This window comes from Delphinus delphis, chromosome 7, assembly GCF_949987515.2.
Source record: "Delphinus delphis chromosome 7, mDelDel1.2, whole genome shotgun sequence".
NCBI classification, from domain to species: Eukaryota; Metazoa; Chordata; class Mammalia; order Artiodactyla; family Delphinidae; genus Delphinus; species Delphinus delphis.
The window spans coordinates 32,825,311-32,937,624 of record NC_082689.1 but is presented as its reverse complement, the minus strand read 5'-3'; the positions used below and the strand labels follow the sequence as shown (position 1 = coordinate 32,937,624).

Sequence of the window (112,314 nt, the reverse complement as noted above, 5' to 3'; positions counted from 1 at the left end):
GCAAGTATCGGGCTTCCCTGGTGGCGCAGTGGTTGAGAGTCAGCCTGCCGACGCAGGGGACATGGGTTCGTGCCTGGTCCGGGAAAATCCCACATGCCGCGGAGCGGCTGGGCCCGTGAGCCATGGCCGCTGAGCCTGCGCGTCCAGATCCTGCGCGTCCGGAGCCTGTGCTCCACAACGGGAGAGGCCACAAGAGTGAGAGGCCCGCGTACCGCAAAAAAAACCCCACAAAAACAAAAAACAAAAGTCAAGTATCCAACTAAAAAACACTAGACATGCAAAGAAATAGGAAAATGTGACCCATACTCCATGAAAAAAAGTCAGTAAAATAGATGCCAAAGATTTCTCAGATATTACAATTATCAGACAAGCACTTTAGACCAGCTATTATAAACATGTAAAAGACTTAAAGTAGGATATGTGCACAATAAATGAATAGACAGAAAATATCAAAAGAAAACAAGTGAAAGTTTCAAGTTGCAAAGTTCAATAAATGCAATTAAAAACTGACTGGATACTCTTAAGAATAAACAGAAGATGGGAGATGTAAGAAGTGAAGCTGAAGATGAATCAATAAAAATTACCTAATCTGAAGAACAGAGAAGAAAAAAAAAAAGACCCTGAAGGAGAGGAGGAATAGAAGGGGAATGAAAAATATCTGAATAAAACATCCTAGGGCTTTCCTGGTGGCGCAGTGGTTGAGAGTCCGCCTGCCGATGCAGGGGACACGGGTTCGTGCCCCTGTCCGGGAGGATCCCACATGTGGAGCGGCTGGGCCGCTGAGCCGGCACGTCCAGAGCCTGCGCGTCCGGAGCCTGTGCTCCGCAATGGGAGAGGCCACAACAGTGAGAGGCCCGCATAATGCAAAAAGAAAACAACAACAACAAAAAAAACAAAAAAAACATACTAAATTTTGTAAATGACATTAACTTATAGACTGATAAACACAAGGAAAACCACAAATAGGCACATCATAGACCAACTGCTTCAATTCAAAGATAAAGAGAAAATCTATCTTGAAAGCAGAGAAAAATGGTATATTACACAAATGGGAACAAAAATATAAATAAGATGGAAGCTCTCAACAAAAACAACAAAAGCCAGACTACAATGGAAGGACATATTTAAGGTGTTGAATGAAAGAAAGAAAAACTATCAACTCATAATTCTCTACTGAAACTGTCCTTTAAAACTGAAATCAAAATAAAGCCATTTTCAGACAAAGAACTGAGAAAATTCATGGCCAGGGGACTTTTAGAAATGCTAACAAATTCTACAGGCTGAAGGGAAATTACAACAGTAATTTATCTATAGGAAAGAATGAAGATGACTGGAACTGGTAAATGTCTGGGTAAACATAAGACATTTTTCTTTCTTAATTTCTTCAAAAGTTATATATAGTTTAACATATGCAGACAACAATAAAATGATAGCTCAATCATCCCAATATTCTGTCATTTCTGTGTCATTTATACCTTCACCTATTCCCTACCACCTTACTCCATAATCATTATCATCATCAACATTTTATATGGTTATTTTTGAGAATATTTACATACAATGAAATGTACAATTTTTAGCTGTATACTTTTGACAAATAGGTATTATGGTATAGAACATTTCCAACTCCCCAGAAAGTTCTCTTGTATCCCTTTCCAGCCAATGCCTAGCCTACCATAAATAATAAATGTTTTGATTTTTTTTCACCTTAGTTTTTCCTTTCCTAGTTTGTTCTTTTTTATCGCTGAACAGTAATCCATTGTATGAGTGTTAACAGTATGCTTTAATTTTTCACTACTGTAAATAAATCTGCTATGAATATGCCTATACAAGTCTTTTGTGGACAAATGTCTTCACTTCTCTTCAATAAAACCTAGAAATGGATTTTTCTCTATCAAAGGATTGGGGTACACTTTATAAAAAATTGCTGTTTTACATTCCCATTAGCAATGTATGGGAGTTATAATTGTTCCACAACCTCAATAACACTTAACGTTGGCAGACTTTTTAGTTTTATCCATTCTAGTTGTGTAGTGGTATTTCCTTACAGCTTTAATGTGTATTTTCCTGACAACTGATAATGAACACTTTTTCATGTGCCAACTGGCCTTTTGTATATCCTCCATTGTTGTGTTTGTAAGTCTTTTGCTCACTTTTAAATTGGTTTGTCTTTTTTTTTTTAGTATTGAGCTGTAGAGTTTTGGAATTTAGATTGGGATGGCACTGAATCTGCAGATCAATCTGTGAAGGACTGGCATCTTAATAATATTGAGTCTTCCACTTCATGAACATAGTATGTATCTCCATTTATTTAGGTCTTATCCTAAATAAATCCTGTCAATCCTAAATAATCCGGTGGATAGAAATTCTCTCAGTTTTGGTATCTATGACACTCTATTTTGCCTTCATTCATAAATGATAGTCTAATTGTATATAAAAGTATAGATTGGCAACAATTCTCCTCTTTTTAAAGCTATCATTATTGGTCCATGCAAGACTCATTCTTTTGTTTGTTCATTTATTTGTATATTCCTTCCTTTTTAACCCCTTCCTCATATCCATCTCTCATCACAATCATTCAATGTGTTTGATGTGTACCTTTTTATTTGAATGTGTTCTTGTAAAATGTGTTATGTACATATGCTAATCTACAGAAATGACACTGTGCTGTAGATTCCATTTCTGACTTTTTGTTGTTTTTTTTTCACTCAGTATTTATTTATTTACTTATTTATTTACCTGGCTGTGCCGGGTCTTAGTTGCAGCACGCAGGATCTTCGTTGGAGCATGTGGGATCTAGTTCCTGACCAGGGATCGAACCCTGGCCCCCTGCATTGGCAGCTCAGAGTCTTAACCACTGGGCCACCAGGGGAAGTCCCCAGTCCTCTGTTTTTAAGTTCTATGTATGTTGCTATGTATGTGTCTGTTTTGTTGTTTCCAACATTATATAACATTATATAACATTATATAACATTGCTTAGTGTTCCTTAACTGAGGATAGAAGCCCTAATACCTTAGGTCGTCTATTGCAGTCAATGAGAAGTCTGGGCTCCTACTGTCCCTCCTTTTTCTATTTGAATCTTTTATAAAAGAGTTTTTATCTGTGATGTCCTGAGATTCTCTAAGATGTATTTAAGTAGAGTGTATTTTCCTTATGGAGGTTCATGTCTTCCTTCAGTTCTAGAAAATTCTAAGCTGTAATCCCTTCAAATATTCCTTTTCAGCCATAATTTCTTCTTTTTATCTGAATCTTCTATTGGGTCTTAATGGCTCATTTTTTAATCTGTTTGTCTGTCCTATATTTTGGATAAGTTCTTCAGTACAATCTTCCAGTTTATGAATTCTCTTTTCAACTCTGTTCAGTCTAGAGTTCATCATACCTATTGAGTTTTTTTTTTTTTAATCCAGTGACTGTTTCTTTCTTTCTTAATTTCCAAGTTTTCCAATTGGTTCTTCTTAATATTCTCCTAATTTTTTATCCTTTTTAATGACATCATTCCATAATTTTTCTCTTTGGCACCCTAAATACATAGAATTCTTAGACTTTTTATCTGGAGTAAATTCATTTTCCAAATATTGATTTTGTTCGTTGAATTCTGTAAGCTTATTTTGAGTATAAAATCTTTACTTTTCCTTTTTCCTCTCTCTGGTTATTCCTCCTTATCTAGTGATTATAGATCACTAGATCTATAATCTAGTTGCCTCCACTTCACCTTCAGGGTTGCTACTTTCACAGTGTCATATACTGGTATTTTAGGGACGCTGATATAGTGGTATCTGAAATACTACCGATCTATTCAGGGTGTTGAAGGAGCATTGCATGTGAAACACTTTTAATTTCTACCAACCTGCAGAACCTGAACTCCCAGAAGCTAGGACCTACTTCTATACTGAGAGCTCAAGACGTCTGTTTCAGTCCACTCACCTCTCTTGTCTATTTTGTTTCTAGTCCATGTTTACCTTATTATCTAGCCAAGATAAACTTTCTGGGGTTTGTTTTTTTTTTTTGATTACTATGAATTTGGAGCAGAACTTACCATGCCATCTTAACTAGAAATCTCCTTTCTTTCTTTCTTTTTTTTTTTGGCCGTGTTGCATGGCATGTGGGATCTTAGTTCCCCAACCAGGGATCGAAACTGCCCCCTGTAGTGGGAGCACAGAGTCTTAATCACTGGACCGCCAGGGAAGTCCATAATCTCCTTTATTTCTAGAAAGAGTACAATATTTTTTTTACTTGAACACAGTCATCACATGGAACACTTTACTCATTTTTGCATTATATAATATTTAAATTTGTATTTGTAGCTATCTCTTGGATATGGAATACAAATATTAAAATAAAACAAATCAATATTCTCTTTAGAGGTAGTTCTATACTCACTTTACTTATAACATTTCATTACTATGACATCACAGAGAAACAAGCAAAACAGACTGATGGTAATGTGCAAACTGAAGCACTGAAATCCCCTTGAGAAAAATAATCTGTGAAGACTTTTGACTAAATACAACATCACCATTTGATGTAATTAAGAAAATACATTAGACAAGGTTGCTGTTTAATATTAATGTAGTATTCCTGATTACTCTAGCTCCCAAGCCATGAATTTTCTCTTTTTTCTTTTTTTAAAGGAACATTTATTTATTTATTTATTGGCTGCTTTGGGTTTTCATTGCTGCGCGTGGGCTTTCTCTAGTTGCAGCGAGCGGGGCTACTCTTTGTTGTGGTGCACGGGCTTCTCATTGTGGTGGCTTCTCTTGTTGCGGATCACGGGCTCTAGGCGTGCGGGCTTCAGTAGTTGTGGCACGTGGGCTCAGTAGTTGTGGCTTGCGGGCTCTAGATCACAGGCTCAGTAGCTGTGGTGCACGGGCTTAGTTGCTCCGCAGCATGTGGGATCTTCCTGGACCAGGGATCGAACCCATGTCCTCTGTGTTGGCAGGTGGATTCTTATCTGTACAGCCTAATAGGTAACGTGGAGCCAATGAAGGTTTTGGAGCAGCAGAAAGACTAAACAGAGAGTTTAGACAATCTTTCCATATTCCAGATATAATCTAATAGGAGTCTGGACCAAGGACATTAGCATAAGAATATATCTGAAGGAAGAATCTATAGAACTTGTTAATAATGATTCAAGTTTTGCCCCTGAAAAATAAGGGCAATTAGGAGAAGCTATCTAAGTGGGAACACTATGCATTTGATGTGTGAAATTTTGAATTTGAAATGATAAGGGACATCTGAGTTTACAGAAATATCTAACAACCAATTAAAACCGTAGTAGCAAAGGTTGTTTCAAGCTTGGATCTCCAGTCATACTGCCTAGGTTTGAAGCCAACAACTCCACTATTTACTAGCCATGGGACATTGTGCAAGTTACATTAATCTTTCTGATCCTTAGTTTTCTCATCGGTAAAATAGGAATAATGAAGTAAACAGATTGCTATAAGAATCAAAAGAGAAAATACATGTAGAGCACTTAGAACAAAAATTGTGGGCAGTTAAGAAGCATATTATTTTATGCTTTTTCATTTTAATTTTTAGATTGGAAATGGTGATTTGGGAGCTAACTATATGAAGATAGTTAAGCAGTGAGAACACAGGAGAACTTCAAGAAAGAAAGCAGAAAGGTGGTAAAATTTGAAGGTTTGAAGAAGGTGAATCAAATTTGTACTAGGTTCTTAGTATTGTGCTATCGATTAACCACAATAAGAATAATAGTTTAATGAGAAATATGTTCTATATATAATAGATACTTAAATCCCATAGTTGAAAGAAATTGAAAAGAACCTTAAAGGTTACCTAGTTCAACTTTCTATTTCTGTTATCTAGTTCAAAAGGGATGGAGACTTCCATATAATGAGAGACCAATAAAAGAAATTTAAAAATCTTAATCATAACTGAGAGAATATAAAACAATTACACAGAGAAAATTTATTCGATATAGAGTTAGAGTGAAAAGCTTATACGAACTCCATCACCCAACAAGACTGCTATAAAGAGATTAAAGTGTCATTTATCCTCATTTGCCATAAAATCATTCACCAGAGCAATAGCAATACAGACTATGTGTGCTGATTAAACAGTTTTTATAAGTAAAACAGCTTTTTGTCTTTGACTGAACAATATGAAACTGCCAACATTAGATCATTTTGACCTACAAAATCAGCAATTTCATATGGTTCAACCTAAAAAAAGGAACTCAAACAACTCACCTCAGAAGAAAGTGCTTTGTGGGTAAATGATGTGCCTAACCAAGATCACATCTCCACTGCATTTCAGGGATCTAGGCTGATGGGCAAACACTATGGTCTTCTGGCAAATTAGTCCCTACCTGCCTTCTTGCTACAGCAGCGGAATTAAGTAGATCCAGCAGACTGCATGGTTTACACAGCCAAAATTACTATCATGGTCTTTTACAGAAAAAGTTTACAGAACTCTGATCTAGATCATGGTTCTCAAAGCATGGTCTGAAGAGTCATAAGTCTCTTTAAGCTAATGTTTACTCTTTGTTCATATGTACGTATACATACATATGTATGTACACACACACATATATATACTATATGTAATTTTTAAAAATAAATTTATTTTATTTATTTATTTTTGGCTGTGTTGGGTCTTTGTTGCTGCATGCGGGCTTTCTCTAGTTGCAGCGAGTGGAGGCTACTCTCTGCTGTGGTGTGTGGGCTTCTCATTGCAGTGGCTTCTCTTGCTGTGGAGCGCAGGCTCTAGGTGCACGGGCTTCATTAGTTGTGGCACACAGGCTCAGTAGTTGCAGCACGCAGGCTCTAGAGCACAGGCTCAGTAGTTGTGGCGCACAGGCCTAGTTGTTCCACAGCATGTGGGATCTTCCCCGACCAGGGCTTGTGAACCTGTGTCCCCTGAATTGGCAGGCGGATTCTTAACCACTGCGCCACCAGGGAAGCCCCATATATGTAATTTTTAAAGGTACTGCCTGACTAATCTTTCATCAATTGTCCATTAATTCAGGAATAGCTTTTGGCTCTGGCAAATCAATGAGTAGATTATGTTACAGGGTGATTTGTATGTCCTCTTGCACAGATGGAGACAAACTGAAGCCTACTGGAATCATTAGGGGTTACTGATATGAAAGACAAACTTTTAAGTCACAGATTGAGAATCGCCCCTCGAACTTTCCTAAAGGATATATTTATAAAGTACCAGCTTTAATATTAGACTAGAATTGCATCAGGTTATAAATACGAATCCTTTCAGATAGGTGAGCTTAACTGTTGTTTAGCCAAATGTGGGTTTGGTTACTGAGAGACTAAAACCGGACTAGGGCAGTTGAAATTTACAAATACTCTGAGACAACAGAAGTAGGCAGAACTATAATTAGCTGAAATTTCCAAAGAGTCCCAATAAGGAAGTCAGTTTCATACACATATTAAATGCCAGCTTTGTTCTGGGTGCTACACTTGACACTGCAATCATAACACCAATAAGACACTGAATGAGGAAATTAGATGCAGACCTGTCTTTATCTAAAACAGAAAGAATATGGTAATTACTTACAGCCATTCAATCATACACCCCAAAATCCCATACTAAGAAAGTAAGTTGCCCACAGAGAGGATACAATGTCCACCTAATATTCTTATAACATGACTAGAGCTTAATTGTTTTTCAAAAATAATTCAAAATTATGTAAAAGGTAAAGTCTTAGAGGGGTCTTAAGATATTTAAAAGTTCCTGATGATCTTGGTATTACTACTGACTAAAATAGTAATCATTATACTTGTAGAACTCTTGACAATTTTTAAAACATTTTCATACATTTTATCTCCTTCAATCTTCATGACAACCCTGACAACTAGAAATGGCAGATTTTATTATTCCGGTTTTGTAAAGGAGATCACCGAGGCATTGTGAAATTAAGGGAACTTTCTCAAGGATACACATACATTAAGAACATATTGATACTTAGCACACATCCAAGACTTTGACTCCAGAAGCAGTGTTCTTTTGCATTTTGAAGGTGAGGAAAGTATGATTAAAGTTATCTTCTGTCTTATAGTGAGTTAACTGAAACATACAATATTAGTTTCCTAATTATCAGGTATCACACTAAGTTCTTCTGTTAAAACGATATTAGGACTTCCCTGGTGGCACAGTGGTTAAGAATCTGCCTGCCAATGCAGGGGACATGGGTTCGAGCCCTGGTCCAGGAAGATCCCATGTGCCTCGGTGCAACTAAGCCCGTGTGCCACAACTACTGAGTCCGCGTACTGTAACTACTGAAGCCCGTGCGCCTAGAGCCCGTGCTCCACAAGAGAAGCCACCGCAATGAGAGCCCTCACACCTCAACGAAGAGTAGCCCCCACTCGCTGCAACTAGAGAAAGCCCGCACAGCAACAAAGACCCAACGCAGCCAAAAATAAATTAATTAAAAAAATTTTTTTAATGATATTAAAGCTAACTGCTTATAAAACTTGAGTATTATATTCCCAACTTTATTGCAAATTTCAGGCCAACACCTCTCCCAATCCTCTGCTATGCTCAATGTTCCCAACTGCAGAACCTCTCATAAAATGAAGCTCAAATGGGATAACACATAAAAAATTGCTTTTACCAGTGATTTTTTTTTTTCTTTGCGGTTCGCGGGCCTCTCACTGTTGTGGCCTCTCCCGTTGCGGAGCACAGGCTCCGGACGCGCAGGCTCAGCGGCCATGGCTCACGGGCCCAGCCGCTCCGCGGCATGTGGGATCTTCCCGAACCGGGGCACGAAACCCGTGTCCCCTGAATCAGTAGGTGGACTCTCAACCACTGCGCCACCAGGGAAGCCCCAAAATTGCTTTTAAAAATATAAAGTTGTATATAAGTATAATACATTATTACATACAGCCTCTCAATAAACAAGAAAGCATAGGATGTAAAACTTTAAAACCCTAAACTTTTTTTATTTGACTGACATAATTTTAAAACTCAACACTGAGAAAAACTTGAAAGAACTTGCCCTTTCAGGTATTAAAATATATTACAAGGGTGCCCTGTCAAAAATGCAGATTGACTACATGCACTTACCTGTGTTCCCTTCCCAAACCCACTAAAATAACAGTGAAGGTACAAAACAAAAAAGTTATCTATTAACTGATAAGCATAGAGAAAATAAGCATAGTGACTAGAGCATATGAGAGATTTCAATAAATTTTTAGAAGAAGGCAGAGAAAGTAGTATCCTAAGCAACTAACAGAGGAATGCTAATGAGGAATGAGTCAATTACCCTGCAGATTATCTGAAAGACTCACCATTTAGAAGTGGAAGGAGGATTCATTGAAGCCTGTATACAGCAGGCTGGACCCTGAGGCACCTCCCTGCCCCCTTAATCTATGTCACTAAATGGAAGCTGAATTAATTAAACTGGAAAGCTCTGGTCTTTGGCAAGCTAACACAGCAGAGGGCTTGGCCTGAAAACAAAATGATTAAGTGAAAGTTTACATGCCGAATCACTGAATTTCAAGCTCTCTTCCCCTTCCTTGCTCACCAGTAGCAAAGCACTACACACACACCTCTCCACTCCTCAGAGAAGACGGGAACATTCTTTTCTCTGAAAAAAATTAAAAGCTCCAGAGAAAAGGAGTACTTAATTTGAACATTCTAAAAGGACAGATCTTTGCCTTTTCACCCTAGGGCGAAACTCACCACATACTAAGCTCACTCCCATATACTAAGCTTCCAATTAGCTTTGTTATAATCTTAAATATAGAGAGCCAAAGATAGCCAGATATCTGAGGAAACTCTCCATCAAGAAAGAAAAAACAAAAAATAACTCTCTAACTAATATCCCTCAAATATTGTCTTATAAAATATTATCTTATCAGAGAGATAAGTAAAGCTACTGCTTCCATGAACAGACTATCACTTAGAAAGGAATAATAAAGGAATAAAAAAGAATCATTGGGAAGAAAATAGAATAGTCAAAAATTTTAAAACATTAATAAAAGGGTTGAAAAATATAAGAAATATCTCAGAAAGCAGAACCATAAAAAAGTTTAAAAAATTAGGGACTTCCCTGGTGGGGCAGTGGTTAAGAATCCGCCTGCCAACGCAGGGGACACGGGTTTCATCCCTGGTCGGGGAAGATCCCACATGCTGCGGAACAACTAATCCTGTGCGCCACTACTGAGCCTGCGTTCTAAAGCCCACGAGCCACAACCACTGAAGCCCACGCACCACAACTACTGAAGCCCGCGCGCCTAGAGCCTGTGCTCCGCAACAACAGAAGCCACTGAAATGAGAAGCCTGCTCACCACAATGAAGAGTAGCCCCTGCTCTTCACAACTAGAAAAAGCCCCTGCGCAGCAACGAAGACCCAATGCAGCCAAAAATAAATAAATACATTTTAAAAAAAAGTTAAGGAAATTAAAGACAGTCCTGGAAGTCTAATATTTGTCTAAAGAGTATTGTAAAGATTGACTAAGGGAAGAAATAATTGAAGAAAATTTCCTGTAACTGAAGGACACAAATCTCCATACAAAAAGAGATTTGCTCCAAAATGCATCACTGTAAACTTTCAGAAAAGCAGGGATAAAAAGATCCTGAAAGTTCTAAGAGATAAAAATTAGATCACATACAAAGCATTGGGAGTCAGAATAAGAGCAGATTTCTCAAAAGCAGCAATGCATGATGAGAAGAACTAAATCAAATCTGGAAAAGCAATGAAGGGAAGGCCTAAGATGACAGCTACACAGAACAAGCAGCTCAAATTCAAGCAGGAAGATTAAGTGACTCTAGAAAGCAGATCACTAGGAAACATAACTGATATGTTTGAGCATATTACTCATAGCCATATAGCAGAAATGTTAGAGCAATTGGGGAAAAAAAAATCAATGGTTATTCAGAAAATTAGGTTAAAAAAAAAGCCAGTATTAATTCCAATAAAAATGAAGGGACATGATATTCAAAAAAGGAGGAATGGTTATAGGGCACTAAACCAACTAAGTTGGTTTTTTTTCTTCCAGTTTTATATATATATAAACATATATGTGACATATATATGTGACACACAGCACTGAATAAGTTTAAGGTGTACAGCATGATTTTACTTACATATATCGTGAAATAACTACCACAAGTTTAGCGATCATCCATCATCTCATATAGAGACAAATTAAAGAAACTGAAAAAGACTTTTTTCCTGGTGATGAGAACTCTTTAGGATTTACTCTTTAACAACTTTCAGACAGCATAAAGCAGTGTTCATTTTATTTATCATGTTGTACACTACATTACTAGTACTTATTAATCTTATAACTGGAAGTTTGTACCTTTTGACTGCCTTCATCCATCTTCTCTCTCCCCACCCTCCACCTCTGGTAACCACAAACCTGATCTCTTTTTCTACGAGTTTGTCTCCTTTTGAAGTATAATTGACCTACAACACTATGTTACACACATTGTGATTTGCTATTTCTATACATTTCAAAATGATTACCATGATAAATCTAGTTATCGTCTGTCACCATACAAAGACATTACATAATTATTGACTATATTCCCCACACTGTACATTTCATACCTGTGACATTTATTTTGCAACTGGAAATTTGTACCTCCTTAATCTTCCTCACTTCCTTCATCTCTCCTCCGCCCAAACCCCTCCCCTCTTCTCTGTATCTATGACTCTGTTTCTGTTTTGTTATGTTTGCAAATGGCAAGATTTCATTCTTTTTTATGGCTGAGTAATATTCCAGCGTGTGTGTGTGTGTGTGTGTGTGTGTGTGTGTGTGTGTGTGTGTATACCATCTTGTTTATCCATTCATCTATTGAAGGGCACTAAGGCTGCTTCCTGATCATGGCTATTGTAAATAATGCTGCAATGAACATAGGGGTCCATATATCTTTTTGAATTAGTGTTTTCATTTTTTCAGATAAATACCCAGGAGTGGAACTGCTAGATCATATGGTAATTCTATTTTTAATTTTTTGAGGAATTACCTAAGTCCCTAATACTGTTTTCCATAGTGGCTGCACCAATTTACATTCCCACCAACAGTGTACAAGGGTTCCCTTTTATCCACATCCTCACTAACACTTGTTATTTTGAGGTGATATCTCATTGTGGCTTTGATTTGCATTTCCCCTATAATTAGTGATGTTGAACATCTTTTCATGTGCCTATAAAGCTGAAAGCATTTTCTCTAAGATCAGGAACAAGACAAGGATGCCCACTCCTGTCACTTTTATCCAACATAGTATTGGAAGTCCTGGCCACAGTAATCAGAGAAGAAAGATAAATAAAAGGAATCCAAATCATTCCTGGGAAGGAAGAAGAAAAACTGTCACTGTTTACAGGTAAGATGATACGATATATAGAAAATCCTAAATATACCATGACAAAACTATTAGAACTCATTAATGAATTTGGTAAAGTCGCAGGATACAAAATTAATATGCAGAAATCTGTTGCATTTCTATACACTAACAAAGAACTATCTGAAAGAGAAATTAAGAAAATGATCCCATTTAGGGACTTCCCTGGTGGTCCAGTGGTAAAGAATCCACCTTCCAATGCAGGGGACATGGGTTCGATTCCTGGTCAGGGAACTAAGATCCCACATGCCGTGGGGCAACTAAGCCCACGCGCCAAAAGTACTGAACTAGCATGCCTCAGTGTGCCACAAACTACAGAGCCCATGTGCTCTGGAGCCCATGTGCCACAACTACAGATCCCGTGCGCCCTGGAGCCCGTGTACAACAATTAGTGAGAGAAAAAAACCCGCATGCCACAACTAGAGAGAAGCCTGCACACTGCAACGAAAGATCCCACACACCTCAATGAAGATCCTGTCTGCTGCAACTAAGACCCGATGCAGCCAAAAAAAAAAGAAAGAAAATGATCCCATTTACAATCACATCAAAAACAATAAAATACATAGAAATGAATCTGATTAAGGAGGTAAAAATCTGGTACTCAGAAAACTGTAAGATGCTGATGAAAGTAACCAAAGACTTCCCAAAGAGATGGAAAGATAAACCGTGCTCATGGATTAGAAGAATTAATATTATTAAAAAGACCATACTACTCAAGGAAATCTACAGATTCAATGCAATCTTAACAAAATACCAATGGTATTTTTCACAGAACTAGAATAATTCTAAAATTTGTATGTAAACGCAAAAGACCCTGAATAGCCAAAACAATCTTGAGAAAGAAGAACAAAGTTGGGGGTATCATGCACCTTAATTTCAAACTAAACTACAAAGCTACAGTCATCAAAGCAGTATGGTATTGGCACTAAAACAGACACATAGATCAACGGAACAGAACACAGAGCCCAGAAATGAACCCACACTTACATGAGCAATTAATCTGACAAAGGAGGCAGAATATAGATTGGGGAAAAGAGAGGCTCATTAATAAATAGTGCTAGGAAAACTGGACAGTTATGTGCAAAAGAATCAAACTGGACTACTTTCTCAATGATACACAAAAATAAATTTAAAGAGTTAAATATAAGCCCTGAAACCATAAAACTTCAGAAGAAAATATAGGCAGTATGCTCTTTGACATCAGTCTCAGTAATACTTTTTTTGACTAAATTTTAAAAATACTTGTTAGTTCACAGTAACATAAACACTTATTTGATTTAATAAAAATTGTAATATGGGGTTAGATTGTGGTGGTGAAGGAGAGCTAAGTCCTAGTAGATAATGCTTTAAATTAATAAATCAAAACATAGCATATAAACATGTGATTTAGAAAATACCAGAGAAAACAAAAGGGTTGAAGGTACATGACACTGGAGATTGGAACTGGAGCAGGATTGGAAGAACTGCTTTTAAACATTATAATCCTTTAATATTTGACTTTAAAGGTAATGGACATGTACTTTAACAAAATGACAATTATCTTGAAAAAATAAGCCTGAATGTGAATCTTACTAATTAAAACAGAATGGTACTGGCACCAGAACCATAGAGCAGTGGAACAAATGAAAAGAAATCCACAGAGATAAGAAAATATAAAAGAATGTAGTGGTATGATCAATATACTAATTTCCTATGGCTGCTGTAACAAATTACCACAAACTTGGTGGTTTAAAAGGATAGAAATTTATTATCTCACAGTTCTTGAGGCCAGAAGTCTTAAATCAAGGTATTAGCAGGGCTGTACTTTCTGGGAGACTCTAGGGAAGAATACTTTCTTCCCTCTTCTACCTTCTAATGGCTGCTGGCAGTCCTTGGCTAATAACAACATAACTCCAATCTCTGTCTTCACATCACCTTCTCCTCTGTGTATGTGTCTAATCTCCCTCTGTCTCTCTCCCTCTGTTTTATGAAACAGTATGGACGTTTCTTAAAAAACTAAAAATAGAACTACCATATGACCCAATTTCACTCCTGTGTATATATCAGAAAAAAAGAAAAACACTATCTGAAAAGAGACATGTACCCTCCAACATTCATAGCATCATTGCTTACAACTGCCAAGATATGGAAGCAACCTAAGTGTCTATCAACAGATAAATGGATAAAGAAAATGTGGTGTACATAAATACAATACTACTCAGCCACAAAAAAGAACGAAATTTGTCATTTGCAACAACATGGATGGACTTGGAGGTTATTATGCTAAGTGAAATAAGTCAGACAGAGAAAGACAAATACTGTATGATATCACTTATAGGTAGAATCTAAAATAAAAGAAACTAGTGAATATAACAAAAAGGAAACAGACTCAGATACAGAAAACAAACTAGTGGTTACCAGTAGAGAGAGGGAAGGGGAAAGGGGAAAAATAAGGGTAGGAGATTAAGAGGTATTTATTTATAAAATAAAATAATATTTATTTATAAAATAAATAAGCTACAAGGATATATTGTACAACACAGGAAATACAGCCAATGTTTTATAATAACTATAAGTGGAGTATAACTTTTAAAAATTGTTGTACACCTGTAACTTATATAATATTCTATATCAACTATATCTCAATAATATATAAACAAATAAATAAATAAAACCTTCTATTCATTAAATCAGGTCCCCCATGGGGAAAAAATTGCCACATCTCATAGCACTGATGCCAATGAGTAAATGTCAGATACAGTGAAGTTTGCATCAGATTCAAAGAGGATGACCAAATTTGACATGCATCTCATCTAGTCTGAAGCAGATTCGGTTTTGGCAAATAGATTAGGTCCTGAAGAGCAATTCCAATAATTAATTAACTTGAAAACATGAATTCTTAAAGGCATAGCAGCCAGATTTAAGGAAGAGGTAGGCAGTTTACTTGGTGCCTATATTATCACAGGCTAGCAAAGAAGACTACTGAAGAAGAGATCATTATGTTTAAGGGGCGGAATGCTTCGTTTTAAGCTCTTCTGGTTTCTATGAGGAGAAATTTTCTATAAATATTCCCAGCCTCTTGCCCTTTCTCCCCTACAGCGAGAAGCCTGACGGGTGAATTAACCATTGGTCCACATTTCTTGACTGGGTAGAGCTAATGTATCAAGTCATAAAATTAGTGAATTTAGCCCTTTTTTAACCTTTTACTCATCACTTGTGACCTAATCAGTGTGAGGCAAAAGTCTTAGGTAAGTGTGTCTAGTATGAAGACCCAAACTTTCCCTTGAGTGGGCTCTTCCAGGTCTGGACTAGGGGACAGAAATATTAAAAGACCATTGACATGATACACACCCTCTAACAGTTCTCTCAATAATAAAGCTGATATTTTATTTCCATCTGCCTGGGTCTTTGACTACATCTGAATTGGTTTCAATCTCAAGAGGGAACAAAAAGGTGAGAGGTATTATGTATTGGGCTCCCTAAAACCTAGAATGGCCAGGATAGTTTTAATTTTCCCTGCCAAGGGGCAAGGCATGGCTGTAGGGAAACAGAAACAACAAGCTGGTAGTCAACCTTCTATAGCAGACAAAAGTACCCTAGAAAAATCAGAGATATATCAGCATTGACCTGCCTCTGGAACCAGTGATTGACATATGCTGTGGGAAACTGCTACAAGAGAGCATATGAAAACTGTCACCAAGGGCTTCCCTGGTGGCGCAGTGGTTGAGAGTCCACCTGCCGATGCAGGGGACACGGGTTCGTGCCCCGGTCCGGGAAGATCCCACATGCCGCGGAGCGGCTAGGCCCGTGAGCCATGGCCGCCGGGCCTGTGCGTCCGGAGCCTGTGCTCCACAACGGAAGAGGCCACAACAGTGAGAGGCCCGCGTACCGCAAAAAAACCCCCCAAAAACTGTCACCAAGAAGCCAGTTAAAGAAGAGATCAAGATAATGTACCCAGTCACCTACCTATTCAGCCTCTAAGGCAGTTATTCCAAGGGCTAGTTATTCCATGGTACAGGGTTATATAAAACTACTTATACTACTCTTGGGCAAAAAGTAGGGCAAAATAGAACTACTCCTTTCAACAATAAATAACATGAAAAATAAATAACATGAAAAAGTAGCACTATAAGAAAAGGAGGTACCGTAACGTGAGAAAGAGAAAATTATATATAAATTTGAAAAATTGCTTCATAAAACAGGTTTAAAGAAAAACTGCTCTGCCTGTAGATAAATGGAATAATATTCCATAAAAGAGATTTTTAAAAAAGAGCTGAAGGAAGCAAAAGATATAAAGAAAAAGAAGAGGAAAAAAATACCACAGAACTTGAAACTGCATTAGAAACAATTCCAAGTAGAATAGATACTTCAGAAAACTAAGTGAATAACACAGATGATGAGCCTGGGAAAATCATTCAGAATGAAGATTACAAGATAAAGGTGGTTAGATTCAAACAAAGTGGTTGGACGGAACAATATGATGTATAGATTTGGAAGATAAACAATTGAGATCTAACGTAAGAAATATTCTTAGAGAGGGACAGACATATGGAACAGCCAAAATATTCAAGAAGATAAAGCTGAAAATTGAAAGGGTTCACCGTGTTCCAAGAAAAATTAATAGAGAATGATCAAGAATAAGACATGCTGTGGGGGGCTTCCCTGGTGGCACAGTGGTTGGGGGTCCGCCTGCCGAGGCAGGGGACACGGGTTCGTGCCCCTATCTGGGAGGATCCCACATGCGGCGGAGCGGCTGGGCCTGTGGGCCATGGCTGTTGAGCCTGCGTGTCCGGAGCCTGTGCTCCGCAGCAGGAGAGGCCACAACAGTGAGAGGCCCACATACCGCAAAAAAAAAAAAAAAAAAAAAAAAAAAAAAAGACATGCTGTGGAATGTTGCTGAATTTTAAGGGTAAAGAAAGAATGCTACTAGCATCTAGACAGAAAAAAAGAGGGCCACCTACAAATTAAATAGTTTATTCTGGCCTCAGGCATCTCTTCAGCCACATTAGAGAATGGATAAAAGTGAGACTGTACAGTACTAAGGGAAAAAGAATATAACATGGAATTTTCTATGTAGCTGAAATACAATTTTAATGGATATATAACATTCCATGTGTATGGATGTACAATAATCTACTTGACTGGTCTATTATTGATGGATATTTAGACTGCTTCCAGAATTTTATTATTTCAAACCATGCTAAAATTAGTAAATATATATATATATATATATATATATATTTAAATACATGCAAGTATACCTATAAAATAAATTCCTGGAAGCATAAGGGCTGAATCAAAGGGTTTATGCATTTTAAATTGTTCTCATTTTGCTAAATTGTCCTCCATAGAGATTATACCAATTTTTATGCCCAGTACCAGTAATGTAGGAAAGTGCTTGCTCACTACAACTCACCAATTTTCAAAAATCTGGAAAATAAGAGTAATAAAGGGATTTTTAAGTAATATTAATTAAATCAGTATTGTACTGGTATTCCACTTCTACTTCAGAAAGTTAAGAGAACTCCCATCCTAACAATGAGAATAAACTATTGATAGATAACCTACAAAATTATGTGTTTTCTTAAAGCCAATCAGAGAGCTGAGGATGCCAAAAAAAAAAAAGCTAATGAACTTAAATCCAGAAAGTGAATAGTCCTGCCTAGGACTCATGACTCCTTTCATCTTTGGCAGAACAGTAGGAAGAGAAGGAAACTGCTTGACAAAAAAAAAAAAAAAAAAAAAGGACAAAAGACAAGTGAACTACATCTTTAAGTCCTGAAAAAAGTTGGCCAAGAATTCTATACCCAATAAAAATATCCTTCAAAAATGAAAGGAAAATAAAATTTCAGACAGATAAAAACTGAAAGACTTTGTCCCACGCAGACCTACACTACTAAAAATCCTAAATATTCTTTAGGGTGAAGGAAAATGATAATATATAGAAACTCAGTTCTATAGGAAGCAAGAGAGAAATCAAAAAGGGTAAATATATACTGATAAACACAAAGAAAGTTTCAAAAATATACATGTGCATCTTTAAATTTCACTAAAAGAGTATTGATTCTTTAAAAATAAAAAATATAAAGCATATGTAGAAGTAAAATGTATAACAGAAGAAAAGATAAAAAGATGATAAATGGAAGTCTAAGTTGTAATACTCTTACATTGTTCATGAAGTACTAGAATATATTTGAAAATAGGCTTTATAAATTCAAGATGCATATTGTGATCTCTAGCACAATCAATAAAAAAAAATAACACAAAGAGGCAAAACTAAAAAGTCAAGAGAGGAGAAAAAGTAGAATATATTAAAAAAAAACTCAATTTACCAGAAAGAAGGCAGGAAAGAGGACCAAAGAGTAAGTAGGAAAACAGAAAAAGAACACCAATATTTTGTGCTTAATCCAAACACAGAAAACAATTACAAAAACATAAGTGGATGATATAAATACTGTTAAAAGGCAGACTGTAAGACTAGATAACAAGTAGTACAACCCAACTATATGTAGTTTATAAGAAACACACATTAAACATAAATACAGATGAGTTAAAAGGAAAAGGATAAAAAGATATGAGACAAACATTAAGCTTATATTAATGTCAGACAAAACAGGCTTCCAGGTAAAAAGTATTTTCAGAGGTAAGATGACCATTTCATAATAATAAAAGGGTCAATTTATCAAAAAGACATAGCAATCTTAAATATGTATGTAATTAATAACAGAGCCACGAAATATGAGAAAAAAAATTGACAGAACTAAAGGGAGAAAAAGACAAATCTACAATCATAATTAGAGACTTAACACTCCCCCCAGAGTAACTGACTGAATAAGGAGACATAAAACATGTGGAGATTTAAAAGATCTGAACAACACTTTCAACCAACTTGACTTAACTGACACTTATATAAACCACTCCACCACCACCACCAGCCGAATACAAATTTTTTCCCCAAGGGTAACTGGAACATTCACCAAGACAAACCTTAGGATAGGCAGAAAACAAACAAACAAAAAATCTCAATAAATTTAAAGGTTTTGAAATAGTGCAGAGTATGTCCTCTGACACCAACAACGCTAATTTAGAAATCAATAGCAGTGATCTATTTAAAAAAAAAATTCCCAGATATTTGGAAGTAAAGTAACACATCTAAATAAATAACAGGTGACAGAGAAATTTTAAAATATTTTAAGCTAAATGATAATGAAAACACCCAAATTTGTGGGATGCAACTAAAGCATGCTTAGAAGAAAACTTATAGCTTTAAATACCTATCAATATATGAAAGTAAAAAAGGTACAAAATCAATTATTTATACTTCCACTTTAAGAAGTTAGAAAAAGAGCACAGTAAACCCAAAGTAGAAGAAACAAAATAATAAAAATAAGAGTAGAAACCAGTGAAATAGAAAACAAGCAAATAGAGAAAATCAGTTGGTTCATTTGAAAAAATTACTAAAATTTACATGCTTCTAGCAAGATTAAGAAAAAAAGAATAATATAAATGTGCAATATATAGTGGGCAGGAAGAGAATGCGTATGATACAAAAACAACTTTAGCTTTATTGGAAATCTTTTATTTCTTTATTTAAAAAATATTTGAAAGAAATATGACACAATGTGAACAGTTGTTAATGTTGGCTGTTGTAACTGTATTTATTGTGGTAATTCAGTTTTGGGGCTTTGGTTTTTTTTTTAATCTAAACTAAATCCACACAAAAAAATTCTTTTAAAACCTAAAGTGTTATCTGCAAATGAGTCTACAATAGGAAAATAATAATCATAATAATTACATAGAAGGTGAATATTGGATGCAAGAAGTTTGAAAAGTCTGACTTCAGAAAAAAGGAAGAAACCTAACAGATGAATGAAAAACAAACAAGGGAAAAGGGGAATAAGGATGTTATTAAAGAACAAAAGCCAGTTCACATGAGGAAATCTTTCCAGTCACAGACATACTGAAAAGTCCTTCACACACCCCACCTGTTGTTGTTAAATAATAAAAATTTAAAGGAGGCACAGTGAGTACTGAGAAAGGTAAACTATAAAGGAAAGGGGAAAAATTTTAATATAGTATGTACCACACAATGAAATAAAGTTTGACAGCACAGTAGAACAAAACAATACTGTTTAATATCTGATATTTAGTATTTTGATATTTTGTCCTAGTTCAGTCATTGGTATAAATTTTATTTTTATAATAAATATTTCTAATAAAAATATGGCTTCCTAGTTTTTCCACCAGTCTTAATGTTTGTAGTTTTTGCACTTTGGACTGGCTGATCTCTGAGCAACCACCTAACTCTAACGTTAATTACTGGTAATTAGAACAATGTCTTGCACATAACTGTTTTAATGTCAAGATGTACAATCATTTTGCACTATTAAATAAACACAGAAATTTCAAAGAATACTGAGTACATTAGGCATACACAACGAATATAAAACGACTAAAAAGGCTGGTCATATAAAAATATATACATACTATTGGATGTTTATTTGGCCAATAAATGTATAATTAACTCCTACTAAAGGATGGGCACCTGTGGCTACTCCATAAATATTGATGTGAAGATAATTAAAGTAATATCACCTTACAGTACGTTGCCTGAGTCGTGACCAAATAAATCAATACATAAATACTTAGAAAAAACCCCAAACGATGGATAAACGTTATCTTCCCAATAAGCTATTTCACAGTGACCCAGAGTTTATGATTGCTTTCATGCTCTGTGCATCAAAATCATCTATTACATGAAAAATAATCCCACACCCTCTACTGGCAAATCCACAGCATCGCGGGTTAGTTGCCAGGATGGACTTTTTTTCCACTCTCCATCTTTCTCAGAGCATCAGGTATCTGACAGCTGACATCATTTGGGCATCTGACCAGATGATCCAGTTTCCACGAGCCGGACCGGTGCGTGGCGCTGGGATAAAGGCCTCAGGCAGCGAGATTTGTGCGCGGAACCCCTCGGGAGCTCGCGCCTTCTGCACTTTGTCTTAAACCGCACATTTACTTGCGTTTTGTTTTTACCCATTGCTAGCCATTTAGTTTGTAAGGAAGACATTCCCATTACAAAATAATAACATGAAAATAAGCACAACATAAAAAGGAGGTCAGCAGGAAAGCACCTAAAGGCCGTGAGCATCTGCTTCTAATGGAAGCGATCCGCACCTTCGAGAGAAATCACCCAAACAAGCCTTAGGCCCCTGCGCTCGTTCGCTCGCTACCCGGGGCGAGCGTGGGTGGAAGCTCCCTTCGGCCCGAGGGGACGCTGCCACGCCTAAAACTACTCTTGGTCCGATCTGCCCAGGGTAAGCCCGGAGGAGCTCGGACAGGACCTCGTCCGGGAGCGGAGGCCGCAGGGGCCGGGGTCCCTAAGGGAACCGTGAAGGCCGGCGAGAAGCCCCGAGAGACCGCGTGCGCGCGTGGCGGTCCCCTCCCGCCGCCCCTTCACCTTGGGGCGTCGCCATGGGAACCAAGGGTTTGGCCTCCCAGCCTCCGCCGGGGAGGGCGCGGCCCTTCCTCCGCCCGGAGAGAGGGGGCCAGAGGAGGCCGCAGACACTCACCTCGACGCCGGAGCCGCGACGCGCCGGTCCTCCGCCGCCTCGGGTCGCGTTCGGCAGCTTGGAGGTCGGTCCTGGCGCCCGTTACCGCTGCCGCCGCTCGCGAGCCCTGCGCCGCTGCCGAGCCGCACCCGCAGCCGGTGCCCCTCCGCACCAGAGCGTGGAGGTGTCGGGCTCCGGCTGCGGAAGGCGGGAGATTTAAACCCCGCGGCTTGGCGAGCGCAAAAGCCGCGCTGCCCTCGGCGCCTCCGCCCCGGCGTCCGCGTTCACTCCGTTCAGGCTCTCGCGTAACCCCGCGGGAGCCACGGCTCTCGGCCGGTTCTTGAAGAAACTCCGGGACCCTCTCTGTTCCTCCTTTCCCGAATTCCTCTTCATTTAATGACAAACACCAAACCGGTCAGAACATCGGTATAAGGTACTGAGTGGGAGACGTCCGAGGCGTGGGGAAGTGGGGGGAATTCTCGGCTCCTCTTCTGAGTCCCGAGCCCGGAGCCCGGGTCCCCCGCCTCCTCCCAGCCCCACCGCACCTGCCGGGCCCTGGGCTGCCACCCCTCGGAGGACGGAAGCTACTGAGCCTCGGTCATTCCTGAACTCTCAGGCGCTTCTGAGCACCAGTGGCCGCACGCGGCAAAAGTTCACGTGCTGTATGTAACTTATTTTAAAGGTTTAAAGAGGATTAAGTTAATAACTGTTAATAACTGACCTCAAGTGTACATTTACATAAGCATAATTTGTCATAAATGAATCTTCGAGTCAAAGGTAAAATTTGCACCTAAAAACCTCAGAAAAAAATTGGAAATAAGGCAAAAGTAAAATTATGTTATTGGTGAAAGATAATTTAAACCCAAAGTGCTTTCTTTTTATAAAATTTATTTAGGCTGTGACGCGGTCTTAGTTGCGGCACTGGGGATCTTTGTTGCGGCATGTTTAGTTGCCGCATATTTAGTTGCGGCATGTAGGATCTTTAGTTGCGGCATGTGGACTTATTAGTTGCAGCATGAGAACTCCTAGTTGCGTCACGCATATGGGATCTAGTTTCCTGACCAGGGATTGAACCCTAGCCCCCTGCACTGGGAGCACGGGGTCTTACCACTGGACCACCAGGGAAGTCCCCAAAGTGCTTTCTTTTTAAAGGTGACACAAAAATTATCAACTATAATTTTACAAAATACGAATTAATCACAACTGTGACATATGGGCTAGCAAAGCAAAACGCTTCGACGCTTGAGGTGGTAACTAAAGTCTATAACATGAAAGACATAAAGATGTGGTGAGATTCTAGAATGTTATTACAAAGTATTTAACTTAAAGACCTGAAAAAAAGCAGGTTTAGAATAGGGAAAAGGGTAGGCTATTTATGCTACAGAGTTAATTAGGACTGAAAATATTAAGTCTGTAGACAAGGAATGCTTACCCTGAGATATATGGGGTGTCAAGGTGAATACATGATATAATATGCAAAATTTTGGCTTTTTTTTTTTTTTTTTTTTTTAGAGGAAAGAATCTAAGCTTTCCTCAGAGTCTCAAAGTCCAGATCCTTAAAAGGGTAAGAATTAATATTTGGCAAATATGACGATTGCTGTACTTCCTCGGATCTTTCCTGACTCACTCATGCCAAGCTTGGTGTCCCTCTATTCTCAAATTCAACAACTGTACTGTATTGTAAGTACTTACCTGCCTGTCTCCCCCATTAGATGCTTCCTCGCATGCATTTCCATAGCCTTATCTCTTGGCACAGTGCCTAATACACACTCGGTTCTGAATGAATGTTTATTCAATCAATAAATGAACAGAAAAAAGATAGCTAATTGACAACTGAAGTATACAGTATTAATTACCTAAAACAAATTATTCTAATATGGTAAGCAAGATAACTTCCCAGTTGTTACTATGCACCATAGTAAGTTTCTTGGGATATTTTAGGAAGTGCTTGTTCCAACAGGATGAAGTTTAACTCAATCTGAAGCAGAGAAAGGGCCTCCAAGGAACACAGCAGGAAGTCAGGGTAATGACTCTGGGGCTAGACCTGTTGGTTTTGTTCACTTAATTGGGGAAAATTAACAGAGGTATACAATGTCTCTGAGCCACATAATGTAGCATTTACGCATAATCACTTTCCTTCATAGGTCACTAAGAAAAGTGTGCAGGTAGGGGCACAGTATAGGAAAGGAGTCAGCAAACAAGGTAGAGCTACTGACACTTCCTGGGCAAGAATCAGGTCTTCTCACTCACGGTGTTGGATGGGTAGGAACTATTTAAATAACATTGTACGAGTCCCTTAACAAATGAGGCAACTGCAGTAGTTAAAATTTAGTTTTTCTTAAAAAAACTTTTTTAGAAAATGAAAGGATTTAACACCATGAAAACACTTTATATGGGAGGGTTTAATTTCATTAAGAAGTACAAACATTTAGTGAACTGCTGTTTAATATCCTATCAACATATCAGATTTATCCTAGTATAAACAGTGTTTTCCTCCATTGTAGGCTTCCACAAGCTAACTAGAAAAGACCATTAGATGGCTTGGAATGTGGAGATCCGCAAATCTGGTATCCCAACCTGGAGTCCTGATTTCCTTAGAGCAATGATCTTTACTTTTATTTCTGCACCATCAATCAAACCTCTGGTTAATATCCTAAATAAAACCTCAACTTATATTAGAAAGCATATTAATAATTCTACCCTTTTGTACTGTTTTACTCTTAAGGATTAGGGATCTGTTGAACCTGATGTCATGGAGCCTGCTGTCATGGAAATAGCTCCATTTCTTCAAGGTGTTCCACTTACTTTGTAATCTGATTTTTTTTTTAATTTTTAAATTTTATTTATTTTTTTATACAGCAGGTTCTTATTAGTTATCCATTTTATACATATTAGTGTATACATGTCAATCCCAGTTTCCCAATTCATCACCCCCCGCCACCCCCCGTAATCTGATTTTTTCAAGCAAGTGGCCGTCAGAGTAGGGAGACGCTATCTTCCCAGGTGCTCGTACTAGTAATTACTTAAACGTGACAAGGTAAGCGTGCTGGCTCTCCCATACTGCAGTTTTGTTTATTCAAGTAAGGCTAGAATTAGACAGTATTATTGAAGTGATTATTTTTTAATGTGAAATGTTACAGACATATATAAAAAGTATTTCCTCCCCCTGAAACCACCACTGAACTTTATTTGGTATTAATAAGTCCCAGGCATATGACTGTACATAGAATTGTTTGACATGTTTCTAAACTTTCGATCAAATTGTACCTAACCAAGATCATTTCTCTGTAGTCTTTTATTACCCAGAAGCATGTCTCCTATCTCTATCACTAATGGACTGTATACCTTCACATTAGATATTTAACTTGTTTGGGTTGTGATTTCCTTTAATATGAATAACATGATAATTAAAATGATATGAATAACAGGATAATTTCTAAAGTTCCTTTCTGCTTATATACGATTCCTATATGAAAATACAGAAATGGATCTTTAAAGTACATATTTACATATTATTATGCTAATACGTTTAGTGGTATACTAAAATTGAAATTAATTTTTAAGGCAAAAACGTGCAAAGTTGAACATAACATGGTAGTTTGGTACCAATAACTGCCATTTAAATTTATACATAAACTTTCTTTCATGTAGGTGAAGACATTTTCTCATTTATTCTTTGCATGTATAAAATCATTGTTCTCATGCATGACTGAAGAATAGGCAGAATATGTATGGTTAAGAGCTTGAGCTCTAGACTCAGATAAATCCAAATTCAGATTGTTACTCTGCCATTTTACTGGTTGCATGAAATCTGGTCAAATAACTTGACCTAACGTATATATTCTTCTTCTTTAAAATAAGGATCTTTTTTTGGGAGTTCCCTGGTGGTCCAGTGGTTAGGACTGGGTGCTTTCACTGCCGTGGCTGGGGTTCAGTCCCTGGTGGGGGAACTAAGATCTTGCAAGCCACACAGCACGGCCAAATAAAATAAAATAAAATGTCAGATGATTGTTATGGTGGGATAATTTTTTGCTGTTTTTATAGACACTGCCATTAGATAATATACTTCCTCAAACCTGCGAACCAGTGGAACTAATAGCCAACGATAGCCAATCTAATTCTATTAAACCAAAAAACTCCTTTTCTACTAAGTTATATTAAAGATATATTTGGCTTATATAACAAAATAATTAACATTATTAATATGGTTACTACTAGAAGTCTATGATAGTCAAAAAATGTATTAAAGTGACTTAAAAATTCCTGCTATTTTTATACCTGGCAGTTTCTGATTAGCAAAGTTTGGATATTACTTGTCTAATGAAACCTGATTCCAACTAGTGGCTTTTTTTTTTTTTTTGCTGTACGTGGGCCTCTCACAGTTGTGGCCTCTCCCGTTGCGGAGCACAGGCTCCGGACGCGCAGGCTCAGCGGCCATGGCTCACGGGCCCAGCCGCTCCGCGGCACGTGGGATCTTCCCGGACCGGGGCACGAACCCGCGTCCACTGCATTGGCAGGCGGACTCTCAACCACTGCGCCACCAGGGAAGCCCCAACTAGTGGCTTTTTAAATAAGAAGATATTAATTGAATACCCTTGCACATGCATAGTGTTAAAGTGTCATTTTTTCCACTTTAAGAATAGGAGGTATGGTAATACATCACAAAGATTAATATTTCTCCTTATTAGCAACTGATTTTTCAAAAATATATCAAAAGAATTTTTATAAACAGATTTCAATGTTCTTATCAGAAATTCCCAGATAGTATGTTTCATTTTGCAGGGTTGTTTGTTCAATTATGTGTATTTTATGTCAATTAAAACTTTCATTTGTTCTTTCCCCTGATAATGCTAGGAAGCATTCCAATATATTATTATGCATTGTTGACAACAGTTCCAAAATGGTCATTCTAAATTCAAAGGAGAATATGAAAAAAAAAACAAATATTGGGCAGCTACTGACAGTTAAGCTATTATAACATTTTATGTAGAATAAAAATCTTTTTGAAAAAATTTTTGGCTGCATTGGGTCTTTGTTGCTGTGCATGGGCTTTTCTCTAGTTGCGGCGAGTGGGGGCTACTTTTTATTGCTTTGCGCAGGCTTCTCCTTTTAGTGGCTTCTTTTGCTGTGGAGCACGGGCTCTAGGCGCGCGGGCTTCAGTAGTTGTGGCACGTGGGCTTAGTAGTTGTAGTTGTGGCTCACGGGCTCTAGAGCGCAGGCTCAGAAGCTGTGGCTCACGGGCTTAGTTGCTCCGTGGCATGTGGAATCTTTCGGGACCTGGGCTCGAACCCGTGTCCTCTGCATTGGCTGGTGCATTCTTAACCACTGCGCCACCGGTGAACTCCTAAAAATCTTAAGTAACTCAGATTTCTACCCTAATAATCTCTAGGTAATCGTAACAGCCAGGTTTGTTTGGTTTTTTTTCCAATATAAGATCTCATGTCTTAGATAAGACCTGGAAGGCCACTTTATTTAAGAGGAAAACAAAATTAAACTTAGCATATGAAGAAATATTATGCTTTCTTCCTCACAGTATTTCTGAGCTATCATTTCTAATGCTTCTGTGCTGCTTCCCCTGCCAGAAATAACCTGCATCTTCACTTTCCCAACCAATTTTCTATCCAAATCTGGCTCAAATGTCGCTCTTCTACATGCCTTTCTTGACAGCCAACTCGCTCCCCACAAAGCTAACTGCTCCTTTCTACCTTAGATTTACATCTTTCTTTGCACTTAGGATACTGTTGTAACCAATTTTTAATTGAATGTCTCCCATGTGAGAATGTGACCTTTTTGAAGGTAGTCTCCATGTCTTACACATTTGGGTTTTTTTTTTCCCTTTCCTCCACCCCCAGCAGAGACCCTGTACATGGTGGAAAGTCAGCCTTATTCTTTTAAATGCCTTTTTCAGCAATTAGGGTACATTTTGAGCCTAATTTTAAAATTAGGAAGTTTGTTGCTAAACTGTAAGAAAAGGAATTTGAACAAGTATCAACAGGCTTATTAACTGCATTACTATGGCAAGACAGCATAAATAACCCTGTACTGGTCTGCAGGTCCTGAACTCTGCACTGTCTGGTTCCAAACTTCTCCCAGCACGAGAAAAGCAGCTCCACTCATTTCCTGAAGCAAATCTTAGGAGCAAATAAGTCCATGTAAGGCCCCTGTCTCTGGTGTGACTAAAATGGAGGAAAATGGACTATTGAAAGGGAGACTCCTACTTTTGAAGAAAAGATGGAGGATGGGAGGTAGGAGAGCACTGTTTTAAAAGGACTTAAGTCTTCTAGGCTTCTGTTGGCCTCGCATGTTCTTCCTGTTTGGGGAATAAGATCTAATCACTTGTGTTACACAAAAAGAGAAGTTTGGTAGAGATCAATCAGACAATCCTCTAACAGACTTAGACACTAATGTTACATCCATCTCAAAGGAGAATACCTGAACCATGAATGTATCCTGCCTTGGAACCAGAGTTAAGAATAGGCTAAGGACCAGGACTTGATGCCACTTCCTTCTTTGTCTTTCATCTAATAAATAGGACTCTTTACTTTAACCACCTAGTGTATGCATACTACCTGTGAGCAGTCCAGGTTGGGTGCATTAAGAAAGTTATTTTAAATAACTCTGCCCTTAAGATTCATTCAGGGACCATCCAGAACAGGAATATAAATTCATCTTTGTCCTTTGAAAGTTATATTTCCAGAGACTGCAAATATGACGAAATCTACACCATTCTGCACAAAATGGGAAAAACAGACTTTGTGTGTGAATTTTACAACTACATTTATTCACTTCTTGGGCATTAAAATATAACTGTCTTTTAAGAAATGATGTACCTGGAGCTCTAGCTCTTGTGAGCTATGATGACCGTATCATAGGGGCAGAGGGAGCCCAGGTCCCTAAGGAGTATGGAACAAAACCACTATACCAGCACTGGACTGCCTCTGGACCTCTACATACAAGAGAACTAATCTTCCACCTGGTTTAATCCACTGTTAATCTGGCTCTCAATTGCAGCGAAGTTATGGCGGTTGTTTCCTAGACCTCTGTGATAGGAACCTCACGTGAGATATATGGCATTAGAGTCTAATGATGAGACCAAACTGATTTTCCCATATATTACTTAGAGGCTGAGGTGCTCTGCTTGAGAAATACTAATCCATTAAAGTCACATTTTAAGACATTTACTTTAAATATTTTGTATATATGAATTTAGATAAATGCTAATGATAAAAAAATTTTAGAATATTTTTTATTTATTTTTTTCGGTATGCGGGCCTCTCACTGTTGTGGCCTCTCCCGTTGCGGAGCACAGGCTCCGGACGGGCAGGCTCAGCGGCCACGGCTCACGGGCCCAGCCGCTCCACGGCACGTGGGATCTTCCCGGAATGGGGCACAAACCCGCATCCCCTGCACCAGCAGGCGGACTCTCAACAACTGCGCCACCAGGGAAGCCCAGAATATTTTTATCTAATACTGACTGAAAGGTTTTGTCTGAAGAATCTAATTCTTATCTATATACAAGGATAAGTGTGGGAGAGAGATTCCTGGTTACCATGAAATCTGTATGCTATTTTTAAAGGAGTCTGACTTCCCTTTATTTTATTTAAAAAAAAAATTTTGTTTTTGGCTGTACCACGCAGCTTGCCAGATCTTTAGTTCTCAGACTAGGGATTGAACCCAGGCCCCCAGCACTGGAGGTGCAGAGTCCTAACCACTGGACCTCCAGGGAATTCCCTGACTTATCTTTTAAAAAAATATATTGTATTTATTTATTTATTTTTGGCTGCATCCGGTCTTAGTTGCAGCATGCGGGATCTTTAGTTGTGGCATGCGGGCTCCTCTCTAGTTGTGGTGCGTGGGTTTTCTCTCTCTAGTTGTGGCACACAGGCTCCAGGGCACGTGGGCTCTGTAGTTGTGGTGTGTGGGTTCCAGAGCGTGTGGGCTCTGTAGTTTGTGGCATGCAGGCTCTCTAGTTGTGGTGCACAAGCTCAGTAGTTGTGCACAGGCTTAGCTCCCCTGTGGCATGTGGGATCTTAGTTTCCCAACCAGGGATCGAACCCATGTCCCCTGCATTGGAAGGCGGATTCTTTATCACTGGACCACCAAGGAAGTCCCCTCCCTGACTTATCTTTAATACAAAGTACTTCACTTAAAACATTTCAACAAATTCTTAATTAACTGGCAATATCTACATGTTTTAATGTCCCGAATACCTACAAAGAACATTATTATAGTTAGACATAACTTATTTTACCAAACACAGATTGTATTTCTAATTTTTTCTCTATTAAAATTTATTAGTTTTTTTAGATGCTTTTTTTTAAACAGCTAACTTTTTAAAAAGTGAAGTTTCTCCCTTAGAGATAAAAATCTGAACAATTACTGAATTTTTAATAATGCTTTTATAGCATTTCAAAAGCAATTCTTAATTCAAACCAATACCTTTAAAAGATAAATTAAAAACTCAGTTTAATTTCAAGGGTTTTCATAAGGTAGAGAATGCAGGCCATGTTTTACATTTAATAAACATAACTGTTATATAATAAATACAAAATAAAGAAAAAGACAGTGATAACTATCATCAACGGTGAAACAGTATATAAATTTTAATCTAAAAGTCTGCTTCCTGCATCTGCATCGATGTAATCTGAGAATTCTCTACCAATTTCATTTACAGAAGGAATCTCTGTAGCCAAATTTATCATTCACTTTCATGCACCCACGTGCGAAGTCGTAGGTGAATATCTATAGGAATACAATTTATTGTCTGCTCCTCCACTCAGAAGTAACTGCGTAAAGGGAGAGGAAAAAAACATAAACACAGAAGTAAATACAATTATTTCATATGATTGCTGAACCTAATTAAATACTGATGATTCTGATTACAGAAGGAATTATGGATGAGCAATTAACTTGCGTTGAGAGTTAATACTAAAACGGGCCAATTGCATCAAATTTCACTACTATATTACAAATATACTATATATACATACACTATATTAAAACTTTAAAAGTGGTGATTTTAATTTGGTTGAGGCATAATATGCTACTGTACTTTCTATGAAGCATTTGCTAAGAAATGTAATAAAATTTAAAAGTTTGAAGGGTAATATAGTTTTACCTGCTTAAGAAAATTACGTTTTTAAAAGATGGCACATTGTTTGTAGGTAAATGGATACTACAGATTTTTCAGATAGCCCTCAAACCTGCATTTGGAAAGCGTTCTTAGGCAATAAGAGCTTTTAACGTGTGTGTGTGTGTGTGTGTGTGTGTGTGTGTACAATTAAATTGTAATTCTTTAAGAACATTTTATAATACAGCCATATTATCTAAGATTTTTCTAAGTAGCAAATACTTTGATCCAATTAGTCTGAAGTAGCAAGTTTAGGGACTTAAAACATTTCAATAAAATACTCATGAGAAAAAAAGTGCTTCAAAATATTCAAATTTTACTACTCCTAATATTAAAGGACAATTTTTTTCTTCTTTAAATGAGATATGAGATTTTATGAATATTAATGGAACTTAGAATACAGAATTATAAATATCAGATATATTGAAACTAGTAACTCTGTAAACACAAATACCAGATTTATTCTAAAAACATAATGTAGTTTCTTCCTCTCTACCAAATAACTAATAAATTCTTACCCCTGTGACTGTCCAGTCTACACTCAGAACTTTGTCTTCATGAGCAGCCAGATCATAGAGAGGAGCCTTACAACTAAAAGATGAAAATATTAACATGTTATATGCATTTCATAGTATTAAACAAACATATATGACTAATCACTTCTACTTTTCTGAAAATTTTAGTTTACCATCCTTGCCCCAATAACCACTTAATCTTAAAATTCTGAGCATTTACTTGACTACTTCTCCTGTTTTTCCTGTATCATTAGCAGACTGTGGTTTTGGTTACTGCCTCTCCATTCTACTTGTAGAAATATGTAAATAAATTGTATATGCATTCTCTTGGGGGCCCTCTGCATATATTAGTATCGCAGCACTAACTGATGAATAAGAAAGGAACCTTTAAATTTTATCTTTAAAATTCTGTATTTTTACTTAATTGCCTATTAACACATAATTTACAATTTGACCACAGTTCCATTCATTCAGGCCACTGCCCTTCGAATTCTATAATTATCATATTTATATTAAGGTTCGGGGTTTTTTTCCTATTTTATATAACAAGGTCAGAAAGATGGATTTCATAAATTGTGTTTTTTGGCAAAAGATAAACTATCACAATTAAATTCATTCAGAATGCAAAAAACCCCAACATATTAACATTAAGAAAATTCCTTTGATCCTGGTCTTCCTTTTTGATATCAATATGTATCATTTCAGGATATATGACCCAGACCTTTCTTTTAACCCTTTTGCTTTTGGATAGTCATTTCAGTGTTCATTTCATTTTCTCTGTATACAACGGGGCAATTGATAGATTTCCTTTGTTAAGTCATCAACAGGAGTTACCTTCTCGTATCCCACAGCTTAACCATGTTATCTAAAGAGCCTGAAATGAGCTGCTGCTCATGGGCAGGAGACCACTTGACTGATGTGACCCAGCCTGTATGGGAGGTTAGGGACAGCGACACCAAAGAACCATCTGAACAAAACAGACAACCATTATTAAATTTTAGAAAACAGAAGTAGGCAGAACCCCCCCAAAAATTTCTAGAAAAGTATCTTTTTATACACATCTCTAGTGAGAAGAGAAACTGATGTTACTCACTCATATTTTTCCTTCAGAGGTTTACACAACTCACCTTTAGTTCGGGGATCCCACAGTCTGATATGCCTATCTGTACTTCCAGATGCTAAACGTTTACAAAGTGGAGAATAGGAGATACAATTAAACACTTTATTTCCTGTCTAAAAAAAAAAAAAGGAAAGAACATGTAACCAGGGTGGGCGAAAAGTAACCATCTCCTAGAAGTTTACCGGGCTTAAAAGCTCAAAATTAATCAGAGAAACACTGAATTTGTCTTACCAAAGTTGACTTAAGACTGCCGGACTCAGCATCCCACACTCTAATTGTGTGGTCCCAAGATGCACTGCAGATTTCTTCAGCATCTGACCACAGAACTGAGGAAATTGCTTCCTTGTGGCCAGAGAGGGTCACTATGGGAGTCTAGAAATGAAGGACACCCAAAAGGGAAAGCATTTTTGGTTTAGAGTGATTGAAACAATAATAATAGTTATTACTTTTAAAGCTGATTTGCCAGATATTTTGTCAGGTGCTTTAGCTTTCATATCCTACCTTATTTCTTCTTTACAGCAATCCTCCAAGACATATTTCTGTTTTTATTTTATAGATGAAAACACTGAAGTTGAGAAAGATAACTTGCCCAAGGTCATACTGTTTATAAATGGCAGATCTGAGATTGAACCCAAATATTACTCCAAAATTTGTAGTCTTTCCACAGTATTCTGTTGCTTCCCCTTCTGCTCTACTTTTCATTTTGAGGAATATTAACACTAATTAAATTCTCCCAGTTGACAAAGATGTTATATGTAGAAGCTAGAAGAAAAAGCTCTGGGGTCAGAAAGACCTAGGTTTGAGGTAAGGTGCTGCTATTTTCTACATAACTCTTCCAGGTTAATTAATTGCAGTAGGTTATTCTCACCACCTCATTTCTTCAGCATCCAATCTTTAAATAATGCCCATGGCTCATTTATTAGAATTCCAAAATCTCTAATGTCCCTCTCAAATTAAAATCATCAAACTAGGTATACTGTCTGTCTTAAATACAAAGAACATGTAAAAGAAGGAAGGAAAACTCTTGAAATGGGGGACAGTTGACCTACTTGTGTAACTGTTACATTTAACCTTCTTAAATGTTAAGGGGGTTGTACTAGATTAGAGATCAGCAAAGTTTTTTGATAAAGATCCAGAAAGTAAAAATTTTAGCCTTTCCAGGCCACATACAGTCTCTGTTCCGTGTTCTTTGTTTTTAAAGCCCCTTAAAAATGGAAAAATCATTCTTAGCACTCTGGAGTACAAAATCAGGCCACAGCCAAATCACCTGTGGGGCTGTTATTTGCCAACTGCTGGACCAAATGATCCCTAAGGTCTCTCTTCCAGCCCTAAAATTTTCCTGGAAGTAGTAAAGGAACGTGATAGAGGAGTGAGGAACAGAACAACCTCTATTGTGATCCAAAACAAAAAGTAAGGTAGCAATCAATCAGAGGCTCCAGGATAGGAAATGGCATGTAAAATGATGGGTAAATGTATATGAATAAGCAATCCCATTCCTAGGTATTTGCCTAAGAAAAATGAAAACTTAGGTTCACATAAAAAACTGTCCACAAATGTTTATAGCAGTTTTATTTATAACTGTCAAACTAGAAACAACCCAAATATCCTTCAACTGGTGAATGATTAAACCAACTGTTGTATATCCATACAATAGACTACTAGTCAGCATTTAAAAGGAATAAACCATGATGCCCAATAATCTGGATGAATCTTTCTTTGTTTCCCTCCTCAAATACATTACGATATGTGGAAAAAAAGCTTGATGCAAAAGGCTACATACTGTGTGATTCCACTTATATGATATTCTAGAAAAAGAAAAATTACAGGAACAGAGATCTGATGGTAGTTGTCAGGTGATAGAAATAGAGAGGAAAGGCTGACTACAAATGGGCAACATGAGTTTCAGGGGATGGCAAACTCTCCCGTATCTTGAATACGTAGTAGTTACATATTCTATGTATTTATCAAAACTCAAAAGCTATACACCAAAAAGAGTGAATTTTCCTACATGTACATTTTTTTTTTTTTTTAAGATAGAAAAGTCAACTTTGGCATTGTTACTGCAAACAAACTTCAGCAGAATAGTACTGGAGGGGACTTCTTTGGTGGTCCAGTGGTTAAGAATCCACCTTCCAATGCAGGGGACGCAGGTTCGATTCCTGGTCGGGAGACTAAGATCCCACATGCCGTGGGGCAAGCAACAGAGGAGCCCGCGCTCTGGAGGCTGCACACAACTAGAGAGAAGCCCTCATGCCGCAATGAAGATCCTGCGTGCTGCAACTAAGACCTGAGGCAGCCAAATGAATGAATGAATGAATTTTTAAAAAAGAACAAATGCTCAAAAAAAGAATAGTACTGCAGGAAAAACAGCAATTTTGAGAGAAAATGTGGAAAAAACCTTATTCTATGTTAATATATGAAACAAATGACCAGTAAATGAACTGATTGAGAGCATTACTCATATTAATAAAAGCCAGGTACTAGAAAGAAATCCAGAGAGAAAATAACTTTTTGATATTTGTCTTATTTTGGTCTTAATAACCCAACTTTTCCTATTATTTTTAATTTCAACTTCAAATAGCACTTCAAGGGTTTCTAGCATAACTTCAATTAATAATTTATGAATGCACAGATTTAAAGTTTATAAAAACCTAAATGAAAAAAATGAATATATTGTGATTTCTCTCAAATAAAATGAACAGTGGAAGCAAGCTTATGAAGGTGCACACCTAAAAATAAAAGTTATCAGCAAGGCACTGAGTGGGAGAAAATACTTATAATACCTATATCCAGCAAAGACCTTGAATACAAAATACAAAAAGAAAGCTAGTCGTTAAAACAGTATGGTACTGGCACAAAAACGGAAATATAGATCAATGGAACAGGGTAGAAATTGCCCCACAGGGTAGAAAGCCCAGAAATAAATGCATGCACCTATTAATCTAAGACAAAGGAGGCAAGATTATATACAATGGAGAAAAGACAGTCTCTTCAGTAAATGGTGCTGGGAAAACTGGACAGCTACAAGTAAAAAAATGAAATTAGAACATCCTTTTACACCATACACAAAAATAAACTCAAAATGGACTAAAGACCTAAATGTAAGACCGGATACTATAAAACTCTTAGAGGAAAACATAAGCAGAACACTCTGACATAAATCGTAGCAATATCTTTTTCGATCCATCTCTAGAGTAATGGCAATAAAAACAAAAATAAACAAATGGGACCTAATGAAACTCAAAAGCTTTTGCATAGCAAAGGAAACCATAAATAAAATGAAAAGACAACCCACAGAATGGGAGAAAATATTTGCAAACAATGTGACTGACAAGGGATTAATTTCCAAAATTTCCCAACAGCTCATGCAGCTCAATATCAAAAAAACAAACAACCCAGTCAAAAAATGGGCAGAAGACCTAAATACACATTTCCCCAAAGAAGACACACAGATGGCCAAGAGGCACATGAAAAGATGCTCAACATCGCTAATTATTAGAGAAATGCAAATCAAAACTACAATGAAATATCACCTCATACCAGTCAGAATGGCCATCATCAAGAAATCTACAAATAAATGCTGGAGAGGGTGTGGAGAAAAGGGAACCCTCCTACATTGTTGGTGGGAATGTAAATTGGTACAGCCACTATGGAGAACAGTATGGAGGTTCCTTAAGAAACTAAAAATAGAGCTACCATATGATCCAGCAATCTCACTCCTGGGCATATATCTGGAGAAAAACTAGCTTTGAAAGGACATATGCACCCCAATGTTCACTGCAGCACTGTTTATTAGAGCCAAGACATGGAAGCAACCTAAATGTCCATTGACAGATGAATGGATAAAGAAGATGTGGTACATATATACAATGGAATATTACTCAGCCATTAAAAAGAAATAAATAATGACATTTGCAGCAACATGGATGGACATGGAGATTATCATACTAAGTGAAGTAAGTCAGACAGAGAAAGACAGATATCAGATGATATTGCTTATATGCAGAACTAAAAAAAAAAGATACAAACGAACTTATTTACAAAACAGAAACAGACTCACAGAGAATGAACTTATGGTTCTGGGGGGTGGAGAAGAGAAGGGGGGAGGGATAGATTGGGAGTTTGGGATTGACATGTACACACTGCTATATTTAAAATAGATAACCAACAAGGACCTACTGTATAGCACAGGGAACTCTGCTCAATACTCTGTAATAACCTAAATGGGAAAGGAATTTGAAATAGAATAGATACATATATATGTATAACTGAATCACTTTGCTGTACACCTGAAACTAACACAACATTGTTAATCAACTATACTCCAATATAAAATAAAATAAAAAATAAAAACAAAATATAAAAAGATCTCTTACAAATCAATAAGAAAAAGATAAGCAACACACTTAAAAAAAAATGCAGTGGTTAAGAATCTGAGCTTCCACTGCAGGGGGCATGGGTCTGATCCCTGGTCGGGGAACTAAGATCCCGCATGCCGTGTGGTGCAGCAAAAAAAAAAAAAAAAAAAAAAAAAAGTGCTAAATACATGAACAGGCACTTCAAAATTAGCTATCAAAGGGCTGGGACTTAAAATACACTACACACCACCAGAAATCACAAAATAAGACACCTTTTAACAGTAAGTAAATGTAAACATGTTATGTGATAAAATAAAATCAGTTATGGTACTAAAAAATTGACCATATCAAGTGGTGATATGGATGTGGAGTAACTTTGACTCTCATACTGTCAGTGGGAGTATAAACTGATATAACCATCTTGGAAAATGTTTTGGCAGTATTAAACATTCATAAAACTGCACATGTGCGTACCCTGTCACTCAGCAATTCTACTCCTGCAATTCTACGTATGCAGAAATGACGACATATGTGCACCAAAAAACAAGTACAGCAACTTTATTTATGGTGGCTAAAACTAGAAACAATCTACATGTCCATCAAAACAAGAGCAAATAAATTCTGGTATATTCATGTAATGGCATGCTATCTATTACTGAAAAGAACTATTACATGCAGTAGATGAATGAAATCTCACAGATATTACAGGCATAGCTCAGAGATACTGAGGGTTTGGGTCCAGACAACCACAAAAAAGCAAACACTGTAATAAAGTGAGTCACAAGAATTTTTTGGTTTCCCAGTGCATATAAAAGTTATTGTTTAGGGCTTCCCTGGTGGTGCAGTGGTTGAGAGTCAGCCTGTCGATGCAGGGGACATGGGTTCGTGCCCCGGTCTGGGAAGATCCCACATGCCGCGGAGCGGCTGGGCCCATGAGCCATGGCTGCTGAGCCTGCATGTCCAGAGCCTGTGCTCCACAACAGGAGAGGCCACAGCAGTGAGAGGCCCGCGTACCAAAAAAAAAAAAAAAAAAAAAAAAAGTTATGTTTACACTATACTGTAGTATATTAAATATGCAATAGCATTATGTATTAAAAAAGTACATACCTTAATTAAAAATTACTGCTAAAAATGGTAACCATCATCTGAGTCTTCAGCAACTCATAATCTTTTTGCCTTTGGAGGGTCTTGCCTCAATGTTGATGGCTACTGACTGATCGGGTGGTGGTTGGTGAAGGCCAGGGTTGCTGTGGTAATTTCTTAAAATGAGACGACAATGACGTTTGCCACATCGATTGACCTTTCATGAACAACTTCTCTGTAGTATTCAATGCTGTTTGACAGCATTCTACCCATAGTAGAACTTCTTTCAAAATTGGAGTCAAATCTTTCAAACCCTGCTGCTGCTTCATCAACTAAGTTTATGTAATATTCTAAATCATTTGTTATCATTTCAATAATCTTTATAGCATCTTCACCAGGAGTAGATTCCATCTCAAGAAACCACTTTCTTTGCACAACCATAAAAAGCACCTCCTCATCCATTAAAGTCTTACAATGAGATTGCGGCAATTCAGTCACATCTTCAGGCTCCACTTCTAGTACTAGTTTTTTAAATTATTTCTACCACATCTGCAGTTACTTCCTCCACTGAAGTCTTGAACCCCTCAAAGTCATCCATGAGGGTTGCAATCAACTTCTTCCAAACTCCTGTTAATGTTGATATTTTGACCTCGATAAATCATGAATGTTCTTCATGGCATCTAGAAATGGTGAATTCTTTCCAAAGGTTTTTTTTTTCTTAAAGCTTTTTTAAAAATTTATTTTTTAATTCTTTTTAAGTTTTGGCTGCATCGGGTCTTAGTTGCGGGATCTTCGTTGCGGCACGCGGGGTCTTTTGTTGCAGCGCGTGGGCTTCTTTCTAGTTATGGTGCGCAGGCTCCAGAGCACGTGGGCTCAGTAGTCGTGGGGTGCGGGCTTAGTTGCCCTGCAGCATGTGGGATCTCAGTTCCCCAACCAGGTATCGAACCCGCGTCCCCTGCATTAGAAGGCGAATTCTTAACCACTGGACCACCAGGGAAGTCCCTCCAAAGGTTTTCAGATGACTGCCCAGATCCATCAGAGGAATCACTAAGTATGGCAGTTATTGTCTTATGAAATATATTTCTTAAATAATAAGGCTTAAAAGTTGAAATTACTCCTTGACCCATGGGCTGCAGAATGGTTGCTGTGTTAGCAGGCATGAAAATAACATTAATCTTCTTGAACATCTCCATCAGAACTCTTGGATGACCAGGTGCACTGTCAACGAGCAGTAATGTTTTTAAAAAGGAATCTTTTTTCTGAGCAGTAGGTCTCAACAGTGGGCTTAAAATACTTAGTAAACCATGCCGTAAACAGATGTACTGTCATCCAGGCTTTGTTGTTCTATTCACAGAGCACAGACGGAGTAGATTTAACATAATTCTTAAGGTCCCTAGGATTTTCAGAATGGTAAATGAGCACTGGCCTCAACTTCAAGTCACCAGCTGCATTAGCCTCTAACAAGAGAGTCAGCCTGTCCTTTGAAGCTTTGAAGCCAGGCATTGACTTGTTCTCTCTCATAAAAGTCTTAGATGGCATCTTCTTTTAAAAGAAGGATGTTTTATCTGCTTTGAAAATCTGTTAGTGTAGTCACCTTCGTTTAATTTCTTAGCTAGATCTTCTGGATAACTTGCTGCAGCTTCTACATCAGCACTTGCTGCTACACTTTGAACTTGTATGTTATAAAGACTGCTTTCCTTAAATCTCTTGAAGCAACTTCTGCTCGCTTCAAACTTTTCTTCTACAGCTTCCTCACCACTCTCGGCCTTCAAAGGATTGAAGAGAGTTAGGGCCTTCCTCTGGATTAGGCTTTGGTTTAAGGGAATGTTGTGGCTGGTCTGATCTTCTACGCAGACCACTCAAACTTTCTTCATATCAGCAACAAGGCTGTTTCACTTTATCATTCATGTGCCCACTGGAGTAGCACTTTTCCTTCAAAAACTTTTCCTTTGCATTCACAACTTGGGTAACTGGCATAAGAGGCCTATCTTTTTGACCTCTCTCAGCTTTTGACATGCCTTCCTCACTAAGCTTAATCATTTCTAGCTTTCGATTTAAAGTGAAAGACATGAGGCTTCCTTTCACTTCAACACTTAAGAGTCCACTGTAGGGTTTTTAATTGGCCTAATTTCAATATTGTTGACTCTCAGGGAGTAGGGAGGCCCGAGAGGAGCAAGAGAGATGGGGGAACGGCTGGTCGGTGGAGCAGTCAGAACATACACATTTACTGATTAAGTTCACTGTCTTATATGGGCGTGGTTCATGGCACCCCAAAGTAATTACAATGGTAACATCAAAGATCACTGATCACCGATCACCATAACAAATATAAAAATAATTTAGAAGTCTGAGATATTTTGAGACTTATCAAAGTGTGACACAGAGACACGAAGCGAATAAAGGCTGCTGGAAAAATGGAACCAACAGGCTTGACACACAGTTGCCACAAACCTTCAATTTGTAAAAAAATGCATTATCTGCAAAGTGCAATAAAATGAGGTATGCCTGTATATGAAGCTTAAAACTAGGTGAAACTAATCTAGGATAAGTCAGAACAGTGATCACTTTTAGGAGGCTACCGATTTCAAGGGAGCCTAGAGGCCATATTCTAGGGTGTCGGTAATTCTTGATGTTTTGATTTAGATAGTGATTACTTGGGTATACACAACTGCAAAAATGCATTGAGCTGTATACTTAATTATACGTATGCCAAACTTCAACTAACATAAAGGTTAAAAAAAAAAGCTACCTTGTAAGTAAAATATTTTGATAATTCAAGAAGTCTTTTTCTACTCAGATATATTCTTTAAAGGTTGATCAGGGATATGCATCAATAAATTACCACTGGCACATTATCCAATTGGTAAGGCATTTCCAGCTTTAATGTGTCTTATGAGACAAGTGATAAGGAAGCTGAATTGCCACCAGATCATTCAACTTGCAATTCAGCAGTCTATGTTTAAATGTATAAATTATAAACCACTACTTTCAGTTGGAAACAGTAAGTGCTATTGTTTACTGCAGTTTACGTGAGTTTGAGGAATCACTTATTCCTCATTTTCAACAGTTTTTATAAGATATCTATCTTATTATTGGTGACTATAAGAAATAATGTGCAAATGTGTGCCTGATTTAATGCACATCCATTACAGCTGTTAGAAAATGAATGAAACATACGATTTCCTAAATCTGACTCAGTATTGTTCTTCTCATTAAGTATATTAATACAGGTCACATCATATTATGATAAATATCCTTCTAATGGAACAGAGCAAATAAGAATCTGGATTAACTTTCTGAGTTTGATTTAATTGGATCTATAGCAAAATGATAGAATCAAAACCTCAATTAAACTCTTGGTTTCTACTGATTTAGGAGATGTACTAGAATTACATCCTCAGTGTATGAAACATTATTACTATTACTATTTTTTAAACTGAAGTATAGTTGACTTACAACGTTGTGTTAGTTTCTGGTATACAGCAAAGTGATTCAGTTATCTATTCTTTTTCAGATTCTTTTCCATTATGGTTTATTACAAGATATTGAATATAGTTCCCTGTGCTCTACAGCAGGACCTGTTGTTCACTTATTTTATACACAGTAGTCTGTGTCTGCTAATCCCAAACTCCTAATTTGCTCCCCGCCAACCCCTTCTCCCCTTTGGTCACCATAAGGTTGTTTTCTATGTCTGTGAGTCTGCAACATTATCATTAAACAGTCAGGTAATGAGATATTTCACTAAACTTAGCGCAAGCTTCAACAATTAAAAGATCCTACTTTAAAATTCACCATGAGCAACTCCAACAAAGATGTTAAAAAAAAAAAAATTCACCATGAGGCCAAATATAATAGCTAAATAATCAACCTATCAAGCTGTAAACCTAGCTTAATGCAACTACATTCAATAACTCAAATAAATGCAGCAGAGTATTTATAATAAAAATTTACAAATCTACTGAAAGAAAGCCTTATGGTTGAAGCAGCAAGACAAGACAAAAGGAAACCAAATATGAACAATTATATTAAATTAACATATATTTGTCAATAAAGACCTAAGCCGGGACTTCCCTGGTGGTGCAGTGGTTAAGAATCCGCCTGCCAACGCAGGGGACACGGGTTTCATCCCCGGTCGGGGAAGATCCCACATGCCGCGGAGCAACTAAGCCCATGTGCCACAACTACTGAGCCTCCGTTCTAGAGCCCGCAAGCCACAACTACTGAGCCTGCATGACAAAACTACTGAAGGCTGTGTGCCTAGAGCCTGTGCTCCACAACAAGAGAAGCCACCACAATGAGAAGACTGCGCACGGCAACAAAGAGTAGCCCCTGCTCACAGCAACTAGAGAGAGCCAGAGTGCAGCAACAAAGACCCATTGCAGCAATCAATCAATCAATCAATCAATTTATCAAAAAAAAACCCCTAAGCCCAATACTGTCAGTTCTCACAAATACTTACTCTTGTTAGTCCCAATTGCTCTGTTTTCTGTTTCTTTCTCGGTCGATTTGTGGATTCTTCCATTTCATCTTCTTCATCTGTAGGGACTATATCACAGAGAATTAGATTTGATAGAGTTAAAATTTAAGGTAAATATTAATTACAAACAGTCTCAAATAATTCTTATATTTCTAGGTATATACTTTCTCTGTTACCTCAACTGGTTAGGGAGTTAACATTTCTCCTCATTTTGGTTAATGGAAATTATATCTAAAAACAATACCTGGCTTACCAATCTTCGAAAAGGAGAAAGCAAAAAATAAAGTGTTATACATTAAAATCCTAAAACCTACCCAGTTTGGTATCTTATTAAGATTATCATTATGGCTATTCATCAGTTTACCATATCTATGAAAAGCTGCTTACTATTATAGTTGTAGGAGAGTTCTGACCAGATTGCATTTATATTATGAAGGGAATGACATGGTAAGTAAACACATGTTAAAAGGATATACATTCCAGCCATGTTTATTCTTCTTGACTATTTCACTTTTCTAACAATAAATTAAAAGTGTTTCATAGATAGTTTTTTTTTCTTTTGTGGTACGCGGGCCTCTCACTGCTGTGGCCTCTCCCGTTGCGGAGCACAGGCTCCAGACGTGCAGGCCCAGTGGCCATGGCTCACGGGCCCAGCCACTCCACGGCACATGGGATCCTCCCGGTCCGGGGCACGAACCCGCGTCCCCTGCAACGGCAGGCGGACTCTCAGCCACTGCGCCACCAGGGAAGCCCGATAGTTATTTTTTGATTAAAATCTTCGTTATCCATCATTTGACTAGGTAGCAAACCCAGATAAAAAAACCATAGATTTTAATGTTTTGTAACTATTTTATAAATGTCATGTGCTTTTCCCAAACTAGACTATAAGCACCTTAAGGGTAACAACTAATCATAGATAATATCTCATCTACCCAGCACTATCAAAAAGTATTTCACAAAAGGAAAAATTCCTACACAAACAACTTTCTGCCTCAAACCTGTTTGCTTTAACTAAAATGGATTTATATTTCCTGCCATTTTACACATAATTATTTAAAACTGTTTAAGCTGGGCTTAACTGTATTTAGGATGTTGTACAGTAATATAGCAATTTCCTCAGAAGCAACAGAGGTATTTTGATCTGCTTACCCATGCAATAAATAGTTCTGTACTACTACTTTTTAAAATATATGTGGGTTTTCCCCCTTCTTTTCTTCTAGCAGGGTCTTCTTACTATTATCAAGGTACTTTCCTCTAAGAGTCCCCTTGTCTCCTCTAATTGTTCTTTCTAATCTACGTTTTCAAAGTGAGAAAATTAAGTTTGGTAAAATTGTATTTAAAAATTTTTTTTTAAAGTAAACCAGCTAAACTAAGAAATTTCTCTAATAGTAAAGTATATCAAAATGACTCAAGGTAATTTGTTTATTTCCACGTTCCTGAATAAGGTAACTCTGAGAACTAAGGTAGTTATGTCACACTGCACCAGATGTGTTATTGGTACTTGCAGGGATTCAGTGACATCGTCCAATAAATAAGGGGGTGGTAGAGTAGAAAAACATTTTGAAACACAAAGAAATATGCTAATTTTTCTCTATACTATAGTACTTTATTTGTGACCTTAAAAGCTCTGGTCCATTTTTTATAGAAAAATATGGGCTAAAAAGTCTTTTTTTCACTGAAATTCTTGAAATATCATTAATAAGTCAATGTAGAAGAAACATTCATTTACCTGTAGACCAAATCTTTAGCATCTTATCCCAGGAGCCACTGCAAAACTAAAAAAAAATATATATGAAGCGAAAAAGAGTCTGCAATATAATCCATCATATTGTTTGCCTGGTTTTCTTCTGCTATTTAACTTGAAATCTGTACTTTGCCCTGAAATCCTTACTACTATGGCACCACCTATCTGCCTGTCTTCCTAGTCTCTGGGAAGTTGTACCCTCAATCTCATGGCAACTGAAAGAGCTGCCATTCTTACTTTTTTTTTTTTTTTTTTTGCGGTACGCGGGCCTTTCACTGTTGTGGCCTCTCCCACCGCGGAGCACAGGCTCCGGACGCGCAGGCCCAGCGGCCATGGCTCACGGGCCCAGCCGCTCCGCGGCATGTGGGATCTTCCCGGACCGGGGCACGAACCCATGTCCCCTGCATCGGCAGGCGGACTCCCAACCACTGCGCCACCAGGGAAGCCCAAAGAGCTGCCATTCTTATAGGGCCCGTACCCTGGCCATGGTTGCTTAGATCAGGGTGGGCAACTGACCTACACCGTGGCAGTAGGTCTCTTCCTCCTTCAGAGGAAAGAGAAAACTTGTGTTTTTTTTGAAAAAAACTGTTTTTTTTTTTTGAAAACTTGTGTTTTAGAGAGCTGAAGTTAATCTTTTTCCAGGGACAGACAGTATAGGATGTAAAACCTGGGAATATTGAAGGCCAGGTTTTATTGCCATGTGGAGAAAGCCAGACTGAGGTAAGAGAATGAAGTCAATTTGGGGAGACGAGAGGGAGGAGGTGTGCTAGCCACATGCAAGCCTCTACTCCATTGGTTCCTGACATCCAAATGCATCATCACCCTGCTCATGATGTGGTGCATCACTCCCTCCTTGGGTCTTTTAAGCTAAAAAATGTTCAGGATGAGTTTCTATCTCTTATAGCCAAAGGACAGGGTACAGTTAATTCACTTAAGTTTGGACTCAACAACATGTAAACCTTCTTTATGCCTCAATATGAATACTCATAAATTTTTAACTTTGAATGCAGAAACGTCCTCTGTTACGCTAACTGGCAAAGAAATGCTGAAGAAACACTCTTAAATCTAGAATACTTCATGTGGTTTGGAGAATTTTCAAACGGTGAGGGAGTTTGTAACCCCTCTTAAGTAAATACTGTGTTGCCCTCATCGCTTGACGACCTTTTACCATTTTGTTGTGATACAGAGTAGATCAGCAGTAATAGTAAAACAACCTCGATTAATGCTAACTTTAGTGCATGCTAAGTTTTAGGGGATCAGCTAGACATTTTCAATTAATGACAGCACTATGAGTAGCTGAAGGACTGAAAATGTCAATCACTATGATTTGAGGAGGTTACATAAAGAAATTACTTTTTTACCTGAGTTCTTAAAATTTCTGCTATTTATATAAAATTCTAAACCAGAGATACCCAGAGTCAGGGAGTGACTCTTCATATCTCTCATTATGAGTATTTACTTTTGGTTTGAAATCATATTCTTTAGTTACCAATTGTTATGGAAGTAGGCCGATCACAGTAACTTTATGTAGAAAAGACATTTTTGCACAAGAAGCTCAAATTCTAATTGAACACAGTACTAATAACACAATAGCTACTTACTTTGGTTCCTGTGCTATCAACAGCTATAGATTCCACACTGCCAGCATGACCCCTGCAGCAGTGCAGGGCTTTCACTTTGTTTCTCTCTACATTCCACTCCCATAGGAGAATAGTCTGATCCATAGAGGCACTCAGTAGTATGCAAGACAGATTGTCTGAAGAAAGGAGAACACAAGGATAAGAGACAAATTAGTACAAAAATTTTAAATAGTGTTCCAAAACTAAAGAACAGAATTTTTTGTAGTTGTTGATAAAGATGTTAAAAAGGTAAAAGACCTCATATAGCCATCTTTGAAAAAAGAAGCTAACTTATGGTATAAAAGGGAAGATTCTTCAAAAATAGTACAGGGACTTCCCTGGAGGTCCAGCGGTTAAGACTCCGTGCTTATACTGCAGGAGCGGGTTCGATCCCTAGTTGGGGAACTAAGATCCCGCATGCCACAGGGCACAGCCAAAAAACAAAACAAAACTATAAAAGACATGCATTTAACACACTCAATATTAACTTGAAAATGTATATTATGTGATATAATTTTAGGATTCACTTCTACTGATTTACGGGTTTTTTAATGTGTATATTTTTGAAAGACCCTTTAAAAACTGAGGCATGAGACATTTCTTATCCTGTCCCCATTCTGCCCCAGCATCGAAAATGGCTTATTTCCAATTCCCTATCCAGGATTCCTCTCCATTTAGGCAGAGTCCTAACCTTTTTTGACCCAGGCCACATCTTTTACAACGTCTGTATGTCCCACAACTGTCATTATTGACTTTCCTTCCAAGGACCAGATCCGAGAAGTCTTATCATAAGAACCAGTCAAGATCCTGTGAGGAGAAAAAAGTCCTATGAAACACAAAAAACAGCTTTTCTCAAATCCTGAAATCAATTATATTTCTAAAGCACTGATAAAGTAAACCTTGAGGATTATATTTTTAAACTCTTCTTTAATATAAAGATTAAGATTTCAAAACACACTAGAATAAATCAGAAGATGTTACATTTGGCTTTTCCTGACCTCCTAAAATAAAAATGTAACTGACAAACCCTAGATTTCATTTTTATGATTGTTGTAAAATAATACCACTCCCAGGGAAGCTAAACGAATTGTTTGAAAAGCCTAATAGTCCTTTGTATTTAACCAGTGAAAAACATTAAATAAAAAACCAGTAGAACCATTTAAAGTAAAAGTAAAACCAGTAAAAACATAACTATGTAATAACTCCAGGGAGACATTCTTTGAAAGTAAGCTCCTACTGAGATCCATTCTTGAGGTGTTTTTCTACAGTAAGGCCAGAGGGGATCTGCTCTGAACGATTCATACCTTCTTGATTCCAGTCTGCCCTTTTCAGCCCTAAAAATAGCATGATCTGCATCTTCAGGGTAGTAGGCTGGGAGATCTGTGGCTAGAAAAGGTTTTTTTCCCTCTATGAAACAAATTATATTCTTGGTCTTAAAAGCAACATAATCAAATAAATGCCCTAAGACACACGACCTATTCGGAAGACAAATGTCACTACAACATCTTTAGACAGAAAAGAAAACCTATTAATAGATATGTTTCTTCTTGACTACACTAAATTTAAAGGTCTTTGGCATGGTCACTATATATATATATATATCACAAAATTACTTTCACAAAGAACAAGTAATCAGAGAAAAATATTCATATAGTACACTTAAAATGGATACAAAAACATTCATCTGGCAATACCATTCCTCTGCCCCGTCGATCGCACTGATCCAGTCATCATGGAACATGCATTGTTCTGGCTGAGGTGCAGTATACTTTTCCACGTACTCTAGTTCCACAACCTCTTCCTAGTCACAGAGAGAAACCAGAAATCAATCAAGAGAGGGCTTCCCTGGTGGCACAGTGGTTGAGAGTCTGCCTGCTGATGCAGGGGACACGGGTTCGTGCCCTGGTCCGGGAGGATCCCGCGTGCCGCGGAGCGGCTGGGCCCGTGAGTCATGGCCGCTGAGCCTGTGTGTCCGGAGCCTGTGCTTCGCAACGGGAGAGGCCACAACGGTGAGAGGCCCGCGTATCGCCAAAAATAAAAAAAAAATAAATCAGGTGGTGCAGTTTTTAAATGGTATGTTATGAAAATAAAGGACCCCCGGTGTAATTTATCTCCTTCATGTAATAATTCCCCTTCAGAATCCAGAAATTTTGGAGCCATATAAAAAGTGAAAAACTTTATTTGACCTAACCATATGCTAAGAGTAATATCAAGAAATATTAATGACCTTGGAAAACTTATGCTAAAAGTAGAAAAAAAAGAATATAAGAAACTTTATAAAATCATAAAAGCATGCTGTTTAATGGATACAGAGCTTCTGTTTAGGATGAAAAAATTCTAGAAATGGATAGCGGTGATGGTTGCATAATATTGTGAATGTATTTAATGCCACTTAATTGTACACTTAAAAATGGTTAAGGGCTTCCCTGGTGGCTCAGTGGTTGAGAGTCCGCCTGCCGATGCAGGGGACGCGGGTTCGTGCCCCGGTCCGGGAAGATCCCACATGCCGCGGAGCAGCTGGGCCCGTAAGCCATGGCCGCTGAGCCTGCGCGTCCGGAGCCTGTGCTCCGCAAGGGGAGAGGCCACAGTATATTTCACCACAGTTCCAAAAATTGCCCCCCTAATCATAAAAGCAATTATAAATATTTTAAATTATAAAAGTAATAATAAGGAAAGTTTGAAAATTAGAGGAAGGGGCAATCACTATAAATCACAATAACCTAACCCATAAGTTTATATATGTACACAATCATTTTATATACCTTTATTAGTAGTAAACATATATTTGCTATTCCCTTTCTTGACAACTGTTCCACAAATATGAAGTTATCTTTCCTTGTTCATTCATCTGCATTTCTTGAATAATACTTTTAGAAAAAAAGAGGGAATTTAAACATTGAAGATATAGAAACCGAGGTTCAGTTTCTAGGAAAAAACAGTAATCAAAAGGCTCTTGGTTCCTGTAGATTCAGGCTGATTCTAAATGAAGTTTTCCTACATTATATGGTAATACCTTAAGTAAAATAGAGCAGGTAAGCATTTGAACTTACTGATGAGATGTTTTCCAGTTCCATGTGTTTGAACAAGGGCATTCGCAGAAACTGGCCCTTGATAAGGAAATCAAACTCCACATGTTTGTGGAACTCTAAAGAAAATACATAATAAAATTATCATTGTTAGGACCTGAAGTGGTATTGACAGAGGTAAATGAGAGACCCCCCAAAACAAACAGGTACCTATTATCCTAGTATGGCCTCCAAGTTTCTCCAGAATTTCTCCATGGCACAATCAGACCATGTATTCCAGTATATTATGTGATTTTTAAGAAGAGAAATACTTTGTTCTGTTGGTATAGTATTTTTATTGTTGATGGTGTAATCATGTTGATTAAGGAAACCTTTGTATTCTAAGAAGAATCCCAAATATATACAAAAGTAGGAATAACATAATGAATCCTCATTCCCAGCTTTTACCAACTCATGGACAATCATCTATACTCCTCCCTCCACTCTCCTGCTGGTTTTTTTTAAAGCAAAACTCAGAAATGATATAATTTCATCTGTAAATGCTTTAGTGTGTAATCTCTAAAATATAAAGACTAAAAAAGTCACAATGTTAAAAATTTAACATTACTTATTCCTTTTAATACCATAAAGCCAGTCAATGTTCATATTTCCTTGTTTCATAAATGTCTTTTAACAGTGAGCTTTCTAGAATCAGCATCCGAAGTCCTCACATTATATTTGATTAATATCTTTAACAGTTCTCTGTCCTTTTTTTCCATTGCCTTTTATTTGCTGAAGAAACTGGGTCTTCTTGTAATACTTCTTACATTCTGGCTTTGGTTGATTGTATCTCCAAGGTATCCTTTAACATGTTCCTCTACCACCTACATACAACCTGTACATTAGGCAGACCCAAATGCCTGATTAGACTTTGGGTCTGTCTGTTTCTGGCAAGATATTTACACACCATATTATATTTCCTATTGTATCACATTAGAAAGCACACTATCTCACTGTGTCTCCTTTTATGATATTAAGATCTACCTCTGAGTTCAGATGATGTCAGTCTGATCCCATCCACCATAACGTTCTTTGTTAGCCTTTTACCTAATAAATGGCTTTAGTAGCTATAGATATTCACTTCTTAAATCCATTATTTCATTTGGAGTTACAAAATGCTAAAAATTCTTCATTCTTTCTGATTTATTAGCTATAATAAAATCCTTCTTAAAGAAAAATTCCCTCATTGACTCTTTGGCTTGTTACTTTTTTAAAAACCTGAACCTGGGCTTCCCTGGTGGCGCAGTGGTTAAGAATCTGCCTGCCAATGCAGGGCACATGGGTTTGAGCCCTGGTCTGGGAAGATCCGACATGATGCGGAGCAACAAAGCCCGTGAGCCAAAACTACTGAAGCCCGTGTGCCTAGAGCCCATGCTCTGCAACAAGAGAAGCCACCGCAGTGAGAAGCCTGCGCACCGAAATCAAGAGCAGCCCCTGCTCACCGCAACTAGAGAAAAGCCCGCGTGCAGCAATGAAGACCCAACGCAACCAAAGATAAATAAATAAAATAAAATAAAAATCTGAATCATTTTGCATCTTCAACTCAAGAGCAGTGACTCAGTTAATCGATTTACACAAAAAGACAAATCAATGTTCATCTACAAGTTTAGAAAAATATGCAAATATTTGGGTAACAACAACCAACCATATACTGATATTGCAAAGTGTCTTGCAAGAAAATAATTCTTATGCTAGTTCAGAGTTTTTCAACAAGTAGAATATATGACATCTTTGGAGTTTAGAAAACTAACTATGCATCAGAATCTCTACACTATTGTACATCCATGATGAAAGATAAGAACCGATAGGAAATGCTATGTGAATATCTCTGTATCAAGAACTATATCTTGCTAACAATGAAAAGACCTTGTCCCCCTGCAAAAAAGTTGTTCAAAAACATCTTAAGCTTAACAAAAAAGTTATAAGATTTTTGGAAGAGGAAGTGTAAAATATAGTTTACAATTCTCACCTCCCCATTCCTCCAACTAGGGTAGAATCAAAAGAGCTTTAAAAGCATCAGAAACATCTGCATAAAAATATGCTTGCCTCTAGGGCTTCCCTGGTGGCGCAGTGGTTGAGAGTCCGCCTGCCCATGCAGGAGACACGGGTTCGTGCCCCGGTCCAGGAAGATCCCAAATGCCGCGGAGCCACTGGGCCCATTAGCCGTGGCCGCTGAGCCTGCGCGTCAGGAGCCTGTGCTCCGCAACGGGAGAGGCCACAACAGTGAGAGGCCCGCATACCGCAAAAAAAAAAAAAAAAAAAAAAAAAGCTTGCCTCTAAATGATGGCTCCATTGACAAATTTTGTTTTTAAAGATTATGCTTTATGTTATTTTCCATTTTTCATGTTTAAATCTTCTACTATATATATGGTTTCATTACTTTTTAAAGAAACATTTTATTATAGAAAATTCCAAACATATACAAAAGTGGAGAATAATAAACCTTCCTATACCTATCGCCCAACTTCAACCATTATCAACTTATGACCAATCTTGTTTGATCAATATTTTTGCATACATTGTTCATATTAATTTTACAATGTTCAAATCATTTTAATTTTATATTAAATTTACATATAAATTTATAGCCCATAATTTTTTTTACATACGTTTAATTTATTTTAATTTATATCTTTATAAATGTTTTACTTGATACTGTAGCATATTTATGTTTGTTTTATCCATTATTTTAAAATGAATTTTAAATACTTAAATAAAATACTAGTATTAATACTGGCATTTGTTATTATACAAAACAAATGCTCAAATTCAGATATTGTAATTTTGCTTTGTAGAAGCACCAAGATGCTTGTTCTATGCCTACCCAATCTAGCCCTCACGTCTTCATTACCTCTACATCACAACTTTTACACTAAAATCTTTACTCCTAAATCTCAACCACCTTCTCTCCATATTGCCTTAAAAGCAGATTAAACTGAATTTCTTTTTTCCTGAAAACTTATTTCAAAGCATTTTTCAAACTATCATACAGTAGGGAAATCCATGTTATAAATTTTACCATGATAAAATCCATGCAATATTATAAAATAATGCCCCCAAAGGGCTATAAATAACATGTCATGTATTTCAGTCTAGTTAGTGTCACTGTGCTTTCTCCTAACTTTTCAGAGTATATATACCCACCGTTTTTGGCCTCAAGCAATTTATTAATGATGTTACTAAGGTCAGCAATTTCAGAGGCTGCAGGTATCGAGAAAGGAACATCATCTACCGCATATCTACAAAAAGGAAACAATAAATCAAGTCTATAGATGTTTTAACAAATGTGCATTTATTCATTCAACAAACATTTATTGGGTATCTAATACATGCCAGACATTTTGCTACATGGGGTTAACAAAAAGTGAATTAACCTGTGGTCTCTGTTCTTGGAAAGGGTTAAAGTCTGGTAATCAAATACGAGGGAAGTATGTAAGAACAGTGTCATAAGTAATACATAAAATGGGAGAACAAGGAAGTGGTAGGTCATTTCAACCAGAGAAAAGGGGGCTGGGAGAACAGAGTCTGAAAGGATGCATAAAAAACATCACTCTTACACTACATCTAGAAAAGTGAGTTTCTGCCAGGTGAAGTGTGGCGAGGCAGAAAGAAGGGGTGCAGGAAAGCAGGGAGAGCAGCAAAAAAAAATAGCTAAGAGTTATTAAAGAGCTGCCCACCCAGCTTATTCCAGAAAGTGTTACTTTACTCTAGACAGTGACCAAAGATAAGGCTAAAGAGATGTGCATGGAGTAGTTTAGATGCTCTGTGAAGTACTTTTTACTTCTTTCCCTAGGCAATGGAGGAACCACTGTCCAAGTCAAATAACATCATCAGAATTTTGTTTAGTTAGATCTTTCTTGGCAGCACTGCAGAGACTGGATTACAGGCACACACAGCAGGAGGCAGATTAAGAAACTCTTGTGAGAGAGAATGGGAGAAAATTCTTGCAAATCACATATCTGACAAGGAACATGTATCTAGAATATATAGAGAACATTTATAACTCAGTAATAAAGACAACCCTATTTTAAAAAGGGGCCAAGGATCGAAATAGACATTTCTCCAGAGAAGGTATACAAATGATCAACAGGCACATGAAAAGATGCTGAGCACTGTTAGTCATAAAGGAAGTGCAAGTCAAACCACAATGAGATATCACTTCATACCCACTAGGATGGCTACAATAAGAAAGACAGATATTAAGTGTTGGTGAGTATGTGGAGACATTAAACCCTTATCATTGCTGGTAGAAAGGTAAAATGGTATGATTGCTTTGGAAAAATCTGGCAGTTCCTCAAAAAGTTAAACACAGCATTACCACTTGACCCAGCAACTCCATTCGTAAGTATATACCCAAGAGAAATGAACATATATGTTTACACAAAAACTTGTGCACAAATGTTCACACCACCACTATTCCTAATAGCTAAAAGGTGAAAACAACCCAAATGTCCATCAACTGAACAATGGAAACACAACTTGGTATATCCATACAACGGAATATTATTGAGCAGTAAAAAGGAATGAAGTACTTATATATATATATATATATATATATATATATATATATATATATATAAAAGCCTTCCCCCCACCCCCGCTCCCATTGTGGCAAAAAGAGATTTATTACAACATGTCTTGATGAGCCCTGTTTTATATATATAGGTATATATATATATATATATAAAACAACATGGATGAACCTTGAAAAACATCATACTAAGTGAAAGAAGCCAGTCACAAAAGACCATGTACTGTATAATCCTATTTATATGAAATGTCCATAACAGACAAATCTATAGAGACAGAAAGTAAATTAGTGATTGCCCTGGGCTGGGGGGATTTGGAAGTATTTGGGTGTGGGGGGAGGGGGTAACAGCTAAAGGATGATGAAAAATGTTCTAAAATTTACTGTGGTGATGGTTGCATAATTCTGCAAATACACTCAAAACTAGTGAATTGGACACTTAAATGTGTGAATTCTATTGCACATGAATTACATCTCAATAAAGTTGTTACAAAAAACAAAACCAAAAAAGTCTTCATAAGGTCTGAATTTAGGCTATATTTGTGGGGAATGTAAAAGTTTCAAAAGATGTTAAGGTAGAACTTCCAGGGCTCACCAAGACATGCTATGGTAAGTCTCTTTTTGTCACAATGGGAGAGGGGGATGGAGGTTTCAGATCTTGCTAAAATGTAGATTCTAAATCAGCAAGTCTGAGGTACAGTCTGAGATTCTGCTTTTTGTAACCAGCTCCCAAGTGATGCCAATGCTGCTGGTCTGCAAACTACACTTTGAGTAGTAAGGCTATAGTTATATATTTATCATGCTGAAAAAAGTAAAAAGTTATTTAGGTTCTCCAAAAGATAACAAAGCCTAGAAATTTAAAGTTTTGGTTTACTATGATATTTTGGCCAGTAAGATGAGTAGGGAAAAGTAGCATAATTACATACTCATATAGGAAGATACATGCATATGTAAATTATACACATATACATGAATAAATCTACTTTCCCCTCTCATTTTACTGATGAGAACGTATTGCGTGAAAGGAAGAAGCCAGAAGTTTAATTTCTAGGTTTTGTTACCTTTTTGGAAAACCTAAATATATAAACACAAACACACATATACACATATGATGTTTATCCATTTATCACAGGAGTTAAAATACAGTGCTCTAATATTTCTTAAAACTTCATGTGAATCAACAATAATCTCCATAAAATTTTTAATTAGAAAAAATACAGTGATCATGCTATTCCATCACCATATTCCTTTAGAAGCATTTCGACTAAGTATATATACTCATCTGTATTGATAATACAATTTAAATGTACTGTAAGCAACAATACAAGAGGAGTGAATATGATGTACCAGGTCAACACATAAAGCTACAAACACAGAATCAAAAATATAATCTTAATTGAGGTGGGAGTTTTTTAGTTTATAGCTGACATTAGCTTGTTAATACAACAAATATTTATTATTTATCATCAGTTCCAGAAGAACTTGACAAACATTTGTTGACTCAGTCAATCCAAGAAGCATAAGATAGTCTCTACAATCAAGAGGCTTACAATATAGTTGAAGGGACCAGGCGAAACAAAAAAAAGTTAATTAATAGTGTAATATACGCCACAAAGCAGAATATAATTAGGTTTCAAATGATTGCTACATACCTGGGGACCATTTGTAAAATGTTTACATACATATAGGTATACACATACAGGTATATATATATACACACGTATACGTGTAGATTTATGTATATAAATACACAAATCTGTAACTGAATTGACTTCATACTCATCAAAAACCAGTTCTACCAACTCCCTATTGAGAGCTCCACCTTCTAGCATGGTTTAGAAAAGCATCGTCTATCACCCACGTAGGAAAATGAAGTTGTGTTTTCAGACTGTGAAATACCACTAAGCAGACAGCCTATAACGACTTGGTCCGTTGTTCACTGTTCAATTACATAATGCACTTCATTCAGGAAGCAAACCTGAAGCCCTTCAGGTCCCTCTACACTCACAATTCAAATTATATACAACCTGAGTCTAGGCAAGAAGGCTCGGTGATCCTTGAGAAATCCTCGCAAGGTACCGCTTCCATTTGAACGAAAACTCGCTCAAGCGAGGAATCCAGCCAAAAAAAGGGAAAAAGTGAATTGATGGCAAAGATAACCAGGGATGCACAAGGTCATACCGGAGTGGAAAGGATCCCGGGACTGGGGGGCGGGAGGCGGGAGGGGGGAGGAGAGAAGGGGAGAGAAAGGGAGTACGCTTACTTACTTCTTGTTGTCAGTGAAGAAGCGTGTCTGGAGCTGAGCCATGGCTTGCCTACGAAAACGTATGGGTAACAGACAACCGGCGCTTTGGCCTCTCAGGACTGCAAAAAGAGGCAGCTCAAAGTTAGACCGCACGTGTCAGAGAAAAGCAGCAGTCGAACACTGGGCTTCCGCTTTCTTTCCTCGGGCCTCCTCAGCCAGGAGGCACCACGAGGCTTCTCTTCCACAAGGCCCAGCCCACAAACATCAACTACCTATTCCTAGATTTAGGAGTCATCGATTAGTAAAGCATAGTCTTAAAGGCGGTGCGTCCCTTTAATCTGTCTGTATTTTTAAAAAATATATTTAAGCTTACAATCGATTGTGAAGATACAGAGAGGCCCGATTCAAATAGGCTTCTCCTCTCTCTCTCTCTTTTTTAATTTTAACAGGTTATCCTCAGTCCCGATAATTCAAACACAGCTCCTAGATACTACAACCCCCAGAAAGCAGCGCTTCTCACACACTGTAACCACTGGGTATTGTAGTCTTTTTTCCCACGCTGCCCTTAGGCTATCTTATTTGCATTAAACCTTCCCGACTCCAGCCAAATTATCTATTATATTTCCTCTGCCTTCAGCTCTAATTCACTAAAGCCTTTCCAGGTTTACTTTTTCAAGCATACTCCCAATCAGACTCTCAGGCTACCGAGATTTTTCTAGGGTTCTCGACACTAGCTTCAGGCTTTAGATCCAGGTGAGAGGCGGGGATACGAAAAAAAGAACGAATCAGAAGGGAAACTAGCGACGGTGGCTGATAGTGGTCTTATCTCAAGCGACTGCGCTGCGCGCTCCGGGAGGGGCGCGCGTGCGCACTGTGCTGGTCTCCATGGCGGGGCCTCGGAGCCAAGACGAGGTTGAGTAGACTCGTTTTGAATTTTCTCCCCTCTGCTCCAGCACTTTGTGGACTTCCCTTCTCGCCCTGTAGGGTGCTCGGCGGCGGCGGGACTGGGGGAGTCGGAGGTTTGGCAGAGCTGTCCGCGCCGACGGACGGGACGCTGCTTCCCAATCCCCCTTTCTTCCTGCTGCCTCCTCCTCCCGTCACCTCCTGACCCGCCCGGTCCCTGAGCAACCGCCGGCCCCCGCCCCTTGCCGCTGACGGGCTTTGGTGGCGCCTTTCGCGCCCCGCCTCGGGCTGTATTCGGGGCCCCTCCTGACGAGGCCTACCGTCCCCCGCCCGGACGGGGTCCGTGGGCCCCGAGCCGGCAGGCTGGAGAAGGTGGAGGTTAGGTGTCTTAAGGAGGGTTGCTGAGCACAAGGGCGCACCACCACGGAGGAGGACTCGGACCCCCTGGCCGGGAGCGCCCGCTGTGTGGTCCTATGTGCCGCCCCGCATTTTAGGGTTCCTTTTTTCTCTTTATGAGCCCCTTTATACCTTCCTTTTAGAAGGGGAAAGGCGTCCTCCCACACCTTCTCCCAACGCTTTTTGACTTTTTTTTTTTTCGTCTTGAAGTTACCCAAAGGCCTATGTCTTATTCTCAAAAGGTCCCGAGAATAATTCTAATGGAATTTAGTTGTTTTTCTGAGGGAGGATGGTTGGAGAGATACTACTCAGCTCTCCTAGTCGCTTTTTAAGGCGTTCGCCGGAAATCTTTCAAGAGGGGGACTTCTTAAAGAGACGGCAGTTTAGAGTAAGGCAGAACTGGATTGCAGAATTTGGGGCAAAGCGGTCTGTGTGCAGGTGAAGATAGCTAAAGCTTTCCTTTGTTACGTTGCTTCAAGATGTACAACAGTTAAGTAGACATATGATATTTAAGTCAACCATAGATTATGAGAAGGGATTTAAACAATTGTAAACGTAAAATAATCTGTTAATAGTGCGCAGTGACAATGAAACTAAGACTATTTTCAATTTATTCACCTTCTTAGAATGCAGGCCGTGGAACCCGAATGCCTGGGTTCGAATCCTGCCTCAGCTGCTTATTTATTAGCCTCTCTGTGCCACACCTTGGTCAACTGTGAGATTAAGTGCCACATAGTAGATGTTAACTGTTTTTACCATCGTTATCCTTTAGATGTCAGTTTAACTGGGAGCTATGGCAACATGAACAAGTAAGAAAGACTAGCTTAATGGTTAGAGGAGTAAAAAGAGAAAACGTCTGTGCTGAGGGCCTAGGAAAGGATTGGGCTTGCAAATAGAAGCCATGGTTATTTAACCATGTGATTCATTGTAATTGTGAGAATTGTATGCATAAGTTAGACCACCTGAAGTTTGAAACACTTTTTTTTTTCTCTTTCTTAATTGAAGTCTTGTTATTTAATCCATATATTTTGAATCTGGTAGAAGTAAAAAGAAATTTGACAGTTTCAAACATCCTTTGCTTTTAATCATAAGTAATTTTTGAGTTACAGCAGTAAAATGGTCTGAATTAAAATTCATAGAACCTGAAATAAAACTTCTAATAGGTTCTTCAGGTAATTTTTAATTGTTAATATATCATTGGTTAAAATATATTTTTAAATGTGTAATCAGTAGATTAATTCATTTTTAACTATCATTAATTTGAAATTTATCAAAATAAGAAAATACTGTACCTGATATTCAATACAGGTTGATCCTAATTCGAATGGAAAAATTTTCTATGATCAGTAAGATACAGAACTTAAATATGTGCTTAATAAGATAAAACTTCAATTTACAAAGCAGAAATGTTGAATTCACTAAAATACTCTTCATTTGACTGAGACCTTGAGTTAAGGGAAAATTAGTTAACAAGCATTCCAAGATACCTGAACACCTAGTATGATGGCTTTGGTGTTTTTTCAACAGTGGCTTATGTGTTGTATTTCGTTTTCCCTCTATGTAATACCTAAGAGTAATTAGTATTTTTACTCTGAGTGTTTTTCTTAACTTTGCTTAGAATATTAACTTCAAGCTTTTGGTTCTAATGATTTCCTACATGATTCATTTACTAGGTTTCTTACGAAGACGCATTATCTGGAGAACTACAGCTTGGAAAATGTTTCTCTTTATTATAGGTTTTTTTTTTCTGTATGTAATGGCATGGTGTAGTATGATATAAAGACAGTGTTTGGGCTTTGGAGTCCTAATTGGTTTTGGTGATTTTTTCCTACTTAGTTTTGAATCTGAGCTCTAATGTTCTGTGATCTTAACCAAGTTACTAGACAGCTTTGGTTTTCTTATCTATAAATAGATAATAAGCTCTACCTTAGAGTCATTGTGAGGATTAAATGAAATAATTTGTAAATCCCTCAAAGAGCAAAGAGGTAAAAAGAGGTATGTATGTACAGGGTAAGAAATGGGTAGAAACCAAGATTACAGGGAAGTTTATAGAGAGGGCAAACCTTAGATAAAGGAAAAGAGACATTGTGAACACTAGCTTAAAATTTTTTTCACTGAAAAATGAAAAGTTGAAATAGATTGTTTATATATATTTGCATACATTTAACATTTTGATGTTGATTTAACTAACACAATACAACTTGCAAAACCCATCTTTTAAGAAATAAATTACTCTATAAAATATTTGTGAATTAGGAGTCTTCATTTAATTTTTGACACCACTGATTCATAGCAATTTTGTATACATCATAGAAGGAACATTGTGTTGTTTACCTACCCTAAAAGATGAGGGAAATTTTATTTTCTAAAGTACTTTTGAGCAGTATTTTTTAATGTAGTTAATAAGGTCAGACACTGATTTTAAATATAAGATTTCAATATCCTTTAAATCTTGAGACATTAACCAAAGTGCCTAGAATTAAGAGAAACTCTAAACTTCAAGTGGCTTCATCCTTCAGTTAGCCGGTTTGGGGATTTACTCTTAGATTATTGGTTTTAACAGATAAATTTTACCACACAAAAGTCTATCGGGAAAACTAAAAAAAAAAAAAATCAAATATTAAGACAGTTTTTAAGAAATTACAGCTGAGAATTACCTTTAATGTTTTGAACAAATAGATTTGCTGTTGAACAAAATCAAAAAACAGCAGTAGCCCCAACTTGGTCTACAGAGATTTGAGTAACTACAGCCTGACTAGTGTGTTCCCCTCTGCCATGTATTCAATATGTATAAACAATAAAAGCCCTTTTTTGCTATAAATTAAAACATTGAACTTCTAATTCTTCCTAATCTTTGCTTTAGGTATAAGGTAAAATTCACTTTTTAAAATGTGATGTGAAACATTCTAGAAAGCAGTTTGCCAGCAAAATTTAATGGCCTTAGTATGTTTTCTGAACTCCAATTATTACTAAGCCTCTAGGTTATATATTTAATGCTTTCTCTTTTCTTTCTGTTCTCTTTATCCAATCCCAATACTACTTAAGAAATAAGCTTATCAATTTAATTCTAGGATTTTATAGGGGATGGGATATGAGGAGGGAAGCCCTTATTTTCAAGCTTCTGTGGCTCCAAAATGTGTTCAGTTAGTAAATATTTTCATTGTGGAGAAAAATGCAATTTACTGTGGACGTTTTTGTTTCTGTAGTAGTTACAGAATGTGAGAGTTGAAACAAGGCCTTAGTCCAAATCCCCAACACCGGTTAAGTCACCAACCCCTGGACACATGCAGTCTTCCATAAAGACAGTCCTAGTCTTTACGTCACTTTAACCGAGTCAATTGCTGGGTAAACTATACCAGGCTGGTAATGGCTATTTTATAGTAAAACCTGCAGAACAAAATCTAGTAGCTTGCTTTATGTGTTGGAAAATAAATATACATTGAATACCTTCTCATTACAGAAAAAATGCTGCTGTGAAGACATAGTTATAGCCTTCACATAACTGAAGCCCCAACCATCATGATTTAGTGCCCCCCAAAGGAAGAACTTCAGTGGAAAAGAGAGGGCATTTCTGGGGATAGTAGAATGCTTGAGACCTGAATTTAAACTCAAGCTCCTTCATGAAGGTAATAATTTTATTTTTAACTGATAGAAAGTAACGGCTCTATAAAAGTTAACTATTGTCTATTACATATTAATGAAAAAGTCAAGTTACACTTTATATATAGGTACTTTGTTCCGTTTATGGTTACCAGTTGGAAAAGAACATTTTATACCTAGTTATTTAATCTTAATATCTACATTCTTTGGAACTTTACTTTGACATAGTTAATTGAAAGTTAGGGATAATAATTTATAGCATGCGCTGACATTGAGGTTAGGTGGGAAAACTGGGTATTTTAAGTCACCCTACAGTTGTCAGGATTGAGGAGTCTAATGCAAATTGATGGAAGACTTAGGGGAGGAAGGAGTAATACTTTTCACTTCATTCAAATTATTTTTTGAAAAGGATGTCTGTAACTTAAAAATGTACTTTTAATCTCCAGTTCAACAATGAGTTAGGGCAACAGATATTGAAACCCACCTTTCCATATAATAAACACTAAAACCTTGTTTAACACATAGTATAGAGGTACTGCATACTGAAAGAAAAATTTTGAGTTTTGAATTTCCAGAAGATAGTAGGAAAAAAGTTCTCTTTCTTCCATTTGCAGATTCCCAGTCTGGGCAAAGTTCTGAAGTAAGTGGTTTATATTTGGCAAGCTTCCTGTGTTATCCCACCCCTTCACTAGTGAACTTCCCCAGGGCATTCATCCTGCCTTCCCTGTTCACTGCAGCATCTACCTCAGGTCTGCAGAATCCCTTTTAGGTGCTCTGAGCCTCAAATGCACCTATTAGAATGGATAGAGGTTGCATTCTAAGTTAAACTTTTCGGGGTAGCTGTTTTTAACTCATCTTAAAGGAAGAAAGCTATATTTATATAAATTTACACAAATTTGATAATGACTGATAATCTCTCCAGAATTTTTTCTTTTTAAGAAAAAATGCTTGATAACTCCAATGAAAATTTCATTGATGAAATTTCAGATAGGGTAAGAGAAAGTAAATAAAACGAAAAAAAATTTAGATCAGTAGGGATAATTTGTAATGGAATCAGGGCACCTACCAGGAAACTGAGAGTAAGTTTTTAGAATTTTTTTCCCCTAAGCCATTTTCACTTTTTACCTTTCTGTCCCGAGATCCATTTTTGGATCTGTTTACAGAATATTTTCTCAGGGGCTGTAATTCCTGCATAGTTAGAATGCTAGTTTTTTCGGGAGGTCAGAGATCTTTAGATTGCTTGCAGGAGGGCTTTTGTGTGTTAGGTACTGCCTATAATTAAATTTCAACCAGGAAAAGTTGAGAACAAAAATGAACAAAGAATTTCTTTTAGCATCTTTAATTTGTTAACCTACCAAAAAAAATATATTAAAGCCATGACTAATGAAGGAGGGAGGTTTGTCTGTTACCTTGAAAGAGTTCCCATTGTAATGATAAAGAGTGGGCTTTGGGATCATTGCATGTAGGTTTGAGTTCGTGCTCAGCCACCTAGTATATTTGTAATCTTTGGCTTTACTTAACTGCTTAAATCTTATTTCCTTATGTGTAAATTGGAGCAAGTAACTGAATCACAGGGTTGTTGAAAGGATTAAATAAAATGATATGTATAAAACACTGAGCCTAGTGCTTTACTATGGTAAGTGCTCAATAAATGAAAACCTTATAACCTTTACTGGTGAGCCTCAGTTTCCTTTTCTGTAAAATGTTGTTAATGGGTCCTATATCACAGAATAGCAGAGTGATTGTTAATAATTCTGGCTAATAATTATTAAGTATAATAAGCGTTCAATAAACATTAAATTATTTTGTAGCTATGATAATTAAATTCATAGTCATGTATTCTATCATAATAGTGCTTATATTTAAAAATCAAAATAAAGTCTCAAAAATATTTCTAATCTTAATGTGATCATGTTTAGACAGTGAATATTTCAGTGTATTTAATACACTTTAAAAAATTAAGTTGCATTCTTTTTTTTTTTAATTTTATTTATTCATTTTTGGCTGTGTTGGGTCTTCATTGCTACACAAGGGCTTTTCTCTAGTTGCGGCGAGCGGGGACTACTCTTCGTTGCAGTGCGTGGGCTTCTTATTGCGGTGGCTTCTCTTGTTGCAGAGCACAGGCTCTAGGCACATGGGCTTCAGTAGTTGCGGCACACGGGCTCAGTAGTTGTGGCTCACGGGCTCTAGAGCACAGGCTCAGTAGGTGTGGCACACGGGCTTAGTTGCTCCGTGGCATGTGGGATCTTCCCTGACCAGGGCTCGAACCCATATCCCCTGCATTGGCAGGCAGATTCTTAACCACTGTGCCACCAGGGAAGCCCTAAGTTGCATTCTTGACAGCAATTATTTCAGTTTTAATAAGTCTCTCAGTAGGACTTTATTTTCAATTGGATCTAACTCTGTAAAAGTTTTCTTCTTGAATAGAGTTCTTTTATTTTTATACTCAGTGTACATTAGAGGTCAGTCAATAAATGATAGTTAAATGAATTTTAAAAGTCATCAAGATAATCAGCTATTAGAAACATAAAATCTAAGAACTGAATGGGATCTTTAAAAAACTAGGAATTGAAGTTCAGGGAAGTTAACATTGTTTTTTTTCATCAAATCTAGACTGACCCTGTGTTCTTTTTCTACTACATTCATCAGATGTGTGAATTTTTAAACTAAACAGTAATATTGAAATAGAACTTGTTAGTCATCTGAAAGTAAAATTTTTTGCAATTTTTCAAAGACAGTATAGAAAAGTATATTTAGGAGCTTTATACTAAGCCCAGGTAAGTTTTTATTACATCAATGAGATGACTGATATTTAACAGATTTTTGTCCTTAGGAACCAAGTAATTTATTTATAGATAGGTGAATTTTTTATCTTAGTTTGCATAATTATAAGTAGCAGAAATAATTTATTGAGTATTGACCCTGTACTAGGAACTGCACCAAGCTCTTTGCACACATTATTTTGTTTAATATAACGACCCTCTGAGGGAGATGCAGTATAATTGCCAATTTGCACATGAGAAAAACTAAAGCTCAGAGTAGTTAACTAATTTGACAAGTAAGTATGAAGCTGAAATTCAAACCCAGAGCATATGACTACAGAACACTGTCTTCAGCTATTTTATACATTTTTACTGACAAAACCCTCTCAGTTTTTGTTTTAAAAGTTGATGAAAAAATAATATATTTCTTGTCCACCCTAACTCCAACATTGTTCAGAGTATGGTAACTTAACCTAAAATTTCAAGATAATTTTGGAGTTCATATACTATGATTTGTTATTGGCTTCAGTTTACAGACACTCTGTTTGCTCCTTTTTTTTTTTTTTTAACTAAAAGACTATCTTTTTCTGAAAGTTTTAGATTTATAGAAAAATTGAGCAGGTAATATAAAGATTTCTTCCTTCCTTTCTTCCATATTCCTTCCCCTACCTTCTCTCCCCTCCATCCTAGCATGCAGTTTTCTCTACTATTAACATTTTGTATTAGTGTGGTCCATTTTCTAAAAGTTAATGAACCAATACTGATACATTATTATGAACAGAAGTCCATAGTTTACACTAAGATTCACTCTTTGTGTTGTACAGGTTTATGGATTAATGTCATGTATTCATCATAACAGTATCATAAAGTATTATCTCATCACCATAAAAATCTCTTGCGCTTTACCTATATGAATTCCCACAGCCCCAACCTCTGGCAACTACTGATCTTGATATTGTGTCTATAGTTTTGCCTTTCCAAGAATGTCATATATTTGGAATCATATAGTATGTAGCTTCTTTCACTTATCAGTATGCATTTAAGGTTTCTTCTTGTCTTTTTGTGCCTTCATAGCCTGTTTCTTTTTGTTTTTGGCTGCCCCTCACGGCTTGTGGGATCTTAGCCCCCTGACCAGGGTTCAAACCCAGGCCCACAGCAGTGTAAGCACTGAGTCCTAACCACTGGACCACCAGGGAATTCCCAAGCCTGTTTCTTTTTAATCACTGAATAATAATTCATTGTATGGCTATACCACAGTTGTTTTACCCATTCACTCATTGAAGGACATCTTGGTTGCTTTCAAGTTTTGGCAATCGTGAATAAAGCTGCTATAACTATCCATGCACGTTTTTGTGGAACATAAATTTGCAACTCATTTGGGTAAATACGTAGTAGTACAATTGCTGGATTGTATGGTATGCCTATGGTTAACTTTGTAAGAGACTGTCAAACTGTCTTCCAGAGTGGCTGTATATACGGTTTTGTATCCTAAGCATCAATCAATGAGAGTTTCTGTTGTTTCACATATTTGGCAACATCTAATAGAGGGTGTTTTAAAAATATTATCCATTCTAATAGGTGTGTTATGATATCTCAGTGATGATTTAATTTGCAGTTTCCTTATGACATACAATGTTGAGCATCTTTTCATATGTGTAATTGCCATCTGTATATCTTCTTTGCTGCAGTGTATCTTCAGGTCTTTTGACCACTTTTTTTTTGTTTTTGTTTTTGCTGTACGTGGACCTCTCACTGTTGTGGCCTCTCCCGTTGCAGAGCACAGGCTCGGACGCGCAGGCTCAGTGGCCATGGCTCACGGGCCTAGCCACTCCGCGGCATGTAGGATCTTCCCGGACCGGGGCACGAACCCATGTCCCCTGCATCGGCAGGCGGACTTTCAACCACGGCGCCACCAGGGAAGCCCTGACCACTTTTTAATTTAGGTTTTTTTCTTATTGTTGAGTTTTATGAGTTCTTTGCATATTTTGGATACAAATCCTTCATCAGATACATGTTTTGCAAATATTTTCTCCGAGTTTGTGGCTTTTCTTCCCATACTTTTGATACTGTCTTTTGCAGAGCAGAAGTTTTTAATTTTAATGAAGTCTTGCTTATTAATAATCTCTTTCATGGATCATGCCTTTTGTATATTATACTTAAAACATCATTACTATACTCATGGTCCTCTAGGTTTTCTCCTATGTTGTCTTCTAGGAGTTTTATAGTTTTGCATCTTACATTTATGTCTATGATGCATTTTGAGTTAATTTTTGTGAAGAACATAAGGTCTGTATCTAGGTTCACTTTTTTTTTTTGGGTGGGCATGTGGATGTCCCTTTATTCAGCACCATTTGTTAAAAAGACTATCCTCTAGTGAGGTGGATGGACCTAGAGTCTGTCATACAGAGTGAAGTAAGTCAGAAAGAGAAAAACAAATACCATATGCTAACACATATATATGGAATCAAAAAAAGAAAAAAGGTTCTGCTGAACCTAGTGGCAGGACAGGAATAAAGATGCAGGCGTAGAGAATGGACTTGAGGACACAGAGGGGGAAGGGTAAACTGACACGAAGTGAGAGAGTGGCATTGACATATATACACTACCAAATGTAAAATAGATGGCTAGTGGGAAGCAGCCGCATAGCACAGGGAGATCAGCTCATGCTTTGTGACCACCTAGAGGGGTGGGATAAGGAGGGTGGGAGGGAGATGCAAGAGGGAAGGGATATGGGGATATATGTATATGTATAGCTGATTCACTTTGTTATACAGAAGCAACTAACACAACAATGTAAAGCAATTATACTCCAATAAAGATGTTAAAAAAAAGAAGACTATCCTCTATGGGATATATGGGCACATATGCTTTATTTATTTATTTTTAAATAGGATTTTTAAAATATTTAATTATTTATTTTTGGCTGCATTGGGTCTTCATTGCTGCGCGTGGGCTTCTCTAGTTGCGTCGAGTGGGGGCTACTCTTCATTGCAGTGTGCGGGCTTCTCATTGTGGTGGCTTCTCTTGTTGTGGAGCACAGGCTCTAGGTGCGCGGGCTTTGGTAGTTGTGGCTCGCAGGCTCTAGAGTGCAGGCTCAGTAGTTGTGGCGCACGGGCTTAGTTGCTCTGCAGCATGTCGAATCTTCCTGGACCACGGCTCGAACCCGTGTCCCCTGCGTTGGCAGGCGGATTCTTAACCACTGTGCCACCAGGGAAGTCCGGCACATATGGTTTAATTTCTCTTGTGTAAATACATAAATTGGAATGGCTGGATCATAATTAGGTTCACGTTTAACTTTTTAGAAAACTGCCAAAGTGATTCTCAAAAGAGAATATACTGTTTACATTACCACCAGGAATACATGAGAGTTCCAGTTGCTCCATATCTTCATAAACATTTGATATAATCAATCTTCTAAATTGTAAATATTCTAATAGGTATATAGATGTATATAATTGTGGTTTTAATTTTCATTTCCCTAATGGCTAATGCTGTTTAGCATATTTTCATTGTTTATTTGCTAGCTGCATATCTTTTTTTCTTTCTTTTTTTGGCTGTGCTACGTGGCTTGCAAAATCTTAATTCCCCTATCAAGTTCCAAAAAACGTTTATCACCCCAAAATAAAACCTTGTACCCAGTTGGCAGTAGCTCCCTCTTCTCCCCTCCCCCAAGCCTTGGCATCCACCAGTCTACTTTCTGTCTGTATTTTACCCATTTTGGATATGTTTTATAAATGGAACCATACAATATGTGACCATTTGTGTCCAGCTTCTATCACTTAGCATAACTTTTTTGAGGTATATATCAGTACTTCAGTCCTTTTTATGGTGAAATACTATTCCATTTTATGGATATACCACATTTTATTTATCTATTCATCAGCTGATGAACATGATGAACATTATGGTTGTTCCAGTTTTGGCTATTATGAGTAGTGTTTCTATGAACATTTGTATACAAGTTTATGTTTGAACACCTGTTTTCAGGTGTTTTTATCTGTTTTTTTAAACTTTATTTTTGTAAATTAATTTTTATTGGAGTATAGTTGCTTTACAATGTTGTGTTAGTTTCCACTGTACAGCAAAATGAATCAGCCATACATATATGTATATCCCCTCCCTTTTGGACTTCGTTCCCACTCAGGTCACCACAGTGCATTAAGTAGAGTTCCCTGTGTTATACAGGATGTTCTCATTAGTTACTATTTTATATTTAGTATCAATTGTGTATATGTGTCAATCTCAATCTTCCAGTTCCTTCCACCACCACCCCTTCCCCCTTGGTATCCATACATTTGTTCTCTACATCTCAATTCTTCTGAGTATATACCTACAGTGGAATTGTTTTCATTTGGTAATTCTATGTTTAAATTCTTAAGGAACTGCCAAATTGTTCACAGCACCTGCACCATTTTACTTACCCATCAGCAATGCACAAGGATTCCAGTTTCCCCACATTCTCACCAACCTTTATTTTCTCTTTATTTTATAAAGAAAATCCTTTACAGTGGATATGAACTAGTATCTCATTGTTGGTTTGATTTGCATTTTCCTAATGACTAATGAACTTGAGCATCTTTAATATGATTGTTGACTATTTGTGTGTTTTCTTTGGAGAAATGTCTATTCAACCCCTTTGCCCATTTTTTAGTAGGTGTGTTTGGGTTATCTTTAATTTAATTTAATTAATTAATTTATTTTTTGGCTGCGTTGGGTCTTCGTTGCTGCGCACGGGCTTTCTCTAGTTGCGGCGTGTATGGTCTTCTCATTGTAGTGATTTTTGAAATCTTCTCATTGCGGTGGCCTCTTCTTGAGGAACACAGGCTCTAGGGGCGTGGGCTTCAGTAGTTGTGCCATGCGGGCTTAGTAGTTATGGCTTGCGGGCTCTAGAGCGCAGCCTCAGTAGTTGTGGTGCACAGGCTTAGTTGCTCTGTGGCATGTGGGATATTCCCGGACCAGGGATCAAACCCCTGTCCCCTGTGTTGGCAGGCGGATTCTTAACCACTGTGCCACCAAGGAAGTCCCTGGGGTTGTCTTTTTTCTGTTGGGTCGTAAGAGACGTTTGTATATTCTAGACCCTTATCAGATATTTGATTTGCAAATATTTTCTCCCATCTGTGGCTTGTCTTTTTACTCATGTCATGGTATCCTTTGTGCAAAAAGCTTTTATCTTGCTAATGTCCAATTTATCTATTTTTTTCTTTTGACATTTATCCTTCTGGTGTCATATCTAAATCCAAGGTCATTAAGCTTTATTCTTTTGTTTTCCTCTAAAAATTATATGGTTTTAGCTCTTATTAGGTCTCTGATCCCTTTTTGTTCATTTTTGGTATACAGTTGACCCTTAAACAACATGGATTTGAACTGTGTGGGTCCGTTTATACTTGGACTTTTTTCAGTAAATACATAGTGTAGTACCATACAATCCACAGTTGGTTAAATTCACAGATGCAGAACTGCAGATATGGAGGGCCAACTGTAAAGTTGTACATGAATTTTCCACTGTGCAGAGAGTTGGTGCCATTAACTCCTGTGTTGTTCAAGGGTCAACCATATATTATGAGGTAGGGGTGCATTTTAATTGTGTTGTATGCGGCTATTCAATTGTCCCTGCACCATTTGTTGAAGAGACTTCATTCCCCATCGAATGCTTTTGGAACCCTTGTTGAAAATAATTTGGTCAGAGATGTATGAGTTTATTTCTGGACTCTCAATTCTATTTTGTTGATCTACATGTCTATCCTTATGTCAGTACCACATTCCTTCGTAAACCTTAGCTTTGTAGTGATTTTTGAAATTGTGAAGCACAGGCTCTGGAAGCCCAGGCTCAGCGGCCATGGCTCACGGGCCCAACCGCTCCGTGGCATGTGGGATCTTCGCGGAACGGGGCACGAACCCCTGTCCCCTGCATCGGCAGGCGGACTCTCAACCACTGTGCCACCAGGGAAGCCCCATCTTATAAGTTTTGATGTATTGTGTTTATCTGTCATCACCCCCTTGAGTTAATTATTTTATTTAGTTCTCCAGTATTTTATTTCTATCATTAAAACACAGGTACACAAAATTGTAATAGTATTATTTATACAGACAGTGTTTATTTAGGTTTTTCTTAGAGTTATTAATTTATTTGCTTACCATTTTTCTAGCATTTCAGGACTTCCTTCTGGTATCATTTTTATTTTCTACTTCTTTAGGAATTGCTTTTGTGTAAGATCTGTTCATTATAAACTCAGTTTTTTAATCTTAAAAATGTCTTTCACCCTCTTGTGAAAAAGTAGCTTTGAGCATATACAATTATATACTGAAAGTTAGTTTTTTATTATTCTTGTGACTTCTATGGCCATTGTTGCTATTGAATAGTCTGATGTATATCTAATGTTAATACTCTGTAGGTGATCGTATCTCTCTGGCTGCATTTTAGATTTTTTCTGTTTTTCTTTAGAATTTTGTACTTTGCTACATTTGGTATGGATTTCTTTTGATTTATCTTGGTACATTTTGTGCTTCCTTTATCTGTAGATTCATGTCTTCAGTTTTGAAAAATGGTCAGCCATTATCTCGTCACATATTGTCTCTCGTCCATTTTTTCTTTTTATTCTTCTGAGACTCCAATTATAGGTATGCTATACTTTCTTCTTCTATTTTCCTAGTTTGAAGTGTGTTCTTTGTATTTTTTAATATTCTGTTTTACTTATGATGCATTCTGGGTAATTTTTATTTATTTATTTATTTATTTTGCGGTACGCGGCCCTCTCACTGTTGTGACCTCTCCCATTGCGGAGCACAGGCTCCGGACCCGCGGGCTCAGCGGCCATGGCTTATGGGCCTAGCTGCTCTGCGGCATATGGGATCTTCCCGGATGGGGGCACAAACCCGTGTCCCCTGCATCGGCAGGTGGACTCTCAACCAATGCGCCACCAGGGAAGCCCTGGGTAACTTTTAAAGCCTGTCTTCTAATTTAGTAATTCTTTCTTCTGCCTCTAACTTTCTACTTAATTTATCCATTGACTTTTTAATTTCAGTAATTACATTTTTCATTGCTGAAAGTTCTGTTTGGTTCTCTTTCAAATGAAACTTTTGATAGTCTCTTGTTGCTTCCTTATTCCTATGACTCATTCATTTATTTCTTTGAATATTAAATAATTGTTTTATATTCAGTATTACATGGTTCCAATATTTGAAGTTTTTAGGGGGATCTAAATCTGCTGACTCCTTCTTATGATGGCTTATTTCTTTGTGTTTTTGGCACTCTTTGATTGTAAGCTTATATTTGATTGATCTTAATGTGAAAGGAAACTAAAGTCTTAACTGTGTTTGTGTTCCTCCAAATAATAACTGCATTTGTTCTCGCCAGAAGCCAGGGTACATTATTGGCTTACCAGGATCTTTCAGGTTCTTAGTCTTACCTTGGGAGAGTTAAGTTCTCCTCCCCTACCAGCTGTTTATCCAAGCCCATTTCCCAGGCACAGTGTTTATTAGCAGCACTGCCCTTGAAATTTTCCTCCTTGCTTGTGCTCATCACTTAGGTTTTAGATCACAACTTTTGCTTTTATTTTGGGGAGTGGGGGGGTGGGCAGAGTGGGAGAGGGCAGGGAGTGGCCTCTCATTTTTGTTACTTCCTATAGTAGCTCCCAGCCACGAAATGTTTTGTTTTACATCAACTTTCTATTTTTTGTTTTCTAGCAAGAGAGCTTTCTACAGTGTCTAATCTGCTGTATTGGCATTAGTGAAACTTCCTTTCTATTTTTTAAACCCCTTCTATAAAATATTAATCTTAAGTAATATATGTATAGTATAAAAAATTCAAAACAGAACAGAAAGTTATAAACTAAAATTGCTCTTACTTTTATAGCCCTAGAGGTAACTACAGGTTTTTGGAATTTTTGTAATACATTAAATTAGAATACAAGTGATAATTTAAAATCTTTAAGGAGAAGCAATTTTAAGATATTTTATAGTTATATATTAAAGATAAGACTGATTTTATAGCATTTTACAATTTATATTTGAGTAGAATTATTTATAATATCTTAAAGATATGAAATAGCAAACCTTGCAGATTTTCTGAAATGGTTAATTTTACAAATATATGTTTGGATGCTATCACAGAAAAATAAGTTTTCATTGTATCCAAGTACATATACTAAATAAGTCTTAAATACAGGTATAAATGTAAATTAGGGCTTAGAGTGATGGAATTATCGTGTATCCCGATTGTGATGACGGTTATCTGTGTTAAAATTCATAGAGCTATACATCAAAAAAAGAGTTCAATTAATGCATGTAAATTTAAAAATAAAATTTTAAAGATTTTTAAAAAATAATTTATGCTGTCTTTCGAAAAATAAAATTATAGGGTTGGGTTCTTAAAAAAGATTTTATGAAGTTTATTTTATATTATAAATTTTTCAGTGGTGTTCTTCAGCAGTTTCATTTTGACTTTACTCCAATTTTGAGTCATAAAACATCATTCTTTTTAGATCATACAGAATCCATTAGTCACTATACTATACTAGGCCAGGGTTTCTGAACCTCAGCACCATTGACATCTTTATGTGGAGGCTGTCCTGTACGTTGCAAGGTGTTTAGCAGTTCCCCTAACTTCTGCTCATTAGATACCAGTAGCACCCCCTCCAGTTGTGACAACCAAAAATGTTTCTAGACATTGCCCAGTATCCCCAGGCGACTAGGGGGTGTTGGGGGTATGTGTGGGGGCAAAATCACCACCAGTGGAAAACGACTGTACTAGGCCTAAGTGGCTCAACCTTTTTAGAATACATATTTCTTCATTTTCAAAGCTTGTCATGCTAATATTAAGTGGTATAATTGTATGTTATGGTCAGAGTTGTATGTATATAATCTCCTCCTGTACCAAGAGATCTCTTTTAAAATTATCTAATGCTATGATAGGGCACACCTCATAAAATTAAAAGCTTTTATTTAGATTACATCTTTGTAAAATGAGAATTTTAGAAGAATTTGAAAGGGTGTAACAACAGTACCTGTCACATAGCAGCAACCTTAATAAACCAGTACATGAGTGTAATTAAGGATAGGGTGAGGAAACTACATAACACTAATTTTTTGCTCTGTCTTGAATTTATTCTGGTGCCTTTGCAAATTATTTAACAAGAATGTTCGTTTTATTGATCTTATAGGGTGTAAATGATTTAACCTAAATTGTATAGGGTAACACAGTAGGGGAGATGAGAAATTTATTTAAGACAAACATTCTATTAAAATGTTAAGTGCTTTAGTTGATCAGATATTTAAAATCTTTCAGGTATTAAATAATAGAAGAAAATGGAATTGAATATGATACCAGCATGGAACAGTCTGTTGATTCATTAAGAGTCAACCATAATGATTCCGAAGAGTCAAAAACCGATTCTCAGGTATTTGAAGTAGGGATTCAACTGGGAACTTTTTTCCGTTTAAAGGGAAAGCGGCATGCAATTGGATTTTTTATGTTTAAGGAATAGTGTTATATTTAATGTATTCAAGAATTTTAACATTTAATTTTTAATAATTCTATCATTTAATTTTATAATATAGAGCTTTAATGTATTTGTGAAAGTTTATATGTAAAGAAAAATCTGCATATTGAATTATAAATATTTCATCATTTCACATTGTATTCCTTTGGACTATTTGAAATAAAATATAATAAAAATCAACAGTTTCACTTAAGAACTTCTGTCTATATCAGTCTGTGAATTGATAACCCTTGCAAAAAGTAAAGTGAATAATTAACTGAAAAATGAATGTGTCTCCATCTTTTATTAAAAACATTCTATTTTTTAAAAATTGTAACTTATTTTACAAACACTCAAGTGATTTTTTTTTTCTTTGCAAAAGCATCTAAGCTGTATGGACTCCAGTGAGCCTTCTTTTGGACAAGATGGTTCCCCTAGAGTTTTACCCATTACTACTGCAGTGGATAATTCACTCACATCACAGAATATACCAGGGCCCCTGACTCAGACGCAGACTCTTTCTGCAGAGCAATTCCACCTAGTGGACCAAAATGGGCAACCTATTCAATATGAGCTTCAGTCATTGGGGGATTCTAATGAGCAAATGGTGAGTACGTTTTTAAAATAACCAGTTTTCTGCTATTTGGCAAAATGTATTAGTTTTACTAGATGGCCTTAATTTCTTGACACTATTGCTTTACATTGCTTTGAAAATACTGTTTCCATGACATTCATTTTTAAGTTATATAAGGATTTTAAAAGATTTCCTTTCAGGACTACAGAGTACTTCAAACCAGTAGGTCCCAGCTACTATGTCTAGGCAAACTGGTACTTTGAGATCAGTTGGAAATGTAATATAATCTGTCACCAGTGCTAAAGTCCCAGAGCTTACATATAACTTACATTTATTTTTTGTATATACATTTGACTGAACTCAGTGTTGTTTGCTCTATCAACATCTCAGTTACTGATTTGTGTGCCACATGCTGGTATGCTTTCTTGAAGAAAAAGAAAGCAATGGAAGTACCAGTGGAATAATGGAATTTACTGATCTTTGTAAGTAGATATGTAGGTGTCATGTGAATAACAATGCATAAAGTTGACAGTGCTGCTTTAAACTGTTAGCCAAAAATATGTACGACCAAGTTCATAGTTGAATAGATGTGGTGATAGATGGTTTTGATTCAAATAAAATTAATGAGAAAAAGTTCTAAATTGCTCTCTAATAATATATTTATATCAGTAATAATATGAAGAATAATGTATCTCTTTGTTTGCCTGTATTTTCCAAATTTTCTACAACAAATTTTAATTCAATAATAAAAATTATTTTTAAAATCATAACTTCAATTATAAATTATACTTAAGTAGGCAAGCATATAACCCAAAATTCTTATTTTTGTTTCTAATCTAGAGCATTCTAGAGTTAATCTATGTCCTTTTGCTCCCTTATAATTCAGCTAAATTTGGGCATTGAGAGTAATTGGTTGAGAGGTGGCTGACTGTAGACAACTTTTTTGTGTGTATGTTCAGGCTCAACATATTTCTGGGCTTACTTCAGGACTGAAATGCAAAGTTAGGGTAAGCTTCTGTAATCATACTGCATCACCAGCAGAGGTTAATATGCAACAAATAATCTAGATGTGAACCAATACATTTTAATATTTCATGTTCAAAATGAAATACTTCTGTAATTTCCCCTCTTATTTGACATTTATTCTAGTTTCTATCAGAACATTTAGAAAGTCTGTGTGTTCTAATGGAAGGATAAAAGAGTCTAAATGTATGAAGGGTTATCATTTTACACATGGTACCTTTCCTAAAAAGCATGTTAAAGTTGCTTATTTGTCTGGGTCTGAAAAAAGTTCGAGTTTCCATTCTCTTTGTAATTGTATTAAACGTTCTATCTGAAGTGATTATAAAGGTGATTTTACATTGTTTGCGGTAGGAGATGATACAGAGGGTTGCTTGAAGTTGTGAAATAGGAAACATGTGGCATGAGCATGAGAATAAATGTAAGGAACATGGAGTGTTAGAAGCTATCTTCTCCAAAGAACCAAAGATCAGAAGGTGGTGATATTCCGGGAAACTTAGTGGAGATTTTTTGTTTTTATTGTTTATTTTAATAGGCTTTAATTTTAAGAGCAGTTTTAGGTTCACAGCAAAATGAGAAGAAAATACAGAGAGTTCCCATATACCCCCAGCCTCCATATATGCATAGTCTTCCCATTATCGAAGTCTCCACCAAGTGGAGCTTTTTGTAAAAAATGACTTTTTTGTTTGTTTGTTTTGAAGTATGATTTTTTTTCACATAGAAGCTTTCACGGAACTAGTAAAGATTCTGTAGTGGGTAAATCTGCAGTGGATGAGAGGAGGTTTTGGAGTGAAGCAGGGATGATATTTTTCATTTACTAGAAATATTGTACACAAAGAGCACAGTAAATATAAAACTACTCATTAGCCAAGATTTTCTGGTGATTTTCATGGTCGGCCTCAAAGAAAATGTATTGCAGCAGATGACTCTCCAAAACTATGTTTATTTTCATAGCAAAGATTAAAGATAATTACTTTTTTTGGTAATAGAAAAAGTAGTATTATCATCACTATTGTCAAATTATATGAATTAAAAATAGGTTTTTAGGTAACAGGTGGAATAAGCTAAGGAAACAGAAAATGGAGGAGATGCTTTTCCACTGTGCTTGGGAAACAGTTTCAAAATTAAGGGGGTATTCCACAGATCAGTCTTAATTATGAAATTTTCATATGATTGAATAAATTATAACTTTTTTATATGTGTTTTATTTGGATTTAAAAATAACCACAGCACTCTTATTTTCTAAGAATGAATGAAAAATTTTCACACATATTTAATCTCATTTACAGGGAGTAAAGAATTAACAACAGTATTATTACTATTGCCTTTTGAAGTCCAGTAGGGTTTTCGTATTGTTTTATTTTTGTCTTTTTTTAGGTTAAGTAACATCATCAGATATTGGGAGACAGTACAAAGTAGTGGTTAAAAGGAGTCAGACTGCTTGGGTTTGAATTTCAGCTCAGGACTATATAGCTCTGAGTTACCTTGAATGAGTTTTGTAAATACTGTGTTGCAATTTCCGCATGTATAAAATGTATATAGTTTGTATACATGTGATGAAGATTAAATAACGTAATATTGGGTTGGCCAAAAAGTGCCTTTGGTTTTTAAGTAAAAATAAAAGACACATTTTTCGTTTTCACCAAGAACTTTATTGAACAATGTATTCACCCTTTTGTTCCACTACTTTCTGCCATTTTTCAGGCAACTTCATAATTCCGTCTTCCCAAAACTTTTTATCTTTTTGAGCAAAGAACTCTTGCAGGTGCCTTTTACAGTCTTCCAGGGGATTGAAATTTTTTCCATTAAGAGAATTTTGTAAAGATCTAAATAAATGGAAATCCGAAGGTGCAATGTCTGGTGAATATGGTGGATGAATCAGCACTTCCCAGCTAAGCTGTAACAGTTTTTGCCTGGTCATCAAAGAAACATGCGGCCTTGCGTTATCCTGATGGAAGATTATGCATTTTCTGTTGACTAATTCCGGATGCTTTTCGTCGGGTGCTGCTTTCAGTTGGTCTAATTGGGAGCAGTACTTGTTGGAATTAATCATTTGGTTTTCCAGAAGGAGCTCATAATAGAGGACTCCCTTCCAATCCCACCATATACACAACCTCACCTTCTTTGGATGAAGACCGGCCTTTGGTGTAGGTTCATTTCGCTTGCCCCACAATCTCTTCTGTTCCACATTATTGTACAGTATCCACTTTTCATTGCCGGTCACAATTTGTTTTAAAAATGGAACGTCTTCATTACGTTTAAGTAGAGAATCGCATGCGGGAATACGGTCAAGAAGGGTTTTTTTGCTTAATTTATGTGGAACCCAAACATCAAAGCGATTCACATAACCAAGCTGGCGCAAATGATTTTCAGCGCTTGATTTGGATATTATGAGTATGTCGGCTATCTCCTGTGTGGTATAACGTTGATTATTCTCAATGTCTCGATTTGATCGCTATCAACTTCAACTGGTCTACCTGACCGTGGAGCATCATCCAGCGAGAAATCTCCAGCACGAAACTTCGCAAACCACTTTTTTTTTTTTTTTTTGCGGTACACGGGCCTCTCACTATTGGGGCCTCTCCCGTCGCGGAGCACAGGCTCCGGCTCATGGGCCCAGCCGCTCCGCGGCACGTGGGATCTTCCCAGACCGGGGCACAAACCCGTGTCCCCTGCATCGGCAGGCGGACTCTCAACCACTGCGCCACCAGGGAAGCCCGCAAACCACTTTTGACACATTCAGTCAGACACAGCGCCTTCTCCGTGCCACTGCACAAATCTTTTTTTGCATTTCAGTTGCATTTTTACCTTTCTTGAAATAATAAAGTGCATAATATGCCAAAAATGTTGGGTTTTTTTCCTTCCATCTTCAGTATTAAAATGGCTACACAAAAATTCACCAATTTTGGGACTTCCCTGGCAGCACAGCAGTTAAGACTCCGAGATCCCATTGCAGGGGGCCCAGGTTCCATCCCTGGTCAGGGAACTAGATCCTACATGCACGAAGCAACTAAGAGTTCACATTCTGCAACTAAGGAGCCCACTGGCCGCAATTGAGGAGCCCACGTGCTGCAACTAAGGAGCCCACCGGCAGCAACTAGAACCTGGCGCAACCAAAAAAAAAAAAAAAAAAAAATTTGATGCCAATAAACATTTATAAAAAAATTCACCAATTTTGATCAGTCTTTTTTTAAATGCACACTGATATGACAGCTGTCACATAAAATCTAACAAAATTGTTTTGAATGAAGTTAAAGTCAACTAAGTGCTACTAGAGCCATCTTACAGAAAAAACCAAACGAACCTTTTGGCCAACCCGATCCATGTAAAGTCCTGCTGCTTAGTATGAACTCCACAAATGAAAAGGAATTATCATCCTCAGAGTTTACAGTTGATTTTCATGCTGAAGTAATAAGAGGTATAAGAGATATGGCAAGATATTTTTATCTCAAGAAACTTGACAAACACTGAGGGAAGGAAAAAATTTCTACTCTTAATTTCTGGGAAATGTTTATGATTATATTGAAAGCTTTCTGTTTTGTTGAGGTTTAAGGGTGGTTTTTTTTTTTCCCAAATTTAAAGTTTTTCAAATGACCCTCTCTAAAAGTGATGCCGTCTCTATCAGGCCATCAGCAAAGTTTTCATGTTTTACATAGCAAAAGGGAAGTTTGAGAAAGTGGGTTGGAATGATTAAGGACAGTTATTTGCCCTAGGGAAAACTGAGGACAGGGGATTTCAGGTAAAACAGTAAAACTGTTAGTAGAAGAGTAGTTTTTAGGTAATAAAGTTTATAAGGTATCCAGAAAGTCTGGAAATATAGGATAAACTTAATTTTAAATAATATATTAGTTATATTTTTAAATGATAGGCTCAAAATGTTTTTCTTCAACTTTAGACGCTTTCTTAGTTGACATTCCTCTAAATTTGAGGCAAGGAGTTCATTTGTTAAACTGAAAAAAACAAACAAAAACACCAAAGGAAATAATAAATATACAATTCCCCTATGTTTTCAGACTTTTGGGTCACTCTGTAGTATTCCTTATAGACCAAGACAGGATATATAAAAATGCAGAGATATAAAAATAAATCCTGTTTAATTAGACATCTAAGTTACTGTTTTTAAATGAAAATGACTTAAAATATGAGACCAGTGATTATCACACAAATAGGTCAAACGTGTGGATAATACAGTAAGTAGAAAAAAGTAAATATATTTAGTGTAGTCAGAGACTTACGTGTTCAGGTTACTAAGTAATTAGACCTCACGTCCATGTAATGATTAAGATCATAGGTGGTTAAGATCATAGGACATAGGATCAAACTGCCTGTTTTGAATCCTAGCTTTACCACTTATCAATTGTGAGACTTTGGGAAAAAATTTTTAGGTACCTCAGTGTTTTCATCTATAAAGCGAAGAAAATGATAGTATCTGCTGTAGAGGTAGGCATGTCTACTAATTTTTTAAGTAATGATTCTTTTGAATCATTGTAGACTTATGCATTTGATTTTTTTAAAATGCCTCCAAGATGATTGTTGCCAGCCCATCAGAAAATGGACAGGTGCTGCGTGTAATTCCATCTACCCAGACAGGAACGACACAAGTGATTGTACCTCAGGGGCAGCTTGTGGATGTGAATAGTCCTCAGGGTGAGTAATCATGGGATATAGGGGATTTAAGAACGTTTTAAAGAACGAACGTATATTCAGAAAATCACCTCATGAAAATCAGTGCTAAAATTGATCTCTTTGGGTAAGATTGTGAACTGAATGATTAGAAAAAGTTTCTTAGCCCAAATAAATTTCAAGTTCATTTTTCAACTCCTGTCTAGGTTAGCTGTCTATTTCATTTTGGAATTCTGTGAAGCTGGTTGACTCTTGCTTCCTCCCAAATGACCAGTGAGCATAAAATAAATTCTTCTTAATTTTAATAACAGTAATAATGACAGCAACAATAACAAGAACATGGTGCTAATAGCTACTGGAGAAATTTTTATTTTATATTTTTATCAATGTTGTTAGACATGTGACACTTTTTTTTTTTTAACTATTCTTCTCATCCTCTTTGCTTTTTTCCTCTTTGTTCCTTCAGATTCAGAAAGAATCATACTCCCCATTTTTTTAAATAAATTTATTTATTTTAATTAATTTATTTTTTGGCTGCATTGGGTCTTCGTTGCTGTGCATGGGCTTTCTCTAGTTGTGGCGAGCGGGGGCTGCTCTTCGTTGTGGTGTGCGGGCTTCTCATTTCAGTGGCTTCTCTTGTTGTGGAACATGGGCTCTAGGCTTGTGGGCTCAGTAGTTGTGGCTCATGGGCTCTAGAGCACAGGCTTAGTTGCTCTGCGGCATGTGGGATCTTCCCGGACCAGGGTTCGAACCCATGTCCCCTTCATTGGCAGGCGGATTCTTAACCTCTGCACCACCAGGGAAGTCGTATTTATTTATTTTTTATTTTTGTACGTGTTGGGTCTTTGTTGCTGCATGTGGGCTTTCTCTAATTGCAGCGAGCAGGGGCTACTCTTTGTTGTGGTGTGCGGGCTTCTCATTGCGGTGGCTTCTTTTGTTGCAGAGCGTGGGCTCTAGGCGTGCGGGCTTCAGTAGCTGTGGCATGTGGGCTCAGTACTTGTGGCTCATGGGCTCTAGAGTGCAGGTTCAGTAGTTGTGGCACATGGGCTTAGTTGTTCCGTGGCATGTGGGATCTTCCTGGACCAGGGCTCGTACTCGTGCCCCCTGCATTGGCAGGCAGATTCTTAACCACTGCACCACCAGGGAAGTCCTCCTATTTCTTTTTATTTTATTCTTTTTCTACCTATTTGATATTATCCCTATTCGTTCTTTTCCTTTTTCTTCCCTTCCTTTTCCATCTATTTGAATCTCTTTTCTAACATCATAGCTACACTGTTGTCATGTTTTCATAGATAATGGTTTAGGGCAAATAATTCTTACTTTAGTGTTATGGTTCTTTGTCTTTGATAACAGTTGTTACAACTTAAGGAAAAGAAAACATAGTTTGCAGAAAACATTACAAACATGGTATAAAAACTAAAAGAATTAGTCTTACATTTTCCTATTATATTGTGATACTATTAATATAACAATTACTTCTACCACTTTTATATCCTAGCTGTTCAATATAAGTTCCAAAACTTTAGTAGTCAGTATTACAGTTTAAAAGTAAACAAGTTTATCAGAGAAATTCTCAATAAAGTATAAGTTTTATTATCTTTAGCTTCAGAGTATATCTTTCCTATTTCAAATGTATTAGTTCCAGTTCATTACATTCTCATGGTCTTATTCAAGATATTGATGTTGCTTTGTTCTTGTTCTTATTGTTAAGATGTCTCTGAAGAGAAGCCCAGTGACGGAAACTTACCAACTGTAAGAGTGGATTCTCTAGCAGACAATAACAGTAGTTACATTCTTCATCCACATGCATCCCTCACATTGCCCAAAAAGACAGTGACCAGGTGAGTCAATGAGAAAGAGGAGCTCATCTTTGAACATCACCATGGAAATCTCTTTTTACATTATCACATTTAAAGCTGGCTGACTATAGAAAAGATCAGAAATTCAGAAAATAGAATAAACCATCATCAAATACATCCTTAATCATTTTAATAACATCTTGGCAATAAGGGAGCTACTTTAGAATCTATAAAAGGCCAACGTGCTACTTTTCCTCAGTGACATTTGCCTGTTATCTTTTGAAGCAATCTGTAAACATCTGGCACTAATACAGTTTTTTAAAAAAAGAAATATCCATTCTAGGTCCTATAATTTTTAATGGTTCATCACATTTTTATGCATTTAATTCCTCTGTGGTAAAGTGTTTAAAATGTTTTTTGTTAATGTCTATTTCAGCTTTTACTTTTGCCTAAAAATAACACTGTTTATAATAATTTAGGGAAATATAGACATGGGTTTTGTATTATATTTTAATTGTTCTATGAAAATATTTTAAAGGTAACATAATATTTGTGACATTTAACTCTAGAACTTGACGTAATATCTTGTTACTGTTAATAAGTCACCTGAAGATGGTTTATTCACTCATTTTTTGTTAAATGAAAAATAATTATGTGAGAATACAAAATAAGCTCTGAGAAAGATATATAAAACACTTGAATTTGTTGAAACTACAGGTATTTGGAAGAACAAAGTTAGACTTTTGCTTTAGCAATTGATGAAATAGTAATGATTAAAAAAAGCGTAATTACATCCATCAGACCGATCTGCCATTATTATTACAATTTCTAATTGATGACCTCAGTATTGTCTTTGACTGGCTAAGAGGATAAAGCAACTGAATGCTGTGTGTGTGTATGTGTGTGTGTGTGTGTGTGTGTGTGTGTGTAACTTGTAATATATATTTATATATGCCCCCCCATCCCAGAATACTTGAAGAACCCTTTTTGGCTCCACTCCAGCCACTTTCTTCTAACACACCTATATGGGCCTGTCGTCTTAGGAGCTGTGAGGTGAGTTAAAAAATAATCCTTATGTAGATTCACTTAGTTGATTATAACTACAATTCATCCCAAAATGTCCACTTTTGAGTACAACTAATAGAAGCTGTATCTGTAATATTTTGTTCATGTTTGTGCTAACTCTTTTATTCCTTAGAGCTTGTAAGCTCTGTTAAAGCAGAGATCTTATAAATCCCTTCACACTTCACTGTCATTTCATTTCTTCTCTTACAACTCTTTTCCCTTGTCTTCCATAAAACTTCACTATCATGTTTCTCTACTTTTTATCCTTTAATCATTCCTTCTGTTTCTTTGCTTGGCATTTATTTCTTTTCATATTCTCAGCAGAAATTCTTCAAGAGTCACCATTTGACCTTGTCTTATTTCTCTACATTTTATCCCTTGTAGAGCTTAACAGCTTTGTTGACTTTCAATTCTCAGTTTTATAAAAATGATTCCCAAATCTCTATCACCAGTTCTTTAATTCTGCCCTTGCTTTTGTCCCAGATCTCTAGCTACTTACTTGAAGCTTTACTTAGATTTCACCTCAAATTCACCATATCTAAAGAGAAATTATCTGCCATACCACAACTAGCTCTACTTCCTAAATTCCTTGTCTGTGTAATAACAAATACCATCTCCTTAGATACAAAGTTTTAGACTAATTTCTTCCTTTCCCATATTCAGATAGTCACCTGATTCTTTTAGTTTTTTTCTTTAAAGTGGTTTAAAGGGAGCTTTTCCCACAGACCTTTGTTATCTTGAACTCAATTATGGTAACAGCCTTCCCATTAATCTCTTTGACTTTTCCATTTCTAGTCCTAACTGTGTAGTTTTCTAAAACTACTTATCTTTAAATATTACTTTCATTGTCTTTTCTCACTGCCCAATAAGCTCAGTGTTATTTTTCCACATCATTTAGCCACTTGTTACTAGCTTTCAAGGTCTTCTATAATCAGGTATCACCTTATCTTATCCTTTTTTATTTCCTGCTTTTCTCCAATTCATCTTTCATTCGTGTTAGCCAAGTATTCCTACTTGGTACACACACTTCAGAATCTTCCTTTATCTCCTCCTTCACTTGTGTTTATTTCCATTTCCTAATATGTTATTTTTTCTTCTACTAACCTTTCTAACTACTATTCTTCAAATCCCAATGCAAGTCCTATATGTCTTTTCTGTAATAGTCTAATGATTACTTTATCTTTTACCTATTTATCTCTTAAAATTTTATTTATGTATTTATTTGGTTGTGCCGGCTCTTAGTTGCGGCAGGCAGGCTCCTTAGTTGCAGCTCACGGGCTCCTTAGTTGTGACATGCAAACTCGTAGTTGCAGCATGCATGTGGGATCTAGTTCCCTAACCAGGGATCAAACCTGGGGCCCCCTGCATTGGGAGCGCGGAGTCTTATCCACTGCGCCACTGGAGAAGTCCTTATTTATCTCTTAAAATTCTTTGATAATTATTACCATTACCATTCTTAATTATTTGCTAGCTTGGGTTGTTCACTATTATATACCTTTTAGACTATACACTTTTTGTGGAAAAGGACCATGCACTTCTACATATAAACCATATATGGTAATGAGTATTTAATTATTAAAATGCTTCATTGTTTTAAACAAATCTTAAAATATGGCAAGGAAAAACATTACTTGAGTTTTAATGTTTTGAGAAAATTTCTAATCATGAAGTCTAATGATGTATTACATTTGTTAGGACATCATCACTGTTGTTGCTTTTCTAAGTGTTACGTACGTATGTATGTATAGACAGTAAGATTTTTTTTCCCTTCACACTTTTTGTTAGTCATAGTTTTTCACTGGTTTCCTAAAGGTACTATTCTTGTCGTTTGATGAGGGTTTTTAACATCATTATTATAAACTTTATGAAATGCTATGGACATTAAAGCATTAGCAATTATGTGGCCAAATTACTTCATTTTACACCATGGTACATTGTGTAGCTAATCTAACATCATATATCTTGTAAGAAATTAGTTAAAACTGTCCAGCAGCCTGAATTATCTCAAAGATTGAAGGATTCTTTTTCTCCAAGCTATATCAATAGTGAAAAATATTTTTGGTTAATGGCTGAAGAAATATTTTCTGCATTTTGCTTAAAAATATTGCTTAGTAGTCCTTTTTACTTTTTGAATTTCCATTTAAAGGTGTTTTTCTTATAGGCATTTTTTAGATTTGACCAAAATCTGTTAGTTGGACAAATTTCAATACTGCATTAAACTTTTATCTCCTGATATGGGTCTGACTGCATTGTACTAATTCTGAATTTTTCCTTTCATTAACAACATTATATGCTGTATTCATTTTATTTGTACAAACATGCTATAGCTAGAGTTAATGTTCCTACTTTTATTTGTAGGGATATTTTGATGAGGAAATATCTAGGCTAGAAGAAAATTCATAAGCATAGGCATTTTCGTTATTTTTAGGGGAAATTGTAGATAATGTATTGTTTGGAATCAGAATATCTCTTTTTATTATGGCTCAAAGTATACCTACAAAAGTATGTTGATACCTTCCTTTTGTTAAATGTATTCTTGCCAGGTGAAATGTTTAGTCTAATTAGGAGGAAAAAGATCTCTATTCCACATCTCTGCTCTTATTCCCTATAAGGGAGAAACATACCTGGAATCAATTCTAGGTCTAAATGCATTTCAGTTTAAGAGATCACAGTTAAAAAATTTCTCTGGGTATAGAAAAAGCTTTTCTTCTAGTTGAGGGATACTCAGAAGGTTGTGGATAGATAATATCAATTTATTTACATGATTTGTTTATACCTTGCCTTATTTCAGGAAGAATTTAAGACAGCTTACAAAAATACTTAAAAATATATTAGCAAGGTGGAAGTTAAAAGTGGGAGCTAAAGAATAAAGAACAAGAATGGAACCATAAAATGGAAGTAAGAAATGTATATCTGAATAAGTGATATGTGTGTGAATTTCTACATGCAGAAAATTGGAGATTCATACCGTGGCTACTGTGTAAGTGAGACTGAATTAGAAAGTGTCCTAACATTTCACAAGCAGCAAACACAGAGTGTTTGGGGGACCCGCCAATCTCCAAGCCCAGCCAAGCCAGCTACACGCTTGATGTGGAAATCCCAGTATGTCCCATATGATGGAATCCCATTTGTCAATGCAGGTACTTTTTTAAAGATTTATTTTAAAAAGTTCAGCAGCAGCCATGATCTGTTGTGAAAATGTGGTTTTCCTAAGGTGATAACATTTTCATTTTGGTAGATGACAACTGACTGTTAATTGGTGAAAATGCATATTAAACTAAAAAGAAAACTTACAGTAAATATAACCAATTATTTTATGTTGTAAAATTGTATTTTAGTATATTAGGGTAAATAAATAATACTTCATACTGAAAAATAGAAAGTAAAAAATATTTAAATTCCGGGTAGACCTATTTAATAAAAATCAAACCATAGAGCAGTTTTATTATTTTAAATATGTATAGCTGGTTGGTTTTTTTTTTTTTCCCATCCAATCCTGATAGTCTCTCCTTCTCTCTTGATTTGTCTTTTGGGAAAAAAATCGGTGTCCATTTTATATAGTGTATAACTCAGGAGTTACTGTATAGAACTGGTATACAATCTGGAGTTATTATATAGAATTCTAATATTAGGGTTCTCAAGTATCAGGTATGTTACATACAGCATTCTCAAACACTGGGCTAGTGTTTACTAAAGCAGTAGAGTTTCAGACAATTTCCAGAGAGTCACCGTAGGACTAGTCAGACCCCAAAGAACCTAAGAATAAGTGATTTATTTGAGAAATATGGGGGCATTGATTTAACTAGAAGAGTTGCAGCCTCATCCTGGACCTCTGAGGGTAAAGAGAACTACTTAGAGGAAGCTGAGATAAATGTAACCCCTTCTGCCCAGATTTTATTCTCCTCCCCAGTTTAAAATCCCTTCTTAACTCCCCTCAGGCAGCTACTACATGAATTTGGTGTGTATTTTTATACTTTATCATACATGTTTGTATTTATAATAATATATTTTATTGTTTTGAACATTTTAAAGTATGTGTAAGTAATAAACTATAGATATTCTTAGGTAAACTTTTCACTCATTCTTATTTTTGAAATCTATCCATATTGATAACTATAAATTCTAGTTAACCCAAATTAATTATTATATAATTTAACATTATATAATAATCTATTACTTAAATTTGGTCATTCCAGCGTATGACCAAACTGCAGTTATTTTTCTACTAATGATCATTTAGGTTGTTTCCAATTTTTCAATATTACAAAGAATTCTATGGTCTAACCTCCATGATACATGTTTTCTGTTGGAAAGTTGTAAGTAGTTTACTAGAGTGTGTGCATTAAAGTGGAATTACTTTACAAGATTATCTCAAGTTGCTCTCTAAGGTGGTGTTCAGGTCCAAAATCTCTAAACTTTTTTTTCCCAAATGTATTTCAGAATTCTGTATTTTTGGACTATAATATGGTAATATTACAGAATACTCCTAGCAAGTATTCCATAGACAATATCACATAATCAAACACAGTAATTCATTATGCATAGCCACACTAAAAGGAATAAAGACTATAAATAGCCTCATAAAGTTCAGGTCAGGTTTTGCAGCCAAATGTATTCCAAAAATTTTTGTTTTCCATGCTTTTTAAATATGAGAATCATACGTGAGGAATTGACAACCTGTATCAATTTTTAGTCCTTTGAGCAATGTATGAAAATTTCCCTTTCCCACATTCATTCTGTGATTTGACATTGTCAGATTTTTAAAAATCTTTATGCTATGGGAATTTTCATATGCATATCAAAGTAGAGGTAATAATGTATGAAATCTCATAACTCCGTGTATGCATCATCCAGCTTCAACAAGTATCAGCATGTGGTCAATCTTGTGTCATTTATACCCCTACCCACTTCTTCAGGAAATTCCAGATATCATTTCATCTATAGTTACTAAAGATGATTTTACAGGAAATTCCAGATATCGTTTCATCAATAACTACTAAAAGTATATAAGATATTTAAGGTATTAAAGTATATATCTGAAATATAAGGATATCCCATTATCCCACTTTAAAAAATTAACAGTAATTTCTTTTTTTTTTTTAATGTTGTAATTTTTAATTTTTTGGCCATGCTGCATGGCATGTGGAATCTTAGTTCCCCAACGCCCCCTGCAGTGGAAGCGTGGAGTCTTAACCACTGGACCACCAAAGGAGTCCGAACAGTAATTTCCTAATATCATAAGTTGTCCATTGTTCACATTTCTCCACTTACCATAATTCTTTTTGCAGAGGTTTGTATAAATTCACATGCAAACCAAGTTTATGGATCAAATTTGGTTAAGTTACCAAGTTTATGGATCAAATTTGGTTAAGTTTCTTCTCATCTAAAAACTTCTCTCCTCTTTTCCCCCAGGTAGTTTGTCCTGTACACTTTGCCATATTCAGGATTTTGCTGATTCTATCTCTGGTGTTTTTTAACATGTTCTTTTATCTCCTGTATTTCCTGTAATCTGTTAGATGTATGAGTTTGATTAAATGAAGATTTAATCTTGATTAAAGTATTTTGCGAGAATACTTCATAGGTGTGCTGTGTATTTCTTATCACTACCTATGTAGCATTTTTAACTGTAAGATTGATCAGTGGATTCAGTTGTTTTAGAGTATTGTCAAATTTTTTATGTTTACCAATTTGAAGAGTGTGAGAGTATCTTACTATTGTTTTATTTTTTTAAATTAATGAATTTTTGGCTGTGTTGAGTCTTTGTTGCTGCACATGGGCTTTCTGTAGTTGCGGCGAGTGGGGGCTACTCTTCATTGCAGTGTGTGGGCTTCTCATTGTGGTGGCTTCTCTTGTTGCGGAGCACGGGCTCTAGGCGTGTGGGCTTCAGTAGTTGTGGCAACGCGGGCTCAGTAGTTATGGCTCGCGGGCTCTAGAATGCAGGCTCAGTAGTTGTGGCGCACGGGCTTAGTTGCTCCGTGGCATGTGGGATCTTCCCGGACCAGGACTTGAACCCATGTCTCCTGCATTGGCAGGTGGACTCTTAACCAGTGTGCAACCAGCGAAGTCCTTAGTATTGTTTCAATTTGCATTTCCCTGTTTACTAGTGAAGTTGAGCGTCTTTTTGTTTATTTAATATCCTTTTGTTTCCTTTCTGAATTGCCTATTCATAGTCTTTGCCCATTTTTCTGTTTGGTAGTTAGTTTTTATTTTTAAATTATTTATGGTTCTTTATATTCTGCATATTCTTTGTTTTATGTATTATAAAATATTGTTTCTCAAACTGTGATTTTCCTTTTACCATCATTTAGAAGAAGTTAGTTATCAGCCTTATCAACACTTTTATTCATGGTTGGTGTTTTTCAGGGTTTTTAAATATATATATTTATTTATTTATTTGGATGCATTGGGTCTTAGTTGTGGCACGCGGGATCTTGCGGCACGCGGGCTCTTCGTTGTGGCACGTGGGCTTCTCTCTAGTTTGCTGTGCAGGCTCTAGAGCATGTAGGCTCAGTGGTTGCGGCTTGTGGGCACTCTGGTTGTGACGTGTGGGCTCTAGAGCACGTGGGCTCTGTCGTTGCTTGCCCTGCAACATGCGGGATCTTAGTTCCCTGACCAGTGATCGAACCTGTGTCCTCTGCATTGGAAGGTGGATTCTATCACTGGGCCATCAGGGAAGTCCCTGGGGTTTTGGGTTTTATATTTGAAAAGTTTGCTGTACCCTACATAGATTAGGATATCCAACTTAAAATCCTAGATTGTATAGTTTTCACTTCTGCTTATTTGTGTTATCTATGGTACTGTAACAAATTACCCCAAATGTGGTGGTTGAAAACAACAAACATTTATTGTCTCACAGTTTCTATGGGTCAGGAATCCAAGAGCAGCTTAACAAGGTGGTTCTGCCCCAGGTTCTCTCACAAGACTGCAATTAAGATGTTGGCTGGATCTGCCGTCGTCTCAGGACTTGACTGGGGGAGGATCTGCTTCCACGCTCACTCATGTGGCTGTTGGCAGGCCTTATTCCTTGCCAGGTGGGCCTCTTCACAGAGCTGTCTCACCACATGATATCTGATTTCACCAGGAGAGAGCAATCCAAGCAAGAGCAAGAAAGTACCCAAGATGGAAGTCACAGTCTTTTTATAACCTAATATCAAAAATAACATCCTGTCACTTCTGCCATGTTCAGTAGAAGTAAGTTAGTAAGTCTAGCTCATGCTCAAGGGGAGGGGATTACCAAGGACATGAGTACTAAGAGGCAGAGATCATTGGGAGCCATCTTAGAGGCTGGTAATCACATTATTCTAACAGCTCAAAAAGAAATAAGGAATTATAAAAGGAAATAAAATTTTAAATGATACTAATATTTACTAACAAATATAGCATTTGCTAATTTCTACTTATAAAGTAGTAAATTTTATTATTAAAAACCATACATATGTAAATACCAGTTGACAGTCAGTAAATGTGGTATTTGCTAATTTCCTTACCATAATGCGGTACATTTGGTAACTATTACAATAAACTTTTAAATTTATGTGTTTGTACATCTTAGTAAGTCTTACTGATGTTTTCTTTCCTTAAGGTTGTATAATTGGAAGTATAGATTTTGTCATTGCCACCACCAAGTTATTTTTAATCTAGTGTCCAGAACAGATGGATACTTGAATTAAATATCAATAGTTGGTTTTGGCCCACAGGGAGTAGAGCTGTGGTAATGGAGTGTCAGTATGGGCCAAGAAGAAAAGGTTTCCAGTTAAAAAAAATCAGTGAGCAGGAAAGCAGGTCTTGTCAGCTCTACAAAGCTACTTGTCCAGCCCGGTAAGCTTTATTTTCTTTTATTTCTTTTTTATTAAGTACTTATTTTTGAATAGCTAATATGCACATTTTTATTAAGTTTAAGCAGTGCCAAAAGCATACAGTGAAATCTGTTTCCTCTTACCCCTGCTTCCTGTGTCCCACTTTAAGGCAACAACTCTTACCAATTTCTTGAGTAACCTTGCAAAGATATTCTGTGTATATGCATATAGGTATATACTCTACTGTCATAAATGTTGAAGATCTCAGTAAAGATTACTAATATTTTCTTTCCTTAAATTTGGGTAGTAGCCTACCTTCTTTCCGGCTATGAATTCACATTGATACATTTCCATTCTGAATGCCTATTGTAGTTATTTGCTGCACAGCTATTATGCTTCATACTAGTGTGAATGTAGAGATATATATTCCTCTACATTTAAAAAAATTTTTTATTGAAGTATAGTTGATTTACAATGTTGTGTTAATTTCTGCTGTACAGCAAAGTGATTCAGTTATACGTATAAATATTCTTCTTCATATTCTTTTCCATTATGGTTTATCACAGGATATTGATATAGTTCCCTGTGCTATACAGTAGGACCTTGTTTTACTCTATTTTTTTCATTCTCAGTATATCTCAAAGTTGGCTCCATGTCTATATTTAAATGAACCGATTACTTCTTTTTATTGATTGATCAACTGATTTTAAAAAGTGAGATAAAATTGACATACAAATTATGTTATTTTCATGGTTCCTTCTTTTTAATAGCTATATAATATTTCATTTATAGATGAATTATCATTTACTTAATTAGTCCTCCAACAATGGACATGTAGGCTCTGGAAAATATTCTTTATTATTATATACAAAGCTTCAGCTAATAACATTGTACCTATTTGTACACTTGTGTAAGTATATTGATGGAATAAATTCCTTGAAATGAAATTGCTAGGGCAAGTGTTGTATTCTTTTTAAATGTTGACAGGTGTTGCAGAGTTGCTTTGTAGAGTGATTTTACCAATTATATTCATACCAGCAATGTAGAAGACCAGCAGAGTAAGTTTTAGGTAGAATAGGACTACTGAGTAGTCATTGCTGTGGCTGAGAATGAATAATGTGCACCAATTAAAGATTTTTGTAATGTTCTTTACTAATATTCTTTTTTCACACATTGAAAGTGTTTTAAATCATAAGATAAAATTTTTAAATAACATGTAAATGTTGGATTTAGTTGAGCTTTGAAACATTTTATTTTAGCATTACATCTCATATCACAAACCCCAGCATTCTCAAGAAGTTTTTAAAGCCAGTTAAGAAGACTTTTCATGTTTAATCTGATAATGATAACTTTAGACAATATTTAAACCTGACCATTAAACAAAACTTTGCTTTTAAATATAAGCAGTGTAGATCATTAAACAAAACATTGCTTTTAAATATGAGCAATGTAGAACTTTAGATATAACTTGGGAGAAAATCTATACGTGAAGAGATAATTTTATTCTCTATCATTCTATAAGTACTTTTTGAGTATCTGCTCTGTGCCCAGCAACAACATTGGGTGCCATGGGAAGGAGGGGAGACTAAAAGAGGTATATGATTTTACTTAATCATGGGAAACTTAAAATATTGTTGGGGTAGATCAGGAAGCAACAAACTATAAGAGAACATAATAGTATTGTATATAATGTTAAATATGTGGATTAGCTAACTGTCTTCAGAGAAGGAATATATCCTAGCAAACTCATTAACAGGAAAGAAAATGGAACTTAACCTGGATACTGAAGTTTAGATTGAATTTGGTAGATAGAGAATTAGAAGGAAGATATGGTAGGGTAGGAGAATGATATAAAGAAAGATATAGCATGATTGTGTATTTGGTATCAGAGGAGGAAGGAACATTGAGATGATAAACTTAACAGGAAAAGCAATTTTATATTTGAAGTGATGAAAAGATGGGTAAATAAATTAGAATCATATAGAATGCCTTGAATGCTAAGAAATTTGTGCTTGATTAAAGAACAGATGGATTCTTCAACAGAGAAGTACAAATGCAAAGAATTATTGTGGCATTGATATATCTAGTGGATTTAAGAAATAGAAGACTGGAGGCCTAGAGGCTCCAGAAGCAGGTAGTAAAGTAATCCAGGTGTGAGGTGTTTACAGCTTCAGGGAGAATGGAGAAGAGACAGATCCAGAAAAAAAAAGTTAATATTCATAATACTTAGACATTTTTACTAAAGTAATGATTATTAACTTGCTGAGTATTATACACGGAAAATATGGCATATCTTTCACATAATTATCTGAATGCTTTCTAGATTAATCGAATTTTCTCTAAACTCTGCTAAACTAATGCTAAAGTAAACTTGTGGTTGATAAGTTAGTCTTGAGGTTATAGTATAATGAAAACAATTCTTCTTTTTCTTATAAAAAGGATTTACATTAAAAAGGTACAGAAATTTCCTGAATATAGAGTTCCTACAGACCCCAAAATTGACAGGAAAATAATCCGAATGGAGCAGGAAAAAGCCTTTAACATGCTAAAGAAGAACTTGGTAGATGCTGGTGGTGTTCTTAGGTATGACATTTATATTGTTCTTTTATTTTACAAATTACTTCGCTCCATTTGGAAGAATTCTGTAATAAGAGAAATTATTATGTTTTCCAATTATTTCATTAAGAAATGGTTTTTATAAGGTAGATAGATGTCTTATTAGTTGCTCCCTAGGTATTAAAATGATTTACCACTGTATAAGCCATTGAGTTTATCGTCCAAATGTGGATAATTTTAACCAAAGAATTCTTTATACAATGTGGAAGTTTTTTCCCCAAATGATAAATACATATTTAGCAACACATTTTATTATATATTTAGTACGTTTTTTCAGATACTTATTAGGAACTGAACTTGCAGTCACCTACATATATTTTTAAAACCCATCTTTGATTACTTATGGCAGCCAGATATGAATTCTAAGCCCTATATAAAATTCCATTTTATATCTTTCATGCTTCAGGTTTTAAATAAGAAATATTAGCTTTCTTTCTTACTTTCATTTATGTGCTGGTCCAGGTGAAGAATTTATAAGGGGGTTAAGTGTATGGAATACAGTTTTTATGTGATCTTTAGAAAAAGTTTCAGATATATGAAAAATAAATACAATCAATAATTAGACTCTTCAGTTTGGAGAACATTTTGTATAATTTTTAAGTAGGCTCCGTTTCATGCAATATCAGACAGTGCAAGCATTTTGTATAAAGATATTTATTAAAACTGTATCCTATCAGATAAGTTCATTTTCCTAGACTCTGTTTTACTGCATGGCTGTAAGAAATCTGTGTTCACCTTTTAGTTGATTCTCTTGCTCATTGGGGCAAAAGGAGCTGGAGTGCTATGGGGGCAGTATGTTGAGTTCCTGTCTGAGAACATTCCCTCACATAGCTCGATCTTCGTAGGCACTAAATTTTATCCACTCTTTGGTTAGGAGGATTATACGTACAACACAGAAGTTGTAATTTGGGAACAAAATGGTAGAAGAATGGGAAAATACACAATTCAAAAGATGATTTTAAAATCTCATTATTTTGAGGTAAAGTTTACTTAATATGAAATTTTAAATACCATTTTCATGTATACCTAAATCTTGCACCCTCCTTAACTTTAAGGACATAGTAAAAGTCTATAAAGGTTTATAAAGATTTTTATTTAATTGGGTATAAAGCCAATCTTAGAAGAGTTAAGACAGAACATTTTAACTTTTATTTATATTTATTTTATTTTTATTTAATTTACGTAAAAATTTTAAATTTACATTTATTTAATATCATATAATCATATAATTTTTCTTAAACGATGATTCCTTCTCCTGATGAGTATTAACATAAGTAACTATGATTGTTGCTTTTTTTTTTTAATTTATTGATTTTTGGCTGTGTTGGGTCTTTGTTTCTGTGCGAGGGCTTTCTCTAGTTGTGGCAAGCGGGGGCCACTCTTCATCGCGGTGCGTGGGCCTCTCACTGTCGCGGCCTCTCTTGTTGCGGAGCACAGGCTCCAGATGCGCAGGCTGAGTAGTTGTGGCTCACGGGCCTAGTTGCTCCGTGGCATGTGGGATCTTCCCAGACCAGGGCTCGAACCCGTGTCGCCTGCATTGGCAGGCAGATTCTCAACCACTACACCACCAGGGAAGCCCTGATTCTTGCCTTTGTCTAGTAATATAATTTTAAATATTTTTTCTTGTCAGGTGGTATGTACAGTTACCTACTCAGCAAGCTCATCAGTATCATGAATTAGAGACTCCCTGCCTCCCTTTATCACCTTCCCCTTTTCCTATGTCTTCTCTTGAAGAAGAGGAAGCTGCAGTTAGAGATGAGAACTGTACATTACCCTCACGTCTACATCCTCAAGTAGCACATAAAATTCAAGAACTAGTATCACAGGGAATACAACAAGTGTATGCAGTAAGGAAACAGCTAAGGTACAGTAGAAACAAATTGTTCTTTTTCATTTCTGTTTGTTGGTTTAAATAGTACACTTAATATTATAGACATTTTCCAGGATATAGGCTATCAGAGTAGATAAGGAATATAGTTTATTAATTTATTAAAATAATCTTATTTATGAACTGATCATTTTTCTGCAGATGCTTGGCAAGCCATAAGTAATGATTCGAATTACTCATTTGAGATATTCCATATTCAGATTTGGCAAATTGGACTATTTCTAAATGATATATACATTGAATTATGTACTAAATACCTTTACAGAAAAAAAATTTGTAGAAAAGATTTTAAAACGTGGGCCAAGATACTTGTTTTAACCTGTTTGAAATGCAATTAAATTTTATTACAACAAAAGAATGTGGATAGTTTTTTTGTTTAATGAAATTTTATAGATAGTACTCTGGTCTAATTTTATTGATACTCAGGATATAATAATAATTATTACGTGGCACTTAGTATGTATGTGCCAGCTATTGTGCTAAGCACTTATAGGTATGATCTCATTTATTCTTATGACTCATGAAGTTTGTGTATTTATCCTCATTCTGCAGATGAGGAAATGGAGACTCAGGGTGGTTAAAGATATACAGGCAGAACTGAAATCTAGGTCTGACTACAGCCTGTGCTCTCCAGCATGATTTCTGCTACTTAACTGACCTTATTCCTTCTGGTTATTGTGTAGTCTGATCTGAACAACACAATGAGTATTTCCCAGGATTATTTCTTAATTAATACATGACTTTTCTATTTAGCAGCTTTCTTAGACATTTTATGTTTATTTCCATTGGGGCATTCTTAGAACAGAGCCAAAGTTTGGTAAGCCATCCACTATTTTACTAAACCTATATTGTAGAAACAGAGGTATAATACAGCTCTTCAATGTGGTCTACTGAATGTAATGCACAAAGAATATATATATTGAATTTTATCATTTCTTTTATATCTTTATTTTTTATAACCATCGTATGGCAATGCTGCCTTTTATTTCTATCTTCTCATTTGTCTACTTGTAAAATTTGAGCAGACGTATTTCATATATTAATTGATGACTTTTGAAAGCAATGAAACATGATGTTTATATGTATAACTTTGGTATAGGCCCAGTCTCTCTTACTTACTAGCTAGGTGTATAACTTTGGGGAAATGATTGGGTTGGCCAAAAAGTTCATTCGGATTTGTCCCTAACAGCTTACGAAAACCCGAACGAACTTTTTGGCCAAAGCAATACTTAACTTCTGTAGCCCTCTGTTCTCTCATCTGTAAAGTAGGAATGATAATTATACCTACCTCACAGGATTATAGTGTGGGTTAAAGGAGATACTAGATGTGAAGTGTTCAGTGCAGTGCCTGGCATTCAAAAACATATTATATTTAAATTGAAAATAGTGATTTCGTTAAATTCATAAAAATATCAAAGCTCATTCTAAGATATATAGGTGTTTAACCAATGAAAATATTACATTTCTTTAATCTGCATGAATTCCATGACTTAATGTATGGGAAAAAAGTGGAAAAATATAAATTACTTATAAAGCTGTAAACCATACTTAGAAGTTTATACTAAAAGAGAACTCTGTCATTTGAGCTGAATTAGATTGCTAGATTGTTTATGTTTTTATTCTATTTTATATTCTCCATAGAAAATTTGTGGAAAGGGAACTGTTCAAACCTGATGAGATACCTGAAAGACATAATTTATCCTTTTTTCCAACTGTAAATGATATAAAAAATCACATCCATGAGGTACAGAAATCCTTGAGAAATGGAGATAATGTATATAACTCAGAGATTATTCCAGCAACGGTATGATTACAACTGTAATTCCTTGTTTTACTACAACAATCCTTCTCAGCTGATGCATGATTGCTATTAGGCCATATAACTTATAACTTATTTCCTTATAACTGTGATATAAGGAAAAATGGTAGTATCTTTTTCTCAAAATGTGAACACTATGAACTCTCAGATAATGATTTGACTAAAATATTTTTTATTACTCTCACAAGAAGAAATATCAGCGAATTTCCAACCCTGACTATAATAACAATAGTAATCTTCACTTAAAAATCAACACATATTATCTCTGTAAAAAGTATATCTTATTCATTTAACAGATATTTATTGAGTACATACTGTGTATATCTCCACCTCTTTTTAAAATTTCAATAGAAGCAAGTTTAAATAGAATAGTTCAGAGTTGAATACACAAAGTGATGATGTTGGTTCTATATGCTGTCTATGGATATAAAGTTTACCTCACATTGTGATACTGTAGCTTTCTCCAGAAAAGTGGCCATTTCTATGAAAATTTTGCCTAATCTGAAGAGATTAATGTAGTTACCCAGGAACTGCTAATTGTAATACAAGCAGTGATTTTGGCATTAAAATCTCAAGTAGCAGTATTCTTTTCTCTATACATTTTTACTCTCTAAATTCAGTAACTGAATAGATTGAGACTTTTTTAAGCTAGAGCTACTATTCTTTTCTGTCCAAAACTCTTAGTTATTCACTATCCAAAATTCAGGAACTAAAACAGATTTGGTTAGCAGTAGTCTTTGCCATCTACACTTGCTATCCAAATTCTTGCTATCTGACCTTAGGAAGCTAATTTATTTGCATAGTTAAATATACTTAATACTTTGAGAATGCGAACAAATAAAGAGAGTAATTACAGAATAAAGCACATTTATACTATGACTGAATAAGATATGACAGTTGCATTGCTGTTTTAAAATAGTTTTCAGAATAAATGCTTTGTTCTTTTTACTGAAGTAAATGTTCCCATTTCAGCTTCAATGGACTACAGGTAGTGGGAATATTCTCAGAGAGACTGTGACAGTTACACTTGCAGAAGGTAGGTTATCTTGAATACTTTTAAGATATAAAATCAAACAGTGTTAAAATTGGAAGACATTTAAGATGTTATCTAATTTATCTCATCTAATTTATGGATAAGGAAACCATGTCCCAAAGAGGCAAGAGCAACTATGTTAGGATTTATGAAAATACTTCCAGCTATTTGAATTTCCTCCTATATAATCAGCTTTCCTTTTTTTTTTGGTATGGTTTTTTTTGTATGGTTTGTTTTTTCTCATATGTTCTTACTCCTTTGCTCTCTCAATATTCCAAGCTTATTTCAACCTTTTTGTTCTCTCTTCTAGAAATGTCTTTGTCTAGAAATGTCTCTTCTAGAAATGTCTTTTCTCCTCTTCTGTATGGTGAACTCCTCTCATTACTCACATAGCAATCTCTTTGGCTTTAAATGCTCTCTTAACTTCACCCCCTATGTACAGATGGATATTCACTCTTTTGTATTTATCTCTGCATTTAACATGGTATCCTTTGTTTATGCATATGTATCTTTCATTATGATTTGAGAATCATATTTTATTCAAATTAATATACCTAGTTCTTAGCATAATGGCTTCTAAAAAGTTAACACCTAAATAGATGCTTTAGGATAAGTTAATAATTATATACAGTACAATTTTTTTTTATTCTTTGGCTTATTAACCTTTAAGAGTCTCTTTGCCTATAAAATAACTCACAAATGCAGATGACATGATACTATACATAGAGAATCCTAAAGATGCTACCAGAAAACTACTAGAGCTAATCAATGAATTTGGTAAAGTAGCAGGATACAAAACTAATGCACAGATATCTCTGGCATTCCTATACACTAATGATGAAAATCTGAAAGTGAAATTAAGAAAACACTCCCATTTACCATTGCAACAAAAAGAATAAAATATCTAGGAATAAACCTACCTAAGGAGACAAAAGACCTGTATGCAGAAAATTATGAGACACTGATAAAAGAAATTAAAGATGATACAAATAGATGGAGAGACATACCATGTTCTTGGATTGGAAGAATCAACATTGTGAAAATGACTCTACTACCCAAAGCAATCTACAGATTCAATGCAATCCCTATCAAACAACCACTGGCATTTTTCACAGAAATAGAACAAAAAATTTCACAATTTGTATGGAAACACAAAAGACCCCAAATATTCAAAGCAACAATGAGAATGAAAAACGGAGCTGGAGGAATCAGGCTCCCTGACTTTAGACTATACTACAAAGCTACAGTAATCAAGACAGTATGGTACTGGCACAAAAACAGAAATATAGATCAGTGGAACAGGATAGAAAGCCCAGAGATGAATCCACACACATATGGTCACCTTATCTTTGATAAAGGAGGCAAGAATGTACAGTGGAGAAGGGGCAGGCTCTTCAGTAAGTGGTGCTGGGAAAACTGGACAGGTATATGTAAAAGTATGAGATTAGAACACTCCCTAACACCATACACAAAAATAAACTCAAAATGGATTAAAGACCTAAATGTAAGGCCAGAAACTATCAAACTCTTAGAGGAAAACATAGGCAGAACACTCTATGACATAAATCACAGCAAGATCCTTTTTGACCCACCTCCTACAGAAATGGAAATAAAAACAAAAATAAACAATAGGGACCTAATGAAACTTAAAAGCTTTTGCACAGCAAAGGAAACCATAAACAAGACCAAAAGACTACCCTCAGAATGGGAGAAAATATTTGCAGATGAAGCAACTGACGAAGGATTCATCTCCAAAATATACAAGCAGCTCATGCAGCTCAATAACCAAAGAACAAACAACCCAATCTAAAAATGGGCAGAAGACCTAAATAGACATTTCTCCAAAGAAGATATACAGATTGCCAACAAACACATGAAAGAATGCTCAACATCATTAATCATTAGAGAAATGCAAATCAAAAGTACAATGAGATATCATCTCACACTGGTCAGAATGGCCATCATCAAAAAATCTAGAAACAATAAATGCTGGAGAGGGTGTGGAGAGAAGGGTACACTCTTGCACTGCTGGTGGGAATGTGAATTGGTACAGCCACTATGGAGAACAGTATGGAGGTTCCTTAAAAAACTACAAATATAACTACCATACAACCCAGCAATCCCACTACTGGGCATATACCCTGAGAAAACCATAATTCAAAAAGAGTCATGTACCAAAATGTTCATTGCAGCTCTATTTACAATAGCCAGGAGATGGAAGCAACCTAAATGTCCATCATCGCATGAATGGATAAAGAAGATGTGGCACATGTATACAATGGAATACTACTCAGCCGTAAAAAGAAATGAAATTGAGTTATTTGTAGTGAGGTGGATGGACCTAGAGTCTGTCATACAGAGTGAAGTAAGTCAGAAAGAGAAAAACAAATACCATATGCTAACACATATATATGGAATCTAAGGGAAAAAAAAAAGTCATGAAGAACCTAGGGGTAAGATGGGAATAAAGACACAGACCTACTAGAGAACGGACTTGAGGATATGGGAAGGGGGAAGGGTAAGCTGTGACAAAGTGAGAGAGTGACATGGACATATATACACTACTAAATGTAAAGTAGCTAGCTAGTGGGAAGCAGCCGCATAGCACAGGGAGATCAGCTCGGTGCTTTGTGACCACCTAGAGGGGTGGGATAGGGAGGGTGGGAGGGAGGGAGACGCAAGAGGGAAGAGATATGGGAACAGATGTATAGGTATAACTGATTCACTTTGTTATAAAGCAGAAACTAACACCATTGTAAAGCAATTATACTCCAATAAAGATGTTAAAAAAAAAAGGAATAGAAGTTTTGGTAACTGACCTTTTATTATAAATAAGGAATTCCCTCCTCAGTTCCATTTTTTTAACATTTAATATGTAATTAATTAAAATCATAGTACCTTCACTGTAACATAAAAAAAAATTCACAAAGTCTTTAGAATTATTCATTTGTTCTGTGTATATTAACTCAGTGTGATAAATGCTGAGCCTAAAAAAAAAGTAAGTTTCTTGCTTCATTGAATTTAAAGTTTAGCAAGAGAAAAAGGCACTACAGTATATTCTAATGAATTACCTTTATGAATTGTGCCATGAGAGAATTGTGCCAAATTGTATGGGAATGGTGATAGAGACATGCAACTTAGTTTAAAAGTTACTTTCTCAAGTGTCCCTTCCCTATTCTCTAGACTGAGAACTGAAGAATGAATAGGAATTTGCCGATCAAAGGAATAGCATGTTTGAAGGCTGAGCAAGAAAGTGCTTGCTGTGTCCAAGGAACTTAAGAAAGCTAGTGTAAAGTATAGACAATGCTTAGAGATAAAACTGGTTCAACAAAACAGTTTTAGGAGGCCCTTTCAGCAGTCCAAGTGAAAGGTGATAGTGGTATAGATTACAGTTGGTGACATTTATACTAGAATTAGGCAGATTTAAGAGTTATTTAAAAAATTGAATTTGAAGGCCTTGGTTATTGATTGAACAGGTGTAGGAGGTAAAAGAGTGGGAATGATCTGGGATGACTCCTGAGTTTCTTCCATGAGCGACTGACTGACAGTGGCATTTACTGAGCTCAGCAATCCTGGCATAAGAGTTGGGTATTGGTAGCAGGGGAGAGAAAAAGATCCTGTGATCAAGTTTGGAAAAGTGTGAGTACCAATCATTTCAATGAGGTGGATTGGAAGGAACCCATATTGGCGTGGCTGAAGAATGAATGGGAGATGAATAAAGAAGCAGAGACAGTGTGGACCACTTCAAAAAGTTTGCTATGAAGTGGATATGGGGTTGAGGGAAGGTATGTTAGGAAAGGAGAGACCTGAAGAGATAGATGAAGATGAAGGTACTTGATAGGTTTGGTGATGGGAAGTTGAGTACATTTCTATCTGATAGCTTCTCTTTTCTCTTTAAGTAAGTGTTAAGAATGAGAAAAGATCACAGGAAGGGTGACCAAGATTTGAGGAAAATGGAGATTTAATATCATCCCTGATATAGAGTGAGAGAAACATTGTAAGATTGTCATATACATGAAGGTCCTATTGAGGCTGATGATCATGAATTGGTATTAGTAGTGACAGCAAATTTCTTCTTCAGTGACATTCAGCTTTACATGTATAGGCCCTGGAAGCCATTTTCATCCAGAATTAGGATTTTACCAGGGCGTTATGACCCAAGGACAGAGAGGAAAGGGAGTTTAAGGTATTTGCAAGAGAGTGACTAAAATTATAAGCCCAGGACTCTAAGCTGGATGGGGAGAGAATTTTATTAAGGAAGACAGTGATGGATCTGAAGAAAACTGAGGAATTAGTTAACTGGAGGTTCACGTGAAGTTGAAGCAGAATTGTAGTAGAGTACCTGAGCAAAATCCCTGGAAGAATAGAGGTTGTGATCAGAGAATGGGATGTTTGAATTAGAGATTTTACATGTGGAATAATAGTCCCAGGTATAATCATAGTAGCAAGTAACTGCAGCATAGTGAGGTGGGACAGTTAGAAATGAAGCAGCCAAGAAAAGTGAGGGTACTGTTAATCCTTTGAGGAAAATTCTCTTATTATCCTGATTTTACACATGAGGAAACTGAAGTTTAGAAACTGAGTTAAATAGAATGTTGAAGGCTACAGAGAAAAGCCAGCACTTAAATCCATCGTTGTCTGACACCAGGACCATTTTTTAAAATTACTCGGTTACACGGATGCGATATGCAGTATGGGAGCAATAAATAGTTGTTGATGATTGGTTTTAATTGGTTTTTGATTACCTTAAAGAGATGAATATATTTGGGTTAACATATAAGAATTACATGAGAAGGACTCAAATTCCCAAAGGGCAATTACTTTAAAATTGAGATATTTAGAAAAGAAAAATTTTTGCTCTTCTTCATTTATTCAAAAATGAGTTATTGAAAGAAATTTAGTACTATCATTATTGAAGACCTGCTTTATGCCAGGCATTGTCCTAGGCACTAGGGTTATCAAAGATGAGTTAAGTTTGGTCTTTGTAACTGAGATATTCAATAGGTGTTCCACATCTGGAGAAGCTTAGGTCCAGCATTATAGCATGAAAAAAATGGACTAGATTAGAACTACAGGTATAGAATCTTTTAAGGAAAAAAATAGCTTCTTACATCCCTTCCTAGATATACTGAATTAAAATTACTGGAGGTTGAATCTAGGAACTTATTTTTAAAGTTTAGTGATTCTGATGATCTACCAGGTTCTGGAAATAGTAGACTAGATAACTTCTTAAAGTCCGTTTCAAACCTTTGACCTTATTTCCTATTCCATTTCTGATAGTAAGGATTGTAATAAAGTATATCCTAGAAGCCATAAAAATTACTTTGTTTTAATAGTTTATTTTTTATATAATTTAGGAAATTCACAAGGAGAAGCAATTTCCAGCAAAGTGGAAACAAATCAGACAAGGGGTTCTTTGTCTCCAGAGCCAGCGCACTTGCTCTCCTCACTTTCTTCATTTCAGCCAAAAATATTCACACAACTACAGGTAAGTATCCAGTGTAATAGCCAAATTTGGGGCCCTTATCGTTCTTCTTCAATCTTCCCTCTTTTCTTAGGGATTTAACAGAATTGTTATAGAATTATAAAGATGATCAAAGATGTTTTCATCATTAATTTTCTGACTTTTTTGTTTCTTGATTTAAGATGATAATTCAAAGAATATGTTTTGGAAAAGTTTGAATTGACTATGCATGCGATAAAATTAGTTGTACTAATTTTCATTTGGTTCTTGTTTCTGTCCTCACTTAATATTTGTTATTAGCTATACTCTTAGCTTTTATTCCAATTTTGTGTCAAAAGAGTAATATATTTGATAAGAAAAACATACATAGTAAATTCAAACATTTTGATGTAACTCTTTTCGGTTCAAAAGGGTTTGCAGTTGCAACCAAGATTCACATCTTCTGATGGATCACCAGCTCTGATATCAGTAAATAATCACCCCTCCTCCAGTCCTTCAAGACTTCTGGATTCAGTAGGAAGTGCTGTAATGAATAATAATTCTTTGCTGCTTGGCCAAACTCATTGCCTTCAAACAGATACATGCCTAACCCAAAACAATAGTATTTCCTCTACCATGGGTAACCTTCCAGGACCCGATCAAAATCTGGTTGCAGTGGATCAGCTGGTGGAAGTTGGAGATGTTGAGGATACAGAGAATCTGGAAGGAAATGTTCATCGGATTCTGCTGGGAAATGTTCAGACCATTCCAATACAGATTATAGACAGCCACCCAGCTCTTAGTAAGTTAAAATCATATGATTTTATTTTTTTTAACCTTTATGGACTATCATTACTATTACACTAGAGAAAAAAACTGTCATTTCTACTCAGTGGGTTTATAATATATTAATAAATCAAGTAAAACCAGGAGAAAAAGGGAAGAAATTTGGTGACCATGAATTTAATAACTTTTAAACATTTTAGTGTTTTTCTTTATCAAAATTATTCATTCCCTAATTACCTAGTTTTACATGGAAAATCTGTGGTGAGGTGAAATCAGGAAGGTCATTTTTTTTTTTTTTTAGGAAGGTCATTTTTGAATGCATGAAAAAAATATTAGAGAAACTCTAAAAGGAAAACTATTTAGTGTAAAGGTTATTATGGAAAAATTGATACACACACACAAAGAAAAATGGGATGAAGTTGGCAGATGTAAAGGTTAAAAGGAGGATTTTGAGTTATAGACTTAAATGTTGAGTTCTATAGAAATTGAAAGAGAACTAGTAAGACTTGGGGACTTGGTTTTAATCCAAGACTTTGTTGCCTTCACTTTAGAATGAACCCAGTCAACATAGTAATAAATTCTGTTAACTGCTACTTGACCTATGCCATTTCTTTTCACACAAATTGTTCTGGATTGGGCGTTTTTGTGGGAAAAGATCTGCAGTTTGCTTTGAAGAACAAAAGTCTTCATAGAAATTATCCTTAGAACATATATTTTTCCCTCCATGTGTGAGATAGTGCCTTCCAGAAAAAAATCATTGGCTTTTAAATTTATAGGAAGCATACTTTTAAGAAAATTTCTCCAGAGGGCTGTGGCAGTTGTCTTTAGGAACTTTAGGAGAAGAGAGAGAAAAGGAATATACATGAACTAATCCTCACAACTACCCCATGAAATAGCTAGTATTGTCCCCATTCTACAGATGAGGAGACCAAGGCTCTGGGAGGTTAAGTAATTGCCTAAAAAATCACATCTAGTAAGTGACAGAGAGGGCATTTAAACCCGGATCTGTCTGCCTCCAAAACTTCTTCCAGTTCTAAGATCTCTCGTCCCTCCATTGTGCCAAGGATTTCTGGGAGCTGTAATTCAGATTGCCTTAAAGGAGACCCTCTTTGGATCTGAACTTGCGTGATCTATCAAGTTAGATCATGATTTTAGGGAATAGTTCACCTAAATATGAATTCTCAGGATCACTCAAATCCATCCTCTACTGGTTTTCTCGATATGGTGTAGGCTAAACTCTAACACACCTGTATGTGACAAGCATTAGGTGTGTTCAACACACTTTTCTGAGCAAGTATAGTCCCCTTGACCTTGGTTCCCCATAGCAACTGAAAAACTGATATTCCTGAGAAAGAGAAAGATTTTATCTTAGGTATCCCACCTGCCAGATCACAGTAGTGTTGCTGGTTTGCTACATTTACATTAATTTGGTCATAAGTACTTTGAAATTAGAATGGTAGTACATTCTGAAATGTTTCACATAAGCAAACACATAGCTCGTGCAGCTAAGTCAGAGCTATCATTTAAGATGTTGCATATTTTTTCTGAAGTATTTAAGTAGTGTGGTTTCTTTAGGGAGACAACATTGAGTGAGTATGGAGACCATATGAGAATGGTAACACATCAGTGGATTTGTAGTATATGTTTGCTGTTTGTAAAAAAAAAAAATCATTTTCAAATAATGAGAGGCTTCCTGACTTTTAGTCACACATATTTTTAAAGACAGTTGAGTTTAAATATGAGATATTCCTCATAATTTTATCAAATTATGGACTGATTTTTGGTCAAAGAATCTTTTGAAGAGTGTAACTTTGCAGTTTTCTTGGTCTCTTTTTTTTCCGTACTGAAGGAATTTAATATGAATGACCGTTAAGATGTCAGAAGCATTGAGTTCTCAAATACACCAACTGATTTTCTAAATTACTTGATTCTTTTTCCAAACTACTGTTGATTTTTTTTGCCTTGCTTCTAAATTCATATAATTCTAAAGATTCCAGTATTATAAATTATATTAACCCTTAGGATTTTTTCTTTTATGTTCGGTTTTAAAGTTGAAGAAAGTCCAGAAGGTACCATTTCTGTGAACCAAGTTAAGCAAGAACCCAAAGAACCAGCATTATCTATGGAAGCAAAAAAAAAATTGGACTGTAAGAAATTGTCTGCTACATAAATTATTGAAGCTTTTCAGAATTTACAACTCTGGTGACTTCTGATGTCATAAAAAAGAAGGTGAATATTATCAAAGCGCAGCATTGTGATAAGTGGACTGAAGACTGGTTTAATGAGCAGCTTTAATTTAAAACTGACATATTTGTTGCTAACTCCCTATTTTTACCTTAAGAGATATTTTTTTCCTCTTATTTTGTATAATTCTTATGGTTTTTGATTATCTGATAAGGCCAGTATTTCAAAAGGTCATCTGAACGTATCCACATATCTAATTCATCCTCTGGAAATTAGATATTAATTTTGGTTCTTAAAAAAGAACAACAAAAAAAGTATGTGAGTTTGTGTGTGTGTGTGTGGTGAATTTTTTTTGAGTTCTTAAAGAGTTATTCCCTCTTTAAAGTTGTGAAGAAAATTTTTAAATTGGCAGACGAGAGAATATCTGAGGTCTGTCTCATTTGGAAAGAAAAACAACAGATTTTACATCATAACATGAAGCCCAACATTCACATCTGTGAAAACTATGTGGTTGCATTTTAGCTTCTTCCATTCTAATTTTTGTACTTAAAACTACAAACCAGTAGTATACCAATGGTCATCTAGTAGAAATTTACAGTGTCTTGGTAAGTACTGAGAGTTTTAACTTGAATCAGATAAGCAAGAGAAATAAATGTTTTTTGCATGGATTTATACAGTATTGTAGTTAAAATACTACTTATGGGTTGAAAAATGTAGAAATTGAGAGAATTCAGAAAGAATAATAGAATTCCCTGGTGTTAACAGATAATTAGGGGAACTTTTTGATATCAGCAGAAGATTTTTCTCTTTTTTTTTTCCCCCTATTTTGTATTGAAGATTCAGCTCTGGTTAGAAAAGAATTTGAGTTGTATTTATTTTTCTGTGCCAGAGTTCTTAATGAATTGATGGTATTAAAATTTATAGTATTTAAAGGTAAAGATTTGTAGTTGAAACTTTAGTTCATATTTAAAACTTTAAAACAACTGGTGTGTTATATTTGCTTGTTAAATAAGCATATTTACTTCAAATACTGAACAAGTACTAATCAGTATATGCATTATAAGCTTCTCTTTTCCAGAAGGTTGGTAACCTAGAAATGTCAATTATAACTGTCAAGAAATCACCTAAAGGCTTTTTTTCCCTGTAGAGACCATGTGTGGGTTTATTTAAATTTTTATTTAAAAATAAGAATTTCAAATGGATTTTAATGTTTAATATTCAAAGCATACAGAATATAATATGAAATTCAGCCTTAATACTTTACATGAATATGAGTCTTTTTGTAAGTATATTTACTTCAAATACTGAATACTAATCAGTATATTCATTATAAGCTACTTGTTTCTATAAGGCTGGCGAACTGGAAATGTCAATTATAGCTGTCAAGAAATCAACCTAAAGCCTTTTTTTCCCCCAGAGATCATTTGTGGGTATATTTAAATTTTTATTTAAAAGTAATAAGCATTTCCAATGGATATTAATGTTTAATATTCAAAGCATGCAGAATATGAAATTTAACCTTAATACTTCATATAAATATGAGTCTTTTTGGCTTTTCTAAGTTCAATCTCCCATTCTTAATTCACTTCAATTGTTTCAGGTACACAACATGTATCTAAGTATAAAGCACTGTTATGTTAGAAGCAGATGGAATTATAAAATTCCTTGCTCTTTATATTTATACCCTATTTAACATAAAAGTTATTTATACCTATATTTAATGCAAAGTTAATATTCAGTTACATATATAATTTTTTAATAAGAATTGCTTTTATTTTTCCTAAGAATTGAAAATACTTGATGTCAGCATTTATAGAGGCAGGCTGCCAAATCTATGTTATGCTAAGTTAAACACAACTTTTGGGCTTCCCTGGTGGCGCAGTGGTTGAAAGTCCACCTGCCGATGCAGGGGACACGGGTTCGTGCCCTGGTCCGGAAAGATCCCACATGCCGCGGGGCGGCTGGGCCCGTGAGCCATGGCCGCTGAGCCTGCGTGTCTGGAGCCTGTGCTCCGCAACGGGAGAGGCCACAACAGTGAGAGAGGCCCGCGTACAGCAAAAAAACCCCCACAACTCTTACTTACCTCAAGCCCAGTTTTCTCTTAGTCTGTGTGTACTTAAAGGGTATAAGTCCCAATTAATTTATAGTTTAGTGTTGCATTGTAGGTAATATTCATTTCATTTGTTATTTCTAGTTTTTATGGAAACATTTTTCAAGATTTTAAATAATAGATCTTTACCTTTCATTAATGACGATAGTTTATTATAGTTTATTGAACTATATTCCTTTGGAGACATTCCTTTTTGATGTTGCTAAGGAGAAATGCTTGTTAAGATACAAACTCTAGTCAGTTACCTAGGAGGATGAGAGCTGTCAGAGGATCCAGACTTTAGCACTTGGTCAAGAACAAAACATAGTTTAAAAACATTTCTCACTTAATTCTATGTGAATGTCTCTTCTGATACTTTTTTTTACGAGGACAGAAAGTTGCAGTGAATCTTCCCCACAAACAAAAAGAAAAAAAAAAAGAGCGTGAAGGTTTAAATCCCTAATTGTATACTCTTTTGGTTTTTAGGTAGGAACTGGAACTATCAGTATTTTCATGTAAGTATTTTAATGAGTAGCTCTTTAAAAATGGTTTCTAAATTAATTTTTAAAAATTAATTTGTCTTCCAAATGCATGTTCAGTCACAGTATATTGGTATTGTATTTTAAAGGTGCTTAGCGTTGCTTTTTTAAAAGTATGTTTACGTTTTTTAAATATTCAGTTAATTTTAAAATGCACAGGGTATTAAATACAGCGCATAAAGTTTTCAGTATCTGTATTTGGCATTCTCCTAACAGCTCTGCAGCAAAGTTTGACATATGCTCTTTTGTGTCATGTATTACAAGGTGTAATATCTGTAGTAGAAAGTTGGATGTTCCAAACAAGCAGTTAGAATTCATAATTACAGCTGAGCTTGTTTCTTTATTGTAGTTATCATTATAACTAAGCCTCCAAGTGAACATTATATATACTACAGTGAATTATAGATAAACACAGGCATGGTGGGTCCTTCCCTCAATATTGATTTTCTGTGTAAGCAGTTAACATACTTAAAAGAAAAAGCCTTTATGTCTTATACAAGGTAAATGTTTTCTAAAAGTCACAAAACTGATAGAAAATAGTCTTGGTGATATGGTCCTGCATTAGAGTTTCTAATCTTGAGGCCTACCAGCTTGTGTTTCATCTTTATATCCTGTCAAAATACATACTTAATCATGTGAATATGAGAAAGATGCAGTTTAATTTTGTACCAGGTTTTTTAAAAAATTAAAAAATGTGTGTATATGTGTGTGTGTGTGTATATATATATATATATATAGTAACTTAATGTTTACTGTCCTTGTTATAATGTAATTTTTTTCATTAAAAAACACTGTTACTTTTTTCTTAAGCTTGTTAGTTTCCTTTTTATACTTTTCCTGAGCATAGTGGTAATTTTGTTCATCTTGAAGATGCTGAATAAACACATTAGTACCTGAGAATTTTGGCTAGAGATTTATGTTCAATTTGGAACCTGAATGTTTTTAAGCATAACTACCAGTAACTTCTTTTATCATTATGTTTGGGGATATATATGCATTCAGTGCTCTCAACTCAGCCAACTATCAACATTTTAAAACAATGTGTTTAGTAGGGTGTAAGTAATTCTTTTTTCCCCCCATATTTTGGCATTATAACATCTTCAAGTACAGTTTTATATTTTTGGAGTAGTGACAGGAGTATGTGATTTAAAAAGTCACATACTTTTGAAAGTCACAAAATCATTAATTTTTTCCCCCTTTGCTTTTTTTTTCCTTTCTTCCACTCTACCTATTTTTCAGGACCATAGAATATCTTACTCTCTCTCCAGAGGGGGACTGCATCGTCTCTTCCCCATCAACTGATTAGGCTTTAGACATCTTAAATAGTGTATTATTTTTATCTAAATATCTGTAATTCTACTCATTTAACATAATGGTAATGGCAAAGCCTAGTATACTTTTGCCACATACATGTTAGCTATGAATTCTGTTGCTGAATAATATAACATCCATTGCCGACTGAATTCTAAAAACTTAAGGAATTAACTCAGAATTTTTAAAAAATCACATTTGTTAATGAACCCTAAATTGATTCATGAGAAAAATAAACTATGATTAATATGGAAAACCTTTGAGAATGTGATATGGGTGTAAGAGTGCAGGGGAGATGTTGCTTAATGGTACAAACCTGCAACTAGTAGATACATAATTCCTGGAGATCTGATGTACTGCATGGTGATTATAGTCAACAATACTGTTATAAACATCAAAGTTGCTCAGAGACTAGATCTTAATTGTTCTCACTACAAAAAAGAAATAATAATTATGTGACATGATAGAGGTGTTAGCTAAAGCTACAGTGGTGATCATATCGCAATATATAAATTATCGAGTTAACACATTGTACACCTTAAATGTTATATGTCAATTATATCTCAATTATCAAAAGAATTCTAAAACCAGAGGAGAGAATGGGAGTTAGATACCAGCAGAGTTTTAATTTTTAAATATCTCTATTTAAGTATATAATTGACATAAAATAAACTGCACATATTTATAGTATACAATTTGGTAAGTTTTGATGTATGTATATGTCTATGGAACCATCACCACAGTCAAATAAGGAACATATCTATCACCCCCAGAAGATTCCTGGTGCCCCTTTGTAATCCATTCCCACTTCTTCCTGCCTCCACCCTTACCCCACCATCCCTAAACAACTACTGAATTGCTTTCTGTCACTAGAGGTCAATTTATTATGTCTACAATTTTATAAAAATGAAATTGTATAGTATGAGCCTTTTTAAAATCTGACTTTTGTCACTCAGCATAGTTATTCTGAGATTCATCTATGTCACAAGATGTATGACTAGTTCATTCCTTTTTACTGTTGAGTAGTATTCCATTGTATGAATATACCATAATTTGTTTATCCATTCAGCTGTTGATGGGCATTGGGTTGTTTACGTTTCTTGGCTATTACAAATAAAGCTGCTATGAACATTTGTGTAAATCTTTGTATGGACATATGCTTTCATTTCCCTTGGGTAGATATAGGAGTAGAATGGTTGGGTCATATGGTAGGTATAAATTTAACTTTTTAAGAAACTCTGAAATGATTTTCCAAAGTGATTGTACCATTTTACATTCCAATCAGCAGTGTATGAGAGTTCCAGGTGCTCTATATTAATAGGCAACACTTGGTATGGACAGACTTTTATTTTTTTATTTTTATTTTTTTATTTTTTGCGGTACGCGGGCCTCTCACTGTTGTGGCCTCTCCTGTTGCGGAGCACAGGCTCCGGATGCGCAGGCCCATCGGCCATGGCTCACGGGCCTAGCCGCTCCGTGGCATGTGGGATCTTCCTGGACCGGGGCACGAACCTGTTTTCTCTGCATTGGCAGGCGGACTCTCAACCACTGCGCCACCAGGGAAGCCCTGGACAGGCTTTTAAATTTTAGGTATTATAATAGGTGTGTAGTAGTAGCTCATTGTGGTTTTAATTTCCATTTCTCTAATAACCAGTATTGTTGAGCATCTTTTCATGTTTCATTTGCCATCTGTATTTCTTCTTTAAGTGTTTGAATCTTTCACCTATTTTTAAATTTGTTGTTTTCTCATTATAGAGGTTTTAAAAGTATATTCTAGATACAAGTCCAGTATTAGAAATGTGATTTACAAATATTTTCACCTGATCTGTAGCTTATCTTTTCACTCTCATAACAGAATCTTTCAAAGGACAGAAGTTCTTAATTTTGATAACATCTAATTTATCTTTTTTTTCTTTAAGGATGATATTTTCATGTTGTATCAAAGAGATCTTTGCCTAGCCCAAGGTTTTCTTGTTTTCTTCTGCAAGTTTTATAACTTTAGGTTTACATTTAGATCCATGATCCATTTTGAATTAATTTTTGTATACATAGGGCAAGGCATAGATTGACTGTTTTTGGCATATGAATATCTGTTTGTTCCAGCATCATTTTTTGAAAGAATTTATACTTTCTCCATTGAATTGAATTTATACCATTGATGAAAAATCCATTCATCACATATGTGTGGGTCAGTTTCTGGATTCTGTTCTCGTCCATTGATCTGTCGTCTATCTCAGTGGTCTCAACTGGGGCAATTTTGCCTCCAGGGTACATTTGGCAAAGTTTAGAGACAATTTTAGTTGTCGGAACAGGGGAGATACCACTGGTTTCTGGTAGATAGAAGCCAGAAATGCTGCTCAGCATCGTAGAGTACATAGGACAGCTCCCACAATGAAAAATTATCTGGCCTAAAATGTGAGTAGTACTGGGATTGAACAACTCTGTTCTATCTTGATACTGAATATCACACTGTCTTGGTTACTGTAGCTTTATACACTGTCTTGGTTACTGTAGCTTTTTAATAAGTCTTGAAGTCAGGTAGTGTAAGTCCTTGAATCTTATTCTTCTTTTTCAACTTTGTTTTGGCTATTCTAAAGTCCTTTGTTTTTCATGTGAATTTTAGAATCACCTTGTCAATTTCTTAAAAAACAAAAAATCTGATGGAATTATGTAGAATATATAGGTCAATTTGGGGGTAATCGAAATTTTAATATTGACTCTAATTTTTCTCTGCAATGTATTAGAGTTTTCAGTGTAGAAGTCTCATGTCTTTTGTCAGATTTATCACTAAGATGTTATAAATAGTATTATTTTTAATTTCAACATCTGATTTTTGCATTAGTA

The 112,314-nt window shown here is 36.1% G+C and overlaps 2 protein-coding genes across 8 annotated transcripts; one reads left to right on the top strand and one right to left on the bottom strand.

The window, feature by feature from the left end:
- Positions 1–24,265: 24,265 nt before the first annotated feature.
- WDR12 (WD repeat domain 12) lies at positions 24,266–56,527 on the bottom strand. Of its 2 annotated transcripts, none has more exons than XM_060016275.1 (14): positions 56,454–56,527; positions 55,771–55,867; positions 52,120–52,214; positions 48,961–49,055; positions 47,605–47,711; positions 46,602–46,717; positions 45,893–46,047; positions 44,277–44,322; positions 42,530–42,615; positions 32,861–33,001; positions 32,637–32,742; positions 32,344–32,476; positions 31,513–31,585; positions 24,266–30,650 (listed from the first exon to the last, which is right to left on the bottom strand). In XM_060016275.1, the coding sequence occupies exons 2-14, from the start codon at positions 55,809–55,811 to the stop codon at positions 30,573–30,575; spliced, it is 1,272 nt and encodes a 423-aa protein (XP_059872258.1). In that variant the 5' UTR covers positions 55,812–55,867; positions 56,454–56,527; the 3' UTR covers positions 24,266–30,572. The 2 variants fall into 2 exon arrangements, with proteins under 2 accessions (XP_059872258.1, XP_059872260.1); XM_060016277.1 differs by lacking the exon at positions 56,454–56,527 and adding an exon at positions 56,417–56,435.
- A 95-nt stretch (positions 56,528–56,622) lies between these two features.
- Positions 56,623–110,583, top strand: CARF (calcium responsive transcription factor). Of its 6 annotated transcripts, none has more exons than XM_060016269.1 (16): positions 56,623–56,660; positions 60,508–60,673; positions 72,693–72,804; positions 73,268–73,492; positions 79,006–79,126; positions 80,814–80,943; positions 81,870–81,954; positions 84,917–85,106; positions 89,664–89,784; positions 92,202–92,345; positions 94,009–94,242; positions 95,908–96,070; positions 97,058–97,121; positions 102,476–102,606; positions 102,994–103,363; positions 105,399–110,583. In XM_060016269.1, the coding sequence occupies exons 3-16, from the start codon at positions 72,736–72,738 to the stop codon at positions 105,515–105,517; spliced, it is 2,166 nt and encodes a 721-aa protein (XP_059872252.1). In that variant the 5' UTR covers positions 56,623–56,660; positions 60,508–60,673; positions 72,693–72,735; the 3' UTR covers positions 105,518–110,583. The 6 variants fall into 6 exon arrangements, with proteins under 6 accessions (XP_059872252.1, XP_059872253.1, XP_059872254.1 ...); XM_060016270.1 differs by having other exon boundaries at positions 56,629–57,536; XM_060016271.1 differs by lacking the exons at positions 56,623–56,660; positions 60,508–60,673 and adding an exon at positions 69,857–70,027.
- The last annotated feature ends 1,731 nt before the right edge of the window (positions 110,584–112,314 follow it).

Coding starts and splice junctions, on each gene's coding strand:
- WDR12 (XM_060016275.1), bottom strand. CDS start 55,811: ATGGCTCAGCTCCAGACACGCTTCTTCACTGACAACAAGAA. Junction 52,215..55,770: donor TTCTTCACTGACAACAAGAA/GTAAGTAAGCGT, acceptor TCCTTTTTGTAG/ATATGCGGTAGATGATGTTC. Junction 46,718..47,604: donor ATCGACGGGGCAGAGGAATG/GTATTGCCAGAT, acceptor TTCTCCTCACAG/GATCTTGACTGGTTCTTATG.
- CARF (XM_060016269.1), top strand. CDS start 72,736: ATGGAACAGTCTGTTGATTCATTAAGAGTCAACCATAATGATTCCGAA. Junction 92,346..94,008: donor GATGCTGGTGGTGTTCTTAG/GTATGACATTTA, acceptor TTTTCTTGTCAG/GTGGTATGTACAGTTACCTA. Junction 97,122..102,475: donor GACAGTTACACTTGCAGAAG/GTAGGTTATCTT, acceptor TATATAATTTAG/GAAATTCACAAGGAGAAGCA.